This window comes from Adiantum capillus-veneris, chromosome 9 (assembly GCF_014529385.1).
Source record: "Adiantum capillus-veneris isolate H3 chromosome 9, ASM1452938v2, whole genome shotgun sequence".
NCBI classification, from domain to species: Eukaryota; Viridiplantae; Streptophyta; class Polypodiopsida; order Polypodiales; family Pteridaceae; genus Adiantum; species Adiantum capillus-veneris.
In genome coordinates this window covers 42680470-42824648 of record NC_140939.1, presented here as the reverse complement: position 1 = coordinate 42824648, position 144179 = coordinate 42680470, and the positions used below count along the sequence as shown (strand labels likewise).

At 42.4% G+C, this 144179-nt stretch overlaps 1 protein-coding gene across 1 annotated transcript; it reads left to right on the top strand.

Annotated features, from left to right (window-relative positions):
- Positions 1-102678: 102678 nt before the first annotated feature.
- Positions 102679-104283, top strand: LOC147450413 (protein ENHANCED DISEASE RESISTANCE 2-like). Its single transcript, XM_086520713.1, has one exon. It carries the CDS (start codon positions 103106-103108, stop codon positions 104063-104065), a length of 960 nt encoding a protein of 319 aa, XP_086376839.1. The 5' UTR covers positions 102679-103105; the 3' UTR covers positions 104066-104283.
- Positions 104284-144179: the final 39896 nt, after the last annotated feature.

The following is a 144179-nucleotide window of genomic DNA, read 5'->3' as shown; positions in this document are numbered from 1 at the left end:
TCCTGCAACTCTAATAACAATAGCATCTTGTCAGGAGTCGTCCATGAATTCTCTAGACGTCAAGTGTATTGTATTGTTTGTATAACACAAGAGTCTACAGTTGTCCTCAAACAACATTGGTAGAGTGCAACAAGAATATTTTTAGTAATTCTTATTCTAATTCAGATCAAAATGACGTATGCAGTAAACTGAAATATGCAGTGAACTGAAATAAACGGGCATTTGCTGGAAATATACTCAAAAGTGACACATGCAATAAAGTGAAATAAACGAGCATCTGCTGGTAGATCCAATCACTCTAGCAAACAACTCGCGAAAGACATAGTGATGGAAGGAATGGTTACAGGATTATAATTAAAAATGAAAGTAGATTTTCTATATCCACTACCAAAGGAAACTAATAGTTCATCTAGAAATGCCTTTACAACATAGCCACTCTGCCTTTGCATATGGGCGACATACAATCAAAACTGAAATAAAACGCATGTGGTATGCTGCATCAAATCCTCCCAATTAAAGAAATTCTATTGCTTCTTAAGACTATCATTAATATCCTTAAGGGACTCTGACAAGCTTCTTATCCCAGCAGCAAACTGGAATCCCATCTCAACTTTTTGGCTCTCTATCCTCACCATGTCCCAGCTACATTCAACGGCCTCCTTGTTGAGTCCGAATAAGACACATTTAGGAATTTTGGGAATAATTCAAGTCCCATTTTTTATAATTCTACTCGCAAACCTTAACATTGTTGTGTAGTTTGATCTATCATCTTTTTTAGGGCACACTCGGTTCAATTCCTTTTTTATTTAGATGGCACCTTCATTTTGTCATACTTTAGCTATTTGAAAAGCACATAACTTAATAATATTCTCTAAATAATGTGACGAACTCTCATCTAGTCATAATATAACAAGAACTTTAGGGCACTTGGAGGTCAGCTAGAAGGAGTTTGATGCTTATTAATGAGTTTAATTATTGGAACAAGTTATATTCTTGTTATCCCATAACAATAACTCCTCTTAAAACAAGTTTTTTGGATACAAAGTTAACAATTTGTTAAAATTAGTGGCCTTTTTGGAGGGGAAAAACATGCATTTGGTTCCATTTAGAGGTGAGAAAATGGATTTATACATGGAAGCCAAGCTACCTAGCATAGAGATTTTCCATATGACAAGCACTTTCAAAAATATCGAGCATCTATCATGGCATGTATGCAAAAGGGGTGTATGCTTGAACTTAAGTGTAAGCCTCCACATCAGGCTCAAATTGAAGTCAAAAACTCTAACACGGCCAAGTACAAAAATGGTAGAGGCTAAACCCCTACCAAATAGAAGAAGGCGTGGAGGCTTGAACTTAAGTTCGAGCCTCTACCCTTGCTACATACAAAAATGGTAGAGTCAAAACCCTTACCACATAAAAGAAGACGTGGGGCTCTAACTTAACTTCAAACCTCTACCCTTTCTAGATACAAAAAGGGTAGAGGCTAAAACCCTACCGAATGGAAGAAGGCGTGGAGGCTCGAACTTAAGTTCGAGCCTCTACCCTCGCTAAATACAAAAAGGGAAATATGAAATAGATGAGAGAGAGAGAGAGAGAGAGAGAGAGAGAGAGAGAGAGAGAGAGAGGTTTCGCCAAGCTTTCCTATACTAGAAATATCTTGCTAGCATTGTGCCTTCCAAGTGCTTTGATCACCTATAGTGTTTGCTCACAAAAGCTTGTCGTAGACGTGTAAATTTTTTCATGTCACCATGATATAGTGTGACTCAAGTAGTTCAACATGATTCGTTCACAAACAGGAATCTCTCAGCGTGATAGACTTCTCAAGTATGATTCACGTTTGGTCTGATCCATTCACAAAGAGGCCTTCAATTTGTGATTGTCCTCGATCTAGTGTGTCCTCAATCTAGTGTATCTTATGCTCTTACATGCTATAGCGTGAATGGGCTGTATGGAAATGGAAGACTTAAAATATTAAAAATGTGATTGGATTGTAGTGTAATAGAGTATAGTGCAATAGAAATGGAAGTAGAAGAAGGCGATCAGCTGGCGCAGCAGGCTGGCTTTCCAGTGGAGGTGGTGAAAGACATACTTGTTATGTCCAACTCCATCTCGCATGAGTGGGTACCGACCCTATCCCCTTGTAGACTCCAATACGCAGGATGGATTTGCAATCCAGGTATGTTGGTGGAAGACGGCTCGTTAGGACTAGCTCGCTCCAACTTGCATGAGGAGTAGATGCATGCCCTCTCTCCCTGCGATGCTTTCATGCGCCATGTCGACTACATCACTCAGGATCTGATGCACAAGGCTGCACCGCATGACAGGATTGTATTTTAGAGAACATTTATGAAGGAGCTCGCATATGATCCAATTCATGTGACTGCCCTCAATCTAGTGCGCCTTATATGATCACCTTTATATCCAAGCTCTCGTATGCTATTACCAAGCAAGGAGAGGCTATGCACAAGGCTTCTCAACGTACTTCGCTCAGAATGCGGCACAAGTGTGAATAATAAACGATAAGGAGCGCAAATCCGCAATCTACACAAACTGGTATAGCTTGTGGCATCGCACAAAAGTAAGAAGAGCATGCATCATGCAGTCCACACCCTATGTGAACGGGAAGGGCCTGCTTTGACAAGAAGCTTGAGTCACCTCGGTAAGGCATGGGAAGCTGAGGCACCTTGATGAGGAGTATCAGAAGGCTGGAAATGTGGAGCAGTGACGGCATGCCCCACTCCCAGCCGTCATATTTGACGACCGTCATGTTTGAAATTCAAATTACATCAAATTCCTATCATGCTTGTATATCACGTATCACGTTTGCATATCATTTACCTTTATGCCTTGCTAATATTTTGTTTATGTTTTGAAAGTATTTTGTGTATGTTTTGAAAGGGCTCAACCTCAAGTTCGAATAGTACCCTTGTATTGCATGCTAGCTCGAGCTTTTTTGTGTCATTGTAGTTCACACAAGGTGTCCAAGACTCATTTTTGCGCTAGATCACCACTCTTAAAAGATACTAATTGCGAGTTCAACAACCACACGTGTTTTCAGCTAACAAATGCCCTTGGTATAGTTTATTCGAGGGTTCATGCCGTTCGAGCTCGTGACGGGTCTGACAAAGAAACCAATGGTGCTCCTCAATCACTAATTACCTTGTTAAAAGAGTGACCCTGCATAGACCTTCGTTTCACACAGTCTGAACCCAGTCTTAGAAGCATGGTTTAGTCTTTCACAAGAGTATCATGTGGCCTTTGGACTCTAGAATTTTGGAGCATGCTCTAGACTTTGGAGATTTCACTTATACAAGGTCCCTTAATCTCAACTTTGAGACATAGGTGCAATATCTTCTTGTCACAACAATTTGGTTCTAAACACCATGAGGATTGAAATGTGGAATTTTTGTCATCAATAAAAACGTCTGCATTGTGTAGAATCTAATCCCCACGAATCTATATTGTAACACTTCTTCTTGTCATCAATAAAAACATCAATTGGAATTTTTGTCATCAATAAAAACGTCTGCATTGTGTAGAATCTAATCCCCACGAATCTATATTGTAACACTTCTTCTTTTGTCTTTTTCAGTAGGGCAAGGATAGCCACATGGCTGAATACCATGTACATTTAACAAGGCTCAACCTAGAGTTTGGGCCTAAAGTTGTGTTTTCACACAATGCCTACTCCTAGAGAATCAGACTTGAGGACGGAGGTTTAGGAATAGTCATTTTTTAACAAGTTTGTAGTTTCGAGACTCAAAAGCTAAACGTCATATGTGATTTTTCTAGTCCATGCAAACTACTTAGAACTACAAACAAACACAATGAGCATCCTAGAACATTGTTTACCTCTCCTCAAGAGTCAAGAGATAGAGAACAAAAATAATTGTCCCATTTTCGTGCATTTTTCCCAAAATTCCTAAATATGTATTCAATACCTCGTTGTGACGGCGGGCCCTTGAGTCTTCTACGGCCCCCAATGCCGTTGCAATGTCCTTCGTTGCCTCCTTCAAGCCCACATCGTACATGTGTGTCCGCTTGCACTTCTTTTTCTGCACACCGGAGTTATCAGGAGTCTGCTCAAAATTTGTGCTCTCATCCCATATTTTCGATGCTATGGAAGCTGATACTGGTGTTGGAGATCCCCTTGGATTTTCGGCGGATATTGGATGCTGCAAGTTTGAACTTTATCAACTAGCTTCAACGATATGAAAAACAAGCAATAAGAGAGGACGTCAGATGGCATGCCTTACCATTTTTTGTATCAATGAGTGAAGGTGGTGGGTTTATGACAGGGTCTCTCCCAAAGTGACGCTCCATTGCATCAAAGATGTCTCGCTCAAAGTTGAGGTGACTGAAATTACCCTCCTCCTTCCTCTCACAAGGGATCATCTGCCAGTAGCTACTCTTTCCCGACGGTGTATTTCTCTCCCGGTCCTCTATCTCCTTGTGGATTTGCGAGATAATCATTTTCACTTGTCATTTGCCACTCTCCACTCCACAAAGGCACCCCTGCTTGCCATTGACGACGCTATGTCAACCCATTTCTTTTCTAATGTTTTTGCCTTGCCTCCAACACCTGCATGAAACCTTGCTTCATCATGAGTGCACTTCACTTCAATTAAGATCAAAGTGCTTCTAGGGTCCCAATGAAACCTCCTAGCTGTACTCTTCGTTTATGTGCCACCGTCAACCAAAGCCTTGCGTCTTCTCTTATCGTCCGATGCCGACCACTGATCGTTACAGGAAGTCATCTAGACATAGTCAGGCTACCAAGACCAAAGGAATTAGAGATGATACAGACAGGCATGATTACATTGCTTCTTTAAAGATATCTTTTCTAGTTTTCAAAGGAAAAAAAGAGATGATCTTGATGTCCACATTCAAGCCTTTGAGCAATATACTGAATTAAAGCATATTGATGAAATGACTGAGGAGAGTATTTTCCTCAAACAATGAAGGATGCGGCAAGAAAATGGTATTACCACTATCTAGCTTGCCAGCTCAGTTCTTACAACAATAAACTGATCAAGGCCTTCAGGCTTGAGTACTCAGACAATAGAGGTGATGAAGAAATTCTCTGTGAACTAAACAAGATCAGGCAAGGATAATTGTCTGTAAGAAGCTATGTGGAAAATATCAAAGAATTGACCAGGTAGCTGTAAGAACCGCCTTCATAAAAAAGACTACGTGCATGGTTTTTGAATGGATTTCGTAGCAAGAAGCTGAGAGAGCAAGAGGTATTTGCACCAAGAAGAAGTTTAATGACTTGTGCAGAGAGCTCTGAAGCTCAAGCAACAAGCCAAGAAGGAGAAAATCCACAAGAAGTGGAGGTCTAGCAGTAGCAGCTCTTCTATGGAGAATTCCAACCCCAGTGAGACTTTCAGCAGTTCTGATAGTAGTTCAGACAAAAAGAGCAAGGACAAGGCTAAGAAAGGGTCTTGGTCCCAAAAAATCGACAGAATGGCCAAGCAGATTGCTGAAATTAGCAAGATTGGACCACCAATCAGGAAGAGGAAACCTGATGCTCCAAATGCAAATCAAGAGATCGTGTTTCCAGCGAATGCCCACAATGCACGTATTGCAAAGCGTATAGCCATCTGTGGAATAACTGGGCATTCGAATCCATCATTTGAAGAAAGGTAAGGATCTATCCCTAGTTGCATTTACAAATGCCAAATCGGCTAAGGTAGAGACGACCAGTGGACCTACAGAGGAAAATTCAGGTACCAATGGGACTCATACTAGGCACGGCAGATACCAAGGGGGTACTGACCAAGGCCGAGGTTGTGGAAATTTCCTGAAGTGAAGTCTTAACTGCTATAGTTGTGGAAAATATGGGCACTTTGTATCTCAGTGTCCAGAATCACCCATTACTGAGGCTACTGAGGCAAAATCACCAAAACCAGTTCCAGTATGGGCAGTCACTTGCAGTAAAGGGGTGATTATTAAAGAACTTCCAAACAAGCCTGTGAAACCAGTCATTCATGAAACTAGTAAATGGACTCAGCAGAGAGAAGTCTGGAAGGCTAAGGGCAAGGAGAAGGTAGTTGATGAATGTGGGACGGGTGCATAGAGGCTACAAGAGGTTGTCAATCTCTTGGAAAACAACAAACAACTCGCATCTAGCTCATGCTACACTATGATTGAAATCACCAAAAGTTAATCGTTCATTGGCAAACAAATCACATCCATTACAACATCAAATGACATCCAAACATTATGAAACTTATAGGATATGCTTATAAGACCTAAGCACACGTGCTTATGGTTTCAAATATCACTTTAGGTCAAGTACAAAAATCATGATTATTAACAGCCCCAGTGAGTTTTTGACCTAGTCGTTTTCGACCCAGAATGCATCTAAATGCTTAGCAACGATGCCCCAATACCCCGCCTACACTTAGTTTTTTATTTTGAAGTATTAATTTTTACTTATGATGAAATTAGGCCGTGGGTTAGCGACGCCAAAAGCTATGAAATATCGTGAAAGGTTATGTCAATGCGTAGAGCTCTTACCTGCGGTTGCAATGCAACAAACGCGAATGCAATGTGACAACCGGGGAGGGAGTAGGAAGCGTGAGAAGGAGAGAAGTGAGCACCTTTATCTCACGTTGTGTTTCTATTATCCAAAACTTAATAATAAACTTTACAAAATTGGCTTTTATACCTTAGCCAAGGTTTTTGGTGGTCAAAACTAATAATTTGGGAGCTCTAACTAAAGACAGGTTGATACAATTTGGAAGCTTGTAGCCCCGGCTCATCAATTACAAAGGTTATCCGGAAAATAGGAGTTACAATATTCTCGATTCATCAAAATAATAAATATCTTTACAATGAGAGATCCAAAAAAATAGTATCCGAGTTAGCTTGATGTTGCTAACATTCCCCCCCTCCTCGTCTGTGTCGTCCCTTGACACAATTTTATGGGCTGAAATAATTTTCGGGTTGACGGCTAATGAGGCGATCTTTAAGTGCATGAAGTACTTTCTCATATCTCAATCTTCTTTCTTTGTCAGGAACCTACAAGAACTGCATGGTGACCCTGTTTTTGAGCTCAATCGCTGAGTAGCCTATGAATCTGGAGGTTAAGTTACAGATCACTGGCCCAAAAATATTCGTTCGACAAGTGAAGAACCCTGTATAGAACGCTTCCTCAAACACCAACATATTGTTAGATGGCAAGAACATGCATCGGACGTAGAAGCCATAAAGGACTTCTTCAAAAGGTTGGCCGCTTAGGTCATAGCAAAGACCCTTATTGCCCTCGAGGAATGACATCCACAATGTGCCTGCTTGCTCTGGCTTGTGAAAAGCTTCAATGCATGTGAGCAGCATTCGACAAATTTTGTAGAGCATAGCACATGAGAGATAAGGGAGACTTTTGAAGAATGTCATGGCGCCCATTAGGGTTTTCACAACGTATTCCTCTATCGGTGTTCCCTTTTCTAAAGCTGGCAATCTTGGATAATTCATCCATGTAGGCCGCTTCTTAGTTTTTGCTTCATGTGCTTGCCATGTCCTTACCCGTTTTACAAGACAAAAGGTCGGGTCTTTCTGAAGTGTTGCAGGTGCTCTTGTGAACAGAATCAAGTATTGTGCATTCTTGTTCAGCCAGCTCTTTCTCCACTTGGGATGGACTACCTCTGCCAGCCTTCTGCCTGCATGTCTTTGTATAATCTTTCTTTGACCTGTAAAAGCTCTACCTTGATCAAGGGATATGGCAGTGATTGTTGATGCCATTGTGCATTGATTTGGTTGGGAGTGAGTTGAGTAACATTGACTAAATGGAGAACTCTCAACTCCCAATCCATCGCTTCTTTCCATTGTTCATCCGTCTCCTGGGCAACCTGCTCCTTGAGTGTGTCTTCTTCAGCTTTAGATAGTTGGACCATTGGCACTTGCTCAGCATCTGTTAGTGGTACCTGAAAGTCTTCTTCTTGTCCTAGCCCTTCTACCGGTTATGTTTCCATCTCAGCGAAAGAGACTGAGGGAATTTCAATGTGTGGTTGTTCTGATGTACTAGCTTCTTTTTGTATCTCTGGTTGACCGTCTGGCAGCAACTGATTAACTGCTTGAGCTCTGTTATCTCCTTGAGTAGTTGTTCCTCTCTTTGTACTTGCACTAGTGCAAGGTCTCTTCGTTGTGATTGTTCTATCTTTAGCTCAAGTTCAAGATCCTTGTTCTTCTTTTCTAAAGCTTTGTACACTTCATCTGTACCTTTGATCGAGGCAACCAATGTGGGATTTTCCCTTATTTGTCGCAAAAAGGTTACCTGATCATTGATCCTTTGCTCTGAACATTGCAGTGAAGCATTCGCTACGTCGAGCTGCACTTGGATCTTTTGTACTGACAGAGTTGTAGTTAAGAGTTCATTGGTAACCTCTGTCAGTTGTTTCTCTTTGGTATTGCAGGCATCTGATAACGTCATGAGAAGTTCACCTAGCTCTTCCATTTCCTTTTATTGCTTCTCTTTTGCTAGCTGGTGTTGTTCAGCTTCAGATCTCAGCTCTTTGATTTGTCTCTGCATATCGGAGATGACATTCATTCTATCCTCTAGCTCTCCTTGGAGAGCGTTGAAACGATGACCATCTCAAGATCTCTAGCCTTAGCACTACGGCTAAGTGCTGATGTTCGCATTTTCTCAGTCATCTCTTGCATCTGTTTTGCATATTTACTTACTTGCAAGATGACATCGTCATTCGTCTGACAATCTTCTTGCTCTGCGAGATTCCTAGATGTTTCAGCAGTCTCTGTGTGTGGCTCCTTGGGTGGGGCTATGGTGGCTGTTTGTGGTAGCGGAAGGGGTTCTACCTCTTCTTGTTGTATTTTCCTGTTGGGTGGTTGTAGATGGGGTGGCCTCTACCTCTGTTGCTTTGGTTTTCTCAAAAGTAGTGATTGTCGGCTATTCAAAACCTGTTGCTTCCTATGGTTCATGCTCCTTTTCTTTGGCTTGCTTTCCCTCAGTGGGTCTAAGTGTTGGTGAAGGTAGAGGGATTGGCATCGGGTAGTCTTCTTGTTCAGTTGCAGGCGAGGTCGGCTTCGGAGACATTTCCTCATGACAGTGTTGTGCCTCGCTCTGAGCAATAGCCTACTTCTCTTGCTTTTCTTTCACTCTCTTGATCTTCTTTTATCTTGAGTGCTTCAACCTCTACATACATTCTTTAAAGGAGATTGGTGGGGTTCTCTGCTTCTTTTCTTGTAGGGTTCTTTGTTCTAGGTCCCTTTATCTCTTACCCACTTTTTCGGGTCCTCTCCTGCAGCTTGGTGGCTTCTTTCGTAGGTTTGTTTTTCCCTTTCAAACCTCATCTTTTTCTGTTGAGGTTCCTCTTGATGTGCAGCCACTTCTTTTTCTTCATCTCTTCAATCCTAGCTCTTCTTTCCTTGTTGTCTAAGCTTTTGGTGCTATGTGCTTCGTGGGAGCTTTCAGTAGAGTCTTCATCGGATTTGTAAACTCTTTTTGTCGACCTTGTGGTTCTTGGAGATGGCTATGCTAACACAATCCATGTGTTTTGATCTGGGGCAGGCGGAAAATTGTCTGCAATGCCAATAGCATGGTATGCTATTCTTGTCAATACCTCAGGTGAACCCAGATACTTGATCTTACCCTCTTTCTTGGTACCCTTCAGTGTGGATAGTACATATTGCACGTGATCAATGGGTTGCCCGGTTGTCGACTTCAACACTTGGGTGAATGTAGTCGCAACTACATGATTAGGGGTGGTGTATCTTGGTGGTCTCTTTGCTAGAAAGTGGAAGTGCTGGTGATACAACCATGCTTGTTCTTCCACTTGCTTCTGGATGAGGTCAGCAAAGGTTGCCGCAGCAGTCTCTTTGGTGAAGGTGCCTTCTATCTTTCTGTCTCGAGCCCTCATTGTCATCCCCTCTATTGGAAACTTCAAAGCCTCGGCCACAATTTCCTTTGTGATCACTACTTTGACTTTTAACCCTTGTCGGTCAGTAATTTGGGTTGATTTGTCTTCCTTGATTGTACATAAGAGCTCATAGGCTTTTTGGAAGTCTACACCACACGATCTTGGTCGTAGAATTCTCTGAGTCCAAGCCTTTTGTTAGCTTCTTTTGTTTCTGGCTTTGCCACGACATCATAGATCTCTTTAGGTAGTAATTGCAGCTCTACTTGATATCCTTCTTCACTTTTAAACCTGCCTGTGAAAACTGTGGTGTTGTTTTCTTCAAGTTGTTTTCTAGATAGATATGTTGCTTTGGTCATCTTTATTGAACTGGGGTCCAGTTGGTAGGGTGGTAGCTCTTGCAACTTCTCTTTTTGAGAGATCCTCTTCTTGGCCTTCTCTCTAGCTTGCATTGCTCCTGTTAAGTGAATAGAGTGCAAAGTTAGAAAATTTCTGCCATTTTCGTTTTGAGATGTCCTTCAGTCTGAATTGCTGACAAATTGAGTCCAATTTTCTTCAAATCAATTTTGGAGCATGCATAGATGCATAAAAACATGCAAAGATCAAAATCATAAAGTCCAAGAAAAAATTTGCAACAAAAGTAAATAATCGCGCTTATTTACAACTGATGAATTTTTCCAACCTTTTGCAATTTTGGCATCATAGGCTTGAAATATATATCAATTAGATACTTTGAGTGAAGTGTGGACTCATTTGAGTACGGAGGGTGAAAATGGTGCCAGATTTAGGTTTTTCGTCTCTGAAATAGTAGATATAAGGGGATTTTGATATTTTGAGCTCCAAATTTGTTCAAACTTGGTTAGTGGGCTTGGGACATCATGTGCTTTGGTCCCATGAAGTCAAAGTTGCAGTTTCTCCCCATCTTGGACAAAAAATAAATAATCACGATTATTAACTTTTTCATCAAAATGAACATATTTTGGTGCAACTTGGTTCTAGGCATGATGTAGACCCTGTGTATGAAATATGGTGTGATTTGGATGAAAAAATTGACTGATAACTCAAAATTTGGATTGGAAGGACTTCTTTGCATTTTTTTTTGACAATTTTCCAAGTTATGATTGATCATTTTGGCTCGTACTTGAAATGTGGAATGTAATAGGTATGCACAAGTGATAGGTGAGGTGATGGTACCATTTTTAAGCCAAAAATTTACAAAAGTAAATAATCGCGATTATGTACAGCATCAACTTTTTTTGCAAAACTTGACAAATTTTAACCTAAACATATTCAATACACCTAAAACAAGTACTAAATTGAATTTGATAAAGTTTTGTCTTGTCGGCATCACTTCGTACTTTGTCGACTCTGAATTCACCGACTTTTGTGACTACATGGCCTATGGAGTTGGTTAGTCACTTTTAAGGCTATGGACTTGGTCCGCTATATAGTCCTGAAGAAACTCCTCCAATTTTGGTCCATTTGAAGTGAGTTTGACTTCGTATGTCAAATTTAACGCTTTGTAGCCTTCGAGCCGTTTTTTGCTTTTCGAGAGCTTGCCTTGATTGATTTTATGAAACTAACTATATACATTGTATATGGACCCAATCTATAAGCCATCTGTGGAGTCAGAATCCAATTCTGGCATCTATCAAAAACCTAGCTTTTCCACTTGGGACCCCCCTCGACCCTTGCCAAATGGTCAACTGTTGATATATTACATAGGGGCATGCTATAGTTCAAGTCTCGTCTGATTTGGTTGAGCTAACACGCCGCTATGGTCAATTTTTGGTCGTAGGACCGTGTATTGCTCGGATTCTAGGGTTTTTTCCTGGGGTTTAGACAAGCTACCGGCCATACAAAATGGATCATTGATAAGTATAGAACTTACCCCTCATGTCTCGTGTGAGACGGCGTTGTATACTGCTATACTGGCATACTAGTACCGGTACTAGTCAAAAGACTTCTAGTGCCAGTACTGGTGATGGTAGCACTAGTATTGATACTTCTATTCTGCTATACCGCTATACTAATTATATCAGCCGGTTAATTGGTATATCGGTATACTGGTCATATGATCCATGTCGAAAGAAACCAGAAGAATGAAAAAACCAAGAGTTTTATACGTAGCAATGGGACATAGGTAATTCTATAAGATTCCTGTTGAGAGCCAGTAACCATACGCATCCAACCTAGCCATCCTCTGCCTTCAGATGTAATAAGTTATCAGAATTCCATTATACAACCATAAATAATAACTATATTTGCTAATGTATAGAGCATCAACCAAGAAGCCTCATGAGATATATCAAGAAGGATACTCACCAGACATATTCTTCTAATCATACCAAACTTATTAAGGTGAGAGTCACTCATCAAACCTTAAGCAAACCCATGTCATAAGTACATCAAAACACTTTTAGCAATGTCCATAAGTTCCCAATTACCAAGCAGGCTTTGGCCGCCTAATTTAGGCTTCCCGCTTCCATCTACCAATTTGATTGAAATTTTTTGTGGTTGTCCGCCTTGTCCTTTTGGTCATTAGCATATCTTCAGATTTTCCATCTGGACTCATTTGCTATTTATTATTATTGACCTGTTTATTGAAAAAATCAAAGAAAATAACAAAATGCGCTAAAAAAGCAAAGTGAAAATCCAATAATTATGAAAATCCATTGAGAAACATAGCTTTATTTTTTTAATTGGATTTCTCCATTTTTAAGTCCAATATCAAGAAAAATGATGAAAAATAATGAAAAAATACTATTTTTGATTGTTTTCTCATAGTATATACACTATCTACACTCATCGGGGAGATGTTATCAATTCGATTCCCCTATTGATGATTTCTAAGGGCATTATTAGGTAATTTTATAAAAAATCACACGTTAACATCAAAAAATTTCCTCCCTCTTCAAACATTGCCCTTAATTACTTAGTTCCCTTCCACCCCCTCCTAGATGGCGTACTCCGGAACGACTGTGTGCATGGGTTGAATAATCGTGTCTATGCATAGCCTTGATTGGCTCTACCATGCTTTGAAGATCAATGCAGTTAAAACCATTATGCTATGCAAGAGTTGGGTCTTGAGTAATTACCAGTGTTGATGCTTTCACCCTCTATCTCTCTAGTTTCTCCTTAGATCTTATAGTACTTGACGGCCTCTCATCTTTTCCTCAAGCCCTGTCGTTGGAAGCCTTCCAAGCCCCACTTTGAATGTCCCCTTTTTTGCTTTCCACGACCCCGCTTGCCAAAAATTGATTTTTTAAAATGTTTTCAAGTCCCCCCTTTTGGCTTCTCAGCTTGCGATCTCTTCTTAAGCGATTACACATACTCAGGCTCATGCGGGCAGCCCCCCTAGTCTGCTAGAGCATTCATGCTCAGCAACAACAAAAGACTTCAAAAGACACACTCTATATACAACTTATACAAACTAGCATTTTCTTATCACTAGCTCCCACCTGGGTCAATTGGCCAAAGTGTATATAATACACACATTTTCTCTAGATTTGTGCTCAAGGGTTTCTGATGTCAAGGTTTTCTTATGTTGTCTTCCAAAGAGAAAGTCTTGTAGCTTGTGTGATCTTTGCTTGAATGTACCATCAGAATGATTTGGCATGATGATTTCCTGAGCTGTCGGTATCAATAATGATTGTTGTCGAGCTTTTACCCGCCACTGGTATCTTGGTTTGTCTTAGTCGGAATGGTGTGGTTGAGTCTTCTGAGTCTTAACTCTCCATTGCTTGATTGGTTTCATATTTGGCGGAGAAGATAAGTGCTCCTTTTTCTTCCAAATCCATTTTGTGTTAGGTTCCTTGCTCGGAGATGCTCTTCTTTGTGCTTTGAACCTTGGAACTATCTTTGGTATAGTAGATGATGTTTTGGGCACCCAGATTTTAATCGGCTTGTCCTTAAGCTGTGCTTTTGGTACCTTAATTTTCCTGACTCCTTGCATGCTACTTGTAGAATTTGCTTGTCGATAGGATGGAGAAGATTGGTTGCTTTGTGGTTTGCTCTGTTGGTAGCCTCCTTTCCATTTCTCTTTGCTTGGTGCAATTGGAACAATGAGTTGTCCGCCTTTAGGTGATAGCTTAAGCTGATTGGTATCCCAATCTAGTACTGCCTTGTATGTCCCCATCTAGGAGATTCCCAAAATCATTGTTTCATTCATGTGTTCATCTGGTAAGCATACAAACTGATGAGGGCATGAACATCCATGCACTATCACATTCAAGTTGACTACTCCCAATGTTGGTGTTGGGTTCTTGTTGCATACTTTAATAGTCGCTATTCCTAGTGTCAAAGACTGACTTGTTGCTTTCTTGTACGTGGAATAACTGATTGCATTTACTTGAGATCCTGTGTTGATCAATGCATTTGTGCTATGATTGTTCAGTTGTACTTTGATGCGAAGATCCATTCCATCTAACCATTCATCATCTGTTGACACTGCATCTTTTTGCAATTCCCATTGTCGATCGTCTGGTTTTAGAGTGTTGATGGGAATAGGTATTTGTTGATTCTTGAGAGAAGCTTTTCTTTTGAGTACCCGGAGCCAAGATTCCTCTTGGGCTTCATCAATAACCTGTTGTCCTTTTATCTATCTTTGCCTAGCTGCATGCATCCTTTCTAGCGATTCATTGGTTACTGGCAAATTGGACTTCTTTAAACGACATCCACAAATCCAATTAGCCATTGGTTCACCATCTAGCGTGGACAACTTAACAACTCCAATGGGAGATACATCTTCAATGATAAACGGTCCGTTTCCTTTTTTTTGAACTTGGGAATGTGTTGCTTAAGGGAATAGACTAAAACTAAGTCTCCCTTTTTTGAATTTTTTTGTTAAAACTGTTTTTGTTTCCTCTTTTGTGCATAGCTGTGAGCTACAACAATTAGCCTTTGCTCATCAAGCTTTTCTAAATCTTCAAGCCTCTCTGACAATTCATGTCCAGTCCACTCAAGATCCTTAGCTACCCTTAGTGTAGGCAATAGAAATTCTATTGGCAGTATGGCATCAAGACCATAAACAAGGTTAAAGGGTGTAGCATTTAAAGTTGTTTTAAATGAAACTAGATAAGCCCATAGAGCAGCATAGGGATTCATTTCCCAATCTGTCCTTCCTGAATTAACCACTTTAGTCAATACCGAGCTAAGAATTTTATTCGTATGCGCAGCTTGTCCATTTGCTTGTGGGTGATAGGGAGTCGATTTGTTATGGATGACCATAAATTCATTAAGCAAATACTCAATTACCTCATTGAGGAAATGAGTTCCCCTATCACTGACAATTTCTATTGGCAATCCATATCTTGTGAACACATACTCATATAAGAATGCGGTGGTGGTTCTGGCATCATTCTTTTGAGTTGCTTTATCCTCGGCCCACTTGGTCAAATAGTCCGTAGCTACAATGATATATTTGAGTTTGGGTTCTATAAGCAGGTGGCTGTATTGGCCCAACAAAGTCTATACCCCATTTTGTGAAAGCTCTAGTCCCCATCATTGGTCTTAAGGGAATTCTATCTACGCGGGTTGGCATTTTTGCTCGTTGACATGCATCACACCTTCGAACATACTCCTTGGAATCTGTAAAAAGTTATGGCCACCATATGCCTGCCATTAAGATTTCTCTTGCGGTGGTCTCACTAGAAAAGTGACCTCCAGCTAATCCAACATGTGTTTGTTCTATAATGGGAATGTATTCGTCCTCGTTTTCACACAGACACAAATGTTGATCTTACCTCTCCGATACAATTGGTTTCTAATAAGAGCATAGTATCTTCCTTCCGTTTCTATTCCTCTTTGATAGAGTTTACTCATATCCTCAGGAAATGTTCGGCTTGATAAGTAAGTAACTAGATAGTTACTCCACTTAGGAACATGTGAATTTTGGAACAATGTCACATGAGGTATGGGTGCTTGTTTCTTACATCGAGGACAATTTTTCACAAAAGAATGAACATCACTCCTCATAGTTGACCAAAATACTCCAAGTCTCAAGATCCGTCGCATAGTTTGGTCTTCCGCAAAGTGAAGTCCTACTATGGTAATATGTGCTTGACTTAGGTAATGGGTTTTCTCCTTAGGATTAATGCATAAAAACAATATTCCATCTCAATTTCTTTTGTACAACCTTCTTGCTGGTAATTGATACATAGCCAATTTCTCGATTAATCCGTTTGTAATTGAAAGTGGTATTTATAAATCCACTTGATCTACGATCATCAAGAATACCATATATTCCGACTATCGAGGTATCCTTTCCACGGAGAACAGGTATGCATCTAGTAGATCATTATCTACTCCTTTCAGTGGTTCTCCTGAAACAATCCTTGACAAATGATCTTCTCTTTGATGAGTGGTGCCTTTTTTTACAACTACAGTGAAATCAATTTCCAGAAGAATGATGAACCATCTCACTATTCTTCCTGTGTTGATGGCTTGTTGACCAAGTACAATAAATCTTAGTGTTCCACAAAGAACACAAATTTGTTAGCTAATAGGTAATGTCTATACTTTTTTTTGGCATAGTTCATTCCTAATCCTTCCCTTTCAGTGGTGATGTAGTTTTTCTCTGCTATATTCAACTATCGGCTAGCATAAGAGATAGGAAAATCAATTTTTTTGTCTCCTGGTTGAGCTAGTATACACCTGATGGCAAAATTTGAAGCATCTACATGTATGTGGAATATCTTATTCCAATCTGGTGCTTTCAATATTGGAGCTGAAGTGAGAGATTGCTTAATCTTTATGAAGGGTTCTTCACACTCATCAGTCCATTCAAAGAGTGTAATCAATATATACATGGGTTTTGCAATTATAGCGTACATGTAAATGAAATATCCACAATGTCCCATGAAGGCTTGAACCCCCTTGACTATTGTTGATCTAGGAAAATCAGCAATAGCATGAACTTTATCCTTATCAGTAGCTATGCCATTTTTAGACACTATATGTCCAAGAATTTTTCCTTGTCTACCCATGAATGTGCACTTTTCAGGATTTAAGCAAATCCTATAAAGTCTATATTTTTCGAATACCTTTTTGAGGTGTTCAAAATGATCAGCCCGGATTGATGAATGTACACATAGATCATCTATATATACTTCCAAGAAATTCCTAAGGTATTCTTTAAAAGCATGGCTCATCAATCGTTGAAAGGTGGCAGGAGCATTAGTTAACCCAAAAGACATAACCCAATAGGAAAGAATACCCCATTCAATTGCAAAGGCAGTTTTATGCTGATCTTTGGGATCAACCAAAAGTTGATTGTATCCCAAAAATCCATCTAAAAGGCTGTAAGCTTCTTTTCCTACAACTCGTTCTAAAACATGCTCAGTGATTGGAAGAGGAAAGTTGTCTCTAATGGTAGCTGCATTCACTTTTTTGAGATTGACACATACTCTTAATTTTCCATTTCTCTTAGGGACTACCACAATTGGAGACACCCAATCTATGTGTTCAATTTCATAAATGAATTCGGCTTCCTTTAGCTTTTCTATATCTTCTTTGATCTTTTTGGAAAAATGTCTCATTATATGTGTATGGACTTGTCTGCATGGTTTTGCATCATCTCTCATGGGTATGGTATGTTGACAGATTTCTGGATCAACTCCCTTGAGATCCTTATAAGACCAAGCAAGGATATCTCGGTATTCTTTTAGTAAGTTTAAAAAAATCTCCTCTTCTTCTTTCGTCAGATCGTTTGTAATGTAGGCAGGTATAGGATCTTCTCCTGGTTCTGCCAGGTCATAGGACTCGCCATGTTTTTGTAGTTCCTTGACAGGTTGTTCAACTATGATTTTTCGGTCTTGGAGAGTATATTTCTTGTAATGGGATGGAACTTTCATTATATCTTTACCATCCTCCTCAGTGGTATCCATTTCAGTTGTATATATCTCCTTTAGAGCTTTCTCCAACTCTGGATATTTCTTTCTTCCTTCAACTCATGTCATGTTTGAATCCTGGTCCTGGTTTTTAGGGTTTTTTTTTGAGTTTCTTTTCTCATTTTTCTCGATGTTTTTGACATTTCTGGCTTTTTGTTTAAAAGATATCTACCAGTGACTTTGTTCTTGACACAATCATGTATATCTATTTGCATCAAGAACTATGTTCTACTAGAAAGTAATGGCATATGTCTAGCTTTCAAGTTTTTGGTGTCTCTTTTTCTTCTATACCATTTCTATCTTCTCGGTTTCTGGTTAGAAAAGTCAAAAAGCTTTTCCTCCCCTCCTTTCATGAGTAGTTTAGCTCCCACATGTTCTTTTTCCAACCCCGAATCATCTGAGGTAGCTAAATGTTCTTGTAACTCATCTGTTGCATCATAGTAGAGGTTTGAAAAGACCTGTTGAGCTTTCATCAAGTCGTTGGATTCCGAAGTTTTGTTTTCAAGGTGAAAGGTTGAGATCATTTGTATGGGAATTATGTCATAGCTGTTCTCCTTGCAAAATTGAGTAGGCATAGACATATTTACACATACATCCATTGTCGCTAAAATTTGAGTCCACTCAAATGGCTCAAACAAATGGTCTGGAAAGGGTTCGGGTACATAGGCTTCATCTGTGCAATCCCTTTCTAAAATACATTCTTCTCGTTTTAAGCTCCCGTTTTCTGAGGCTCCGCACATCCAAATGGGAGTGTCCTTGTTCAAACAAGATGGAAGCTTAGTCTCAGCCGAACAGACTGAATCGAATTCTTGTATGGGCGTTTTCATGACATCTTTATAAGTGTGATCTTTTAGATTGATTCTTGTTATTGATCCCACTTGCTTCAAGTACAGATAATTGTTTCCCCAATCTTGGATGAGTTGTACTTGTCGCATGAAAGGTCTTCCCAAGATGATTTCGTAATTGAGTTTCTTTCCAAATTCTACTATGGCAAAAGTGTGTTGATATTCAATCCCACAGGAATTAACTATTACTTTTTTAAGTAGTCCTAAGGGTCTTTCGATATGTTCATTAGCCAATGCAATTTCATTTGAGCCTGTCTAATGGCTGGTTGTTCCCAAGATTCCCACGCTGCTTTTGTGGCTATGGCTATCCCTGCCCCACTATACAGTATTTCCATGGTTTCTATATCATTATATCTCATTGGAAGGGTTGTGTTTCCTTCTTCCCCTTCGTAGTATTCTCCGATTTTGTTCATTGGAACATATCTAATCTCTTTGTTATCCAATTCATGTTTCAATTTTCCCAATTTTTTTGCGATTATCCCTGTTGTCCCCACCTTCTCTAGAGTTTTCTGTAGATCATTCCATAGATATGGTCTGATTTTTAATAGCTCTCCTAAACAAAGAGTGCATTGGATGGGTGAAGAATTGATTGAATGAATGTTGTCTACCTCTAGGGTCTATTTCGCTCTTTTCTGTAGATCATTCCATAGATATGGTCTGATTTTTAATAGCTCTCCTAAACAAAGAGTGCATTGGATGGGTGAAGAAGTGATTGAATGAATGTTGTCTACCTCTAGGGTCTATTTCGCTCTTTTTACCTGAGTGGTTTTACACACTATGGATTCATCTTTGTTATCTCCCAAGTAAGAGGGTAATGTTTTCAAAGTCAATGGTTTAGACATTCTTGAAGCTTCAGATCTGCAATCCCCATACAAGGATTGTACATCCATGTCCATATCAGGAGGTAGGTTGTCTAATCAAACTTCCTCTATAGGAGCTGACTTCAAAGTTAGGCTCCCATCATTAATCTCTCTAACTTTTTCCCATAAGTGTCCTGCCCAATCTTCTTCTATGAATGGAATTTTGTCTAAGGCATCTTCATTGTCCGGCACTATAAGTTCTGGATCTTTTGTTTTGAGGTGAGGTTCTACCACCACTTCAGATTTTTCTTTACTGATTTCTACCACAAGTTCCTCAGGTGTTGCCATACTCTCGAACTTGGGTTTTTGTTTCCCAGCATCTCTTAAGTGATTCTTACCAAATTTTGATAAGCTTCAAGATTAGCTGCTTCCATATCTATGTTACCATATACATGTGGTAGTGATGTGTGTGAACACACTAGGACCGCCGGGGCATTTTTTCCCTCTTTAGGAGGTTTTTTCCCCCGTGCATTGTATATACGCCCATCACTCTAGGGCTAACTATCTTTCCATTGCACACTAAGTAACACACTCTCTATTGTGTGCCTTGAGCTTCCTTCGTCTTCTCCAAGCTGTGTGTGTTTCTCTGCAACCCTAATTCCAACAATTGGTATCAGAGCAGGTCACGTCCTCCCGGGCTTAGTCGCCAGCTGCTCCAGCACACGCCTGCTCACTTTCTCCGATTTCAGTGAGCTTTGGCGAGCGTTCGCAGGTCGACAAATATTTTGGGTGAGCTCGAAGAGCTCGGTCTGCTCAGAATTTTGATTTGGGCTCATTTCGGCCTCCGTTTCCACTACAGGCAGTACTGCACAGGCTATTTCGTCATTTTGTGCAGATTTTCTGTCAGTGCCGTTTTCTGCATAACAGGTGCCTTATAGTCTTCTACGGTTTGTGCTATATAGCACAAGTTGTTCCCGCTCCATTTCTCCTATTTTCGGGTAGTTTTCACATCAGGTGCAGCATTTACCATGGCTGACAACAACAACACAGATGTGTTCAAGATGTTTGCTGCTGAGGACAGGTTGGATGGGGACAACTACCCTATGTGGGCTTATATGATGCAACATGTTCTTGTGTCAAAAGGTGTCTGGAACATTGTGCAGGGCATTGATGTACGTCCTGGTTCTGAAGATGTAGGCGATGTTGAGGATGTTGCAGGTCTTGCTGCAAGGATTGCAGCTGTTAGAGTTGTTTTGCCTACGGCAGAACAAGCTCGTTGGGATGTTAAGGATGCGCAGGCTCATGCATTGATTGCGTTGTCTGTGAAGCGCACCATTATTCCTCACATCCGTTCAGCAAAATCTGCAAAACAGGCTTGGGATATTCTAGCAGGTCTTTATGCAAGCCGCAATGAGGCTAAAATTGCTTTGCTGCGTAAAGAGCTAGAGTCGAAGATTATGCATGAGGAAGATGATATGGACACTTTCCTTGCTAGTGTCAAGGATATCAATGAGCAACTCATTTCTGCAGGTGAAGTCATTTCGGACAGTTCCCTTGTGCAGACTGTTCTTGATGCCTTACCAGATTCCTACCAGACTTTTGCTAGTACTTGGAGACTCATGACCCAAGGAAATCCTGAAGTTGTCAAATTTGATGCATTATGCACATTGTTGTTGCAAGAGTCACTTTCTAGAAAAAACAGGACTAGGCAGCGTGCAGTTGAACAGGCTTTTATTGCTTCTCAAAGAAAGGGTGGTAACAGTAATGCAGCCACTTCTTATGGTTCTGCTGCGAGTGGCAAAAATTCTGTTCCTAATGCTTCTGCTGGCAGCACTTCGTCTGGCAATTCTGGTGATAAGGGCAAAAAGAAGATGCGTTGCCATTATTGTAAAGCCAATGATCACTTGATCAAGTCGTGTCCTAAGTTGAAGGCCAATGAGGCTAAGAAGAAAGAGGGTGGTTCCACTGCAAATGCTGGTTCCACTACAAATGCAGCCATTGTTGAGTCCTCTGTGAAAGGAGATTGTGATGCTGATGTTGATGCAGAATGGGCTTTTAGCGCAGAGTGCACTTACAATCCTGCTGTCCATGATGCATGCTTGTCAGTTGCTGCAGATTCACATGTGTGGTATTTCGACAGTGGTGCTACAAAGCACATTACCTCACATCATGAATTGTTTACCTCTCTCGAGTCTGTCCCTCATGGGAATTCAGTCACTTGTGCCAACAACGCCTCTTATCCAGTTCAGGGAGTTGGAAAGATTGTGCTCACTGCTGCTAATGGAAGTTCCTTCACACTTGTTGATGCACTTTATGTACCTGGGATCAAGAAGAATCTCTTGTCTGTATCCGCACTTGCTAGACTTGGACTTGTAGTCAAATTTGTGGATGACAGATGTACAGTTCATGATCTCAGTTTTGGTGATGAAATTGTTGCATCTGGGCTTTTGTGCCGTGGGCTGTATAAGCTCACTTTGTATGACAAGTGTGGACAAAATTTTGCAAATGCTGTTGTAGATTCAAGGGCTATTTCAGATGCAAAACTTTGGCATGCACGTTTTGGTCATCTGAATTTTGCCAGTTTGCTGCGTTTGCAGAAATCTGATATGGTTGCTTCTTTGCCGCCTCTTGAAGCACCTGTCAAACATGTTTGTGAAGGCTGTATTTTGGGTAAAATGCAGCGTTCTAAGTTTCCAAAGGATGGTTCAGTTAGGGCCACATGCAAGTTGCAGCTTGTGCATAGTGATGTTTGTGGGCCCATGCAAACTCCATCCTTGGGCAATTACCTGTACTTCGTGACTTTCATTGATGATTACTCTAGGCATGCATGGGTATTTCCGCTTAAAGCGAAGTCCGAAGTTTTTATGTGCTTCAAACAATTTTTGGCTATGGCTGAAAATGTCTCAAAATGTACTATGGGCACCCTCCGTTCCGATCGAGGGGGGGGAGTATATGTCTCATGAATTTAATGCATTTCTGGCTAGTCGTGGGATAAAACACCAATGTACAGTGCCTTATACACCTCAGCAAAATGGTGTTGCTGAGAGGAAAAACAGGTCACTAACGGAAATGGCACGATGTATGGTCAAAAGTCAAACTTTGCCGCATTCTTTTTGGCTTGAGGCCATCATGTGTGCCACTTATGTACTTAACAGGTGTCCTACGAAAGCTTTGCAGTCTATTACTCCATATGAAGCATGGCATGATAGAAAACCTTCTATTGAGCACATGCGTGTTTTTGGCTGTTTGGCATATGCTTTGGTGCCACAAGTGCAGCACAGAAAATTGGATGATAAGGCTGTCAAATGTATTTTTGTTGGTTATAGTGCTGAAAGCAAAGGTTACAGGTTGTATCATCCGCAAACAAAACGTATTCTGGTTTCACGGGATGTAGTGTTTGTGGAAGATTCTGTTCAGCCCTTGCTGTCATGTACTAGAGACAGTAATGTAAGCTCACAGGACATTTATGACACTTTGTTGCCTCTTTTCAGTGGTGGAAATACGAATGTAAGTTCCAATGAGGCAAATGTACAGCCTATGGGGGTTTCTGAAAATGTTTTAGAATAGCCTATTACTGATGCAGATGTACATGATGTACTTGATGAGGAAAGGGCTGAAAATGAGCAGGCTAGAGGTATTCCAAAATGGCTGGTGCACACTTTGCGTGACAGTAAATTGGATGCACCTTTATCTAGTCGTACTCGTTCAGGCTCTCGCCATGCATCTTATGCATCAGATTGTTATGCTTTGCCTGTGTCTAGTTTACATGATGTTGAGGAGCCTTTGTCTTTTGATGAAGCACAGAATTCAGAAAATTGGATTGCTGCCATGAAATCAGAATATGATGCACTTATAGAGAATGACACATGGACTTTATGTGATTTTCCTCCTGGAAAAAAGGCCATTGGTACGAAGTGGGTTTACAAGTTGAAACGCAAGCCGGATGGTGAGATCGATCGCCATAAGGCCTGACTTGTTGCAAAGGGTTATGCACAACAAAAAGGCATAGATTATGAAGAGACTTTTGCTCCCACTTGTCGTATGACTACTGTGCGTTTTCTATGTGCATTGGTAGCTCATTTTGGTTGGGATGTACATCAATCAGACATTGTTACTGCTTTCTTGAATGGTGACATATTTGAGGAAGTTTATGTAACGCAGCCTCGCGGTTTTGTCATAAAAGGACAAGAGGACAAAGTGTGCAAATGTAAGAAGGCTTTGTATGGGTTGAAGCAATCTCCTCGTGCTTGGTATGAGAAAGCTGACACTCATTTGGTTAAACGAGGCTTTCGTAATAGTCCAACAGAAAGCACATTGTATGTAAAGCGTGAGGATGATGTATTTCTCATTGTGGTTCTTTATGTTGATGATTTGCTGATCACTGGACTAAATGAGAGACATATTGCTGAATTTAAGGCTGATTTGAATGCTACTTTCAAGATGAAAGATTTGGGGCTGTTGCATCATTACTTGGGTATATAGTTTAAGCAGTGTGATGGTGGTATTGCCTTGTGTCAGAAAAGTTACATAGAGACATTGCTATGTAAGTTTGGACTTGAGGATTGCAAACCTATTGCCACTCCCATGAAAACAGGTTTGAAGTTGAGTCTACATGATGTTGGCGATCCTGCTGATGTCACTCTTTACCAAACTGCTGTTGGATGCCTCATTTATGTATGCAACACGAGGCCAGATATTCAGTTTGCAGTCTCGCAGGTCAGCAGATTTATGCATAGCCCAGGGTCTAAGCATTGGTAGGCTGTCAAGAGGATTTTCCGCTACCTTAGTGGCACTTTACATCTTGGCTTGTTTTATCCCAAGGGGGGATCATTGCCGCCAGACTTACATGCTTTTTCGGACTCAAATTGGGCTGGTTGTTTTGACACGTGAGTGTCCACAAGTGGTTTTTGTTTCATGCTTGGCAGTTCATGTATATCATGGTTGAGCAAGAAGCAACCTACTGTGGCCACTTCGAGTTGTGAGGCTGAGTACAGGGCAGTCTTCACAGCTACGGTTGAGTGTGTATGGCTCAAACGCCTTATGGCTGACTTTGGTGTTGGACAGGACACTGCCAACACTATCTACACTGACAGTCAGAGGTCATTGGCAGTTGCGAGGAACCCAGTTTTTCATGCTCGCACAAAGCACATTGAGGTGCATTACCACTATGTCAGGGAGAGGCTCTCAGCAGGAGAGATCAGCTTGGCTTATGTGCCAACACAGGACAACCTTGCAGATCTTTTCACAAAGGCATTGTCTCGTGAGACGCTTGAAGCTTTCCGCAAAGCTTTGGGCTTACTCCCCTTTGTGGACTGATCCTGTCCTCAGGGCATGGCACTTCCCTTTACTCATGTGCCAGCTCTCGTTCACCGCATCACTCCAGGGGGGATTTGTTACCATATACATGTGGTAGTGATGTGTGTGAACACACTAGGACCGCCGGGGCATTTTTTCCCTCTTTAGGAGGTTTTTTCCCCCGTGCATTGTATATACGCCCATCACTCTAGGGCTAACTATCTTTCCATTGCACACTAAGTAAGACACTCTCTATTGTGTGCCTTGAGCTTCCTTTGTCTTCTCCAAGCTGTGTGTGTTTCTCTGCAACCCTAATTCCAACAATCTAGAGAGGGATAGTTTTTCCATTTGTTTCCATATTTTGACCTGCTTTAAGTCCCACTTGGTAAGCCTCCAAGGCTGCATTAATAGGCTCAAAAATTTTGTCTACAAAAATTGATCCTCCAGATTTCACGGTGGTTTCTTTGATTTCGCTTCGAGTTTCTTTCACCTTTTTCTAGATTAGCTTCTTTGCTTTCTCCTCGATTTTAGTCCTTTGTTTCTGTTTTCTCATCTCATACCTTTTGTTTTTGCTTCTCTTGGTCTTTTGAGAGGAAATTTTTGTATTCTCCAAATCATCAGAGGAGTTGTGTTTCTTTTTCTTAGCCTGAGCTCTGGTGATTACCTTGATTGGAACAATTGGTTCACTCTCAAATAAGCTATTGGGTATCACTTGGACTATGTTCACTATTGTTTTACCCTTGTTTAAAGGATTTTTTGGACAATCTTAAAGAAAGTGTCCTCCATTTTTGCAACAATGTATGAAGTAGGCTTCAACTGGCGTGAGGTTCTTGTCAGGCTCTGGGCATTCGCTTTTCCAATGATCATCTGCACCATAGTTATGATAGTTTCTAGTTTTTGGCTCAATCATGGGTCCTACCATTGGAGGTCTAACACCTTGATTAGCTACATAGTACATTGGTGCAAGCTCTGGTAGAGCATAAGTCACATGTTCTTTCATTGGTGGTGGATGTGAATTATACCAATCTCCTTCTACCATTACTGTAGATGGACTAGGCTCATCATAGGGTGTAACAGGCACTAGTGCTTGTTCATCTATGACTCCTTCTGGATGCATGTACTTCACAAGTACTGCATTATGTCCCAAATAAGAAGGTTGTTGACCGAACACAAGTTGAGGTCTTTCCATACCCATCGGTGGTCTTTGAGTTGGGGCCATATTAAGCTGATATCTGTACATGGGTTGTCCTTGTGGCCTCATAGGCATGTAATGAACATTCCCATCATACTTTGGTCGGTAATAGCACTCATTGGTCTCATGGTTGGTCCATTTATCTTTGATTGCACACCATTTTTGCGGTCTAATTGGTTGTCCTTGTTGAGGTATCCCTTGCCTTGGTCCACTCATAGGTGCTTTTTGCATGTTATTCATCCTTTTGAGCATGTCTTCTATGGCTGAAAGCGGTGTTGCAGCAACCATTCCCACCTTGTGTTGGTTTGGTGGATGATGTTTTCTCGCTTTTGGTTATCCTTAGGGACATCTTCTTCATTTAAGATAACACAATTGTCTCCTAAGTCAATAGCATTTGACACACACTCTTCTAGGGTCATATGCTTCTTGCTATACAATATAGCATGAAGTTCTTTGTTTAGCAATCCCTCTAAAAACAATGATACTAGTCTTTCTTCTGCAGGTATCTCTAGCGCTGGGCATCTTGCAATGTATTGCTTTATTTGAGTTGTACAATCCCTAACAGACTCACCTTGTTTATGTTTAAAGTTGTAGATTTGAGCTACCGTATTGTATTTGATCCCCGTTTTGGAACAAGTAGCTACAAATCCTTGAGCTTATATATTCGAGTCCATGATTGACCTTGGTGGAATGTTTTGGAACCATGTCAGTGCTTTTCCTTCTAATGTCCAAATCCCTCAAATTGAGTATGGAAATCAAATATGTGTTCTGCTCTTAGCACGTGCTTAAAGCTTGCTAAGTGGTCTTATGGATCCCCAAATCCACTATATTTTCTGACCCATTTTTAAAAATCAGCTAGTCTGACACGTCTATTTGGTTCAACTCCTAGTCTCCTGGCAGTTGTTCCTATTCCAAGTCCTTCAAACCAGTCTGTTGGAGATAGTGACTCATGTAGCCCTGGACTGACTTTAGTGTCACCCGATTTATTCATGATAAGGTGGTTTTTGGTTTTCTAATATTACTCTCAAAAGATCTCGCGGAGTTCTTCTCGTGGAATAGTTTCTGGTCCTTGGCCCAATATCCAATTCCTTATGGAGTACCCTTGGTATTTGGTTTTTTCCACCTCTTCAAGAGTCATCATAACAAAGTTATTGTTATAACAATCCCTAAACAGGTAGGTTGGTAGATTTGTTGAACCCTTATCTTTGATTTTGAAGATTAAAATGATCTTCATGGGTGCTAGTTGTCTTGATTTCGTATGAGAAATCCATAGGAGATATTTGATGTTTCTATCCTTCCAACAATAGAGTCTGATCCTAGGATTATCTATACTAAGCCGTTTCAAAGGCTTCAAATCAACTTGATCGTATCCCTTGAATTTTAAAGTTGGTGGTCCTTCTTTTGTTTCCATATTTGGAATTATGGTATTTACCTCTAACCCCCATTTATCTATCACGTCAGTGTTTTCAACTTGTAAATATTGAATTCCATTTCTATCCATGTACATTTTTCCTTGTTTGTTTGCCCTGATTTCCTCTTCAAACTCAATACCATGGTCATCAATGCGAATAGCATACTCCTCATTAGGATCCAGGTAAACCTGAGCTCCATGGTGATTAGTCTCATAAAAAGAGAGTATATGCTTATTGCGCACTGTCGTTTTGGTTTTTGAATGAGTCGAATAGGAAGACATTTTAGATGTTGATTTTGAAAAAGTGTATGAGACTTCTTCAAAGATAGTGTCCAAGTGCCCTCCTTGATTAACACTCTCTTCAGTAGATACTCTACTAGTGGCCTCTCCAAATATGTCTTGGTTTCCTAGTATACGACCAGATCTAAGGTTCATATAGACTTGTGAAGCTCTGGATAGAGTACTTACCATCGGATTGACTTGTTGTCAATTTCTTCCACTTGACTTGATTGCAACTTCTGTCAAGCTTTGAATTCCTTGTCTGCAACCTGATTCCTGTATCAATTTTGATCAAGCTAGCTATCCTTTCACAAAGACTGTACAATTTATGCTAACTATTGTGATTGGTCTATGTGTCTCACTAAGTAAGTCAGCAGTTAAGATTTTCAAATTCCACTTTTGCATAAAGTCAAAAAACTAAATCTGCAACCGGAAAACTGAGTGAACATGTATTAATTTGGATTCGATTGAACCCAAAATTGCTCGGTGGCCTTGTATTATGTTGGTCTAACAATGTACAAGTTCAAAAGTCAAAAATGGTGTCTCTGTGTAGCAGTAGTAAATAATCACGATTATTTACTTTTCTCAGTTTTTTGCACTGCCTGGCTTGATTTTCTAAGTATGCAACTTGTTAAGGTCTCTCGACAAGTTTTATTGGGTTTGAACAAATTTTGTTCAAGTTATCAACAACTATTTCATGTTCGCATACCCAATTTTCAAGAATCTGGCTTAAGTCTCATTTTTGTGATCCAAATTTCACCAAAATTGATTTGTGTGGTCTACTTGATATGCTTGATCTTCTGGTATACTCAAATGTGCAAGAATATCAATTTTTGTAGCAGATATAAATAATCATGATTATTTACTCCTGCTATTTTTTTGTAAGTTTTTGACACAATCTTGACACAGATTTGTTAAGCAGCTTAACTTAAACTCCCTAGCCAAGTTTCATCAAGTTTGGACAATTTGTGTTCAAACTGACGTTGCAAATTTGGCCACAATTTTCAATCCAATGATTCAAATCTTACCGAATTTGATTTGTGGGCTAGTGGTATGCTAACTCGGTCAAAAAGGTTGAAAAATGTGACAGATGTAACTAATCACAATTATTTATCTCTAGCAAATTTTTGCATCTTTTTGGTCAAGTGAGCATGTGCACATGTCTATCACATCAATATAAGCCTATGAATCAAGTTTCATTGAGTTTGAACAATTTTTTCCCAAATTTACACTCAAGTTTTCAAAAACTCAGTACAGACTTTAGTTTTTACCCAGTTTTTGGTCAATTTGGTGATCCAAATTCTATGGTCCTTTACAAAAGTTGTTTGCACACATGCATAAATTCTCTGGTATCAACCTTGGTCACTTTTGAGCCAAAAGTAAATAATCACGATTATTTACTTTAAGCCTAAAATGAGCACTTTTTTGAACTTTTTCACTGGACAATCTTTTCATGAGCTATTTTAAGCCTCTGAGTCAAGTCAAAACTTAATTTGGCCTAAAATGTCAAGAAAAAAGTAAATAATCTGAGTTTTTGCAAACTCTTGAAATTTTTACCTCAATGTGTCCTTGAGCTTACCCACTAGTTCTTACAACTTTTAAAGTATGCTCTCCAGTCGAATTGAGTGGCTAGCAGTCTTTTTTTTGTGCTATTTCTAGCCGTAGACCTGAAATTCTGCAACTTCATATAACAATTCACAATTGATTCTTTTGGAGAGAGCAATGTTCTAAAATCCACCTCGGATTCTACTTACACTACTCCTAGGTTCTACTGCAATGGGGTTGTGAAAAGTGTCCACAAACACTCATTTTCTTGTTTATTATGGTTTTCTGAGCCTTGATCTTAACACTTCTCTCATCCATCAATCATTCTCAAAAACCTAATCTAATCCTACAATCCTAAAGGTACTTAGCAAGCACGACTTACTTCCAAGATACCTCTACACAGCAAAAGACGACAATCTTAAACTATGCGGTTTTAAAAACAAAGCTTTTACTCTAGAAGATTCTAGAGGAAGTTAAAGGATAATTTCACAAGACGCTCCTGTTTTTCCTTCGTTTAGGTCTCTTCAATCCCCGGCACGGCGGCGCCAAATGTGGGACGGGTGTCTAACCTCCTATCTTATTGCTTGGTGAGGTGGTGTTCCATTCTTCTCGAGACTTCACAATAGGCACCCACCTTGTTTATAGGTACTGGTTTTGTCTTTGGTTTGTCTAGTGTCATTTTGTCATTTGATCAGCTAAGGGGATGTCTTTAAAGTAATTTTTCAGTTCCATATTCTCTAATTTTTTCCCACCTCTCCCCATAGATGTTGTCCCTCTTCTTTGGCTCCATTAGTGCTTGAGTTGTCTTTATGAGCCCTTTGCATATTTCAAGTATTTGTTTCTCAATCTCCAGATACGTATAAGTCAAACATCTCTATTCCAATGTTTGATTGTTTTCATTCTAGCCTCATAAGCTTACAATAGAGCCTCTAAAGCTTTTATAACTTTATTCACCAGGATTGAACCTCTCAATGATGTCTCGGATGACACTGCTCCTCTAATTTGTCCCTTGTTTTTCAATTCTTGTTTTAATTGCTCTTAGTTTGTTGCAAATCAATTTCTAAAGTGGTTAGCTCCCTTAGCCTTTTTTCTTTCATTTTGTGTCATTTAGCTTTCCATGATTTCCTTTGAGTCCTCGTTGATATGCGCTCAATCTCTATTTAAACATGCAATTTATGTTCCTCCTTGACATGTTTACTTTTGGGAAGTTCTTGAGCTTGAGCTTAGTTTCAGATCCACTTGAGCATGACAAGATCCCAATAACATTCATTGTTGCTTTCTTTTTATTATCAAGATTTTTTTGACATTCCTGAAGAACATGATTGATTTCACATTCATTGCAATAACCAAAAATCTTTACACATTCACCTATGTGTGGACAACTCCTTGCCCAATGATCACCTCTACATTCATAGCATTGGCATGTGCAAGATTTTTTGAGGAGCCCCCGTTGTCTATCTTGCCCTAGGAGGATAACCCCTAGGTTTATACTTCTAGTTATCTATGCACATTAGCATGTTCTCACCCATCATATAATGATTTTTCATTGGTTGCATAGCATCTAATGTTTGCGGAACATCTAATGGTTGTGCAACATCATCTAAACTAATCCAAGAAGGATCACCTTCATCAACATATGCACTACTCCTTGGTTCTTTCTCAAGATTCATTCAACGCTTCATAGTATGAAGTTGGTGGTAGTATTTTATAACTTGCAAGAGTTTCAATAGACTCTGTGTACCTTGCTCTTTCATGTACCTTGCTCTTTCTCACTATTCTTGAGGTAAAGGAGGTTGCGGACCCAACACTAGTTGAGGTTTGTCTCCCCCTTGGGCTATGTTCTTTGGGCGTATTCCTCAAGCCCTTTATAAAGAGAAATAATAGCATCTCATCTTGTGGTAATCATATGTGCTAAAAAGAAACATGAAAGAAAAATGAACAAAATAGTGCAAATAATGGTTGTAATTGAAAATGGAACAACACTCTCAAAGAGATCAAAAAATTAAAAAAATGAAATGCTTTTGGCTATCTCACTCATAACTCTCTTTACCTCTCAGAATACATATAGTCAGGTCCAGACTCTATCAAGTACTAAACCCGCACCTAGTTGCTTTGCTGCTAATGTGTATGGAATGGATGAAAATTCTCTGGATAATAAAAACTCTAAAGACACACTAGGTCACTCACCACTTAAGGATCATTTTTCGGCAATGGCACCAATGTTAGCAGGTCACCACGAGGACATCCATAGCATAGCTTTCTAGCACTAACATGCTTTTGTAAGTAATCAAGGAAGTGACTTAGATGGGGCACAAAGACTTGTTGAGGGTCTTCAACCTCAAGAAATGAACCTGAAATGCAAGGATGGTAGTCTCTATGAGAAAATTGACAATTCTAAGACCAAAAACTATGCCTATGTCCTATCTCACCACTCTCGGTCATCATGCTCTTTCATTGACTAAACGCATTTGGATAGCCACAAAAACTTTAGGAGAAGCTATAGTAGGTCTAGGGGGATAAGTCTACAAAGTCTGGCAGCATTCCGAGAAGGTACAAAAATCACAATTTATCATTAACAAGGTCATCAAGATTATAACAAAACTATTCAAACAAGTCACCTTAAGAGTTAATAACACTCTCTCATAGTCAAAATGACATAAAACATGGTTTTAAGCACTCAAAACTGAAGATATAGCTTGATACTTAGTCACAAACCATGACATAACTCTATATGCTTACACTTAAAAGAAAGAGCAAGAGAAGAGGAGCACATTGAAAGTTTGGAATTTGAAATAGATTACCCAATCATGAGTTATGGTGATTATAAAGTAGAGTTCAAAAGAAACTAGACAACACGTTAACAGAGCTTTTTCTTTCTTAAAAAATTGTTCCCTTTCACACTAGAGCTATTGTGTTGAAGTAACAAAGCTTGTACCTCGTCCTCTTCTTCATTGCACCCTAGCATTGGCTCAACACATTTCCTACTACATTGCCATTCAAGCTGTGATCCATAACAAAAATTCCATGATGAAGTGACATTAAATCAAATCGAGCAACATTTTCCTAGTTGCATGGACCCACTTTTTTGCACACATCTCCAATCCTAGAAAGAAGTTTTATCAATTTGTAGTTTCTCTACTATAGATGGAAGCCAATCAAAAGGTGTATGAGGTGGTCTACATGGTTGTGAAGTTCATGAATGGATGATTGGAAGAAAATATAGGTTTCTACAACCTTGATCAAATGTGTGGCCATGGTCTTTGAGTTTCCTTCTTTGTGCAACCACCTCCTCCATGAGATCACTGATTTTTTGTGTCATCCTTTTGTTCTCCTTGCTGGAACAGGTTCAAAGTTGTTCCAATAATTGTTGCATTTTCTTCCTTCTTGCAAGCCCTTCTAAGAGAGGATGTACAATCTTCTCTCGAGCCATCCAATTTTTAAAATGTGTATCATATCACATGAGTTAACCAGAGAGAATTATTAATAATATAAAATGTATACTTTTCTGTATACATTAGAGGGAGGTAAGGGCTTTTTAAATAAAACTAGGGTTGCATGTGATATAGAGAGATTTGGATAAGTGACTGCTCGGAGAATCTTTTACAATATCCAAGTAGCCCATTGAGCTTATCACCAAAAATTAAATAAATGTAGTGACACTAGCAAAGGGTGAAGGAGCACTAGAGGCTATATCCAACATATGAAGCATCCCCTTTGTACGTAAGTCAATATCCCTAGCTCTAACCATTCAAATCTAGTGATACAGAACGGTAACACATCTACTGTGTTGAATAGCATACTTCACACCCAAATCCACATGCAAGCAAAACTTGGATGGCTTGTTGGATATATTATGCACTACTATTTACATGAATGGGGAGACAAGAATTTTTTCCGTGGAAGGTGGAGAAGGAAAGAAGGGAGAATGTGAATGTTCTTTGGCTTCTTGAGATTGGAAGATGGAGATGGAGAAGGGGGGCAAGAATGGAGGTGGAGATGGAGGCCAAGAATGGTGGTGGAGAGATGAGAGGGTGGGAATGGAGATGGACATGAATGATCATCTACTAGCTATGGCTTATAAAGTTAAAAAATGAAACACTTTTCCAGGTAGAAATAGTGTAGGGGGTTTTAAAGAGAGTGTATACCCCAAAAAAGAGGAAAAAAGTGACAAAAATGTCAAATCTATTGGGGGAATAAAGAGAAAGATATGATTTGGTGGAATGTGGGACACCCATGATAGCACAAAAATACCTTCTAGGTAGTTAAGGTTACATTGCTTCCCCATGTGCTTGATTACAATCATTACATCACCTTTTTGCTAGGCTCTTTTTTTTTCACGACCATATAATTAGGCTTGGTCAATTCTATATCAAGATTTAATCATTTCACCAAAATTCTAAATAAAAGGTCCCAATACTACTCCATTGAGTCCTTGGATGATTCCATTCACTCAACATGGTGACTCATTAGTTGTGCCTATTTCAAGTCTATGTTCTCTGCTATCATAGTCTTTGATCGTTTGTCTATATTATCAATTTTGTGGAAATGGTCTTAGATCCATGTTTGTAGCTAAAGAACATTATGTTCATTTTTCCTAATGCTGATTTGGATCACATTGGTTCACCCTTGGAACCATTCAAGCAAGAGGTTAAAATATTGGACAATAGTCAGGCCTATAGGTCACATAGACATAAGAATAGACATTCAAAATAAATGACAAACCCACACAGGGAAAAAGAATGAGAATTATTAATAGAAACCAATGATTTTTACCACATAAAACCCAAGGAGATGGGAGGAAAAAATTGACCACCACGACAAGCCCAAACATTGCGAGAGAGAAACAAATCACCATAACAAGCCTAGACCTCAAGAGAGGGTAGCAAGTCCTCATTAAAAAGCTAGAAATAGGGGAAAATCCAATGTGAAGATAGCTTTTTCCACATCTAGAGGTTGTAGATGGGATGATCTTAATGTTCATATCCAAGCTTTTAAGCAATATTCTTACCTCAAAGACATTGATGAACCAAATAACAAAGAGAGAGAAGAACAAGAGCACTTAGCTTTCTATTGCATGCCATAAAAAGTGTGAAAGCACAAGAGGAGCACCTTCATCTCCATCTTTTCTACAAGTTTTCCATGAAAGCTCTAATCTCATGAGGATAAGTGAAAAATGACCTAACTTTCACTTTTATACATAGGGCATCATAAATATGTCCGATCGCCCACGGCACATAGAGTAAATAAATAGATAAAGCTTGGAACTCATAGAGAACCCGTGACTCTATACATAGCAAACAAAAAAATGTGTGCATGAAGAAGGTGAAAACCATTGCTGGTGTTGGATGCTGCCAACAAGCTAGTAGATTAAGTTAACAAAACTAATAAATGAAAGTGTGAAGTCCCAAAGCTCTGGAATTGTCTTTAAGAAGAACAAAAAGATGGGGAGAAATACAAGAAGAAAATCTTGGGAATGAAAGGAGACTATACTAATTTGGAAGCAATCAACTCTAACCTTGTTTTTGCAAATAAGAATCTAGCAAGATATTTAAAGAAGAAGAGTGATGAGTTTAAATCAACTCTAAACCAGAAGCAAGCAGTCATTGACATCCTAAAGCATCAAATAGTGTTATGAAATAGGCCGTTATGAATGAGTATATCTACCAATGTCTAGTAGATACTCTGTAGATGTCACAGATTCTAAAGGCAATATCACACTAAGTTTGGACAAGTTAAGAATCTTGGTTGAGAATATAAAGAGTGATCTAGAAGCCTTTCTTCCAAATACACAGATCCACTAGCCAATCAAGCACTCACTGAACACCTGTAGGCAAGCTAGGATATAAATGTAGAGAATGAAGATAAAGATGGATGAAGACAGGGAAGATTACACTACTAAACCTCATCTAGATTCTCATTGAAATTCAAAAAATGGTGATGATATCGATGCGCCAGACCAAAGATGAGAAGCTAGCCAGACTGAGAAAACACTAGATCAACCTCGGTAGAAATTGCTCATCTTGGCCAAACATAGAAATATCATGATGGAGAGGAATGTCTCCTACCTTCTCAACCTAATGCCATTCAAGTGCTAAAAAGAATCCTAGAGTATGATTCCACAAAAGCAAATATCAATGGAATCTTTGAGTTGAGCAAAAAGACCATGATGAATATATAGAGTCTCAAAATTCATTTGGAGACTCCATTAGGGAATGAATCTACTTATAAGTGCATGAAAGATGTCACAAGCAATCGAGGTGACACTTTTGGACATGAAAATTGGTTTATGATACTTGATCATAGGGTAGCTGCTCCCCTAGAGAATAATGCATCAAGTAGAAAAGGCAAGCTAATCAAAATGTCAGTCTTAAGGAGCAAGAATAGTCCCTCAAACAACTATTCCATCTAGTTAAGATTATTTAGAATGATGTTTGCAAAAAATGAGATAGTCATAAACCACATTGAAGTTGTTCCAAACTCACTTGCCTTGATGCATGCATTGCCTATGCACGAAGATGAGCTACCAAGACTCACTTGTGTATGCATTGCCTATACACAAAGACAATTTGCCAAGAGTCTACTCAATTATCTATCCAATGTATAATGAACATGGAGACAAGATCACAAATGTTTAGACAATAAACTAGCTTTGATACTAGAATGAGCATTCCAATGCTCTATGGGTAGCTTGGAAATGAGTGCTTAGCAATATCAAAAAGAAAGACACAGTTTTTGAGTTGGCCAAAAGTTTAGAGCAATGATGACCCAATGGAAGGACCAATTGGGGAATTTGGTGAAGTGACAAAATCACCTCTTTCAATTGTCTACTCAAGATTCTAAGATTCCAAAGAAGTCTATGTCCAACAAGGTCAATCATGAGCCTCAATTTAGAGAAATATCTGAGATCTTGTTTGAGGCCAGAATCAAGGTCAATCAATTTGATCCATCCAAGTGGATGACAACTATCTCTATCTATCACAAGATGGAAAGAGCAAGATTGAACAACGGCAAGAAGAATATTTACAATCAAGATACAAAGGAATGGCACCAAGTCACGCCCTACAACGTGAAAATGCTAACTGAAAGAAAAGAGCAACTTGAGTAGGAGCATGTAGTAAAATGCAACCTCCAACATTCTTCAAAATCAAATGGATTCTAGAGAATTTGGAAATACTCAGTAAATTTGTGGGCCGCCAACTCTATTTTCTTAGAAGCTAGGTGCTCCAGTTTAGAGATATGTAGTGAAGAAGGCACCAAATAAGAGAGAGGCAAAATTGTGGATTATATTGAGCAAGGAGTTTTGCCAGCAAACTTGATCCAAGCCAGACAACGCTCGATCCAATAAGAAGCAAATAACTATTTTATCGTTGAAAATAACCTATATCAAAGAGGGATAGATGACAATTTGAGAATATATGCCGATGAGCACGAATACTTACCGATACTTGAGCAAGCACATGTCGGACTCGTAGGGGGTCAATTTTCGACAGACAAAACCGCAAAAGCGATAGTCCTTGCAGGAATCTAATGGCCTACTCTATTCATGGATGCAAAGCACTATGACAAATGATGTGATGCCTGCCAATGAACAAAAGTAACAATGCGGCATGATGAGATACCACTGCAACCAATGATGGGAGCAAGTTTTTTCTGCCAAATGGGGAATAGACCTTGTTGGACCTATCTCCCCATGAGCATATCAAACGCATGCCCAACAAATAATAGTGTCCACAGATTATTTGACCAAATGGGTAGAAGCAAAGGCAACACAAAAAAATGATGCCAGAATGGTAGCCCAATTTTTGTATGAGAACCTCTTCATGAGATATGGGCTTCTAATTGAGATAATGAGCGATTGCAGGACTGATTTCCTCAATGAGATGATTGAGTATTTATTGCAAGATTTTATGGTGCTACATGCAAAATCAATGCCCTACCACCCTCAAACAATAAAACAAGCCATTGACACATAGTCCACCCTATGGCCCTAGGGCCATAGAGTGCCCTTTAGTGTGATGTGAGATCTTATGGACTTATGGCCATAAGATGCCAATATATATGGTCAAGAGCCATAGGTTGTTTCCCTCTATTCCAGTGAAAGATCCTATGGACCTAGGGCCACAGGGTGCCAATGCATAAGCTCAAGGTCCATAGGTGTCTCTCTATTGCAACTAGATATCCTATGGTCCTAGGACCATAGAGCTACCATAGTGCATATGTTGGTGCCCTTGAATGGCCCAAATGATTATGAGAGCTACTATAGTGCACAATTTGGTGCACTTGAATGGCCCAAATTCTCTTTGAGAGCTTCTACATTGACCCATAGACCATCCACCAGCCTTAAGGACATAAAGTCCTATCTAGTATGATGTGAGACCCTATGGACTTAGGGCCATAGGTTACCAATGTATAAGCTTAAGGTCCCAAAGGCTCTTTGAGAGATTCTACATTAACACCTAGTCCACCCTATGGCCCTAGGGCCATAGAGTGCCCTTTAGTATGATATGAGATCCTCTGGACTTATGTCCATAAGGTGCCAATGTATAAGGTCAAGGGCCATAGGTTGTTTCCCTCTATTCTAGTGAGAGATCCTATGGACCTAGGGCCACAGGGTGCCAATGCATAATCTCAAAGGCCATAGGTTTATCTCTATTGCAAATAGAGATCCTATGGTCCTAGGGCCATAGGGATACCATAGTGCATATGTTGGTGCCCTTCAATGTCCCAAATTATTACTGAGAGCTACCATAGTGCATATGTAGGTGCTCTTGAATGGCCCAAATACTCTTTGAGAGCTTCTACATTGACTCGTAGGCCATTCTCTAGCCTTAAGGCCATAGGTTCCTCTCTAGTATGATGTGAGATCATATGGTCTTAGGGACATAGGGTACCAATGTATAAGCTCAAGGGCACTAGGTTGTTTTCCTCTATTCCAATGAGAGATCCTATGTCCCTAGGGCCATAGGGTGCCAGTGTATAAGCTCAAGGGAACCATCTTGTTGCCCCCTATTTCAGTGAGAGATTATATGGCCCCAGTGCCATAACACTCCAATGGTGCATATGTAGGTGCCCTTAAGTGGCCCAAATGCTCTTTGAGACTCGAGAGCTTCTACATTGACACCTAGTCCACCCTATGGCCTTAGGTCCATAAGGTGCCATTGTATAAGGACAAGGGCCATAGGTTGTTTCCCTCTATTTCAATGAGAGGGATCCAAGGGCCAAAGGTTTCTCTCTATTCCAATTAGAGATCATATGGCCCTAGGGCCATAGGACTGCAGTGGTGCATATGTAGGTACCCTTCAGTGGTCCAAATTCTCTTTGAGAGCTTCTATATTGACACATATGCCTCCCTATGGCCCAAGGGCCATAGGGTGTCCTCTAATATGATGTGAGATCCTATGGCCTTAGGGCCATAAGGTGCCAATGTATATGCACAAGGTCCATAATTTGTTTTCGTCTATTCCCACGAGAGATACTATGGCCTCAGGGCGACAAGGTGCCAGTGTATAAGCTCAAGGGCCATAGGTTTCTCTCTATTTTGATTAGAAATCCTATGGCCTTAGGGCCATAGGCCTACCATAGTGAAGATTTTGGTTCTCTTGAATGGACCAAATGCTCTTTGAGAACCTTTGTATTGACCCCAAGACCATCTTCTAGCCCTAGGGCCATTGGTTCCTCTCTAGTATGATGTGAGATACTATGGATTTAGGGCCATAGTGTATAAGCTCAAGGGCACTAATTTGTTTCCCTCTATTCCAATGAGAGATGATATGGCTCTAGGATCATAGGGTTGTAGTGGTGCATATGTAGGTGCCTTAGGGGGGCCTTAGGGCCATAGTGCAGCCAATGTGTCTCTCATGGTCTATAGGTCCCTTGGGGGCTTAGCTGCCTCTATGGGGTTTCTTTCTTGGCACCCTATGGCCCTAGGGCCATAGTGCAACCAATGTGTATCTCATGGTCTATAAGTCCCTTTGGGGCCCAAGTGCCCTTGTGAGGCTCCTTTCTTGGCACCCTATGGCCCTAGGGCCACAGTGTAGACAATTATTCTCTCCTCCTCTGTAGGTTCCTTGGGAGCTTAGGTGCCCCTATGGGGATTCTTTCTTGGCACCCTATGGCCCAAAGTCCATAGAGAGGGGCTATGGTAGCTATTATATTTTTTCAAAATTATCATTTTATAAAATTTTAAAAATATTAATATTTAAAATGTGCTCTTTAAGTTATAGTTCTTTGCCTTTTTCACTGTCTTTTTTTTCTTTTCAACTCTATTGTCGCACCATCCTCTACCTATCCTCCTACAACGTCATCCTCACCACGTCCTCCTCAGCCTCAATATCTAGTGATTACAGATACACCATAGCTATTTTTCTTGTTTTTCTAGTTGTGGAGTTTTTTGTTTTGTCTTGTTTTTGTGTTCAAGGAGTTGTGAATTTGTCTTCCATTAGAACTTAATCAAAGTTTAATTAGAATTTCTTTTCTCTCTTTTTTGTGCTTAGAGTGAGGAGGATCCAAATATAATCAAAACTTAATTATAACGTAATTAAAATATGATCAAAATGTAATTAGATAGTAACAAGAATGTAATCAAGAATGTAATTACCTATGAGCTTGAGTGTCAGATTGGGAATGGACAACGATGGAGAGGAGGCTCGACAAAGCACGGAAGAGGGATTTGTGGAAGTAGAAGAGAGAAGTATATGATGGCGTGTCAACAATGATAGATAGTTTGCAGTGAGGACAGTAGTTGTGGTGCTAAAACCAACAGATCTTTGCACATATCAACAACGACGGGTGGCAACAGTGGCGTTGTAGGAAGAGAGAGAGGGAGGCGACGACGGTGATGGCATTGTGTGTGTAGGAAGAGAGAGGGCAACAAATCTCTGTGTGTGCAACAGATTCTTTGCAAGAAAACTAGAGAGAGAAAGAGAGGAAAAATGCCCAAAAGTTGTGGGAAAGAGAGAGTGAGAGAGATAAGGTTAGGTTAGGTCATTTCAAATTTCAAATTTTGAAAGTAGTGATTATTCATATGCTTAGGTTTGGCGTCGGTCTAGTATAATTAAAGTTACTAGGGATCTAGGCACTTTCTCCAAGTGGGACATAGCTCAAGTGCTGGTGGAATGTTTGTCTTGTAAGACTAGGGGAGTCCACCTCTCAACCTCCCACTATATAGCAAGCTCCTAGCCCTTTGCCCTAGTTGGACTCCCTTTCCACACTGCCTAGCCCGGCCTTGCCCTTGTCCTGAAATTACTCCCCCCTTAAAGAAGATTTTTTGTCCTCAAAACAAAAGTGGGAAAATTCTTCTTAAGAACACTAATGTTTTCCCAAGTGCAGGGCACTCGGGTATTAGAAAGACTTACGCTCTCGTACGATGATAATTTTACTGGCCAGGTTTACATGGCTTTGTTCAAGATTATGTCTTTCATTGCCAAAAATGTCAAGTTAACAAAGCATAGTGCCTGAAAGCAGGAGGACTCTGTAAGGTCTCCGACCCCGAGCTAAAAGAACACCATTGTACCATGAAACAATCATAATGAAAAAAGTTACTATTTGTAGCAGTTTTCCAAAATCTGTCGGTGCCATGATGTTTAGAATGTCATAAAGCTTCCAAAAGTGAATTAAAATAATTTTTGTAATAATTTTCCAAAAATAGTAAGTTTTTGGTCGCCCGACCCCTCTAGTTTTGACCGTCTCGATAAACTGCACCCGTAACCCAAATTTTTAAAAAAAAATGTATTTTCGGACGTCGGAGGCTACTAAATATGGCAGGTACTCGGGATTATGCACCTTAGTTCTAGCTTAGCATAGCAAGTTTCGACATCAGAATCTGATTAGAATTGCCGTCCAGGATTAAAAACAATTTTTCATAAGGTTGTGAGGGGAGGCACCAGGGCTCGGGAGCTGTGTGGGAACCGGCTCCAGGCCATTGCTGAGTTGATATGGCAGGTAGAGGGCGCCCTCACACACTCACAGGGCTCGTGGGCTACTTTCCATGCAAGAGAGAGAGAGAGAGAGACTAAGTGAGCTCTTGAGCAGGTTGGGACACTTGGTAAGTATGCAACTAGAGCTGCCATGCATGAAGTGAGTACTCCTCCAGATGCATATAGCAGGCAAATTCGAATTTTTTAGCTTGTGAGCCTATATAAGAGCATGCTCACACACACACAAGCACACATATATGCTCACACACACACTAAGTACACACACACACACACACACACACACACCTTGAGGAGGTGCTGCCAATAGTGATCCCAAGTTTTAACAGTCAGTTTTGGAGGGCTGTGTTCAAACAATTGGGTACACAACTAAACCTCAGCACAACCGATTATCCAGAAATAGATAGTCAGACTGCACGAGCTAACCAAGTGCTAAAGGATATGCTACGCGCATACGTTAGCAAGAAATAGTCAGACTGGGAAGAATATTTACCTATTCTCGAGTTTGCCTACAATAGTGCTAAGCATGTCACGACTGGATTTAGTCCTTTTATGCTCATGTATGGTTTTCAACCTAGGTCACCTATTACGGTAGGATTGGCAACCAAAAAAACTCCAACAGGTTAAGGATTTTCTCCAAGACCAGATGGATATGTTGAAACTCGCTCATCAGAATGTCCAACAAGCACAGGATCGGTATAAGAAGTACGCTGATGAGAAACGTCGGCAAGTTACCTTTGAGAAAGGGGAGGAAGTATTTTTACGTGTGCCAGAACATTTAGAAAGTCTGAAAATTGGGCCCAACACCTAAATTATCTCCACAATATTGTGGGCCTTTCAAATACTCAAGCGAGTAGGTGATCGTGCCTACAAATTATTGCTACCTACACATTCTCGTATTCATCCGGTGTTTCATGTAAGCCGTTTACGTAAGCGGTTACATGGGGACGACAATGTCATTGGCCAACAGATTCTGGTTGGTTTCGGTGAACCTCCTACCTTACCGCATGAACCTGTACGAATTCTCGACTATCATGATTTACGTACGCGTCATCATGTACGTCAACAATCCTTAATCAAGTGGAGACCTGAGGAAGGTACCACTTGGGAAAACATTAGTGTTCTTAAGAAGAAGTTTTCCACTTTTTTTTTTAGGACGAAACTCTTCTTTAAGGGGGGAGTAATGTTAGGACAAGGGCAATGCCGGACTAGACAAGGGCAAGGCCGGGCTAGGCAGTGTGGAAAGGGAGTCTTAGGGCAAAGGGCTAGGACCATCTATTTCTGGATGATCGGTTGTACTGAGGTTTAGTTGTGCACCCAATCGTTTGAACACAGCCCTCCAAAAATGATTGTTAAACTTGGGATTGCGATCATTGACAATGTTACTTGGAAAACCATACAACTTGTATAGGTTGTCCATAAATAACTTGGCTAGTTCTGTAGTCTTAATTGTTGATTTGGTTGGAATAAACGTACATAGTTTAGTCAAACGGTCTACGACCACCCATACCGAGTCATGACCTTGTACAGTGGTTGGTAAACCCACAATAAAATCCATAGAGATACTTTCCCATTTACCATGGGAATCTATAAAGAATGTATGAGTCCTCCTACTTCCAGGCGCTCTGCTTTGTTAACTTGACATTTTGACAATGCAAGACATAATCTTGAACAAAGCCATGTAAACCTGGCCAGTAAAACTATCGTCGTACGAGAGCATAAGGCTTTCTAATACCCGGGTGCCCTACACTTGGACTATCATGACATTCATAAAGAATTTGGTGCCGAATGTCTGTGTCCGTTGGTACACAAACTCTCCCCTTATGGAGTAGGTACCCATTGTCGATGGTGAAATGCTTCCATCACTGTAGTTCATCACTCGACAAAGGAGAACTATGTGTGGAGGTCAACACTACACTATCATCATTGGAGTGAAAAGGATCCCTCGTTTGTACATGGCTCCACACTTTGGAATAGGCGTCATCATGCTCATATTTGTAGTTCATCACTCGACAAAGGAGAACTATGTGTGGAGGTTAACACTACACTATCATCATTGGAGTGAAAAGGATCCCTCGTTTGTACATGGCTCCACACTTTGGAATAGGCGTCATCATGCTCATATTTTCCCTTTAGAGAATCCAAAAATTCACTACAAAGTTCCGTGAACAAGAGAGAATTGATCTTCGACATACGACTTAGAGCGCCAGCCACCACATTGTATCATCCTTTACGATACATACCGGATCTTGGCGTCATATTCATGAAGAATCTCAGCCCACCTGGCTTTCCGACCCTTCAAATGAGTTTGTTGTGTAAACCATTTGATGCTTTCATGGTCAAACACAATCTTAAACTGAGCACCATATAAATAATGTTGCCTTGTTTTTAAAGCAGAAACTATTGCATAAAGTTCGCGTTCATAAGCAGAGTAGTTCTGTTGTGCTGCATCAAGCTTCTTGCTTTCAAATGCAATTGGCACCCGTCTTATAACAGGACTGCTCCAATAGCACGGCCACTGGCATCTATTTCCAAAACGAATGTTTCAAGGATCTACAATAGCTAGTATTGGAGTTGTAGCTAATGCATCCTTGAGCGTATTGAAACTATGCTATTGAGCGGGTTGATGAGTTTGCGGGTGCGTGTACGGAGTGTGTGCAAGAGAGGAGGAAGAAGAGAATGGGGAAGGGGATGAAGCACAGTACAGCAGGTTTGGGGTTAGTGGAGAGGAAAGTGAGAGAGTAGTCAACTCTCTCCCTATATTCATTTAGGTGAAAGTATAAATAGGGGCGGTTTCCACGGCCACCTGGCCTACACCCCAACAACCTCCCACTTGAAGGTCATGGTGGCCAATAGTGGCATTAGTATAGTTAGTCTATACAAAATTGATGAAGCATTGCCGAGGTTTCATCCTACACCATAAGTTCTATACAATGTGTAAATCGCTCCGAGGCTAGGCTCTTTGTGAGAGCATCTGCGGGGTTGTCGTCAGTGTGAACCTTGACAAGCTCGATACGCTTGCTAGCCAATGCATCTCGTATGACATGGTATCTGACCTCTATGTGTTTCGACTTTGAGTGAAACACTGGATTCTTTGCCAAAGCAATGGCACTCTGACTATCACAATGTAGTACTGGAACCTCGTGAATGCCCAAATCTCCCACTAGACGAGCCAACCATATGGCTTCCTTGCTGGCGTCAGACGCAACAACATATTCTGCCTCAGTGGTAGATGAAGACGTGCAATCTTGGAGACACGATCTCCAAGAGATAGCTGCTCCAGCAAACATGAACACATAGCCAGATGTGGATCTTCTACGATCCACGCAACCCGCATAATCCGCATCCGTGTAACCTACAATAGATGCATCACTGTTTCCCGAAGCGTAAACACTTGCTAGCTGTACCTTTCAAATATCTGAGGATTTTCTTCACTGCTTCCCAATGTTTCTTGCCAGGGTTTTCCATGTACCTACTAACCACTCCCACTGCATGTGCAATGTATGGTCTTGTGGCGACCATAGCGTACATCAAACTGCCAACTGCTGAAGAATATGGTACTTTGGTCATTTCCTCTTTCTCAGCCACTGTCTTGGGAGAGTCTTCCTTGCTAAGTTTGGAGTATGCTTGCATTGGGGTACTCAATGACTTCCCCCCCTGCATACTAAAACGTTGCAAGACTTTGTGAATGTACTTTTCTTGAGATAATTCAAGAATTCCACGTTGCCTATCTCTCTGATATCCATACCAAGAAAGTGATTGGCATCTCCCAAATCCTTCATGGAAAACTGAGTGCTTAGCATCTTTTTCAACTCATTGATTTCATCAATTGATTTGCCTGCGATAAGCATATCATCTACATACAAGATTAAGATGATTAAAGAACCATCGTTCAATCTTTTTGTGTATAAGCAGTGATCCTCTTGACTTCTTATGTAACCCTGAGATTGCATGAATTTGTCGAATTTTTGATACCACTGCCTTGAACCTTGCTTGAGGCCATAGAGTGCCTGTTTAAGTCTACAAACCAATTCTGTCCTCATTGGTTTTTGGGTTTCACATACGAAGCCCTCTGGTTGTTGCATATAGACATCTTTATCTAGATCCCTATGAAGAAATGTTGTGTTCACATCCATTTGGACAAGTTCCATGTCCTGGATAGCAACCAAGCCAAGCATGGTGCGAAGTGTAGTCATCTTGACTACCGAAGAGAAAATCTCATCGAAATCCACACCTTTTTGTTGCTTGAAAACCTTGGCAACTAAACGAGCCTTGTATCTAGGCTCGGGATCTTTCGATGTATACTTCTTCTTGTATACCCACTTGCAAGGTAAAGCATTTTTGCCTTTTGGTAATTCAACCAAATCCCATGTCTCATTAGCCACAATCGAAATTGTATTCTGATTGCATAGCCTGCTCCCACTTAACACTATCCTCCATTTGTATAGCTTCTTTGTAGCAGGTTGGCTCTCCACTGTTAGTGACCAAAATGTGGTGTATACCCAGCTCAAACCGCTCGGGCGCACGTGATACTCTCTCAGAGCGTCTCAGTGCCTGACTGTTGGACTCTGCTCTCTCCGGAGCAATAGTAGTATCTTGCACTTGAGGAGTTACAGGTGCAACACTACTGAACTGAGTTGGTTCGGAGGTTACATCCTCAAAACGAACATGTCTGTACTCAACATCTTTGATGGGCTTCTTGTGCATTTTTGATTCATTGAAAATCACATGTGAGCTACAAATGACTTTGTTTGATTTTGGGTGCCAGAGACGATATCCCATCTCTCCGTTTGCACCATAGCCAATAAAGATGCATTTGTGTGATCTGGGATCTAACTTCCGACAAAGTTCTTTGGGCACATGTGCATATGCCTCGCATCCAAATACACGTAGATGCTCATAGCTTGGCCTTTTGCCAGTCCATAATTCCTCTGGAATTTTGAAATTCAAAGGAGAACTAGGTGACATGTTGATGATGTGCACTGCTGTCAGAACAGCTCCCCCCAAAACTCTGGAGTAAGCTTCGCCATAGACATCATAGAGACAACTCGATCTTGAATAGTACAATTCATTCTTTCAGCTATCCCATTTTGTGCAGGTGTGTATGGAGCAGTAAACTGCCGCCGAATGCCTCTTCTATTGCAAAAATCCTTGAACTCTGTGGAGACGTATTCTCCACCATTGTCCGTGTGAAAAGCTTTGAGCTTTGTTCCTGATTAATTCTCAACCATGGCAAGAATTTTTGGAATAAACGTCTTCCTTACGCTTAAGGAGATACACCCACACCTTTCTGGTAGAATCATCTATGAACGTGAGAAAGTAGTTCGCCCCCCCTAGAGTTTTATGTGGCATTGTACCACACAAATCACTGTGCACCAAGTCTAGAGGTTCGCCTAGTTTCTTATGCAATGGCGAAGATGTCAATCTAGTCTGTTTGCCATATAGACAATGCTCACACAATGGAAAGTCCGTGTAATCTAACACAGGTAAGTAGCCAAAACGCTGGAGTGTTTTCATTCCCTTTTGGCTAATATGCCCTAGCCGGCTATGCCACAACTCAGGAGACGGTAGCTTGGCAACATAGATAGAGTGTTCGTCAACACTCGAAACAAACAAAGAGTACAGGGATCCGTTTTTATTGCCTTTCATCATGATAAGGTTGTTCTTGCGGATCATCCAAGAACGATTACCAAAAACTGTAGTGTAGCCAAGATCATCCAATTGTCCTATAGAAAGCAAGCTTTTCGTAAGCTTGGGCACATGTCTGACATTCTGCAGCACAAAAGTAGTGCCATTATGCATCTGAAGTTTCACATCACCAATGCCAATAATGTCAAGCTCATAGGAATCACCAAGCTTGACTATTCCATGCATGGATGCATAAGAGGAAAACCACTCTCTATGCGGTGTGACATGAAAACTTGCACCATAATCAAGGATCCAATTCTGTGCATAACCCTCATCCTGTGCAACCAAAGCATCTGGAGTGAGATCTGAAGTGAAAATGAGAACATCTGAGGCATCTGCTGTCACCTTGGCATGAATTTTTGTGGGCATAATGAGCATCACTGGAGGAGGAGCATCCTCTACTACAGTGGTAGGCATGGGAGACTCAACAATATTGAGCTCCTCAATCTTTACTGTACTTTTGCCTTTGCCATAATTATCCTTTTGCATGTTTTTATGATCTCTTAGGAAACTGCGACAATCCTTTTTGTAATGACCCTTCTTGTGGCAATAGTAACACTCGAAATTTCTGGCATTGCATTCTCTACTTTGGTTCCTGTGTCTGCTAGGACTACGAGTATTTCGCTCTCTACTTTTGCTTTTGTATTTGTTCCTGTCACGGCCTCTTGCCTTTGTTGAACTGCCAGCCATATATGCATCTCCATGACTAGCGTTATCGAGAGATTTACGACGAATCTCTTCAGTGAGCAATGCATCTGTGACAGCATTGAACTCTAACTTGCCATTCGGACCTGAATTGGTAATGGCTGTGCAAAAGATATCCCATGAACTGGGTACAGAGCATAACAAGAAGATAGACTTGAGTTCATCGTCAAACTCCTTAAATCCCTGAGATGTCAGCTGACTAAACAAGGAGTTGAACTTATTTAAATGACTGGAAACTGTGCTACCTTCTTTCATGTTGAGCTTCATAAGCTTTTTCATGAGAAACACTTTGTTGGATGCACTTTTGCTCTCCCATGCTGAACATAAGCTATCCCATAGTTCCTTGGTTTTTTTCTTCCCTATGATAGTGAAGAAGACTAACTCGGCTAGATGTAGACGTATCATAGCCATGGCTTTTGCATCCAAAAGCTCCCATTGAGCTTGTGTATAATCATCATCCTCTACGCGCTCTTTCAACGGTTCTGAGAGGCCTTTGTTTATCAAAACATCTTTCATCCACTCTTTCCACATGGTGAAGTTGCTGCCATCGAACTTCCGAATGAAATACTCCTCCTTTTCTGAAGAAGAAGCCATCGCTGATAAAAGGGTTTCAGAGGTGCCAAACTATGGCGAGACGCTATAGAAATTTGGGCAGAGTAACCTTTGTGTCGGGAGTAAAATCTCAACCGAAATAGACTCAAAAGTGCCAACTATGGAAGTCACGACTCGCGGGAAGTAAATCCGGCAGAGTCTCCTTTGTATGAGGAGTCAAAACTCAACTCAAAATGCATATAAATATGCCAACTGCACTAACTGGGCATCTGCTGCACAAAACAACTGCAATGTGAGTGCCAACTCGGCGTCAAAAGCATAAATTACAGTCCAGATACATATCCTATGGCGAGGGTACCGAAAAGGGGAACTCCAGCTACCTGTATCACCGAAAGTGTCTCAACATTCGAGCACACCCCAGCTCAAAGAAAACCTCATGCTATCGACCCTCCAAAAGGCTAATGCAGATACAAATGGACTAGCCACAGTCTCAGAAAGGGCTCTTCCGGTCCGAGTCTCAGAAACGGCCGGGAAAAACTGCCAAAATAGCCAAAAATGGCTCCACATGTAGTACAGTGGGCAATGTCCACAACTCAGCGTACATGAGTAAAACTGAGCTCAAACAGGGGCCAAGAACTACTGCATGCAGTGAAAGTGATCCCTGCGGGGATATCTGCTCTCAAAAGAGCTCAGTAGCACTATGTGTGCTCACAACAAAATGCATCTGTCAACGCATGTGTCCGCAGAGAATCTGCTGTCGAAATGACTGCCAAATCGCCTGTGAAAGCGTTGTGTCTGGTAACCTGGATAATCTGTGAGTGAATGGGCTGAAAAACCCCCCTGTAACCTGTAACCTACGTGTCGGTGTCGCTATGTACCGATTTCTGCCGCCGGGCAGAAAGATGCTAGTCGAATAGCCGCCAAAGGTGTCATATCCGTAAACTCTGTCGTACTGCGCGATCGGTGTGCTCGGTGCCGATGCCGGGTGTCACTCCTCTATGATAGAGGTACCTCACCCGCGCATGTCGCAAGCACGGTCGTCGATCGCGGGGATGCGCTCGTCCTGGGAAAACGCCCGGTGTCTGGGTCGGATGTCGGAGATCCACCGTAATGAGCAGTGTCGAGCCGGTGCGCATGAGAGGTGTCAATGTCGATGTCGATGTCGCCTTCCGCCGCCGGGCGAAAGTAGCTAGCCGAGTAGCCGTAAAATGCCAATGCTCGAGCGGTCAATACCTAGTCGGATTGGTTTCGATCGCATATCTTGCTCGGTCTGTGAAGATTGCTCTCAACTTGTCGGACTCGGTTGCTTGTGTCGTTCACAAGCACGGTGTCAAGCTCTCTCTCTCACTTTCTCTCTCTCTCTCTCTTTTGATTTTTCCAAGCCTCGTAGTTCTGCTGAATCTTAGGTCCAAGCCGGGTCAAGGCTGTAGTCGGGAAATGATCAGGGTGTCGAGGGCCTTGGGTGGGAATAGCCCCTTGCACACAAACAAATGTGTGTGAGTTGTGAATAAAAAATTGATTTCAAATTCACTATCTCACTGTCGAGCTTTGCCAAAACCGATTCCTCAGTCAAATCTAACGAGCTACAGGGGGTTATGGGTGTGTGTGTGTGTGTGTGTGTGTGTGTGTGTGTGTGTGTGTGTGTGTGTGTGTGTGTGTGTGTGTTTGTACCACCACCATCACAAGCTCTCCGAGCTCAGCTCAGTGCCCGGTACTACCCGAATTCTCCCCTCTGCTCGCTGCACTCTACCAGCGTTGCCTGAATGCACTGAGTGTGTGTGTGTATCCCGAGTCTGCTCACGGTTATGCTTGGCTCGATTCCACCTACTGCTGCCCGGTTCTGCCCACTGTTGAGATTGCCCACTGTCAAGCTTGTCAATGCTTTGGCCTCTCAGTGTTGCCCTGCTCTATCTCCTTATGCCCCCGAAATGCTCAATCTTCTGTGATGCTCGAGCCTACAAGGCTCTCCTAACTTCAAGCCTGATCGATTGGTTGTTCGAATTCCCAGCCTATGAGCTCAATTCGATGTTTTTTCTCCCCCAATTTACACCTCTAGCAATGCTCACACGAGCTTCGACTGTCTTGCCAAGCTTTGATACCAATTGATGAGTTCGCGGGTGCGTGTACGGAGTGTGTGCAAGAGAGGAGGAAGAAGAGAATGGGGAAGGGGATGAAGCAAAGTACACAGCAGGTTTGGTGCTAGTGGAGAGGAAAGTGAGAGAGTAGTCAACTCTCTCCCTTTCTCTCCCTATATTCATTTAAGTGAAAGTGTAAATAGGGGCAGTTTCCCACGGCCACCTATCCTACACCCCAACACAGGTCCCCACTGAAAAGCTTTGCCTTTGCCTTTTAGTTGGTCCGTCATGGGAATAGCAATATTCGCGTAGTATTTAACAAACCATCAATAAAAACCTGCAAATCCTTTAAAAATATGTAGTTCTTCCAGATTTTTAGGAGAAGGCCACTGCCGTATTGTATCCACTTTGGATTGATCCATATGTAGGCCCGTAGCTGAAATAACATGCCCAAGATAGTGAATTTTTTCTTTCAGCAAATCACACTTAGATTCCTTGGCATATAATTTATTTGTTGGTAACAATTCGAACACCTGCCTCAAATGTTGTAAGTGTTCTTCTTCAGAAGCACTGTGTACTAGAATTTCATCGAGAAAAACGATGACAAATTTGCCCAAGAACGGCTTCAAGACACTATCCATAAGTGTCATGAATGTTGCGGGCGCATTGGTTAACCCAAAAGGCATAACCAAAAACTCGTAGTGTCCAAACCTTGTTGAGAATGCAGTTTTGGGTATATCAGCAAGTCGAATACGTACTTGGTGATATCCTGACCGCAATTCTATTTTCGTAAAAATACGAGCATGAGTGAGTTTGTCGAACAACTATCCACGCGTGTCAATGGGTACTTGTTCTTAATAGTAACCGCATTTAAGCCACGGTTGTCTACGCACATGTGCATATTGCCGTCTTTTTTCTTCACTAGTAGGATACGAGAAGCCCATGGTGAAGAACTTGGTTGGATAAACCCTCTGCTAAGGTAGTCATCAAGCTGACGTTCCACCTCAGCAGCTTCAGAGTAACTCATGTGGTAGGGTGGTTTAATGACAAGTTTACTGCCTGCAACCACATCGATGCTATGTTGCACCGATCGTGTCGGTGGTAATCCTCGTGGAAAATCATTAGAAAAATCATCGTGAAATTCCTTTAATAAATTTTTTAACTCACTAGCAACTTTTGTTTGTTGGGAAGTAGCCATTGGTGGAAGAGATGAGGGAGAAGACTGCGGCATTGAGGAATGTTCAACAGATTCAATGTTAGAGAGAAAATGAGACAATGAGTAACACAATAAAACTTGATCTATTTCATTATAAAAAACGATCTGCATAAGCTCAGCTATACATATCAATGATGAAGAAGATACATCCTTCTCTCCTAACAACAACACATGTGCACCATGGGATTCGAACATCAAGCTATTGTGCTCATAGCTACGCTTCAGTGATGGTCCTAGGCTATGCAACCATTCCCTACCAAGGACCACATCTGCCCTCTCCATGTTCATAACGTGAAAATCCATGGATGTGGAGTAGCCTTGTACTTCCAACGGGACGGCTCAGACTTGAGTATCCCACATTTTGATATCATGTTCGTTCATCATTGCTACCTTGTAGCGGTGGGTACTCAAAGTTTGAGGCAATTTGAGTTTTTTCACCAATCCGTAATTGATTAAATTGTGAGTAGCACCGTCATCTACCAAGATGCGCACCTTGTGCCCTTGCAGAGATCCATGCATACGTACTAACTCATGTGGTCCGAAGGTCTGTTGCCACATGGAAGCTGTGAGATAGCATTCATGCACAACCTCGGTGTGTGTTACTTCCACTGTAGAGAATCGTGAGGAAGACTCAAGAGGTAGCAGTTGCACCATGTGCACTTCTTTCTCCTTGCCATGAGCAGTAGATTTCCCCTTGGGACAATCCTTTTTGCCATGACCGCTTCCCAAGCATTGGAAACATAATTTCTCTTTCTTAGCTTTATCAAAGTCCTCAGGAGAGAGAGGACCTCTAGACCCCTTGGATTTTTTAAATGCTTCTGAATTGGCTACTATAAATTTCCTTTTATTGTGCCCGTACTATGTGCATGTATTACCATGTGTATTAGCAGGCACATGATATGATGTTATTTCTTTTCATCTTGATCATCGTAAATATGTGCTTTCAGTATGTTTTCCTCAAGTGTTTTAGGGTCTTGAGTCTTGACGTGCTTCTTAAGCTCAGGCGTAAGACCATGGATAAACCCACGTACTTTTTGAAACGTGTCTAGGCCTTCCAACTTGAGGATAACATCCCGATAGTGAGATATATATTCAAGTAATGATGGGTATTGGCGCATGGAACACGTGTCCCAAGCCGTCCAATTCCGATCTGCCTCATTTGTAGGCAAGAATTCTTTGCGAAACATAGTTTCAAAAACTACCCAACTCTGTGGTATGATATTCTTCTCCTTGAGAGACATCCACCATTTGTAGGCCTTGCCTTCCAGATTTAAACTTGTTTGCAGTGCTCTGACTGCTTTCGGAGTACACCATAAGGCGTGAATTCCATCCCACTTGCTGAGAAAGATATTCACTGCATCCTTATTGCAATCTCGGTCTTCTCCCTTAAAAGTCGGTGGTGTGGTGTTTTTCAACAACTCATCCACCTCTTTTGCAGTGAGAGTGTGCAAAGCATCGACAGATGGACCTTGTCCATGATCAGAAGGGCCTTGCCCCTGTGTAGCAACATGCTCATGCATGTACATGTCAGCAGGACCCTTGGACTACTGCTGCATTAATTATATCACTAACGTGGATAATTTAGTGATGTTTTCATTTAAAGATGCAAATTTTCCTTGCATGACTGATATGCGTGTCTGAAGTGCACGAAATTCTTGAATATCAAGCAGCTCATAAGCGTCGTCACCCGCCATAGCGTCGCGGGCACTCTCCGTGAGAGCATCCGGCCGCGAGCCTTCCTAGGCAAGATCAGGTGTATTATGCTGGAAAGCAAAAGTCATATTGATATCTGAATCCATGGTGACATAGTGCAGTGGAAGCAATAGCAAGAAAAATACCTGATGTCGAGAAGATGTTCCATAGATGTAGGATGCACTGCAACCGGTAATTATTGAGAAAGAATCTCGACACTGGTAATTAGCCTTGATAATTTTGTTCGTACTCCAAGCTTGAAGCGACCGGCAATTTCGTCGGTAGTCCAAGTTGCTTGAAGCGTCCGGCAATATTGTTGGTAGTCTGATCTTTATGAGACCGCAAATTTACCTATTGAATAGCATCAAGTCAATTTGACGCAGTTGGTAGAAAATTTCAAAGCCACTATTTGCAGTTATGCACCATCATGAATTTACAACGAGTGTACGGTGGTTGGGAAACAATCCCGTTTGTTCACGAGCAAAAAGGGGGGATCCCTCCTGTGGTTACTCACCCCTAAACCTTCAAACATTTGAGTTTGGCCAGCAACCCTAAGGGTTTGGGCGCCCGTGTGTGTGGAGAAAAGCCTGCAGCGCCATAGTTTTCTTCGCAGGCGACGTTGAGATGCAAGAAATGTTCATCACACCGTGGTTGTTGCTTGAAATGACCCGCCACAGAGACGGAGTATCCCCAGCAGGGCCGCGCGCATTCGTCAAGCCCGAAAGCGGTGTGTTTGGCACAAGTGCCACAGTCGGCCCTCCTCCTCGCAAGCGGGGTTGCCTGTTACCATATACATGTGGTAGTGATGTGTGTGAACACACTAGGACCGCCGGGGCATTTTTTCCCTCTTTAAGAGGTTTTTTCCCCGTGCATTGTATATACGCCCATCACTCTAGGGCTATCCATCTTTCCATTGCACACCAAGTAATACACTCTCTATTGTGTGCCTTGAGCTTCCTTCATCTTCTCCAAGCTGTGTGTGTGTCTCTGCAACCCTAATTTCAACAATTGGTATCAGAGCAGGTCACGTCCCCGCGGGCTTAGTCGCCAGCTGCTCCAGCACACGCCTGCTCACTTTCTCCGATTTCAATGAGCTTTGGTGAGCGTTCGCAGGTCGACAAAAAATTTGGGAGAGCTCTAAGAGCTTGGTCTGCTCAGAATTTTGATTTGGGCTCATTTCGGCCTCCGTTTCCACTATAGGCTACTGCACAGGCTATTTCGCCATTTTGTGCAGAATTTCTGTCAGTGCCGTTTTTTGCATAACAGGTGCCTTATAGTCTTCTATGGTTTGTGCTATATAGCACAGGTTGTTCCCGCTTCGTTTCTCCTATTTTTGGGCAGTTTTCACATCAGGTGCAGCATTTACCATGGCTGACAACAACAACACAGATGTGTTCAAGATGTTTGCTGCTGAGGACAGGTTGGATGGGGACAACTACCCTATGTGGGCTTATATGATGCACCATATTCTTGTGTCAAAGGTGTCTGGAACATTGTGCCGGGCATTGATGTACGTCCTAGTTCTGAGGATGTAGGCGATGTTGAGGATGTTGCAGGTCTTGCTACAAGGATTGCAGCTGTTAGAGTTGTTTTTCCTATGGCAGAACAAGCTCGTTCGGATGTTAAGGATGCACAGGCTCATGCATTGATTGCGTTGTCTGTGAAGCGCACCATTGTTCCTCACATCCGTTCAGCAAAATCTGCAAAACAGGCTTGGGGTATTCTAGCAGGTCTTTATGCAAGCCGCAATGAGGCTAAAATTGCTTTGCTGCGTAAAGAGCTGGAGTCGAAGATTATGCATGAGGAAGATGATATGGACACTTTCCTTGCTAGTGTCAAGGATATCAATGAGTAGCTTATTTCTGCAGGTGAAGTCATTTCAGATAGTTCCCTTGTGCAGACTGTTCTTGATGCCTTACCAGATTCCTACCAGACTTTTGCTAGTACTTGGAGACTTATGACCCAAGGAAATCCTGAAGTTGTCAAGTTTGATGCATTATGCACATTACTGTTGCAAGAGTCACTTTCTAGAAAAAACAGGACTAGGTAGCCTGCAGTTGAACAGGCTTTTATTGCTTCTCAAAGAATGGGTGGTAACAGTAATGCAGCCACTTCTTATGGTTCTGCTGCGAGTGGCAAAAATTCTGTTCCTATTGTTTCTGCTGGCAGCACTTCGTCTGGCAATTCTGGTGATAAGGGCAAAAAGAAGATGCGTTGCCATTATTGTAAAGCCAATGATCACTTGATCAAGTCATGTCCTAAGTTGAAGGCCAAAGAGGCTAAGAAGAAAGAGGGTGGTTCCACTGCAAATGCTAGTTCCACTACAAATGCAGCCATTGTTGAGTCTTCTGTGAAAGGAGATTGTGTTGCTGATGTTGATGCAGAATGGGCGTTTAGCGCAAAGTGCACTTACAATCCTGCTGTCCATGATGCATGCTTGTCAGTTGCTGCAGATTCACATGTGTGGTATTTCGACAGTGGTGCTACAAAGCACATTACCTCACATCGTGAATTTTTTACCTCTCTCAAGTCTGTCCCTCATGGGAATTCAGTCACTTGTGCCAACAATGCCTCTTATCCAGTTCAGGGAGTTGGAAAGATTGTGCTCACTGCTGCTAATGGCAGTTCCTTTACACTTGTTGATGCACTTTATGTACCTAGGATCAAGAAGAATCTCTTGTCTGTATCCGCACTTGCTAGACTTGGACTTGTAGTCAAATTTGTGGATGACAGATGTACAGTTCATGATCTCAATTTTGGTGATGAAATTGTTGCATCTGGCCTTTTGTGTCATGGGCTGTATAAGCTCACTTTGTATAACAAGTGTGGACAAAATTTTGCAAATGCTGTTGCAGATTCAAGGGCTATTTCAGATGCAAAACTTTGGCATGCACATTTTGGTCATCTAAATTTTTCCAGTTTACTGCGTTTGCAGAAATCTGATATGGTTGCTTCTTTGCCGCCTCTTGAAGCACCTATCAAACATGTTTGTGAAGGCTGTATTTTGGGTAAGATACAGCGTTCTAAATTTCCAAAGGATGGTTCAGTTCGGGCCATATGCAGGTTGCAGCTTGTACATAGTGATGTTTGTGGGCCCATGCAAACTCCGTCTTTGGGCAATTACCTGTACTTCGTGACTTTCATAGATAATTACTCCAGGCATGCATGGTTATTTCCACTTAAAGCGAAGTCCGAAGTTTTTATGTGCTTCAAACAATTTCTGGCTATGGCTGAAAATGTCTCGAAATGTACTATGGGCACCCTCCGTTCCGATCGAGGGAGGGAGTATATGTCTCATGAATTTAATGCATTTCTGGCTAGTCGTGGAATAAAACACCAATGTATAGTGCCTTATACACCTCAGCAAAATGGTGTTGCTGAGAGGAAAAACAGGTCACTGACAGAAATGGCACGATGTATGGTCAAAAGTCAAGCTTTGCCGCATTCTTTTTGGCTTGAGGCCATTATGTGTGCCACTTATGTACTTAACAGGTGTCCTACGAAAGCTTTGCAGTCTATTACTCCATATGAAGCATGGCATGATAGAAAAACTTCTATTAGGAACATGCGTGTTTTTGGTTGTTTGGCATATGCTTTGGTGCCACAAGTGCAGCGTAGAAAATTGGATGATAAGGCTATCAAAAGTATTTTTGTTGGTTATAGTGCTAAAAGCAAAGGTTACAGGTTATATCATCCGCAAACAAAACGTATTCTGGTTTCTCGGGATGTAGTGTTTGTGGAAGATTCTGTTCAGCACTTGCTGTCATGTACTAGAGACAGTAATGTAAGCTCACAGAACATTTATGACACTTTGTTGCCTCTTTTCAATGGTGGAAATACGAATGTAAGTTCCAATGAGGCAAATGTACAGCCTATGGGGGTTTCTGAAAATGTTCTAGATCAGCCTATTACTGATGTAGATGTACATGATGTACTTGATGAGGAAAGGGCTGAAAATGAGTAGGCTAGAGGTATGCCAAAATGGCTGGTGCACACTTTGCGTGACAGTAAATTGGATGCACCTTTGTCTAGTCGTACTTGTTTAGGCTCTCGCCATGCATCTTATGCATCAGATTGTTATGCTTTGGCTGTGTCTAGCTTACATGATGTTGAGGAGCCTCTGACTTTTGATGAAGCACAAAATTCAAAAAACTGGATGGCTGCCATGCAATCAGAATATGATGCACTTATAGAAAATGACACATGGACTTTATGTGATTTGCCTCCTGGCAAAAAGGCCATTGGTACGAAGTGGGTTTACAAGTTGAAACGCAAGCCGGATGGTGAGATCGATCGCCATAAGGCTCGACTTGTTGCAAAGGGTTATACACAGCAAAAAGGGATAGATCATGAAGAGACTTTTCCTTCCACTTGTTGTATGACTACTGTGCGTTTTCTATGTGCATTGGCAGCTCATTTTGGTTGGGATGTACATCAATCAGACATTGTTACTGCTTTCTTGAATGGTGACATATTTAAGGAAGTTTATGTAACAGCAATCAAAAAACTCAACCATCATCATATACTATGCTATATAGCATATAGGTCCCCCAAAACTCAAGGAAGACTAACTTTATGTTATACATTACACTTACACAATCAAAATTGAATTTGGATATCAAGAAAGCCACTAAAAAAATCATAAAAGTGCTAATTTTGGCCAAAAAACAGGATTATGCAATTCTTGTAAATTGGTCATAACTTTCAATTTTAACATTTAGCTCTCCCTACAAGCATCAAAACATGTTGAGAACTATGAAGGCCTAACCTCTAGCCATCTAAACCTCACAAGCATGAAGTTTAGAGTGGTATAGTTGCCAAAAATTGAAAAAAAAAAGCCAAAAACAGGACCCGTTTTTTCATACAGTTTAGGTTTTAAAATGTTGTGCAAGAGTAAGGTTAATGGTGAGATCGATACTAAAAAAAAAATGCTAAGTTTTTTTCAGCTCATAAGGCAACTTTGTGGATATATAGCACCTAAAAATTCATTTTCATACTCTTCAAATAATTCAAGCAAAATGGTCAATTAACAGGACACAAAAGTGTCCAAGGACATAAAAGTGTCCTGTTACCAATCTAGTGTTAAGGACAAGCCGATTCAAATCTGGGTGCCCAAAACATCATCGACAATACCAAAGACGGTTCTAAAGATCAAAATACAAAGCGGAGGACCTCCGAGCAAGGAACTTAAGACGAAATGGATTTGGAAGAAAAGGAGCACTTATCATCTCCGCAAACTAGAAAACCGATCAAGCAATGGAGAGTTAAGTCTCAAAACACTCAACCACACTATTCTGACCAATACAAACCAAGATATCGATGGCAAGTAAAATCTCGACAATAGTCAAAAGTGATACCAATAGCTTCGGCAATCAGTGTGCTAAAGCATCATGATGGTACAATCAAGAAGAGAGCACACAAGCTACAAGATTTGCTCTTTGGCAGACAGCATAAGCAAGCCTCGACATCAGAAACCCTTGAGTTAATTACTCAAGACCCAACTCTTGCAAAACATACTGGTTTGAACTGCATTGATCTTCAAGGCATGGTAGAGCCAACCAAGGCTATGCATAGACACGATTGTTCAACCCATGCACACAGTCATCCTAGAGTACGCCATCCAAGAGGGGTGAGGGGGGACTAAGTAATTAAGGGCAATGTTTGAAGAGGGAGGAAAAAGTTCGATGTTAATGTGTGATTTCTACAAAATTACCTAAAGATACCCTTATAAATCATCAACGTGAGAAATTTACTAATAATATCTCCCCAATGAGTGTAACTAGTGTACATACTATTGATGGGGGCTTTTCACAAGCCAAGCTCCCATACCCCTCTTCTCTCGTCCCCACTCCATGAAAACCCCCTCTTATGGAGGGAGTGATAAAAAGCATTGAAAAAAGTAAGAAAAAATAAAGTATGATTATGTAAATATATAAGAAAGTTAAAATAGGCCACCTCATGCCTGCGGGGTAGCCCATCCCCACCTTGCCTCCTTTTTCTTCACTGTTGCCCCGCCAGGTGTCCCTTTTCCTCTCCTCCACTCAAAAGGTCAACCCCCTCTCTCTTCCCCTTGTCCTTTCTCCTTTCTCTCTCCCCTCAAGCTACCCCACCTCTCAACAATAATGCATTATAACTCACCAATAATGCACCCTAACTCACATGCAACTTACCCTATCTTCCAAAATAGTATACCCCACCCCCTCTTTCTCTCTCCTATCATATCCCATGACCCAAATACCCTCCTCTCTCTCTCTAAAGGGCGCCATGTCTCTTGTCTTGTAGCTAAATAACCTCCCCCACACTCACACACACTCAGTTTCACTGAAAAAGGTGCCCACAGACCCATCCCCACTCGGTGGTTACCTGATTTTTCTTGTGTTCACACACATCTGCACACAGATTCACCTCTGAACACACTCCCCTCTCTCCCCTCTTGTAATTACTTTATTCTCCATGTCACCTCTCACTTTTTTTCATCAACCCATCTCTCTCTCTTAGTCTCTCTCTCATGAGACTGCTGTTCTGGCACATATACACACAGCCAGACAAGTGGGGCCCACAGTCACATGGCCTATGTAGATAATGATTTCTTCATTTCTAAATTCTAGAATTCCTCCCCCCTCATCCCCTATATAAAGAGGGGTCACCATCACACTAAATACACACAAACCATCACCAAAGAGTACACTATGCATTGTGTGTGCCTAGTGCACACACACACATCCACACCATCACCATCACCGCAATCACCATGCTCGTCTTGAGCATGACCTCTACACCCTTGGGCTATGGAATATGAAGGGAAACTAAATGAAGGATGATGTCCATAACCCTCGTGCGAGTCTTCGCCATCAACTCCCACCTATCCGCCATGTGCTCTACCACGCTCTCCCTTCTCATTCCCCTACCCTATGCTCCCCATTTCATCACCTTATTCTCTAAATAAAGCTTGAGGTTTTGTGAGTATGTTTTCTTGCAATGTTTTGCCCATGTGAGGTGTGCGGAATCGCCACCTAGTCTTGTGTTTGGAGTGATCTTGTGTATGTGTGAAGGGTGTGCGGATTCGCCATCCTTTTGTGGTGCCTAAGTACTAAGCCGCTATACCCCCTCCCTCACTCTCTCTCTCTCTCTCTCTCTCTCTCTCTCTCTCTCTCACTCTCACTTGATCTCATTCCCTTTCCTCTTCATCATTACTCCCAAGCATCCATCTCTCTTGGATGAAAACTTTGTTATGGTGGTTTGTTGTTTGCGTCCTAGCCGCTGAAGCTAGGTGGTGCCCCCTATTTGCTTTACCATGACAGGCTCGAGGCGCGCCATTCGGTCCCCGGTGTTTTAGAGGCCGTCGGGGTTCGGGGTTCGCTTTGCTCCCGTCATTTGGTGCCCCCACTGAGGAACTTTTCATGAAACCCTTCAGTTTACAAGACTAAAACCCCTAAACTATTGTGAATGGATGAATGGCTAGCAGGATTTGCTAATTGGATGAAAGAAGAAGAAGAGCTCCAAGAACAACTAGACGAACTCCGCATCTACATCGAAGCTCGAGTGCCAGGCGTAACGGTAATCGATTTGCAATGGGAGAGTCAACCAACACGCCAAACCCAGTGGATATACATAGGCCAAGTGCCAAGAAGAAGAAGGAGAAGGTCGAAACCATGTCCGCAACCTACAACCAACCAACAACAACAAAATGGAAGGAGCTCTACACAATAGAGAATCAACACTATTCTACTTTGAGAATCGGGTAACTCAAGTCACCGAGGTAATTATCACAGTCAGTTTTCAAGTCGCACCTGATGCTGCAGCACAGATAATGGAAGCATTGGCTCACACTCTCACTAGAGAAACTAGGGATCTATTGAGTTTGTTTCAGGAAAGAACACCACCCTCTCCCACAAGCTTGGACAGTGACTAAGCACCTCTAAGCTTCACATGAATCAGTACAACCTACCTCAAGACAGATCACACATACCAACACGTGTACGCTCAATCAAGGTAATACTGGATTTGAAAGCTCACTACCAGCACGTCATTGACACCATGCTGGGTGGGGAGCGATGTTTTGAGGTTCTAGCATCAAATCAACCATTTGTCCTACCTTTGGTACAACGCAATGTACCGTTTGAAGTTTTAATCTATGTCCTAGTATAAGAGGGTATACACGCCTCCTTGTAAAGAAGAAAAAAACTTTTGCAAGTTAAGCAGTGTGTCTTTCTAGCTCTCTCTCAGTAATCATGGCAAGTGTAGCATTTCCAACATTTAAAGGAAAGAAGGGGGAGGATTTGGTAACAGACTTCCTAGATGACTTTGAAGTAGCATGTGTAGTGAGCAACAAAGATACGGATGAATCCTGGGTTAGAATCTTTAAGCATCTCATGAAGCTAGAAGCTAGATCATGGTACAATGCACTTCCACAAGCAACCAAGGATGACTGGGAACCCTTAAAAACCGCTTTTAAGAGGCGCTTTGGGGGAGGTACCACTTCAGAAAAGTTGTGGGACAAGTTGAGAGACTTGAAGCAGGAGGGTCTTTTAGAATATGCCACCTATGAGTCCAAATTTGTGGATTTGTGGCAACGGTGGGTTGAGTCACTGGCTAGGGGGGAAGCTGCACCCGATTTCCTAAAAAAAGATCGGTTCACGCATGGCTTATGGCCGCTTCTCAAGGAGAAGGTGAAAGGTAGATTCCCGGCTACGTACGAGTTAGCCGTTGAGATTGCTCGCCTTAAAGACAAGAAGCTGCGAATGAAAGCCAAAGAAAACGAGTCAACAGAATCAGAAACATCGCGTCGACCAGCAACTACGACGACCACCATTCCACCACCACCACCGGCTCTTGGGGTAAGAGATGACCAACAAGATATGTTGGCCCATATTACTGACCAACTACAGAATTTGTCTGTCCACTTAATACAACAAGGGAGGAGTCAAGAAAGAGATCAAGACCCTGGAAGAGCACGACGACAAAACAGGGAGTATCATTGCTACAACTGCGGAGAAGACGGTCACGGTATGTACTACTGTCCCAAACCACGACAAAACTATAATAGAGGAGGTAGGAGGAACCAATTGTCACCCCCTAGAGAAAGAACACCCCCACCCCGAGCACCACCCCCACCAACACAAATTCTACGTCCACCCCAGACACCACTACAAGCATCCATCCCACCTCTTCCACCAGCCCCACCACCTGATCGCCCTGTAAACATCATAAGGCTAAAAGAGAAAGGAAAAGCCATAGTAGTGGATCCACCCAGAGCAAAGGAGAGGGACAAGGGTAAGGAGAAGGTAACCTTTTTAGAGCCACTTGAAGCCATGACTGTGAAAAGAGCTAGGAGGGAGAAAGCTACACAATCAGATGATGAGAGAAGCATGAGAGGAGAAACTAGCAAGAGGCCATCCAGGCCACGACGGAAATTGGGCATCACCGACTTCCAGCTAGGGGAAAGTTCTAAGCCCTATGATCTAACATTGGATGTGGCAGAGCAAGGACCGAAGATTACATGGCCACAGCTGCTATATCTTGCACCAAAAGTAAGGCGACAATGGTTTAAAATGGTAAGTACAAGACGCTCTAAAACAAAGGTAGCCGGAGCAATTTCGGGATGCAACATGGATGACATCCTTCCAATTGTCGACGTAAACATAAAAGGAAAGAGGGTTGGAAACACCTACATTGATGGAGGTGCACAAATCTGTGTAATGAGCGAAGCTATGATGCTTCGATTAGGGCTCGAGGTTGACAGGCCTTCTCCATGCAAGGCAAAGATGGCAAACAACGCAAAAGTAAAGTGTGTGGGTGTGGTAAGTGCCGTGAAAATCAAAGCTTTCAACACTGAGGTAGAGGTAGATGTTTTTGTAATGCCTACTAAGGGGGAGGGCTATCCACTAATTTTGGGAAGGCCATGGTTGATGGCCATGAAGGCAAAACAGGACTGGGGTACTGGCCTTCTACGCATGACCGGTAAGAAAGGGGAGACAATCTACTACGACATTAGGATTGGCAAGCAGAAGCAAATGAATCTGGAAACATCGGCAGATGAAACCACTAGCGAATCTTCCAGTTCTGAGGAGGAGACCACATCCACCGACGAAAGTGACAGTTCTATTGATGTGATGGGTATCATTATGAAGGATCCACAAAGGGTAAGCACAACTGGTGATCCATCACCAAAAGGGCAACCCAATGAAGAGGAGAGCAAATCACCTGGCCTAGGAGGAAGTAGGTTGAAGGGTATGTTGTCTACGGAATTAACACTTGAGGAGAAAGATAGTTTTTTGCAAATGTTGATGGGATTTCCTAACCTGTTCATTGACAACTATAAAAGAATCACAGGCATTACAGTGGTGGAACATCATATTAAGCTGAAGGAAGGGGTAAAAACAGTTGTGCAAAAGCTACGACGACTGGGGGTCATACAAGAAAAGGCACTCTTGGCCGAGGTAAGGAAACTGCTGGAGGCGGGATTCATCTATCCTGTAGAAAACTCAGAATGGGTGTCACCCGTAGTGGTGACGCCTAAAAAGAATGGTAAGTGGAGGGTCTGTGTTTACTACAAACCACTAAATGCAGCTACAAAGAGAGACCACTTTCCTCTCCCTTTCTTCTGAATGAAGTAGCGGGTTTTGAATGCTATACCGTCTGTGATGGTTATTCTGGATACTTTCAAATACGCATAGCCTTGGAAGATCAGCTAAAAACCACTTTTATCACGCCATGGGGTTGTTTTGCATACAGGGTTATGCCATTTGGTCTCACAAATGCACCTGCCACATTCCAAAGATATGTCACATATGTTTTTCAACCGTTCTTTGGAACGTCCATAAGAGTGTTCATTGATGATTTTTGTATATATAGCTCCCGTATTTCAAATTTAGAAAAGGTAACTGAAGGTTTGGCCAGGTTGCAGAGCCTAGGTGGGCAATTAAATGTGGATAAATGTCACATTGGGGAGAGTAAAGTCATTCTACTAGGCCATGAAATTTCAGCAAGAGGTATCAACGCCGACCCAAGTAAGGTGTCCGCACTCATAGCCCTACCTTCACCAACGACCGCACGTCAACTGGTCTCTTTTCTACAGAAGGTGAGGTACTTAAGTAGATTCATACATCTACTATCACAACTTGTTCTACCACTGCAACAACTCACTCAAAGATCAACTTTCACTTGGGATGAGGAAAGTGAACATCACTACAACAAGGTAAAGGATGTCTTAGCCACTCTGCCAACTATCTCACCACCTAAGTGGGATGAAAAATTCTATGTCACCTCAAGTGTTGGTGATGACTCATTGGGGGCTGTGCTACTCCAAAAGGATACGACGACATCTTTCATGAGGCCAATCTACTTCTCTAGTCGAATGATGACAGCAGGAGAGAAAGGTTTCACCCATGTGGAACACTTAGTCCTAGCTCTTAGATTTGCAACTACAAAGTTTAGGTCATATTTGCTGCCTAAGCAATTTGTGATTCTAACCACGGATGAAATATTTCCCTATGTTGTACAACACATGGATGTGTCTGCTAGAATTACAAAATGGCTAGTTCGTCTGCAAGAGTTTGACTACACGGTACAGGTAGAAAGCACGACAAGGGCAAGTTTGGGGGGACTCATGACCTACCAAGTCTTTGAAGGGAAGGAGAAGCAATCTAAGGAAGGAGAAGTCCGATTACCTCCAGTACCACCGATGGTAGAAGGAGCATACTCTCTGTACTTTGATGGAGCCTACAAGCGAGCGTCCGACAAAGCAGTTGCAGGCATAGTGGTCTTTGATGACAAAGGGACAAAGGTATTTTCGTTGGGCTAATTGTTAGATTCACATTCTAACAATGAAGCTGAGTATGCAGCACTAACCAAGGGTCTACAATGGTGCGTCTCACAAGGTGTACAACGCCTTAATGTATTTGGGGATGCTCTACTTCTGGTAAGGCAAGTAAATGGAGCATGGACATGCAAGAATCCTAGTTTAAGGACTCACTTAAGTGGTGTAAAAACCTTGTTGGGTAAGTTTGAAGAAGTTCAAATACACCATATCCCAAGGGCTCAAAACCAAGAAGCAGATGCCCTAGCAAGTGAAAGACTACAGGAAGTGGTGGTTGGAGCAATAAAGCTGAAGCTCCCTCTATTTCAAGGAAGTGATGCCTTGCCTGACATCATGCATTTTTTGGAAACAGGGGAATGCCCATCAGATTTAACAAAGGGACAGAAGCAATGGCTGACGTGGAAGGCCACAAGGTATCGACTCATCAATGAAGGTTTGTACTGTAAGGGTAAGGACCAAATACTCAGGAAGGTCCCTCTCTCTCAGGAAATCACGGGAGTAATTGTTAGCTGTCATGACGGGGTTTGTGGTGGTCACTTTTCCCTAGACATAACAAGTAGGAAAATCTTGCAGGCAGGCTTCATATGGCCTAGCCTCAACCGTGATGTACACCACTGGTGCAAAACATGTAAGTTGTGTCAAAAGGCCGGCACTAAGTCACTTATGCCTGAACCACAGACACCTATTCTCTCATATGGCCCATTTGAAAAATGGGGTATCGATGCCATTGGGCCATTACCTGGGGCCAACTCAGGAAAATTCTACATTATCATGGGAGTCGACTACATGACTAGATGGGCAGAGGCTATAGCCACCACTAGAATCACAGCGGTAGAGGTAGCTAAATTTATCTACGAGCACATATGCTGTAGGTTTGGCACACCTTTAGAAATCATCTTTGATAGACAGCCAGGTTTCAGAGCAGACTTGGTAGGAGAATTAATGCAGAAACTGGGCATTACAAGGAGGCACTCTTCACCATATTACCCTCAATGTAATGGCCTAGTTGAAAATGTAAATGGAATGGTTTCTAAAATTATTACCAAGCAGGTAAACAATCATCCTGGAGACTGGGATAAGTATCTACTACCAGCTTTATGGGCCTACAGAACTTCATTCTGTACATCCTTGGGATTCACACTGTATCATCTAGTATTTGGTAAGGAAGCAATCTTGCCCATTGAAGTGCAACTACAAAGTCTCAGAGTAATGGCAAGCCAACTTCAACAACCCAACATGCATTTGAGAGATCACATCATCAACTTGGAAAGACTGCAGCTGGACAGAGAAGAAGCAATAAATTATTATGCAGCACAAGCAGAGCATAGACGGCTTAGCTTTAACGAGCATTTCCGGAAAAAAGAATTGAAGAAAGGAATGTTCGTGCTCCGCTATGACAATCGCTTCGACACGCGCAAGGATAAGAAACTCCTGCTCCGATGGGAAGGCCATTTCATCATCAGGAAAAAGTATGCCAATGGAAGCTACCAGCTTATGGACGCTGATGGAAAACTTCATAAAACCAGGGTAAATGGTTGGCGACTTAAACCTTATTTTCTTCGATTTGACCAGGCTCCACCAATTGACATTCCATATGAGGACACACCATCAGCCGCCACCTCCGACGATAATGATCAAACAGATGAGCTAGAGACATGAATGCCTCTAGCCAAAAGGGGAGGGCTAATGATGGGGGCTTTTCACAAGCCAAGCTCCCATACCCCTCTTCTCTCGTCCCCACCCCATAAAAACCCCCTCTTATGGAGGGAGTGATAAAAGGCATTGGAAAAAGTAAGAAAAAATAAAGTATGATTATGTAAATATATAAGAAAGTTAAAATAGGCCACCTCATGCCTGCGGGGTAGCCCATCCTCACCTTGCCTCCTTTTTCTTCACTGTTGCCCCGCCGGGTGTCCCTTTTCCTCTCCTCCACTCAAAAGGTCAACCCCCTCTCTCTTCCCCTTGTCCTTTCTCCTTTCTCTCTCCCTTCAAGCTACCCCACCTCTCACCAATAATGCATTATAACTCACCAATAATGCACCCTAACTCACATGCAACTTACCCTATCTTCCAAAATAGTATACCCCACCCCCTCTTTCTCTCTCCTATCATATCCCATGACCCAAATACCCTCCTCTCTCTCTCTAAAGGGTGCCATGTCTCTTGTCTTGTAGCTAAATAACCTCCCCCACACTCACACACACTCAGTTTCACTGAAAAAGGTGCCCACAGACCCATCCCCACCCGGTGGTTACCTGATTTTTCTTGTGTTCACACACATCTGCACACAGATTCACCTCTGAACACACTCCCCTCTCTCCCCTCTTGTAATTACTTTATTCTCCATGTCACCTCTCACTTTTTTTCATCAACCCATCTCTCTCTCTTAGTCTCTCTCTCATGAGACTGCTGTTCTGGCACATATACACACAGCCAGACAAGTGGGGCCCACAGTCACATGGCCTATGTAGATAATGATTTCTTCATTTCTAAATTCTAGAATTCCTCCCCCCTCATCCCCTATATAAAGAGGGGTCACCATCACACTAAATACACACACACCATCACCAAAGAGTACACTATGCATTGTGTGTGCCTAGTGCACACACACACACCCACACCATCACCATCACCGCAATCACCATGCTCGTCTTGAGCATGACCTCTACACCCTTGGGCTATGGAAGATGAAGGGAAACTAAATGAAGGATGATGGCCATAACCCTCGTGCGAGTCTTCGCCATCAACTCCCACCTATCCGCCATGTGCTCTACCACGCTCTCCCTTCTCATTCCCCTACCCTATGCTCCCCATTTCATCGCCTTATTCTCTAAATAAAGCTTGAGGTTTTGTGAGTATCTTTTCTTGCAATGTTTTGCCCATGTGAGGTGTCCAGAATCGCCACGTAGTCTTGTGTTTGGAGTGAGCTTGTGTATGTGTGAAGGGTGTGCGGATTCGCCATCCTTTTGTGGTGCCTAAGTACTAAGCCGCTATACCCTCTCCCTCACTCTCTCTCTCTCTCTCTCTCTCTCTCTCTCTCTCTCTCTCTCTCTCATTCCCTTTCCTCTTCATCATTACTCCCAAGCATCCATCTCTCTTGGATGAAAAATTTGTTATGGTGGTGTGTTGTTTGCGTCCTAGCCGCTGAAGCTAGGTGGTACCCCCTATTTGCTTTACCATGACAGGCTCGAGGCGCGCCATTCAATCCCCGGTGTTTTAGAGGCCGTCGGGGTTCGGGGTTCGCTTTGCTCCCGTCACTATCATACCATTGGCTGAGAGACTGTCCTCATGATGAAATCATTAGAGTCAATGCGTATTGCCCAGAATGTGGAATTACTCATTTGATTCCCGATTGCCCTAAAAACCCAAGCAAAGGAGCAAAAACCACCCTGAACATGTTAGAAACAGTACCTTCCAGTGGAGGATCAGAAAATGAAACAATCATACCCATCCAGGCGATCACACGAGCCCAAGCTCAAAGAAGGACGAACGAACCCATAGTTGAAGAACCAAAAACCGACGCCCAAAGTTCAGAAACGAGAAATCAGAGAAGCACTTGGAAAGCTAGAAAGGCGCGTAGGAAAGCCAGGAAGGAACGAGATCCCTATGCGACGAGTTGAAACATACAAAGGACAGATTGGAGCGGTTAGAGGATCTAGCTAGCTTAAGCTCACAAACCACAGCAACCATAGCACCTAAGGAAATAGTTGAGCCCAAAAGTACAGGATCAGGAGGATCTATACTGGCAGACAAGGTAAATGAGCAGTTGGATGCGCTTCTAAAATCTTATGAAGCTCGACTTAAAAAGAACCAAACCCAGGAGCAAAGGTGGATGACTTATCCATACGCAGAAATAGAAAAACATAGGTTGGATATGTGTAAAAAGATGATCGAAACGGCTTAATCATTAATGGAAGACCCGCTGGGTAAACTTGCAAATTGGCATGAGGCACCAGCCCCAACCCCTATCCAACCAACTTTAGAGAAACATGTGGAAACAAAGGAAACACTCACTAATGCCTGTGAGTCCAGAGGAGAGCCTATCATAGTGCCAAATACCACCGATGGGACAAGTGGCGGGTTCCAGCCTAAAATATTGGCAGAAATGGGTAAGGACTGTAACGGTCTAGACGATCTGTGGAAGAAACTCCGTGAGGCCAATGAAGCTAATAGGATGAGAAACCACATGAATAGCACGAGAAAAGAAAAGAATGTAACCTTACCTCCTATTGAAGAATTTGAGGCAAGTTCGCAAATGAACTTTGAGATACATTCACAAGGCATAGACCAAGGATCAATTAGTTCAGGGTACAGCTAACCAGACTCGATGAGAACTTTACCCTCTTACCTAGGAGAGTATGAAGCTAAGTCGGAAGTGAGAGAAATCCCATCTATGTGCATTGGAAGCTCATTTTGGTTGGGATGTACATCAATCAGACATTGTTACTGCTTTCTTGAATGGTGACATATTTGAGAAAGTTTATGTAACGCAGCCTCGCGGTTTTGTCATAAAAGGACAAGAGGACAAAGTGTGCAAATGTAACAAGGCTGTGTATGGGTTGAAGCAATCTCCTCGTGCTTGGTATGAGAAAGCTGACACTCATTTGGTCAAACAAGGCTTTCGTAACAGTCCAACAGAAAGCACATTGTATGTAAAGCGTGAGGGTGATGTACTTCTCATTGTGGTTCTTTATGTTGATGATTTGTTGATCACTAGACCAAATGAGAGACATATTGCTGAATTTAAGGCTGATTTGAATGCTACTTTCAAGATGAAAGATTTGGGGCTGTTGCATCATTATTTGGGTATACAGTTTAAGCAGTGTGATGGTGGTATTGTCTTGTGTCAGAAAAGTTACATAGAGACATTGCTATGTAAGTTTGGACTTGAGGATTGCAAACCTATTGCCACTCACATGGAAACAGGTTTGAAGTTGAGTCTACATGATGCTGGCGATCCTGCTGATGTCACTATTTACCAAACTGCTGTTGGCTCCCTCATTTATGTATGCAACATGAGGCCGGATATTCAGTTTGCAATCTCACATGTCAGCAGATTTATGCATAGCCCAGGGTCTAAGCATTGGCAGGCTGTCAAGAGGATTTTCCGCTACCTTAGTGGCACTTTACATCTTGTCTTGTTTTATCCCAAGGGGGGATCATTGCTGCCATACTTACATGCTTTTTCGGACTCAGATTGGGCTGGTTGTTTTGACACGCGAGTGTCCACAAGTGGTTTTTGTTTCATGCTTCGCAGTTCATGTATATCATGGTTGAGCAAGAAGCAACCTACTGTGGCCACTTTGAGTTGTGAGGCTGAGTACAGGGCAGTCTTCACAGCTACGGTTGAGTGTGTATGGCTCAGACGCCTTATGGCTGATATGGGTGTTGGACAGGACACTGCCAACACTATCTACACTGACAGTCAGAGCGCATTGGCAGTTGCAAGGAACCCAGTTTTTCATGCTCGCACAAAGCACATTGAGGTGCATTACCACTATGTCAGGGAGAGGCTCTCAGCAGGAGAGATCAGCTTGGCTTATGTGCCAACACAGGACAACCTTGCAGATCTTTTCACAAAGGCATTGTCTCATGAGAAGCTTGAAGCTTTCTGCAAAGCTTTGGGCTTACTCCCCTTTGTGGACTAATCCTGTCCTCATGGCATGGCACTTCCCTTTACTCATGTGCCAGCTCTCGTTCACCGCATCACTCTAGGGGGGATTTGTTCCCATATACATGTGGTAGTGATGTGTGTGAACACACTAGGACCGTCGAGGCATTTTTTCCCTCTTTAGGAGGTTTTTTCCCCCGTGCATTGTATATACGCCCATCACTCTAGGGCTATCTATCTTTCCATAGCACACTAAGTAACACACTCTCTATTGTGTGCCTTGAGATTCCTTCGTCTTCTCCAAGTTGTGTGTGTTTCTCTGCAACCCTAATTCCAACACTTCAAATCTATGACCATTCAAAAGATCGACGCCAGCAACCTTAGGCGCAAGTGGCTTCAACCCTCTCTCCCATATCCATTGCTGAAATATGAGGCAGCTACCATAAACAAGCGGATCAGAGAAGATCCAGCTGTACCTCTCTACAATGAAGATACCTCAAAACCAGAAGGGGTCAAGCTTATTGTGGATTCTCAGCCAAAGTGGAGAAAGGCGTGGCTTACAAAGTACCCACAATACCCAATCCACTCGGTAGAGGCACCTAAAAATATCAGAGACAACCTCAGCTTCTATCCTCTACCAAGGATTAGGACGTGGAAGGCGCAGGAAATTTTGCAAAGAAGCAAACTTCGCTGAACTACCCCAAGCTGTCGGGCTTGAAGGCAGGTGAGAGAATAAGTGTCCAATACATGGTGAAAACCCTAACGGGCGCCATAAAGTTGTTCACTGGCTCACCTGACCTTACATGCATTATGATGAGGAAAATCTGTAGAACCATCTTAGCAATGTTCGAGACCTTCAAGCCAGGCCAGGTGACTGATAGCATCTTTTTCTTCCAAGATACATACAGATGCGCTTATGATCTGTCAAGTCAACCTTCCAAGGAGGTGATACATGCGCTGTATCAAAGGATAATGTTTCTACCATCCTATCACCTCCAGGATTTTGAAGAAGCATTCTATACAGGTTTCTTCACCATAAATACTGACATTTTTGGCCCAATAATGCTGAACCTGCCTGCTAGGTACAAATCACTGTTAAGGATACGAGAAACGATACGATGAAGCAGAAGATCAAGGCCATGTCGGGGACGACATGAGCAAGGAGGGGGGGGAGTGTTAGAAGCTGGACACACCCCACGGCATCTAACTATTCAGAAGATTATTCTTTTTGTAATTATTCATTCATTGAGGAAAACCTGATTTTTCACCTTTTAATTATTGGGACTTACAGAAGTTTCCAGATTGTATCCCAGTTTTGATAGTTAGATTGAGTAGATGGTTGATTTTGGAACTTTAGGGTTTGAGAAATTGTAAGGTATATATACCTCTTTTTGACCTTAATGAAAAACCTTTTGTCATTTTAAAAAAAGAAGTTTTTGAGGTCTGTGAGTGAGCGTACTGTGTACGAGAGAGAGAGTGTAAGCTTCATCTTGATGCTACGTGTGCTCCAGTGGTCGGAATCAAGTGCAGAGAAGTGCAGTGTGTTGCCCTCGACGAGAGCTACGCGTCAATACCTACATTGCGCGCGTACGGTCCGGTTTTGCGAGCTCCTTCTATGAGCTTCACCGGGTGTTTGGGTGAGCATATGTTGTCTGATTTTTCATTGCATAATATCCACGTGTTCACATTGAGTAGAACTACACATTAGGCACTTTAGACTTTGGAAACGAAGACCTGCAGATTTCGGCCATACATCCTATGTGTTTCTGCACCAGGTGTTTTAGGTTGGGATTTTGGTTCATAGACCTTAGGGAGAGCGACCTAGTGGTATTAGTAGGGTCTCCTTCAAGCTCTATGGTGTTTCGAGATTGTTTGATGGGTGTTCGGCTCTAGAAAGCGTTGTAGGAAGTTTCCTCTTATGCACTCTTGAAGGCTGTGACTTAGACAATTGGTAGAGACCTCTGAAGGAAATTAGTTAGGAGTCGGTCGAGTGTAGGTTGATACCTTATGCTTGCTTCCACGTGCCTGCGGGTCGAGCTTCGTCCTTAGCTGACATTACATGTTAGGTGAGTTCTCGCTGTGCTGACGTCCATCGCGGCGTATCCGTCCAACACCAGATTTGGATTCTGACTCCACATAAGCTTATGTACTAGGTCTATACACAATGTATATGATTGGTTTCATAAAATCAATCAAGCCAAGCCCTCGAAAAGCAAAAAATGGCTTGATGGCTATAAAGCGTCAAATTTGACATACGAGCTCAAACTGACGCCAAATGGACCAAAAGTGGATGAGTTGCTTAAGGACTATGTAGCAGACAAGTCCATAGTCTCAAAAGTGACTACATCAACAATACCTGCCATATCCCTTGATAAAGATAAAGTTGCTCCAGTTCAAGGAAAGACTTTATAAAAACATGCAAATAGAAGGCGCAGATGAAGTCCACCCCAAGTGGAGAAAGAGCTGGTTGAATAAGAATCATAGATACCTGATTCTGTTCACAAGAGCACTTGTGGCACTCCAAAAGGATCCAACTTTTTGTCTTGTACCAAGAGTAAGGACATGGCAAGCACATGAGGTAATCACAAAGAAGCGGCCTACATGGCTAAATTATTCAAGATTGCCAGCTCCAGAAAAGGGATCTTCGACATAAGAATACATGGTGAAAACCCAAGCGGGCGCCATGTCATTCTTCAAAAGTCTACCTGATATATCATGTGCTATGCTTTATAAAATTTTCCGAATGCTGCTCACTTGCATTGAAGTCTTACATGAACCAGATCAAGCAGGAGCCCCGTGGATGTCCTTCCTCAAGGGCAATAAGGGAATATGCTACGATCTCAGTGGCCAACCTTCCGGAGAAGTCCACTATGGCTTCTACGCCTGCTGCATGTTCCTGGCTTCTCATAATATGTTGGCATTTGAGGAAGTGTTCTACACAGGGTTTTTCACTTGGCGAACGAAGACTTTTGGGCCAGTGATCAGCAACCTGACTTCAATATTTGTAAGCTACTCCACAGTCGAGCTTAAAAACAGAGTCACTATGCTGTTTTTGCAGGTGCCACACAAAGAGAGAAAGATCAGATATACAAAAAGGCTCTACATGCACTTAAAGACTGCCTCGCTAGCCGTCAACCCGAAGACTATTTCAGCCCATAAAGCTGTGTCAAGGGATGAGGCAGGCGAGGGAGGGGGGAATGTTAGTAGCAAGCTAACTTGGATATCATTTTTGGAGCTCTCAATGTCAAAACACTTATTACTTTGTTAAATTGACAATATTGTAAGTCCTATTTTTCGGATAAATCATTGTAATTGTTGAGCCAGGGCTACAAGTGTAAAGTGTGAGCTTTGTCCTAAGGTGTGAGTCAAGGAGAGGAGAGTGGATTTATCCCACATACTGTGGAGCAAGGCTGTAGAGCTACTTAAAGCTCATTTCTTGAATCAATAAACAACATCTTCATTTTGCACTACATGCTTGTCCATGGTGAGCTTGTGCTAAGCTAAGTCAATACTCAAGATTGTGTTTATGAGTCCAAGCTAATCCTATCTTGGAACCTAATTCACTTGAGTGATAACCTTGCTTACACACACTCACACACTTGCACCATGTTTCTCTTTCATCCACCATAGCTAGCACTATCCAATTCCTAACATTTGGTATCAGAGCCATGGTGTGCTAGCTAGGCTTGTTATGCATTGGCATGTTTGTACAATTAGCATTCATTGATCATCATTAGATAGATCCATTAGGCTTGCTCTTTTATTGCATAATGCATACCTAATTAGCATTCCACTGGCTAGCATGAGCATGTTCTTGAGCTAAAGACTCTTGAGCCACTACTCACTGGCTTATTGGAAGCTTAATTAGCGTCAAAGTTCATTAATTTGCCATTAGGAACTTGCATTTTGCAATCAAAATCTGCTCCTCATTTTAGCAAAATTGGCATTCACCATTGGTGTGTGTGCGTAGCCTGTCTCGACAGCTTTCCATTGAGCCCAAGATTGTTGCATTCCGATTGTTCTTCTTCATGCTCCAAGCTTAGCTTTTTCACTCTCATTCTCTGGAATTTTTTGCAGAACAGAGAGGCACTTTGTGTGTGTGGGGAGAAAGGTGCATTTAATGCCAAAGAGGAATTTTCTTTTTTCCTTTTTGTCTTGAGGAAGCAAATCTGCCAAAATCGTGGTGGGAACCTCCTAATTTTAGGGCCATTGACCAAAGGGGCCATTAATCGTTTGTTAAAGGAAGTTGAGCGCATCGGGTCAAGTCCGTGACCGGCCACTTCCTCCCTTCCCACAACTACCTCTTATGCCAAGCCCTCAAAGGCCACTAGCTCTTTAAGCCCCCCTTCCCACGGCGAGCCTCAAGAGCATAAGCCTACCCCCCTCACAGGGGCGCATTCCTGCAGGCAGTCTTGCCTTACAACATCCGAGCTTCAAAAGCTCCTACCTTCCCACAAAGGGGTGCTCCCACCCTATGCACCGCCTCCAAGGCAAACCTCCAAAAGACTTCAAAGCCTCCAAGAACCCTGCAAGGGCTAGCTCCCACTAAACTACAACGAGGCACCCTAAAGCTTTCAAAGCCTCAAAGGCATCAAAGAACCCGACCAAAGGTGACTTTTGTGAAGAGGGGCTTCACCAACGGTGAAGAGGAGCTTCACAAAGTTCAAAGGAATTTTCTCTTGCTCTCTTTTCAAATCTTGCAGCCAAGCACAATAACTTGCAAATAATTTTTTTCTATCATCAATTGTGCGTTGTGTAAAGAGGCAGACAATGGCTAGGAGAGTCTCCTAAGCTAAGACCCCTCTATTGGCACAAATGGGGGACAAGGCCATAGAGAAATTCAATGGGGAGGGATTTCACACTTGGCAAACGAAGTTAAGAGACTACCTTATGAAAAAATGTTTGTGGTCTGTCATTAGCACTGCCTTAGAGCAACAAGCCGAACCCGATGGAGTGCACACTAGGGCATCTACACTCATAGCAAGTGCACAAATTTTGGCCAAAGACGAACAAGAATTGGGAATCATCATCACCTCCTTGCATGACAACTACGTGCATTTCATAGATGAATGTAAGCATGCACATGAAGCCTGGCATGTCCTAGAAAGTAATTTTGGAGCTAGGGCCAAAAGAAGCAAAGTTAGTCTTAAAAGACAGCTTTACAAAGTGACTATGATTGAAGGGGAGGATATTGCTAGCCTAGTGAACAGGCTTAAGAGCATTTTCACACAGCTCACTTACATCCAAGTTGAAGTACCAGAAGATGACAAAGTGGCTATACTTTTAAGTGCACTTCCACCTTCTTATGACCACTTAGTCACAATTCTTGAAGAAAAAGAACTAGCACCACCATTTCAAGATGTTATCAACTCAGTCCAAGCAGAAGAAAGAAAGCAAAGAGGTTCACTCACCCCATCAGGAGGAGTTTTCATCGCAACATCTTCAAGGGGAAGATATTCACCATCAACATCAACAAACGGAAGAAAGTGTTATGAATGTGGAAGAATGGGACACGTAGTGAAAGATTGCTACACAAACAAACCTTGCAACAAATGTGGTAGGAAGGGACACCCTCCTTCTCGGTGCTACTCAAGTGGAGGCAGTAGCAGTGGAGAAAGCAACAGAAGAAGCAACGAAGGCAAGAGACCTGACAGAGGATCAGCTCACATAGTAGAATACAAAAAGGACGAAGACGAAGGCAGTGTTTGGGAAGACCCATTTTGAAGATGCAGACTCTCTACTTGTAGGGGAGGATTTTTTCCTGTGTGGATACCAGCTTATCATCATGTGTGGATATCACAATCCTTTGTGGACTTTATTTTCCTGTGTGGATATCACCATCCTATGTGGATTTTGTTAGCCTGTGTGGATCATGCATCTTCAGTATCTTGTCTTAGTCCAAACCTCAAGGGGAGGATTGTAAAGTGTGAGCTTTGTCCTAAGGTGTGAGTCAAGGAGAGGAGAGTGGATTTATCCCACATATTGTGGAGCAAGGCTGTAGAGCTACTTAAGTGGAGGCAGTAGCAGTGGAGAAAGCAACAGAAGAAGCAACAAAGGCAAGAGACCTGACAGAGGATCAGCTCACATAGTAGAATACAAAAAGGACGAAGACGAAGGCAGTGTTTGGGAAGACCCATTTTGAAGATGCAGACTCTCTACTTGTAGGGGAGGATTTTTTCCTGTGTGGATACCAGCTTATCATCATGTGTGGATATCACAATCCTTTGTGGACTTTATTTTCTTGTGTGGATATCACCATCCTATGTGGATTTTGTTAGCCTGTGTGGATCATGCATCTTCAATATCTTGTCTTAGTCCAAACCTCAAGGGGAGGATTGTAAAGTGTGAGCTTTGTCCTAAGGTGTGAGTCAAGGAGAGGAGAGTGGATTTATCCCACATATTGTGGAGCAAGGCTGTAGAGCTACTTAAAGCTCATTTCTTGAATCAATAAACACAACTTCATTTTGCACTACATGCTTGTCCATGGTGAGCTTGTGCTAAGCTAAGTCAATACTCAAGATTGTGTTTATGAGTCCAAGCTAATCCTATCTTGGAACCTAATTTACTTGAGTGATAACCTTGCTTACACACACTCACACACTTGCACCATGTTTCTCTTTCATCCACCATAGCTAGCACGATCCAATTCCTAACAACAAGCTTCCAAATTGTATCAACCTGTCATTATCCATCTTTAGTTAGAGATCCCAAATTATTAGTTTTGACCACCAAAAACCTTGGCTAAGGTATAAAAGCCAATTTTTGTAAGTACACAGCGTGAGCTAACGGCGCTCAGTTCTCTCCTTCTCGCGCTTCCTACTCCCTCTTCGGTTGTCACATTGCAGTCGTGTTCGTTGCATTGCAACCGCAAGTAAGAGCTCTCACATTGACGTAAGCATTTCACAGTATTTCGTAGCTTTTGGTGTCGCCGATCCACGTCCTAATTTCATCATAAGTAGGAATTTACACTTCAAAATCAAAAACTAAGTATAGGCGGGGTATTGGGGCATCATTGCTAAGCATTTAGATGTATTTTGGGTCGAAAACGATTGGGTCAAAAATCCACTGCTGTTAATAGTCACAATTATTACAATTGATCTAAAGTGGGATTTGAGACCATAAGCATGTGTGCTTAGGTCTTATAAACATGTCCTAGAAGTTTTATTATGTTTGGATGTCATTTGATACTGTTACGGATTTCAGCCACTTGAGTGTAGCTTGAGTTAGATACGAGTTGTTTGTTGTTTTCTAAGAGATTGACAACCTCTTGTAGCCTCTATGCACTAGTCGAGTCAGCTTCGTCCCATGGATTGACAATTTAATCGTGGTTCTCGCTAAATTTGCAATAAGATAGGAGTGAGGTTAGACACCTGTCCCGCAAAGGGTGATGCAAGGTTTATGCTTGATGAGGAGGAGCATTCTCAAGATTTTTGAAGAACGCAACAGAGAGCAAGACGCAAACTTCTAGTTCGTTATAGAGCTTAGTTTCTACCTACTTGTGCAAAAGTGTGATGTCTTGGAAGTTAACGCATTTCCTGATATTGACCGCACATGTCATATGGGTCTTGACTGGTGCAATGTGATTTGATGGTATTTTCAATAGTATTGCCATACATTAAAAATATCCAATGGGTGCTTCGTAACTATTAATCATCATGTATATCATTTGTGTGCATGCACGTGTGTGTGTGTGTGTGTGTGTGTGTGTGTGTGTGTGTGTGTGTGTGTGTGTGTGTGTGTGTGTGTGTGTGTGTGTGTGTGTGTGTGTGTGTGTGTGTGTGTGTGTGTGTGTGAGAGAGAGAGAGAGAGAGAGAGAGAGAGTGGTCATGTGTAATTCTTAGGTCAAGGATCTTGTTTTGATTCTTAACGATAAGTAAACCTACTAGGAAATGTCTTAGTTGACTTTTCTCTCTCTCTCAATCTTTCTCTCTCAAGTTGTAGCTCCAACTAGGCCTATGTTTTGCTCTTTTTTTTTTTAAATGTAGGTTCCGCCTTTATAAGTTGTCCCACCTCTTTGAATATAGCTTCTCTTAGGTAGGCCTCGTGATTTTATCACTTGTTTTTTCCTAAAGAAGATAAAACTTTGAATTAAAAAAAGTGAAAATGTTACATGGACCCACAGGTAGGGGGAGGGTCACCCCGGGGTGCTAGAGTTTTAGGGCTTAGAACTTTAGAGCTTTTAAAGTGGGATTTACATCTTAGGGACCTAGAGTTTTAAATTTGTAAAGGGGGCTCTAGAGCTTAGGTATGTAGAATTTTAAATGTGGGGTCTAAAGCAGAGGGCTCTAAAGCTTAGGGATGTAGAGTTTAGGGGTGCTTTTCTAATTCAATTCTTTGTGTTTATGTTTTATTTTTGGTCTGTCCAAAGGGCAAAGGCTATAGAGATGCTTTCTCTTTTTCTTGACTAAAATAGGAAAAAAATTAAGTTATATTTTCAAGCATTTTTTGATAGGCAAAACATATTGATTGGTTGAAGTAAGATAGTAGGCACTTATTTAGATGATTGGTACTCATTTCTAAGAGTAGGAGGTCACCAAGCCAGAAGACAAGAGTAGCAGCTGCCGAAGCGATGAGACCCTAGTGATGGCCTAAGCACCTGTCCCTTCAGCTGTCGCTTCTTGGCATCTTTCACACCCTAGGTGAGATGACCTCATCCGTCATCTCACCCCATCAAAGCATTGGCTCAAGACCCCCTAATATGTGGGCCTCTAGCGCGCTCCCCCACCAAACACTCGTGCAAAGTAACTGCCCTGTCTTGCATGGCGGAGGCCTTAACGACTTCGACCATGGGTCCTTCTCCCCACACCACCCTTTAGCCGCTACCTTTCTTCACGGCATTGATCAACACATCCCCCTCATCGGTAGTGCAGAGAAGCTTGAAGCAGCAAGGCTGCTACGACATGACTTCGGTTTCTTCTCCCAGCAACCAAGCCCCCCCCAACATGCAGGTGGACCTGCAGGTGTTGCTGAGGGCCCTGCCAATCCATCCACCCATGGCCCTTCCACAGACCATCAACAGGGAGGAAGCAGTGGCGCTGCTGTAGAAAGCGGTCAACCGAATGGAGACGATAATCCGTATGTTATTATTCCTGCTCTTTAGGTTAGGAAAACTCAAAATGATCTGGAAAACAGGGCTCTGATTGGGCTTCTTGCTAGTCCTCGCCCACCAGCAGACATCCTACGAGGGTGGATTTGAAACCAATGGGGGGAACTAAGAGAAGAAGTTGAGACCATAGAGGCCCTCCCTAAAAACCAATATGTGTTTGTGTTTAAAACCGCAGACATGGCTTTTTGAGTGTTAAGCACAGGCCAATGGCTGTTGCGAACTACCCCCCTCTGCCTCTTTAAATGGAACAAAGACTACAGCGCTGAGAGTGATGCCCTCAACCACTTCCCAGTTTGGGTAGAGTTCCCAAGCCTACCCCTTCACTATCATAACCATCTCCGGGTCATAGGTGCACAACTAGGTAAGGTATTAGGGGTCTGACCCAGAGGAGACTATATCCTGGCATGGCACCCACATGCCCTCATTGAAATAGATATTTTAGTGGAGCTCCCGCAATCCATGGTGATCGCCCTTGATGACGGAGAGTTCTTTGAGAAACCCTTAAGTTACCAATACCTCCCAAACGCTTGTTTTCACTGCGGAACGAGGGGGCATTTTGTCAGGGATTGCCCCCAGAAAAACCATAAACAAGATCAGGTCTTTCCTAACACAGCCCACAATAAGGGTAGCACTCAGGCACCCCCCCCCCCCCCCCCCCCAGTTTCCCACCGCAGCCTCCCAAGACAGAGAAACCAATGGCTCCTAAATCTCAGTTAGATAGGGGAAAAGCTCGGGGCCCCAACAGGTTCGCCCTGCTCGCATCACTGCCATAGTGGGAATATTTTGAGGTAGTAGAGTCCATTGACCCCGACTCACAAGAAGACAAGGATGCAAATTCAAGGCTTGAAAGGCAAGTGAATCAAGTCGATCGTACCACAGCCCTCGACCTTAACAAGTCCTCCACAAGCAATGAGCCCAACAAAGAGAACATCACCCCTGGACAAAAGGGTTCGTTCGAGTTAGGTCCAGCCCCATGGAGGTCCAGAAAGACAACAAGAGGGGACACACTTCGATGTCACAAGCCTCTCCAAGAGCCCAATCCAAAAACCACAAAGACAGACGTAATCCCCGATGAAAATATTGTCTTGGAATATTAAGGGTCTCTCAGACCCACTCAAAGAAAAAAGATTAGGGCTTGGGTCAACAACTTTCCTGTTGAGGTCATTGGACTCCAGGAAATAAAGACCGCAGGCGACAAGCTCTCTCAAAGACTCTCTGTTATCTCAAAGGAACACCTTTGGCATTGTTCCTCTCATGATAGGGGATCAGGTGGCATAGCACTCGGCATTCCTCAAGCTGGGAAGGTGGACCCAGAGAAATCTGGCAAAGGAACCTATTGGGTAGACGTGGCAGTCGAGTCCCCTGTACAATGCATGTTGGGGTCAGTCTATGCAGGAGGTTTTGTTAGAGACAGAACACAACTATGGAAGCAGCTTCTCGCTCTAAATGGTGCAACTATTCTCATTGGGGACTTCAATATGGTAGAGGCTACTGAAGACTAATTTCAAAACAAGGGTAATGTTATTGCAGGAGCAGATCTTTAGGCGTGGAATCAACTCAAAGCACACCTTGATTTGTGGGATGTCGGGTCACTTGGAGATTTCACATCGCAATACTATTCCAAAGGCCCCAATTCTAGAAAAGATAGATTAGAAAAATGCTATATGAGTACCTCCCTTGCCAGAAGCTTCAATAGACTTAAAGCTAAACCCGGGCACACGTCTTGCACCTCTTAACACTACCCACCAGTGGTCACTTTGGATGACAAATGTAGCAAAGTCAGGAATCACTGGCTCCAGATAGATACCTCTCTGTTTCAACTGGAGGAGCTGCAGAGTAGCATTAAGGCAGTATGGGTGCAAGCTTTCTCAAAGGGGTACACTCCATCCAAATCGTGGACAACGGAAATATCCAACACTCAAAAAACGCTAGTAATGTTCAGAAAGAAAGTCACAGATATCCGGAGAAAACACAAGGACTAGATCTATAGCCTGAGCTTGCGGAGATGGAAGGCAGCAAGAGCACTAATACTGACACTCATGATAAAATATCTACTCTGAGACACCAACTCCGTGTGGAGGAGGACCTCACCCTTTTTCATATCACAGCCTTCTTTAGAGAATGGTGGGCAGGCAAAGTTGATAAGCCCACCATTGAAATTTAAAAATCTAAGAAGGAAGCACCAGAGAGAATCCATCCCTTACCTTGTCGGTCCCAAGGGCAAAGCCACTAATGAAACCGAAAACCTGGAAATAGTGAGGGAGCACTTTACCCAATTATTCATCCCCAAGGAACAACCAGACAAGGCGGTGACCTTAGACCGTGAGCTAATCAGAAAATGCAGGCCAAGAGTGATCCCCACTCACGTAGCGGTTCAACTTGATTCAAGCCTTTCAATGTAAGAAATAAAGAGGGCAATTGATTCATTAAAACCCAAAACGACCCCTGGCATAGATGGGCTCCCAAAAATATTTCATCAAACCTTCAATGAGGTACTCTCTCTCATCCTCCTTAGAGTGTGGGAGGAATCAGTGAGACACGGCGCCCTCCCAGTTTAACTCAATACTGGCGTCATCAAGCTGCTACACAAGAAAGGCCCTAAGGAGGTCCTTTCTAATTGGAGACCTCTTACCATGTTGAATTCTGCATACAAAATCTTTGCCAAAGCTATAGCACTAAGATTTTCTCCGGCCATGGAAGGGTGGCTTTGCACTGAACAAAAAGGTTTCATCAAAGGATGGAGAATTATGGAAGCTGTCATTGCTATGTGGGAAGGGATTGAATATGCAGGAGAGTATAGACAGGACTTCATCTTTGTCAAATTAGATTTCGACAAAGCATACGACAGATTAAAATGGACATTCATCCTTGACTGCCTGACCATGATGGGCTTCGGTCCAGTCATTGTCAGGTTTGTCAGGACTCTTCTGGGCAACGCTCAAGCAAGGGTGGTACTCAATAATGGCATATCTAATCCTTTCCCTCTCAATCAATGGGTCCGACAGGGATGCCCCTTTGCTCTTTGCTACCTTGGCGGACTCCCTTAATTGGATGGTCAAAGCCAAAATGGGCGATGGATCACTCAAAGGGATCACATTACCTGATGGAAGGCAGCAATGCCTTTCTCAATTCACTGAGGACACCAATGGCCTACTCAACAATGATGAGCAATCACTTCAATGCTTCTGGGAATGCTTGAGGACTTTTTGCTCTACATCGGGATCTTGAATTAACCACTCCAAAACGGGAATCAGAGCCTCCCACTCTCCCCTCCCAAGATGGATCACTGAACAAGGTTTCTCGATCCTAAAAGACGGTGTCATCTTTCGGCTCCTAGGCATCCCTTTTGGGTTTAGGGTATCTATGGCCCAAAGGTGGCAATGGGTATGGAGCGCTTTTCCTCCAAACTAAATTGATGGACAGGGTTTCAAGAAAATATTGCAGGCAGGGCACTGGTTGTCAAGCATTTTATTTCCTGCTATGTCCTCTTCTTCCTCTCCTGCTAGAGGCCACCTGACTATCAGTTAAAAGACATAACAAGGGCTTGCAGAAAATTTCTATGGTCAGGTGACCCGATGAGGAAGGGCCTAGCCAAGGTAAGTTGGGATGTATGTTGCCTCCCTAAGGAACAAGGTGACTCGGTCTCACTAACTTTAGTAGATGGGCAGACAAACTAGCAGTCAAACTCGTCCTTAGGGCCCTGGACAGGGCCCTGGACACCCGACGAGGAGTGGGATTCATAACTATTTCGGAACATCAGCAAATTCAAAGCCAAAGGGAGCAATGGCCTGCACCCCCTCCCATGGATCATAGTCTTCTTTGGACCTGCCGAGATAGCACCCAGTGGCTCCCTCCTCCTTAAATCCTTGTGGGGAGCGTGGAACAGATACAAAAACCACCTTAGAGTCAACTGGAACTCCAAGTATAGCCTTCACCTAAGAGCACACAAATCAATCTGGTGGTCACTGTCTCCGATTCCCCCTCTCAACCAAGCTCAGAGAAAAACAACTAAGCGTATTCACAACAAGGGCATTACCACTTGGAGAAACTTGTGGCACAGATTGGAACACAGGTGGCTCTCCCAAACCGAGCTCACAAGTCGGTACAACCTGCAACCTTGGGAGTTATCTTTGATAACTAACAGGAAATCCCTCTTCCCAAAGGAGCTGGAGTGGACTCTCTTGAGTGACCTTGGCCCTTCCCTCAAGGCTTTGTATTGGTCCACTGGCAGCACTCTATCTAGCCCCCCCACCCTAGCCCCTAACCTCACAAAACCGCTACACGTTTCCCTCAATAGAAAGTGGAGGACCTCACTGGACCGTCATCAATGGGCCTTCAAATTCCAGTCAATTTGGAACATAGGCATCCCAGTCAAACACTCGGTCCTGCTCTAGTTAATCCTCCACAAGGCGGTCTGGATGGGAAATAGGATGAGGCTTGTCAGGTTAGGCTCTGGGCTCTGTCAGAGATGCAATAGAGCTGAGGAGGACATTCCCCACCTCTTTATGAACTGCCCCAAAAGTTTAGAAATCATGTACCCCTTGAACTCTAGGCTAGGGTGCACTTTAAGTTGGAAACAACTATTTCTTGGTGACTCAGTTTCTTTATTTTCAGTGGTCTGGAATAGAGTAAGAGGGGAATTTTTTTGGATTATTTGGTCCGACCAAAATGACAGGCTGTCTAACATATCTTACCAGACTAAAAGTATAAGAGAGTTGTTTTCTCACTTTTCTATACAGGTAAATCAACTCAAGCTGGAACAATGCTGGATTTACGAAGCTAACTTCAAGGTACTCACGGACTACATGGGATTCTACAACAGTGCTAACATAAACGAGCAGCAGGAGGTCTTGCTTGATGGATCTTACACACATCTACAGATAATGTTGGATGAATGCCGAACGCATGGGGATAGGTTAAGGAGGCTACCCAGTAACGGTATTCGGCTTGTCACCCACCTCTAGGAGTTCCTGTTTGCCCTGACTGAATAGAACCCCCCTAACTAAGAATGTAATTTTGATCACCCAAAGTTTTGTATCTACTGACCAAAAGCTAACTATACCCCAAGTGGTCGTCCTTTGTAACTTTGCTCCTTCTTCTTTAATATAAATCTGCTCACACCCTTTATGGTAAAAAGAGTAGGAGGTCAGTGATTATGGAAATGATAGCAATGACAAACTATAGATGTAATGTACCCAATATTTTTTTCAATAAAAGTATTTCATTTACTTTGCAAATATTTAAGGTTCGCATTTTGTTGAGTCATAAAGCGTTCAAACAGAACGATCGGATTGGAAATCAGACTCTGAAACTATTAATTATGGCCTTTATTCACTTAAAAACTATAGGTTAATATGGAAATTTATTAAAGATAAGAGTTGACCCTTAAGAAAGGAGGAGTATTTTTAGAAGAGAAAGAGTAGAAGGAGTACTTTTAGAAAAGGAGGAGTATTTTTAGAAGAGGGAGTATTTTTAGGAAAGAGGGAGTATTTTTAGAGAAGTGAGAGTCTCTTTTCTTGGAAGTCAAGCTTCTCATAAATTTAGAGACTCGAAATCGCGCATCCAAATGTGTGACCAAATTTTTATTTTTTTTATAAAGAGCTGCGAACGTACACGAACTTATCTCTCTGCTTTTTGCTATTCTTAGCTTATGGTTTTGGCTCTTGAGAGCATATATAAAGACCCTCTTCCCTCACTTTCAAGACACACACACAGAAGTTCTCAGAAGCGGAAGCTCTCTTGCCATAACGCTTGAGTTACCCTCTCTCCCTCAACCTCTCACCCTCAACCAATCTCCATATCTACCATCGTCGTGTTGCCCTTTAGATTCTTGAGTTCTCTTTCCCTCTTCTCTACCTCAATACGATGGCGCCAAAACGAGTGACTTGAAGCTCAAAGCATGCTCCTGTTGTTCCACGTCCAAGGAAGGTGCAAAAGAAGGTAATATCTACTCCAATCATAACTCAATCGTAGATATCGGCTCCAAAAGAAGGTGAAATCGTCCAACCTCAAACACAGGAGGTAGTTGAGCCTGTCGCTAATCCAATAAGATAAATTTACAATTCTGCATTGCTATTCTTGTTGATTTGGGAAGTTAAGCATAGGGATTCACTTAAACCATCCAAGAAACGTGATTCTATCACAAGAAACAAGCATATGTTTTCATAGATTAGTGAAAGAACTGTTTGATAAATTGTCATTGTTTGTTAAATTGTTGTTTCTTGATAAGTTGGTATTGTTTGATAAGTTATTACTGGTTGATATGAAGAGTTGATTGATCATGTTTGAAGAATCATTTAAAGAGAAGAATTGTTGGGAGAATATCTTTTGTACCTTGCAATTAGCGAGATGATTCTGCAGTTAGCGATGATTAAGCTGAAGTTATCGGCTCTCTTTTGTTCCTCATGATTAGCGAGATGCCTCGTGGGTGGCGGGATGCCTTGTGGTAGCAAGATGCCTCGTGGTTAGCAGGATGCTTGGCGGTTAGCAAGATGCCTCGCGGTTAGCGAGATGGGAAGGTTGTGTAATTCACTGTGTGAGCGGGATGAAAACACACACAGCGCCTCTATAACGACCCGACACACACTCTTGGGAAGATACACACACACACTATGGGGCACCACTCGGCTTAAACAACACACCTGGCCGAGACAGGGAACACACCTCTGGAGTGAGAGGAGAGAAACTATCCACTTGCCCACTCCACACAGAGACACACACACACACACACACCCAAAAAACTCAGCTCAAAAGAGGAGAATTTCTGATGTTTAGATACAATTGAGCTTGGGCCAACACCAATGGGGCAAATAGCTCACACAATATAGGTAAAATAAGCCAGATACAATCACAAACTAGAGCAGAAACTTCGCTCATAGGAGAAACTTACACAGAAAAACAGCAGGAAAAGAGTGAGGAATTTGGCAAAATGGACAGCGCCATCGCGTCCGGAACGGCCCAAAACCCCAGTCTACAATGTCAAAGTGCTCAAATCCGACCTCGGATGAGCAGTTTACGGCCAAAACAGGCTCCAAAAACACCAAAAACACACCTGCGGCTGTTCCTCCTCTCTTCTCCACGTTTTCTCTGGTCTTCTCTCAGTTTTTTCAGTTCCCACACTTAGCTTTATTACTTGGGCACCCTTGGCCTTTTAGATGACCTCAAACAGACCCCGAACAGGCCAAAAACTGACCTCGCAGTGCATAGTTGTCACCTTTTTTCATCATTCGCACACCTGGCACTCAGCTTTTTTCCAATAATGCATCTCGCCACCACGTGAAGTGGCCCCAAAAAGTGGTCCTAATGATGACCTTTCTGCATAACTCTCACCAGAAAACACCCACGTTGTGTCCGTCCTCATCCGCGTGCAAATATTGACCTCGTTCGTCCTCCTGACGCCACTAGATGCCATCTGACGCACCTGCTGACCTCATGTCGTCGGCCCGCGGATAGCTTCCTCGAGAAGTTTTACGCGCTACCAACTCCTCCTTATTGTAGAAAAAACACACTAGTATTGGTAATAGTGAAAATCGATGCACTATGTACACCCTGTCCTACCTGTACACATGTGGGCCCCACGTAACCACCTGGCTCTGGAAAATGGGCAATCCTTTATTTGATGCACCATGCATGTATATGTACATATGCACAATCCCTTGCTCCAAAAAACTCCTGACATAATTTGCCCATCCCCTAGCCTGCTAGATCATTCATGATCAGCAGCAGCAAAGAGAGATATGAGACTCGCCGCATCACAGGTCTCCTCATCCCTCACCAACACTGCTTGATCCACAGACAACTCATCTTGCTCCACCATCATCAATCTAGCATGATACAATTTAAGACGCAACCCATTTACCCTTGACTTATGTAGAACACCACCCAGGTTAGCCAGCTGATATGTGCCATTTGGAAAACACTCCACTACCTTGAAAGGGCCTTCCCACTTAATTTGAAACTTCTTTTGGAAGGTGTTATCCAGCTTACTGTTGTAGCGCAAAACCAAGTCATGCTTCTTGATACCCTTACTTTTGACCTTTTCATTTATCTTTGCCAAAGCCCTATCTTGCATCTTCCCATAATGTTCCAATGCGCTCATCCTATCCAACTGGACCTCTTGTAACTGCAAGAGCCTCTCTTTGAATGCATCACTAGGCGGCCCAAGCAACTTCTCTAACATCTTGACCGCAGGCAACTCTACCTCCACAGGCAATAGTGCTTCCTTTCCATACACAAATGAAATGGAGTAAACCCTGTACTTGTCTTTCCTTGGTGCTCTGTCACTTTAGAAAGAATTTGTACCAACTCACCATTGAATCTTTCATTTAAGCCATTACACCGTGGGTAATAAGGAGTGGTATGCTGATGCTTAATCTTCATCTTTGTGCATAAGAAGTCTAGCAGTTTAGCTCTAAATCCTGGCCCCTTATCTGAAAGTAGCTCTAATGGCACCCCAAACTTGCAACATATTTCATCATACACAAATTTTAACACATCCTTTGCAGTGATCTGTTTTAATGCTATAGCCTCTGCCCATCTAGAAAGATAGTCCACTGCCGTCAAAATATAGCTTTTGCCCCTACTTGTGATAGGTAACGGACCTATTGCATCAATCCCCCACTTTTCAAACACATCAAACGCCATAATGGTTTTTCGTAGCTCTGGCTTCAACACTCTCTTCCCAAACGCTTGACACCTATTGCAAGACCTACACCAATGGTGAACATCCTTGTGCAAACTAGGCCATACATACCCCTCTTGCAAAATCTTATGCAAGGTGATCTTTAGAACAAAATGGCCACCACATGCGCCTTCATGATTCTCTTCCAACACTCTGTAAAGCTCCTCCCGCCAAGGTACACGTCTCAACACGAGATCAGCCCCTTTCATGTATAAGACATCACCAATCAATTTGTACCTGTATGCTCTACGCACAAAGCCATACTTCTTAGACTTCTGAATCTCCTTTGGAATGATTCCTGTTAGCAAAAACTCCTCTTCTTGAGCCAAACTTTCCCGGCCATGATAAAGAGGTAAATTGGTCCTCAACACGAATAACTCCCCAATCATGCCTTGAGCTGCTTCATGTGCCTCTCCATTTAGAGCACGTTCAATGTGTTTGATGCTCCATGCTTCAAACTTTTTTAACAGGCCTTTAATTCTAAAGCACATTTCCTTCAATGAGGTGTTCTTGCTCTTCCACACACCCAGCACTTGCTTCACCACTAACAAGGCATCACCTTTTATGCTCAACCTTCGAGCCCCATGCTTCAAACAAATGTGTAATCCGGCTTCCAATGTAGCATATTCAGCCTCATTGTTACTATGCGCATCCAATTTGAACCCTCTCTTGCATACTAGCTTCCCCTCTGGATCATAAAGTGCTATACCCCCTGAAGCTGCATCGTGGCTCTTTCTGTATGAACCATCAAAGAACAACACATGTGCATTGCTGATCTGTGGCACTTCTTCAACTGCCTTTCTCACCACCTCTTCCTTAACAATAAGGGGATTCTCCTTGTAGGTCAACAAATCAGCTAGGGTAGCCCTTGTACTATCTTCCACTAGAAAAGAGAACTCAAACTCTTGTAGCTCAATTACCCATTTCTTGACCACATTTGACATGTTAATACCATTAATTAACTGTGGCAAAAAGGCATAACTCGTCAAGAAAACAAAAGGCCGTGGTAGCAAGTAATGACGAAATCGTCGACAAGCAAATATTACACTGGCCATCACTAGCTCTACTTCCGATAACTTTCTCTCCGCTACCAACTTCACTCGGCTTGCACAATACACTGGCCTCATATAATGGCTGCCCTTCCCCTTTTGCAATAGCATGGCTCCAATGGCATCATCCCCTACTGATGGATTTACATAAAAAACTTTCTCCCAATCAGGAGCCTGCATGGCTGACAACCCCCCTAACACCTCTTTCACCTCTTGAAACACTTCTTCACACTTGTCATCCCATTGCAATGGATCATGCTTTGCCACTTGCTGTAATGGATAAAGAAGCTGCGAAGACAATGGAATAAACCGTGCCATGTACTTCACTTTGTGTATAAAGGTTGCCAATTGCTTCGTACTCGTAGGTGATGGAAGAAGAATAATAGACTTAACCTTGTCTGGATCAGCCTCAATGCCATTTTCTGACACCATGTGGCCCAATAACTTCACCCTTGGCTGTGCTAGATGACATTTCTTTGGATTTAGTTGTCCTCCACATTCATCATATCGAGCCAATACCATCTGCAGCTTCTCATGGTGATCGGCCCTACTGCTATAGACACAGAATTCATCCATAAAAGCTTTAACACAACTACCAATGAATGGTTCCAACACCCAATTTGCTCTCTCTTGATAGAAGGAAGGTCCATTTGACAACCCAAATGGCAATACTGTGTAGCAATAGCAGCCCCATGGCGTAATAAAAGTTGTCTTTGTGCGGTCTTTAAGAGCAATCTTCAATAGAAAATAGCCTGAAAAACCATCACACACATTGTACCTCTCATAACCTGCCACTGAATCCAAGATCTGATCGATGAATGGAAGAGGATATGGGTTCTTCTTAGTGGCTGCGTTTAAGGGTTTAAAATCCACACAAATTCTCCACTTCCCATCCTTCTTTGGACTGACTACAATTGGACTCACCCATTCTGTGGTCTCCACTGGAACTATGAACCCTGCCTTCAATAACTTGTCCACCTCTACCCGCAAGGCTTCCATTTGCTCTTGACCCATCCTTCTTAGCCTTTGCCGCACTGGCTTAGCACCTTCTTTCAGCTCTATATGCATCTCTTCACCCTTGAACCCTCTGATCTCTTCATATGAAGTAATGAACAAATAAGGAAAACTAGCCAGCATATGCAAAAATATATCCTTCTCCATAGCTGAGAGGTCTCCACTAATCATTTGCGTCATTAATTCCTGCTTCTTTGACAAGTCAACCTTGGTTTGCATCAGCCCTTCAATCACTTCATAAGGCCCTTCACTTTCATCTTCAACTTCATTCGCAAATGCGACTAAACAACACTCCTGGATTTCTTTATCCATCAAAAGAAATGCAACATCAGCATCCTCATCACTGCTGGTAGTGCTATCACTGTCCTCATCTGTCACTGTGGAAGAGTCTTCATCACTAGATTCATCCTCATCTTCATAAAGCTCCTCTAATCGTTTCCTTGTGTCCATATTATAAAGCTTCTTGGTACCTGCCTTTCCATAGAGGCTAATCGTACCATGTCGCCAATCTTGAACAGCTCCCACTGCACGTAACCATGGTCTGCCCAGTATAATAGGATATGCTCCCAACCCTGCTGGCATCACATGAAAATCAACCACTGCCTTTGCATCATATGCCTCCACTTCTAAGCTCTTTACAACACCCAAGCATTTTACTTTTTGATGGTTTGCCAATCTGATCCGAAAACCTGACACCCCAGCCACTGTGAGACCCATCTTCTCAACGCATGAGTGTGTTATGACGCATATTTGGGCTCCACCATCCACATAACCTTGTCCCAAATTTTTCCTTTTATGCCACACATCTACTATTGGACAAATGTCTGGTAGCTCGTCCATTGCCAACACCTTCACTGAACCTCTCTCTGGCTCTTTCTCCATTGGGTTAACCATCCTCTTCCACTGTCGCTTTAGCTTAGGCACCATCTCTATAAGCTGCCCAAAAGTAACATCTGCCTTCCTGCTCGTCAGATCCTCCTTCAAGTCATAGCTTAATTGCCCATCCCCTAGTGGAAAATCTGAAACATGAAACTTTCGACGAGCTCTCCTTTTCCTCTTGGCCTTGACATCCTCGCCTTCATGGCTCTTTCCTTTCTTCTTACTAGGACCTGGGGCACTTCTTCCTTCCTTATCCTCTGTGGTCCTCTTCCCAATAGGCATCACTAATGTATCCTCTAGCTTTGATGCCTTCTCCAAAGTGACTACACTTAGCACTTTTGTCTTTCCCTTTTCCTCCTGGGTCAGTCCACTGGTTCCTTCGTCTCCCTTAATTTCGATGCCATAATCATTTGACCTAGTTAGCACCTGTCTTGGCAATGGATACATGTCCCCCCCCATCCTTGGTGGCTTATCACATTGCGGGCTGATATGACCCAACTCTCCACAATTATAACATGTGGGCGTCTGCCTCCAAAACCTACCATTGATTTGTCCAACACCATTCCTAGGCCTTTCTTCACCTCCTGGCTGATTTGCAAACCTCCCTCGACCTCGATTATTTCCCACTTGACCTAGCATGTTTAGGCTGAGATTCTTCATCAAATCTACCATTTGCCTCATGTCTTGCCTTAGCCCATCATCTTGCACTGCTGTAGTGACCACTGCTGGCATAACCTGAGTAGTAACAGGAACTACTGGTTCATGATGAACCCCTGACATGCGCCCTTGTAAAGACTCTATAGGCTGAAATTCAGACCTCATTGGCAAAGACTCCACCCCTAACTGGCTCATTTTCCTCAGCTTCCACTCTTTGTTCCTTGCTACCTCTAGTGCATCCTCATATGTCCTAGGCTTCTTTAGCTCCACTCTCCAACGTATATTCTCCCAAAGACCAGCTAAGAACCTGTCCTTCTTCATCATGTCAGGCGGGGGTACCTGTGGTGCTAAAGCCTTGCACATTCGCTCCCATGCCAATGAAAACTTACGTATGTACGCATCTACTGGCTCACCTTCCTTCTGCACCAAACCTTGTACTTCTTGCCACACTTTGTCAGGATCTTCTATCTTCACAAACTCCACTTCCAATCCATGCCTTAGATTGTCCCAACTCAATCTTATAGGTGGATCAGCCATACACAACTCCTCTTCAAATGCTTTGGACCAAGCTCGTGCATCACTCTTCAAACAAATTTGGAGAAGGCGTAACATCTGCGCAGGGTCATGAATCTGGTTGCTAATGCAGGCAACCTCCATCTTTTCCAAAAATTCTTCCACATCTTCATCACTTCTTCCATGAAACTCCGGATAAGAGAAAGCCATGGCTACCCAAATTATGATGCTTTGAGAACCCCTTCGAACACACGTGCAAGAACCCAAAACTTTTCACTACCCAATCCCCAGAAACTTCAATGGATCTCAACTTTAGATAAGGACAAACACATGCACATCAAATGAGTTTTCATAGTTAATCATCGGAATGACAACAGGCAAAGGACATTCCAGGATCTCTCTCAATCTTCTTGGCCCAAACATAAAGACTATGCGCTGCTGGAAAAAGATCTTCCTGGACACATGAACATTAATCTGAATTCTTTGAGTTAAATGAAAAGGAGTGAACTGAGGGCCATTTTGATCATCCATTAAAGCCAACCATGAAGCTCCCAAGAAGGCACACCTGACTCAACCTCTGATTTTGCCAAAATTTCAGCAGCATAACAGCATAAATGGCTCAAAATACCAAAAAACCAGCCATCATAACTTGGGAAAATTTCGACAGAGTTTCCCCAGAAGTAGAGCAGTAGGAACCCAAAATATAGACTGTCTATGTATGCATAAACTGTCAACAATAGAACCCGAGCATCAAGTAGGACTCACTAGTACATAGCCTATGGCGAGGTCACAAAAAGGGTGCTCCAGCTACCTGTATCACCGAAAGGATCTCCACATTTGAGAATCCCCCAGCTCAATAAAAACCTCACGCTATCGACCCTCACACGAAGGCTAATGCAAAGCGCATATAGTCAAGTCTCATAAATGACTATCTTCCAGACCAAGTCTAAGAAATGGCTGGGACTGCCAAATACAACCAAGTATGGCTCCACAAATGCGTACAATGGCAGTTTCCACAAGTAACGTACAATCCAGTAGACAATGCGCTCAAACAGGCGCCAAATGATGCATACCCACAACAACTGCAAGTGACACCACTGCTAGTATATCACTATACTCCAGCTACCTGTACCTGTGTAAATCACCTGTACCTATCCCTGTAACCTGTAACCTGTAACCTGTAATCTGCAACCTGTAATCCCGAAGCTCGAAGCTCGAAGCTCGAAGCAGAAGGTACTCGAAGAAGATCCTCAGTGGGGGCACCAAAAGAATGTGAGCGGGATGAAAACACACACAGCGCCTCTATAACGACCCGACACACACTCTTGGGAAGATACACACACACACTATGGGGCACCACTCGGCTTACACAACACACGTGGCCGAGACAGGGAACACACCTCTGGAGTGAGAGGAGAGAAACTATCCACTTGCCCACTCCACACAGAGACACACACACACACACACCCAAAAAACTCAGCTCAAAAGAGGAGAATTTCTGATGTTTAGATACAATTGAGCTTGGGCCAACACCAATGGGGCAAATAGCTCACACAATATAGGTAAAATAAGCCAGATATAATCACAAACTAGAGCAGAAACTTCGCTCATAGGAGAAACTTACACAGAAAAACAGCAAGAAAAGAGTGAGGAATTTGGCAAAATGGACAGCGCCATCGCGTCCGGAACGGCCCAAAACCCCAGTCTACAATGTCAAAGTGCTCAAATCCGACCTCGGATGAGCAGTTTACGGCCAAAACAGGCTCCAAAAACACCAAAAACACACCTGCGGCTGTTCCTCCTCTCTTCTCCACGTTTTTTCTGGTCTTCTCTCAGTTTTTTCAGTTCCCACACTTAGCTTTATTACTTGGGCACCCTTGGCCTTTTAGATGACCTCAAACGGACCCCGAACAGGCCAAAAACTGACCTCGCAGTGCATAGTTGTCACCTTTTTTCATCATTCGCACACCTGGCACTCAGCTTTTTTTCAATAATGCATCTCGCCACCACGTGAAGTGGCCCCAAAAAGTGGTCCTAATGATGACCTTTCTGCATAACTCTCACCAGAAAACACCCACGTTGTGTCCGTCCTCATCCGCGTGCAAATATTGACCTCGTTCGTCCTCCTGACACCACTAGATGCCATCTAATGCACCTGCTGACCTCACATCGTCGTCCCGCGGATAGCTCCCTCGAGAAGTTTTACGCGCTACCAACTCCTCCTTATTGTAGAAAAAACACACTAGTATTGGTAATAGTGAAAATCGATGCACTATGTACACCCTGTCCTACCTGTACACATGTGGGCCCCACGTAACCACCTGGCTCTGGAAAATGGGCAATCCTTTAGTTGATGCACCATGCATGTATATGTACATATGCGCAATCCCTTGCTCCAAAAAACTCCTGACATAATTTGCCCATCCCCTAGCCTGCTAGATCATTCATGATCAGCAGCAGCAAAGAGAGATATGAGACTCGCCGCATCACAGGTCTCCTCATCCCTCACCAACACTACTTGATCCACAGACAACTCATCTTGCTCCACCATCATCAATCTAGCATGATACAATTTAAGACGCAACCCATTTACCCTTGACTTATGTAGAACACCATCCAGGTTAGCCAGCTGATATGTGCCATTTGGAAAACACTCCACTACCTTGAAAGGGCCTTCCCACTTAATTTGAAACTTCTTTTGGAAGGTGTTGTCCAGCTTACTGTTGTAGCGCAAAACCAAGTCATGCTTCTTGATACCCTTACTTTTGACCTTTTCATTTAAAGGTATACAATTTGAGCAATCATGAAACCCTTTATGGGGTTGAAATCTTGTGCAATTTAAGTAAGTTTAGTGCATGGGGGTTTGAGTATTATACTTGTTATAGTTGCAAATGTACACAATTTGAGCAATCAAACCCTCTATGGGGTTGAAATGTTGTATAGTTTAAGGAAGTTTAGTGCATGGAAGTTTATTATTGGCCACATCACAAATTTGGTGTATATAGAGGTGTATTAAGACCTAAGATGATTTCCCCAACATAGATAGTTTATAAATAATATTAAAAATGATGATTGTATATTGAAATATAAATATCCCAAGCTTAGAAGGTAGTCAATCAATTTACTAAGTACTTAATCAACAATCAGGAAAAAAGACATGCTCTTTCATAAACATGGGATACAGGTATGAACATGGTGATTATCATAGCTAGTTTGATAGTAATTCTTCTTATTTACATAGAGGTTTAAATATAGTATTTGTATCTTAGATAGTCCACATTCAATCGTTAGCATTGTGATTCATATCTTGAAGAAATTATGACTACATTGTTTTCTTTTTTATTAAATACACTTTCTTTCTGCTATATCTAATTGAAGGTAGGCCTTGTGATTTTATCACTTGTTTTTTAAGCTTATAGATGTAGAGCTTTTGAAGTGGGATCTAGACTCAGAATCTCAAGGCCTAAAATTGGCACCTATTTTTTGTCAAGGACTATTTTGCCTATCAAAACAAGTGCTTCAAAAAAACCTCATGTCATTTGACATGGTAGAAGCTCGAAATTGCTTGTCATTTTTTGTGTTTATACCTTTGAGTAAACGTTATATATGGCAAATTATATAAATTGATCGCATTATACAAAGCATATGAAAGGGGACTTGAAAAATTGCATGCCAAAAAGAAATTTCTACTATGCCTGGAAAGCCTGGTGATTTTATCACTTGTTTTATATAAAAAGACTAAATGAGCTGGCAAACGAGTGCAGTAATACTAGTGGGTAAACTCGGTAGTCTAGAGAAGTTACTCTTCTACAACACTTTGCACAATGCTCACTCAACGAATGCACTTTTGAATCAGTAGCTCAGCTCTTCTCCTTCTTACTCTAAGACTCTTGATTCTTCAAATGGAAACAACTGCTCTAATTCCTGCTGAGCACCGGGAGTCGATAGAAAGGTTGCGATAGGGCAGGCCCTTCCCTCTATCTCTCCACTCTGCCCCAAGAGTTGGGCATTCCCTTCCTGCCACCTCTTCTCCCTCCGTGGCCCCGATTACCTCACAACCAAGGCCAAGATCCCAACCTCTGACTGCCTCCTCCATCCCCTTTCCTTTGACCTCCTCTAAGGCCCCTCTCACATCTCCCACATCATGAACCACCCCCATTCACGCATCCGCACTGCCCTCGACACCGCTCTCCATGACACCCAACCTCATCATCACCAACCTTTTGTGTGGGCTTTCAACTTCCAGCTGGGAAACAACAAGCATCGCAGCTTGGTTTTCTACTTTGTTAGCTTCGGGAGCCCTCCCCAAGGCTCTCTTATGCAAAGATTCCTTTATTTATTGGGTCAAATCTCCTTGGCCAGTTGTGTGGTGTTTATATTTTTTATTATGTTTTTCTACGATTTATTTATTTGAGATTTTTTTTAGATTGTTTAAGAACCATAGAATGCATATTTTAGTGCAAAAAATGCAAGAAACTGCTGTAAATTGCAAAAATGTTTAAAAAACGTTGCAAAAATTAGTTAAAAGATCAAAAGATGCAAAAAAACACAGAATTTGTCTTATCTCATAGAAAACTGAAAAAAGACAAAAAAACTGCTGCATCTAAAGCTTGACGCATAGTGCCTCCCGGCAACGACGCCAAAAATGTCGTATTGCGGGGGACTCGTTGTGCGCCATGTGTGAGTCACTAAGGCTACAAACACACAAAATGTTTTCGGGAAGCTCACGGACACAGAAGGTGTGTCAGTCACCTCTGTAAGCTATCGATACAAGAATCTTGCACCGCCATGAAGTGGGAGCTCGCTACTGCTGCTCAACCGCCTCCCCGTTGTCATACCATTACTCACTCGCCCTCACTCACTCACTCTCTCTCTCTCTCTCTCTCTCTCTCTCTCACACACACACACACACACACACGCGCGCGCGCGCTCACACACAACATGAGTCTACGCGGGAGAGAAGGAGAGCAAGCAAACCATACCTTCAAGAATAAGAAAAAAGTTAGGGTTATAGGCTCTTTTGTGAGTCGTCCCAACCACACTTGTGTGCCCACACTTGGCTGACAGTTAGTATGCTCTCTCTCTCTCTCTCTCTCTCTCTCTCTCTCTCTCTCTTAAATGTGATGTGCGCCTATAATCGACGATCGCCCATGAATACGTGTGTGGAGTCAACAAGCCCGACACATAGCTCAATAATAATAACAAGGATGACCTTAATTAACACCATAGAAGCGGGCTTTTTATTTGAAGATGAGAAACACCATACATTAACCACATACCTTAAAGATGGCTAGATCGGGTGTCACCACCAATGGCACCCTCACACAGGGAAAGTACTATGCATCCAACAACTATTACAAACATTGCATAGATAAACAAGAACCTCGCAACCCCCATCATACTAAATTTTGGAACCCATTATATAAAAAAAGCAAGAAACTAGGAAAATGAACAGGAGTACCTTCATCGTCTAGCAAAATCAAACAATTACCAATCCATCCAAGCTTTGATGGGAGCCATGCTCGCTCGTACACGCAATGTTGCCACTCGAGAGAGTGTCTCCTGTCATAAGAAGAGCTCTCCACCATCGAACGCCCCTTGGATGAAACCTCATGTTGTCCGTTTGCCTCTCCGATAAAAGGGATGGCTCCTCCCATGGATCCAAAAAGCAAGCTCTAGCAAGGAACAAGAGTGCCCAACAAAGGCAGAATTTCTCGAGTGCTCCCTCATGAGCCCCTCATGTCACCACACTTACCCCAACTAGATCCTTCAGAATGCCTTTCCTCCCCACACCCTGCTGCGACATTCCCTTTGATCCCCCTACTCTGAGGTCTCACAAGCTAAGAGAGGTAGGGCATACGTGCTTTCAGAAGCCTTCACAGAGAGAGAGAGAGAGAGAGAGAGAGAGAGAGAGAGAGAGAGAGAGAGAGAGAGGGAGAGAGAGAGCATGGTAATGCTCATGGTGTTGCTTGTGAGTAGGAGGGACTACTCGACTTCAATATCATGACATGCTCTCAATGGGCATGTGCGAGCGCTACTGGTTAACGTCGACCTTGGTGAGCAACTATGTCGTTTTTTATAGAATGGAGGACTCAAAGTCATCGCACCATGATGCCCCGCCCAACCTCATTACTAAATGACACCTCCTTTTGGAAGGTGGGATTAACGGCTTACGATCACCGATTGATTGTGACCGTTGGATTGCCTATGGAATGCAAAAGATTCCCACTTTCTCTCCCCCACGGGATTGACTCTAATTACTAGGCTAACGCGCGCTCGGTGAAAGGTGTGTGTGTGTGTGTGGTAAGTTTATAGATCATGGCATCGCGGACAAGTTTACACCTAGTTCACACCGAGTTCGCATTGAGTTCACACCAAATTTGGTGTGGTGTGTAGACCCTCCCCAGTTCACACCTAGTTCACACCGTGTTCACATTGAGTTCACACCAAATTTGGTGTGGTGCACATACCTCCGAGTTCACTCTTACTTCACACCTAGTTCAAATGACAATCGGACGGCCCGGATTGCCTCGATGCCTACCGTGGGCCATTGATCCCACCTCCCTAGGGAGGTGTCAATTAGTGTCGAGGCCCCGCCCAAGGCTAGAAAAATACATTTCCCCTAACCGATGAAAATAACGGAAAATTTGAAATTCTCCCATTTCTTAGGTCAAAATTTGAAACTTTTGTTGGTAACTACACTAAAAATTGTGTAAATTATAAAAGGCAAGCTCAAAATCTAAGCGAGATTTTTTCATTTCAGTCGGTTAAAATACACTAGACCCCGGTTTTTTTCTAACACTGCTCCCGCCCATGCGAATGCAGTGATCGAGCTGTTGGTTGGGGTCAAGCCACACACATGAGAATCTGCTCTAAATAAAAGAAGGTCTTGCGCTGTGTGGAGTGTTCCCAAAGAACATTTTTCCAAACAAATGTAAAAATTTGAGCTTTGAAATTTACAGGTTTTTTTGAAAATTATAACTAAACTAGACAAAATTTTACAGCTTTTCCAAATTATAAATTTTTATTTTACAGGTAGAAATAGAAACCAAAATGTAGCAGGTGCATTGTACCTACCTGTTTACAGGTTTTTTGTGAACACTGACGGTGTGTCACCTTTTTGGCCTGTCCCAAAGGGGGGAGGCCTTATGATGGTTTCCCTTTTTGCTAATGAAAAAGAGAGGATTATTTTTTATTAAAATAAAAAATTTAATTTTTGAATGTTTTTGGTCCTGCCCCAAAAGGCAGATGCCTTAGTAAGGCATTAGTAGTGCCCCTCCTTTTTCCTAACTAAAATTACTTTATATGGTTTTGTTTATTTCAGTTGAGTTTAAGACTCAAAAAAGATCTGATTGGATCGATGAGGTCATGGGCGCTCATAAAAGTAACATGGAGTAATGAAATGATGGCTTTGGAATAATGACAAGACCTTGGAGCAATCTTGGCTGCACTGTGACACGTCTTCTCCTAAGGGGCCAAGGATCTATCCCTTTCTTCTTTCTTCATTCTTCACTGCTCCAATGCTATGGAGATTGCACAGTGCAAACTCCACGAAGATGCTCCACCCTTGACAAGAGTCTCTCTCTCTCTCTCTCTCTCTCTCTCTCTCTCTCTCTCTCTCTCTCTCTCTCTCTCTTACACACACACACACACAGTGCACAGTGAGCATGTGTTGCTAAAGAAATGGAGGACAGTGTATAGAATGAAGGTGCAAGTGATCAGAATCAGCAGTTGCCCTATCTTGACCGCAAACTTCTATTACTACATGTCTTCTCTTGTTGGCCCAATATGCCCACCATCAACGCCGCATTGCACCAGCTCTCCACATGCGCAGGCGAGACAATCTCTGCTTGCTCTACTTTCTGCGTGCCACAATGCACACTATTTCTCGTTCCCCAATCTCAAGTTCTCTCTCACATGGGCTCTCCAATAGGTCCTCCATCTCTCACATTCTCTCCCTCTCACACACACGCATAGTCTCTCTCTCTCTCTCTCTCTCTCTCTCTCTCTCTCTCTCTCTCTCTCTCTCTCTCTCTCTCTCTCTCTCTCTCTATATATATATATATATGGGATAATCATCCTGTAATTATTTGCGTGTAGAAATCACCGTGACTACCATATCCGGCGACACCGTAAGCCTAGTTTCTCTCTCTATATCTCTGACACACATCCACAACTACCCTCTCTCTTACACACACTCCCACAGCTCCTCTCTCTCTCTCTCTCACACACAGACACACACACCACTACAATGTGCAAAGTCCCCTACAACTTGCAATTCTCACCATGAAGCCAGGCCATGCTGTACTTGCAGTGTTTCCCACAATGGCGACCTGCACATTTAGTATTTAGTTAAAGAGTAAATACTGACACTCTGTGTGTGCAAGCTCCCCATGGCAGCTTTAGTACATTTGGGTGTGTTATTTTGCTGCTTTTTGCTATGTGGACTTGCTTCATGCAAGCTTTCACCCTCCCATGACTTGTAAGTTGTGAAGCATTTGTAGAGTTGGGGCTTGGTTGAATTCTAGCAGAAGCTGCAATGCATTGGAGTGACGCAGTAGAAACGCCTTTAAGGAAGACTTTCAAAACTTCTCCCAGAGTAGGTAGTAGTGGCCTGCAAGATCTCTACTACTATAGCTTTCAAAGGCTTCATGTCTACAACTAGAAAGTTTCTACTGCTGAAATTTTATACGAGGTCATCCCATTGCTAGACTTTTGTGGAGGCAGTGGCCAGTCGGACCATTTCTTGAATGCTTGCAAGGCCCTGTTGTTCAACAACTTCAATGCTTTCATGACTATATTGCTGAACAACTTGAGATGCACTGAAGTTGAATGGACGAGATGCTTTTTGACTATTAACTCTAAGGAGATGTTGTCCGACTATGAACTTTGTATGACATACTTGTACACATCAATGCTGCAGAAACAAATGATGCATAGTTTTCCAAAAACAACAGTCACTTAAATCGTGGGATCCTTGCAACTTGATCATGTGTTGAAGTATCTAGATGGGGACTTCAATTTGCTATTTGATCTTTTTATTTGTTATGTAATATGCAGAATCCAAATTTTGTGAGCAAGGTGATGCTCAAAAATATGTTTCGTAGATGATACAAAATGATTTTATGTTTAAGGAACTTGCCACAAACCATTGATTGGTAAGGTTGTTGTTTTAAGGTACTTAATGCAAACTCTTGATTGGCCAGGCTCAGTTGTATGCTTTTATCACTAGACTCATCTAACTCTCTCTCCTTCATCTAGCTCAAGTGCCCCCAACCCCCATCTGTGCCCTTCCCTCCAAGCCTACTATTGCTTGTGCCCTTCCCTCCAAGCCTGCTATTGCTTGTCAGCTCTCGACCTCTTCATGCATGCACATAGGAAAGCATACCCAAAAACACAATAGGTCTCCTCCCAATTCTTGTTGTCTGCAAGACCATTGCATGTCACTAACAAAGTTAGTATCCTTTTGTGCACTTGTTCTTTGTCCATGACTGCCCTTGCTTTGTAGACCGCTGACTCTTGCCCAATGCTCCAGACCAATCTAGTTACTCATAGCATAGTAGCAAGTTTGTGCCAAACATGATTTCATAGGCGCTTGATGATTGGGGATCAAGTTCAACGGTAGTGCAAGACCTTGTAATAACAACACTTTCCAATTGTACTGTGTCTTGAGCATAAGGATTTCAATAATTAGTTTTATATTCCCTAATGAGTTGTGATCCGTATGTTGCTTTAGAATATGCAGAGAGTTCCTTGCTTTAATGTAAAACAAGGAACTCACAATCAATTATAAGCAATTTTTTTCCATGAGATGAATTATCACAAGGGGCTAGAGACCTAGTCACCACATCTCGCAAAAGCTCATCTTGTTGAGTATGTATGGAAAGACAGTAAATAAAAAGGAATCCATTTTCCTTGTGCTTGGTTGACATAGAAATTCTATCATCTTTCTGCATCCACTTCATAGCTTGTAAAATGCTTATTTGGACCAAAGTGGTTTGTAGTTTGTAGCCCTATAACTAGTTGTTTGTAATCTCCTTTAACCGAGAAATTCACGTAATGGAAAATATGTAGTTAACAAACAAAGTAGACCCTTATGCTTCTAAGTCTTTATGTTCATGATCAACTCATCAAACGAGGATTTGGTACGAAAAGTTACAATTGAATTGTTGGCTTACTGCTGCAAAGCTATCATTTTGGGGCCCAAAAATGAAAATGCAAGCAACTTTTATATCGATGTATATAGATCCAAAGAGTGGTGCTAAAGAAGTGTGTAGATATATCTACCTTCTTATGTGAGCTTTAAGAGCTCTCAAAATGAAAATGCTAACAAGTTGTACATCTACTAACATAATATGGCGGAAGGGGGAAGCCCCTTACATTTGTCGCAATTTGCGACCTGAAGGCTAAAGTCCAAAACAAAAACAAGCCCTTTTGCACGCGATAAAGAGGGAGAGAAGGGGAGAGAGAGAGGCCGCCGAAAGCGGCCGGCCGTACTAGTCAATATTTAAGATGCAAAATATGGTGATAGTCAAAAATTTTCAATCTTAGGTTCTAATGTGATTTTTGAAGTGCAGGCCTCGTGATTTTATCACTTGTTTTAATGTAAAAAGACCAAATGAGCTGGCTGCAAACGGGTGCAGTAATACTAGTGGGTGGACCGTAGAGTCGGTAAGTAGAGAAGTTACTCTTCTGCAACACTTTGGACAATGCTCACTCAATGAATGCACTTCTGAATTATTAGTAGCTCGGCTCTTCTTCCTCTCCGGCTCCCGATTTTTCTCCCATGGAAACAGCTGCTCTTATTCCTGCCCAGCACCGCGATTGGGTAGACAGGTTGCGACAGGGCGGGCCCTCCCCTCTGTCTCTCCACTCTGCCCCCAACAGCTGGGCATTCCCTTCCTGCCACCTCTTCTCCCTCCGCGGCCCCAATTACCTCACAACCAAGGCCAAGATCCCAGCCTCTGACTGCCTCCTCCATCCCCTTGCCTTTGACTTACTCCAAGGCCCCTCTCACATCTCCCACATCATGAACCACCCCCATTCGCGCGTCCGCGCCGCCCTCGACATCGCTCTCCGTGACACCGCGCCGTATCACCAGCCTTTTGTGTGGGCTTTCAACGTGCAGCTGGGCAACAACAATCATCACAGCCTGGTTTTGTACTTTGTTAGCTTCAGCAGCCCTCCCCAGGGCTCCCTTATGCAGAGATTCCTTGATGGGGATGATGCCTTCCGCAATGCCCGCCTCAAGCTCTTGACTCGCTTCCCCGAGGCACCATGGCTTGTGCAAGTGGCGATAGGGGAGAGGTGGCCTGTGTGTATGGTGGGTAAAATTATGAAGTGCACCTACATGAGGGAGAAGCACTACATGGAAGTGGATGTGGATGTAGGGTCATCGATGCTGATACGCACGGCCATAAGGCTCACATTTGGTCTTTTTCCGCTTGTCACGGCGGATATAGCCTTTGTGCTGGAGGGCAATGATCCAGATGAGCTTCCAGAGAAGATTTTGGGGGCAATGAGGCTTGTGAAGGGAGAGCCTTCCTCTGCCCCCTATATGGATATGGACATTGGTGAGGAAACAGCTAGTGAGAGTGAAGTGGTCGGTCACAAGAGTGCGAGTATCAAATCTAAGTTTATGAAGCTGTCAAGGTCCTCTGAGAAGGAGAAGGATCCTTGTGCTGGCTTTAAGTGGAAAAGGAATGCAAGTAGGGATGAAGAAGGTAAAGGAGCTGGTGTAGAATGACTGTGGGCGACTCAAATCATGCAAGGGAAGCTATTGGGTACCGGCCAACAAGGTCTGGCGGCCTCTCTCTCTCTCTCTCTCTCTCTCTCTCTCTTTAGCTATTGAGTTCAAGTCTCGTCAGATACATCTTTGATGTCTTCGGATCAATGTTGAGCGACAATCATTTTGCTAACCATACACAATTTTTTCCGCTAGGGAATTTGATAAATTTGGGCTTATTTTTGCATTTTCTCTCTCTCACACACACACGCGCGTACGTGGCACACACACGTGATTCACTTTTATTATTTTTGGGAGTCACGTGTGGTAGGTAGAGTTAATTGTCCTCACCTTAGTGTTGCAACTTGCAAGAGTGTGAAACATGAAGTTTGAATACAAGATCGCCAAGTCTACACCCCAATGCGAATGTACGTCTGCCCATCTTGGTCTTGATTTTTACTATTTGGTAAAATTAATTTACGTTTTTGTTTCCCACAAGTTAAAATATCGCGCAACTTGTTGATGATGAGATGCACCCAAGCATATTTAAAGTACTAGTGTGCCATAAATACCAAATGGGTTAGTTGTGTTAATGGAAATGGTGAGAGTTTATGGATCGATAAAAGTAATTTAGGTACCCCCACACGGGAAGGGGTAATTTGTAATTGCAAGAAATCTAACAATATCATGTCATGATCCCCAAGAAATCTAACAACAACATGTCATGATCACACGCAAAAGGATAAATTATTGTTATGTGGGAAAAGGGAAGGGGGGGGGGGGGGGGGGGGGTGTGGTTTGATGCAAATTTGAAAAGTTAAATTAAAAGGAGAAATTACAAGAGAAGGGCCTCAAGGTAGGGCAGAGGAAGGGCCCACGTGTACATCTTTACATCTCATGTATGCATTCAAACATGATGAGTCTAGGGACAGAGTACATTTGGTTGAAACAAAGCTTCCACTTTTGCCAAGGCAGGAACCTTTGTATCTCATGTTGACTTAGCTGAGAAACCATGTTCATATTAAGAGTACATGATATGGCAAGACATTTGATTTCATACATAAAGGAATAGGCTTGGGCCAGGCTATTGGGTTGATCAGATGTGGATTTGCTACGCCAGATGTTCCATATGTAGGAAGCTCTTATTTGGGACCAAAGATAGATGTCGAGACCCTGGCACTTTCCCAGTAGCAGCTCTTCCCAATTGAATGATTGAGGATGTAAAGTGTGGACAGCTCTCTGGAGGGTCTTTAGAATGTGTTTGTTTCTTGGACAATTGATAAACAAGTGAGCTAGAGTCTCCTCTTCAGTGTTACATCTATCACAAAGGTTCTGGGTGCCTCTGATTTTGTTAGCTTTGGCTCCAGTCCACACCCCATTATGTAGAATCAACAACAAGATCACACTTTGCTTCATGGACAAAGGAAAAGCCCATATACATCTGAACCTGTAGCTCCACTGCCTTTTGCTCCAAGATAATTTCCATCTGGAGTTAAGCTTCATTTGGAGGACATCAGACAGCTCTTTATCCTTCACAAAGGTCTTATAATACACCAACAGAGTGTTAGAAAGACTTTTGGCTTGGTGACAAGGTCTGGGAGTAATTGAGACCTGCTAATGGAACTTGATTAGAATAGGGCCAAACCACAAGGCAATAGCCATTGGCAAGTGAAAGGATTCTTTGATATTTTGTATGTCCATCCATTTGTGATTCCTATACAGATCTCCCCATGTTCTAATCCCCTTCTTAAAGCAGATAAGAGCTCTCTTGGAAAGTTGTATGCCCAGTTTGTGGGAATGGTAGCCAAACCAAATAGAATCCTGCATTACAAAATTAAGGTCATAGACAAGTTCAGGGGGTAAGGACTTGCCCTTCTTTATGTCCTGCTAGGATTCCCAATACTTGCAGATAAGATTAGTTCCTTTAAACTTCAGATCCAGCTGGCACAGAGTAATTTCCCTTAGGGATAAGCCTGACCAGGATTTGGAGTGCTGCACACAAAAACAGGTGAGATCTTTGAATTAGTTTAGCCCAATAGTCATCACAACCAATAGATCTAACAATCCATTTTGCAGCCAGTTTCTTGGCAAGGAACTCTATATTTAAGATGCCCAAACCACCAGCTTCTTTGGGTTGACAACAGGTGGACCAGGCCACTTTGGGAACTTTGGGTATGTCCTCATTTCCTCCCCATAAAAATCTTCGAGCTGTAGAGAAAATCTTGTTCATCTGAGATTTGGTAGGCCTCCAGCAAGCCAGAAAGTAAACCAATGATGAAAGAATATAATGGTTCAGAACAAACACCCTGGCTGGTAGAGTGGACTGCATATTATGCCATAAGAACACTTTCCTCCTGAACCTATTCAAAACCCATTCAAATCTCTGATTCATGCTGACTTTGAATCCCATGGGAATACCTAGAAGCCTGAACACTTTGCCATCTTCAATTTGTTGGCACCCAGCTTGAACCACCAAGGGAGGGGAAGAACCAGATGAAGCTTTATAACCCGTTTTACCATGATTTATCTTTGAGCCAGATGCCAAGCAAAAGGTGGTGAGGCATTGCCAGAAGCTCTCAATGGATCTGTCATCATTGCTTAGTAAGCTATTAGTGTCATCTGCAAACTGTTGCAGACAAAGTTCCTTCTCCATATTAGGAATTATGATGCCTTTAATAGCTCCTTGACTCGGGCAATCTTTGACCAACCATCCCAATGCATCTGAAGACATAGCATACAGAAGAGGGGAGAGTGGGCATCCCTGTCTGATGGATCTAGCCAGCTTAATGTCATCAGACAATTCACCATTAAGTGCAATTTTGGCAAATGAGTTTCCAAACAAAATATGCACATATCGAATGAACTGTTTACCAAAACCAATATCAGCTAAAGACTGCAATATAAAATCCCATTTAATTTTGTCATAAGCTTTGTCAAAGTCAATTTTAAAGAATATGTATTCCTGCCCTGACTCCATGGCATACTCCATTGCTTCCCACAGAGTTATAATTGCATCTAGAATATATCTGTTCTTGATAAACCCCTTTTGTTCTGGAAGAATGATTTTGTCCATATGTGGGCTGATCCTCCTAGCCAAGGATAGGGAAAAGATCTTGTAAATAGAAGTCAGACAAGAGATGGGTCTCCAATTGGAGAGCTCATCTTTGGCCCCCTTTTTGTGGATTAACTTGATAACCCCAGTGTTAACCTTAGAGGGAAGAGCTCCGAGTCTAACAGCTTCTAGCCAGACCTTCATAATGTAAGGTATGATGAAATCATGGTAAGCTTTGAAGAATTCATTGGGAATACCATCAATACCTGGGGATTTTCCATCTTTCATAGCCCTAATAGTCTCTCTAATCTCCCCCTCTGAAATGGGACTGTCCAACACAGTTGCCAGATCATGTGATAGACACTTTTTTTCTAATATTGGCAATGTGGGCTCTTGCATTTCTAATTTCCTCATTCCTGGAGGGGGGGACAGAGAAAATATTAGAGTAGAAAGAGTGAACAAATTCTAGGTTCTCTTTATGGTTCAAAACAACACTTCCATCAGTTTTCTTCAGTAAAGGGACATAGTCCCTAGCTTTCTTTTTTTTGAGAAGATTGAACATGTCTTTATTGGGCTTGTCGACCTTTCCAGCCCAAAATTCTCTAGTCCAAGCTAGGGCACTGTTAGCAACCAGGAGCTCTTCCTGTCTAAGATTATCCTTTAGGTCTACGAGTTCCTAAGTAGGGGGCTCATCTGGGGACAAACATTTCTCTAGGTCAGAGATCTTGTCCCTAATCATCATCCTTCTACTAGACCTAATTTCCTTGGCCTTCCTCTTATAATCAGTGAACAATCTCTGAATATTCTTGACAGCTAAGTCCCATGCCTTAAATGGTGAAGTACAAGCAGAAAAGGAAGAATGCATAACCTCTTTGACTTTAGCTTTAACAGAATTCAGTTTGAGCAATGCCTGGTCTAAATGTGGCCACCCAGCTTTAAATGAACACTCAGACTGATCAAGTACAGTAATGACAGGCAAGTGATCAGAAAGCAGGAGAGAATTATCTGTAACACAACTAATTTGCCAATGTTTCTACATCAAGTCCAAAGACATATAAACTCTGTCTAATCTGGCAAATCTAAAGTTCTCACCTGCGTGTTTATTACTCCAAGTGTGTCCAGATTCTTCAGAAATATCCATCAGCTCAAGATTATCTACCATATTGTCCCACTAGACCCTTTTCATTGCCTGTTATAATCTGCCCCAGATTTTTAAATCTATCCTGCAAAGATGTCACATTATTGAAGTCTCCAGCCAGGATAATGTGATTATGCAAGAGACTCAATTCATTCCAAGTAGCTGCTCTATCAGAGATAGAATTAGATGCATACAAACTGATAACTGTATAGTTGAAAGGTTCGGCAAGCTCAACACCTATCCAGTTGCCCCTTTGGGAGGATGGACACTGTTTGATCATGGAAGAATGTTTGGAATGGATGCCTATGGCAGCTCCACCTTTCCCATGTTGGTGAGAGGTAGTAAACCACAAGTACTGAGAGCCCATCCTCTTTAGATTGAATTCCAACTTGGAGCCTGAAAGTTTTAGTTCCTGAAGACAAATAATGTCAGCATTCAGAGAGATGTCAGCACACCACTTCTTAATGCTAGCTGCTTTAACCTGGTCTGAAAACCCCCTACAACTATAAGACAGTAATGTTAGTTTAGGGACTGTCATTTTTTACTGTTTTTTGAGGGTTTGGAAAGAACCATTGAAACTCTGCAGGGATCTAAATCCTTCTCTTTTTTCCTCTTGGGTTTACCTTTGATTATCACAGGTAGTACTTCCTCCTCTGCTGTAAGCATGTTAGTATCTTCAGATGTGCTAGGGGAGGCAGCTAAATTGAGTTTTTCTTTTTTGTCTGCCGCTTCAATCTCCTCTTCAAAGGATAAGGTGTGTTGATCAACTTGCATGCCTACGAATTGAGTACTAGGAATGTTCTCACCCTCACTGTCTAAGACTTGACTTTGATCCCCCCCTCTTCCTTGGAACCAGGAGTGAGAGCAATGTCACCGTTATTTTCTACAAGGGTGGGATTTGACGGATTGGTGGTATGGGTCTGTTTCTCAAGGGATAGAGACTGCTCAGGGCTATCAGGGATGAGACCAGAGGTTGCTATTCTAACATTGAGAGGATCAAATACATCCTCTAACCAAGCTTGAGGAGGTTGGCCTTTAGGAATGTTGCTTCTACTCCTTTGCTGCTTATAGGAGTTCCTCCTATGCACCTGCTGAAAAGGCCTTTCAACTTCTTCTTGTACCTCTTTCTCAGGTTCCTTTGGAGCAAGCTCAGGATAGTGCTTGATTAAATGACCTTGTTTCATGCAATTGAAACAAGTGTTGGGTAAGTTCCTGTAGAAAACTTTCTGAGTATGTAACATTTTACCAGTAGAGTCAGCTATAGGGATTTCAAACCTCAGATCTTTGTTAGTATCAATTTCAATCAATAGCTGAGGGTCCCATTTTGGATTAAAACCCCCCCTTGCTTTCTGGCCAAGAACTCTGCCCAACTGAGATCCCAACTCTTTGAGCTAGGGGTAGAACTCTACTGGTAAGTCTGGAAAATCGATCCAAATAGGCACTTTTGTTGGCTTATCACCCCTTGGGTTGAAGCCTTCAAACCATTTAAAGAGAGAGAGAGGGGTGTTCTTGATGAGCCATTGTCCTTGGCTGATAACCTAAAAGGCTTCATTGGCAGAGTCAAAGAAGAATAAATAGTAATTATTAGGTAAATATTGCACATGACTCGGTTTCATGTTTCTGTTTCCCCAGTGTTGAGCAATCCAAAGCTTCAATGCTTCTGCTGAAGGTCTAATCCCATGAACTAAGCCAATGACTACTCGTTCTTGCAATTGAGAATACCAAGCATGCAATGCTTTTTCTTCAATGACAAAAGTACCCTCGGGGAGGGGTACATGCTCATTATTGGAGTTAATCTGAGTTGGGGGACACGAAGAGGGATCAACATTAGGAATGGGAGCAAAAGCCTCTTCTCTCCCTTGGGGCGCTTGAGAGTGTGGGGGAAGGTCCTCATTGTACTTAATGAATGATTGTTCAAGCCCCCTCTTAAAAGGACCAGGGTCGCCACCATGAAATCCCTCATGCATGTGGTTAAGGTGAGTCGCATTACCAAAATAATCATCATTCCAAACAGGGTTTTGTACAAGGTGTGGCAGAGGACCCATACCTGGCTGCGCTGGAGATGGAGACCTTAGTATAGGGTTGCACTTCCCTTTGGTGACCCCTGCATCGTTTGAGGGGGGGAATGATGACTACCAGGGCTAAAGACAGAGAGCCCTTTTTCCAAAGAAATACTTGCATGTGGGGGGTATCTAGCCCCATGGGATGGAGGGGTAAATGCCTTATGCATTATCAACTTTGAAGGTGAGGTAAACCTGTCTTGCTGATTTTCTGCGCTGGGAATAAGCCCATTCCGTAGGGCTTCGTGTAACGCCATCCTTGACCCCCCCAAAGGGGGAAGCCTGAGGAAGAGTTAGAATCGAAGCGGACAGATCTTAGAAGAGGCAGGTGAAGAGAGGGACAGAGAGCGCTCAGAATTCTCAGCATTCAACATGCGCTTCCGACCCGCTTGGACTTGGAAGTTGGAACTCCCGTCTTCAACGTTCAGAGTTGCCGAGCGCACAGTGGGGGGGGGGGGGGGGGGGGGGGGGGGGGGTGGGTGGGTGGGGGGGGTGGGTTGTTTAAAGAGCAATTGGACTTCAAAGAGGTGCAATTGGTTCACCCCCACCTCTTTAATAAATTAATATTCTCCTTGGGATCATCTAAATGTGCATAGCACTATTCCTTTCCCCATGTAGAGCTTTTATTTCCACCTCCTCCAAAGCATGAAACGTTAATGAATAAACTTGTTTTTTTTAATTCAACTTGAGCATTCTCTTTTGCTTACAATTTTAAAACTTGCAGCTTTGAATTTTTTATTCTCTTGTAGCTTTCACTTCTCTAAGACTTACAATTTTATATTCTTTTTTAAAGCATCAGCGGACCAGTTCCATAACCTTTTATTTGAAATTTTTATTCGAAACAGTAGACATGTGGTTACATAACCTTTTTTGGTGGGAGGGGTAATTGTCACCATCGTCAGTTTGAAGGGGTAATTGAATTACAGTTACCCCCTCCCCTTTGGGGGGGGGGGGGGGGGGGGGGGGGGGGGGGGGGGGGGGGGGGGGCGGTGGCGACGGGGGCCCCTAATTATAGAACATGAGTGGTAATATATTACAAACAGGAAATTGGCTATGATTGCGAAATGGTTCAATCGTGGTAATTCGTACAATGAATCACACATATATGGTTAAATTCTGTCGATCGGGAATGATGAAGCTTATTGAATTGTAGATCACATAGGCATAGGTCAATGATGAGCATATCAAGCAAGAACATACAATAGGAATCATGATATAAAGAATAATAAACTTTGAGTTTTTGAAACCGTAATGAATCAGAGGAAATGAATGGTAGAGACCTAAAGGCCTCCACATCCTTTCGCATGCATCGAGAGGCTTTTCTAGCATGAATTTTCTTCCTAGTTTTGAAGTCTCTCATCATGACACGTGTACATCTTTTTGCTCATGACGCATATAATGAAGTACACACTATGTATTCGGTTTCCTTGGTTATCGTTGTCTCTTTGCTAGTGGCATGTCGATGGAGGTTGATGCTGCAGTGTCAACTTGATGCACCCGTTGGCCTTGCAGCTTGTTGTCCAATGTTTGCTTGTTCTCTTGCATTGCAATTAAGAATGTGATCGCATCAATCATTGATACAACAATTCAAAAGTATAGCATTGTTTGTCGATAGGTTACTCATATGATTGGTTCTCCATTTTGGGGAAAGGGTTTGTCCCATTTTCAAAGCGTAGGTTGTAAAGCTCTATATCAAAGTGCCAAATGAACTTATCATCGATCACTAATGGCTCGCTCTCCACATATCCAAGCTCCATCTTGGTTACCACGTTGTTTGTAGATGTCCTATTGATAGCGAGAAGCTTCTTGAGACCGATATTGAAGCCGAAGTGGAGCGTTTCAAGGAAGTACGTTGAGATACCCTTTTGTCTTTTGGCATAGGAGCTCTCGTACGCCAATTTCAAGGAGTAGCCAATTGGATTTGTTGTAATCAAAGTCGAGTTGTTGTAGTGTTTCCTTATGCAAGCCAGTCGCAAGTCTGGTGCCCACCTCGTTCTGTTCTTCCAGAATCTTCTTGCATTTGTTAATGTAGTTTCGAACGTGGTAGTAATTCGGAGGTGGTTGTATGAATATGAAGGGAGATTCGCCCGTCAAGTTTGCAATCCTTATTTAAATGAAGGTAGGGAACGCTTTCGATCCATTGTTGTGATGTGGTGTTGGAGTTTCGCGATTGCATTGTCCTTGAATAAGTCAAATAACTAAAAATAAAGGGGAAGAAAGTTAGGTGTGCAGACTTTGAAAATGGAATCATGGCATTGTATTACGATGAGGGTTCACATACCTTGTCGTTGTCCCGTTTTCGGGCCTAAGTATGTGAACTTGCATGAATAGAAAGATATTTAATCTTTAAGAGTAGAAACGTTGAAGGCGGCAAGAAATGACTATCTGATTCTTGTTTTACAAGAAGAGAGGCAAATAGCATCAACATTCGGAGAGTGGATCAATCATGGGAGCGAACATTTCAAGCTTGGGTAGTTGTAATAAGCTCAAGTGCTTTCTTTTTGTTACTCACGAAAGCATTACATAAGCTGGCTCTGGCGCGGACACTGTCTTTATGTTGAGCATGGATTTTTTTGAAATAGTTGCACCTTGTACCTTGTGACATGTTATTGCATATGCTAGTGTCAACAAGAATGTGGTTCCTTTAGGGCTTTACGTGCATGCTTTGTTTGCTAGATTACAAGGGTCTTGACAATTGTGTCTATCCTCACTTCATTTATATGAGCATGAAGGGAACCTTGGTTTTGGATCTCATATTCTATAACATTGTGTGACTTTGCTTAGGATTTTATCTACTCCAAGTATGTACATATTGCAATATATTCTAAAACCATACAAAATGGTGACAATAAAAACACTTGGAAAAACAAGTAAAAGGGTCACGGTGGCTTTTTAAAACAATAAGAAAGTGATCAAAACTTTAGGTTGATTTTAATTGGAACCAATGTTTAGGAAAGGATTGCCTCAGCTTAGCCTTTAGGTGGCTGAAAATCGAGACTAGCCGGTTTACACCATGGTAAAGTGAAGAAAAATCGATGAAATATGTGAGAAAATAATTCAAAAATCCTATAAATTTCAAATTGTTAATAGTATTTTCGGTTTGCTTCTTTGTGAGGAGGAAACTAGATTGAAGGTTGCTTTTAAAAAGAGACTTTCTTGGACATCGATTGAAAATAATCTATAGAATGCAAAAAAATCACGTCATGTGAGGTTGTGAAATGAAAGGTGAAATAGAGAGAACTCATTAATATGTGTGTGTGTGTGTGTGTGTGTGTGTGTGTGTGTGTGTATATATATATATATATATATATATATATATATATATATATATATGTATGTATATGTATGTATATATATATATGTATGTATGTATGTATATATATATATGTATGTATGTATGTATGTATGTATATATATATATATATATATATATATATATATATATATATGTATGTATGTATGTATGTATGTATGTATGTATGTATGTATATATATATATATATATATATATATATATATATATATATATATATATATATATATATATGTATGTATATAAATATCATTAGGAAAGTTTTGAACTCATTTTTGGGCCTTTTAAGAGTGCCACATCATCAAGGTTGTACAAAAGAAAGCAACCTGGTAGACTCCTCTAAATATTTCTCAGAACCCCATGATATGACCTATCATTGGAAAGCTCTTGAAAAATGGAATTTAAAAAGCCAAGGTCCAAAAAGTTTGGATGACTTCTATGAAAGTTATGCCATTTTTTTTTCAATCAACCAATTTTTGTTGCCGTTACGGTAATCTGAAATCACAGTTTTCTAAATCTACATGAAGGTAATGTCCAATACATGCATGCTATATATCAATAGATAGCATTTGAAGAGTAGATTCTAAATATCCAACCTCCGACAAGTTTATATCTTATTTGCAAAAAAATTACCAATCCCCACTTTTTGAAGGCTATAACAATTCTTACAAGGCCTAAAAATGAGCTCAAAATTTTCCTAATGATATATGTATATGTACATATATATATATACATATACATATATATATATATGTATATATATGTATGTATATATATATATATAGCGCGTCTTCTATGGTTTGTGCTATATAGCACGTGTTGTTCCCGCTCCGTTTCTCCTATTTTTGGATAGCTTTCACATCAGGTGCAACATTTACCATGGCTGACAACAACACAGATGTCTTCAAGATGTTTGCTGCTGAGGATAGGTTGGATGGGGACAATTACCCTATGTGGGCTTATATGATGCAACACGTTCTTGTGTCAAAGGGCATCTGGAATATTGTGCAGGGCATTGATGTATGTCCTGGTTCTGAGGATGTAGGCGATGTTGAGGATGTTGCAGGTCTTGCTGCAAGGATTGCTGCTATTAGAGTTGTTTTGCCTACGGTAGAACAAGCTCGTTGGGATGTAAAGGATGCGCAGGCTCATGCATTGATTGCGTTGTCTGTGAAGCGCACTATTGTTCCTCACATCCGTTCAGCAAAATCTGCAAAACATGCTTGGGATATTTTGGCTGGTCTTTATGCAAGTCGCAATGAGGCTAAAATTGCTTTGCTACGTAAAGAGCTGGAGTCGAAGATTATGCATGAGGAAGATGATATGGACACTTTCCTTGCTAGTGTCAAGGATATCAATGAGCAACTTATTTCTGCAGGTGAAGTCATTTCAGACAGTTCCCTTGTGCAGACTGTTCTTGATGCCTTACCAGATTCCTACCATACTTTTGCTAGTACTTGGAGACTGATGACCCAAGGAAATCCTGAAGTTGTCAAGTTTGATGCATTATGCACATTGCTGTTGCAAGAGTCACTTTCTAGAAAAAACAAGACTAGGTAGCATGCAGTTGAACAGGCTTTCATTGCTTCTCAAAGAAAGGGTGGTAACAGTAATGCAGCCACTTCTTATGGTTCTGTTGTGAGTGGCAAAAATTATGTTCCTAATGCTTCTGTTGGCAGCACTTCGTCTGGAAATTCTGGTGATAAGGGCAAAAAGAAGATGTGTTGCCATTATTGTAAATCCAATGATCACTTGATCAAGTCGTGTCCTAAGTTGAAGGCCAAAGAGGCTAAGAAGAAAGAGGGTGGTTGCACTGCAAATGCTAGTTCCACTATAAATGCAGCCATTGTTGAGTCTCCTGTGAAAGGAGACTGTGTAGCTGATGTTGATGCAGAATGGGCTTTTAGCGCAGAGTGCACTTACAATCATGTTGTCCATGATGCATGCTTGTCAGTTGCTGCAGATTCACATGTGTGGTATTTCGACAGTGGTGCTACAAAGCACATTACCTCACATCGTGAATTGTTTAACTCTCTCGAGTCTGTCCCTCATGGGAATTCAGTCACTTGTGCCAACAACGCCTCTTATCCAGTTCAGGGAGTTGGAAAGATTGTGCTCGCTGCTGCTAATGGCAGTTCCTTCACACTTGTTGATGCACTTTATGTACCTGGGATCAAGAAGAATCTCTTGTCTATATCCACACTTGCTAGACTTGGACTTGTAGTCAAATTTGTGGATGACAGATGTACAGTGCATGATCTCAGTTTTGGTGATGAAATTGTTGCATCTGGCCTTTTGTGCCGTGGGCTGTATAAGATCACTTTGTATGACAAGTGTGGACAAAATTTTGCAAATGATGTTGCAGATTCAAGGGCTATTTCAGATGCAAAACTTTGGCATGCACGTTTTGGTCATTTGAATTTTGCCAGTTTGCTGCGTTTGTAGAAATCTGATATGGTTGCTTCTTTGCCACCTCTTAAAGCACCTGTCGAACATGTTTGTGAAGGCTGTATTTTTAGTAAGATGCAGCGTTCTAAGTTTCCAAAGGATGGTTCAGTCTGGGCCACATGCAAGTTGCAACTTGTGCATAGTGATGTTTGTGGGCCCATGCAAACTCCATCCTTGGAAAATTACTTGTACTTCGTGACTTTCATTGGGATGATTACTCCAGGCATGCATGGGTATTTCCGCTTAAAGCGAAGTCCAAAGTTTTTATGTGCTTCAAACAATTTCTGGCTATGGCTGAAAATGTCTCGAAATGTACTATGGGCACCCTCCGTTCCGATCGAGGGGAGGAGTATATGTCTCATGAATTTAATGCATTTCTGGCTAGTCGTGGGATAAAACACCAATGTACAGTGTCTTATACACCTCAGCAAAATGGTGTTGCTGAGAGGAAAAACAGGTCACTGACAGAAATGGCATGATGTATGGTCAAAAGTCAAGCTTTGCCGCATTCTTTTTGTCTTGAGGCCATCATGTGTGCCACTTATGTACTTAACAGGTGTCCTACAAAAGCTTTGTAGTCTATTACTCCATATGAAGCATGGCATGATAGAAAGCCTTCTATTGAGAACATGTGTGCTTTTGGCTGTTTCGCATATGCTTTGGTGCCACAAGTGCAGCGCAAAAAATTGGATGATAAGGCTGTCAAATGTGTTTTTGTCGGTTATAGTGCTGAAAGCAAAGGTTACAGGTTGTATCATCCGCAAACAAAACGTATTCTGGTATCATGGGATGTAGTGTTTGTGGAAGATTCTGTTCAGCCCTTGTTGTCATGTACTAGAGACAGTGATGTAAGCTCACAGGACATTTATGACAGTCTGTTGCCTCTTTTCAGTGGTGGAAATACGAATGTAAGTTCCAATGAGGCAAATGTATAACCTATGGGGGTTTCTGAAAATGTTTTAGATCAGCCTATTACTGATGCAGATGTACATGATGTACTTGATGAGGAAAGGGCTGAAAATGAGCAGGCTAGAGGTATGTCAAAATGGCTGGTGCACACTTTACGTGACAGTAAATTGGATGCACCTTTGTCTAGTCGTACTCGTTCAGGCTCTCGCCATGCATCTTATGCATCAGATTGTTATGCTTTGGCTGTGTCTAGCTTACATGATGTTGAGGAGCCTCTGTCTTTTGATGAAGCACAGAATTTAGAAAATTGGATGGCTGCCATGCAATCAGAATATGATGCACTTATAGAAAATGACACATGGACTTTATGTGATTTGCCTCCTGGCAAAAGGCCATTGGTACGAAGTGGGTTTACAAGTCGAAACGCAAGCCGGATGGTGAGATCGATCGCCAACAAAAAGGCATAGATTATGAAGAGACTTTTGCTCCCACTTGTCGTATGACTACTGTATGTTTTCTATGTGCATTGTCAACTCATTTTGGTTGGGATGTACATCAATCAGACATTGTTACTGCTTTCTTGAATGGTAACATATTTGAGGAATTTTATGTAACGCAGCCTCGCAGTTTTGTCATAAAAGGACAAGAGGACAAAGTGTGAAGATGTAATAAGGCTTTGTATGGGTTGAAGCAATCTCCTCGTGCTTGGTATGAGAAAGCTGACACTCATTTGGTTAAACGAGGCTTTCGTAATAGTCCAACAGAAAGCACATTGTATGTAAAGCCTGAGGGTGATGTACTTCTCATTGTGGTTCTTTATGTTGATGATTTGCTGATCAATGGACCAAATGAGAGACATATTGCTGAATTTAAGGCTGATTTGAATGCTACTTTCAAGATGAAAGATTTGGAGTTGTTGCATCATTACTTGGGTATACAGTTTAAGCAGTGTGATGGTGGTATTGCCTTGTGTCAGAAAAGTTACATAGAGACATTGCTATGTAAGTTTGGACTTGAGGATTGCAAACCTATTGCCACTCCCATGGAAACAGGTTTGAAGTTGAGTCTACATGATGCTGGCGATCTTGCTGATGTCACTCTTTACCAAACTGCTCTTGGCTGCCTCATTTATGTATGCAACACGAGGCCGGATATTCAGTTTGCAGTCTCACAGGTCAGTGGATTTATGCATAGCCCAGGGTCTAAGCATTGGCAGGTTTTCAAGAGGATTTTCCACTACCTTAGTGGCAGTTTACATATTGGCTTGTTTTATCCCAAGGGGGGATCATTGCCGCCAGACTTACATGCTTTTTCGGACTCAGATTGGGCTGGTTGTTTTGACATGCGAGTGTCCACAAGTGGTTTTTGTTTCATGCTTGGCAGTTCATGTATATCATGGTTGAGCAAGAAGCAACCTACTGTGGCCACTTCGAGTTGTGAGGCTGAGTACATGGCAGTCTTCACGGCTACGGTTGAGTGTGTATGGCTCAGACGCCTTAAGGTTGATTTGGGTGTTGGACAGGACACTGCCAACACTATCTACACTAACAGTCACAGCGCATTGGCAGTTGCGAGGAACCCAGTTTTTCATGCTCGCACAAAGCACATTGAGGTGCATTACCACTATGTCAGGGAGAGGCTCTCAGCAGGAGAGATCAACTTGGCTTATGTGCCAACACAGGACAACCTTGCAAATCTTTTCACAAAGGCATTGTCTCGTGAGAAGCTTGAAGATTTCCGCAAAGCTTTGGGCTTACTTCCCTTTGTGGACTGATCCTGTCCTCAGGGCATGGCACTTCCCTTTACTCATGTGCCAGCTCTCGTTCACCGCATCACTCCGGGGGGGATTTGTTACCATATACATGTGGTAGTGATGTGTGTGAACACACTAGGACCGCCGGGGCATTTTTTCCCTCTTCAAGAGGTTTTTTCCCCTGTGCATTGTATATACGCCCATCACTCTAGGTCTATCTATCTTTCCATTGCACACTAAGTAACACACTCTCTATTGTGTGCCTTGAGCTTCCTTCGTCTTCTCCAAGCTGTGTGTGTTTCTTTGCAACCCTAATTCCAACATTTCTCACATATTTCATCGGTTTTTCTTTCGTTTACCATGGTTTGTAGTTAGCTAATCTCGATTTTCCATCGGCTCAAGACTAAGCTGAGGCAATTTTTTCCCAAACACTGATACCTGTTTAATTCAACCTAACAATTTTATCACTTTCTTATTGTTTTTGAAACCGATTTTTGAACTCATTTTTGGGCCTTTTAAGAGTGCCACATCATCAAAGTTGTACAAAAGAAAGCAACCCCGTAGACCCCTCTAAATATTGCTTAGAACCCCATGATATGACCATCTTTGGAAAGTTCTTGAAAAATGGATTCTAAAGAGCCAAGGTCCGAAAAGTTTGGATGACTTCTATGAAAGTTATGCCATTTTTTTTCAATCAGCCAGGTTTTTTACCGTTATGGTAATCTAAAATCACCTTTTTCTAAATCTACATGAAGGCAATGTCTTATACATGCATGCTATATATCAATAGATAGCATTTGAATAGAAGATTCTAAATATCCAACCTCCGACAAGTTTAGATCTTATTTGCAAAAAATTTACCGATCCCCACTTTTTGAAAGCTATGCCACATCAACAATTCTTACAAGGCCCATTTTGTAGTCCAAACTTTTCCTAATGCATAATTAAAACAAGGTAAACACTTCACAATGGCCTCAAGAAGGCATCATTTTTTGTTGTAATAAATGATTACTAGACACATTTGACATGTTACTGGTATGTGCTCGAGAAAAATGTGTCTCAACTTAATATCTTGTCGTTCATAGTTAGAAAAATACATTTTTCCTAAACAATCAAAATAAGAGGAAACTTGAAATTTTCTCAGTTTATAGGTCGAAATTTGAATCTTTTGTCAACAATTACACTAAAACTTGTGTAAATTTGTCGGTTTTCTTAAAGGCAAGCTTAAAATCTAGTCGAAATTCTTCAAATTTAACAGGTTAAAATACACTAAAATTTGATTTTTTTCTAACACTGGTGCCATTTTTAATTTCAAAAATGTCAATTGAGAGCAAGGGGAAAAGGAGAAGTTCCACCGCAAAATAGAGAAAAATAATGTAAAAACTTGAAAAGTAAATCTATTTTTTAACATTTTCTCTAGGCATATTCAAGAAAATAAATTTTTTGTATGTTTGTAAAAATATTTTTTTCCGAACACTTTAATGAGAGAGAGAGAGATCCACATCCACGCACACACATACATACACTCATTTTCATAATGAATGTTCAAATGAATATAGCAAGGCTTGAAATTACTTAAAATGTCACCTATAAAAGTTAATGTTCGGGTGACTACTTGATGGTAAGAGAATTGAGCGTTTTCTCTACCACTTCCCTGTGGCCTTCTTGGCCAAAAAAAAATATTTTCATTAGATTTTCATGTGGCACTAATATGCAAAGCTTTATCCAATGGGTCAAGAGATGCACCCAAAATGCACCTTTTTACTAAGGACCACTTATGTAGTCCATAAAGGGCTCCACTCTACTTTTCATGTTGAAGATAGACTTTACTTTTTCTTTTGAAAGCTAACTGAAGGGTCGCTAAGGCCAATGGTCATAAAAGATTAATATTTATGGATTTTTTGTATGTACAGTAGTAAAATTTTACCGATTTACTTCTAGCTAGGATTTTACAATTTTAGCATGTTAAAAATACACCTAATCTCAATGTTTATTGAAAATTGGCTTTGAAAAGCCCCAAAATGGAAGGGTACATGTGTGTGTGTGAAAAGCCCCAAAATGGAAGGGTACATATGTGTGTGTGTGTGTGTGTGTGTGTGTGTGCGTGCGTGGGTGGGTGGGTGAGAGAGAGAGAGAGAGAGAGAGAGAGAGATCTCGAAGAGGGTGCTAAATCTTTTTTTCTTCAAAACTTACATTAGTGAGTGAGATTATATTGATTTGATTAAAAAATTTACAAGACTAGCCCTGCTCATAATCCTAGCTAGGGCATACAGAGAACCAGAGAGACAATCAAATGAGCAATGGATTCATAGTACAATCAAGACCTAGCCAACCAAAGGGTGCCACGGAAATCACCAATACTACCACTCTTAAATGAGACGCTCCTCTAGAGAAGAGCATGACATCAACTAGACAGGGAGCCACCCTTAAAAACATACCAGGGAGATGAACGGAAGGGATAGTGCCGCATATGGGGTGAGCCCTGATGCTCCATCACCACAAAGATAGAGAGGAATCACCGCAGTAGCCAACCGACCTCGAGCAAAGAAAAATGACCCGAAACACACTGCCATCATCGATTAGGCCATTGAAGTGGGCCAAATCTTATTACCTAATTGAAATAATTTGAAATAAATAAGGGGCACTCTAAAACTCTTTAGATGTTTGGGTCAAAGTTTCAAGAATTGATGGGGTATATACTAAAAGTGAAGCTTAGAATCTATCTAGGATTTTACATTTTAAGTTGGTTAAAAAATACAATAAACCTCGATTTTTTGCAAACTCTAGCTTTGAATAGCTCCAAAATCAAAAGGGCATGACAGTTGTAGAAAAGTTAGATGTTTAGTACATCTAGGATCACTCTCTCGCCACCCCGAGGACATGTTGTGCAAAGAGAGGAGGGGTGCACCTATTGAAAATATATTACATCCTCGCATGAGACACTGACACGAGAGAGAGAGAGAGAGAGAGAGAGAGAGAGAGAGAGAGAGAGAGAGAGAGAGAGAGAGAGATGAGCCTTGAAAGCATCAACACTATTCGATGAAGGGTGGCGATTTTGTCTCTTGAAGCAGAGTTGACGAGTGGCTCTACTTTTCCTTTCGAAGGCCATAAAGAAACCCCCCTTTGCTTTCTACACAAAGCCACACTGAGCCCTCAAAATTTGAAGGGTGACTCTATTTCAGGGCATCCAGAGAACCAGAGAGACACACAAGTGAGAAATGGATTCACTGTACAACCACGACCCAACCAATTAGAGGGGGCCACAGAAATCACCAAGACTGCCAGTCTTAAATAAGGTCCTCCTCCAGAGAAGAGCACAACATCAGCTAGACACAAAGCCACCCTCAAAAACATACCACGGAGATGAACAAAAGGGATAGTGCCACATATGGGATGAGCCCTAATGCTCCATCACCATAAAGATAGAGAGGAGTCACCCTAGTAGCCAATCTTCCTGGAGCAAGAGGAAATCACCCGAAACACACCGCCATCTTCAATTGGGCCATTAAGGTGTTCGTAATAATTTCAATATAAATAAAAGGCACACTAAAAACTCTTTTGATTTTTAGGTCAAAATTTGAAGAATTTATGGTATTTATACTAAAACTAAAGCTTGGAATCTATCTAGGATTTTATATTTTAAGATGGTCAGAAAATACAATAAACCTTGATTTTTGCGAGCATTGGTTTTGAATAGCTCCAAAATAAAAGGGCGTGACAGATGTAGAAAAGCTGGATGCTTAGTACATTCAGGATCACTCTCTCTCCACCCCGAGGACATGCTGTGCAAAGAGAAGAGGGGTGCACCTATTGAAAATATCCTCGTATGAGGCACCAGCGCGTGCAAGAGAGAGAGAGAGAGAGAGAGAGAGAGAGAGAGAGAGAGAGAGCATTGAAAGCATCAACATCATCCGATAAAGGGTGACTATTTTTTCTCATGAAGGCGATTTGAAGAGTGGCTCTACTTTTTCTTTTGAAGGACATGAAGAAACCCCCCTTTGCTTTCTACACAAATCCACACTGAGCACTCAAAATTTGAAGGGCTACTCTATTTTGATAGTTTATCAAGCTCAATACATCCATTGTCACTCTCTCACCACCCTAAGGACATTATGTGACACGAGGGGGGTGTACCTATCAAAAATTTGTTACATCCTCACATGGGGCACATACATGTGTGTGTGTGTGTGTGTGTGTGTGTGTGTGTGAGAGAGAGAGAGAGAGAGAGAGAGAGAGAGAGAGAGAGAGAGAGAGAGAGAGATACATTATTATTGTCCTCGGAGGTCAGATATGACCTATGGGGCCAAGTTACATGTGATGTAGTATGTGTATGGCTGATGAGTGACTCTCGATGCTCCAAAAATTGTGGTGATGAGAGTCGCAATGGAGAGCCCACATTGTGGCTAGGAAAGGAAAGTGTGTAGGTCTAAGTCATGGCTGAAAATGTGAGAGAAGAAAGTTCAGATGTGACCAAAAGCTGAGCACTCTAGTAGTGTGTGGTACTCAAAGTCTCGAACTTGAAGTGAGCATAATGTACACAGTCACTTTGACTCTTCTCCATTGCCCCAATGCCCTGTCTCGCATCAAAGGGAATGGGAGCTAAGCCGAATGGCTGCGATAGTGCGTATCGTTGACAAGGGGATAGACTCAAAGCATGTAAGTGTGAGTACGATTTCCTCTTTCAACAAAGAGCATGGTTTTGTAGTTGAGCGTAATATGGGTGGTGTAATGCACGACCCATCGAATCTCTCCCAAGCCATAATACATTGGCGTTGTAGAAAAGCTTCATTCACTTGGGAGTTAATTGAAGCATCATGTAGCAAGTGTAATGCATCCCATCTCCCAAACCGCTTCTTTATTTCTTGCATCCATCCCGTGCTCAAGATCTTGCTTTTATGCGTCTTTTAAACTTTTTTGCTTGCTTTCCATGGAATTGTAGGAAGTCGATGTGAGGGGTTTTGATGCATCTTTATCATGTACTCCACAACCCTTTCCGTGCCAATAACCTCAATTGGAAGAGATAGCGACTCCAGAAGTAGGAGCATACATGGTGTTTGTGTCTTAACTTGGAGAAAGCTTGTAAGAAAACGCTTTTGGACATTCTCAAACTCTTTTAAAGTAGACTTTGAGATGCTCCCTCCCCACACTTCAACTCCATAAAGAAGAACCGGTGTCACCAATGCATCAAAAAGGTATTTCTTGAGAACCCAATGTTACCATATACATGTGGTAGTGATGTGTGTGAACACACTAGGATCGTCGGGGCATTTTTTCCCTCTTTAGGAGGTTTTTCCCCCCGTGCATTGTATATACGTCCATCACTCTAGGGATATCTATCTTTCCATTGCATACTAAGTAACACACTCTCTATTGTGTGCCTTCAGCTTCCTTTGTCTTCTCCAACCTATGTGCGTTTCTCTACAACCCTAGTTCCAACAATTGGTATCAGAGCAGGTTGCATCCTCCTGAGCTTAGTCGCCAGCTGCTCTAGTACACGCCTGCTCACTTTCTCCGATTTCAGTGAGCTTTGGCGAGCGTTCGCAGGTCGACAAATAATTCGGGCAAGCTCGTAGAGCTTAGTCTACTCAGATTTTTGATTCGGGCTCATTTCGGCCACCGTTTCCACTACAGGCAGTAAGTACTGCACAGTCTATTTTGTCATTTTGTGCAAAATTTATGTCAGTGCCGTTTTCTGCATAACAGGTGCCTGACAGTCTTGTACGGTTTGTGCTATATAGCATGTGTTGTTCCCGCTCCGTTTCTCCTATTTTCGGGCAGTTTTTACATCAGGTGCAGCATTTACCATGGCTGATAACAACAACACAGATGTGTTCAAGATGTTTGCTGCTGAGCAAACATGCATAGGTTGGATGGGGACAATTACCCTATGTAGGCTTATATGATGCAACACGTTCTTATGTCAAAGGGCGTCTGGAATATTGTGCAGGGCATTGATGTACATCCTGGTTCTGAGGATGTAGGCGATGTTGAGGATGTTGCAGGTCTTGCTGCAAGGATTGCTGCTGTTAGAGTTGTTTTGCCTACGGCAGAACAAGCTCGTTGGGATGTAAAGGATGCACAAGCTCATGCATTGATTGCGTTGTGAAGTCGCGGAGCGGAGCGTGGGTCGACTCTCTCTCTCACACACACACACAGTGAGCTTACACAGTACAGTACGCAGAGAGATGTTAGAAGGGTTATCTCCCAAATCCTTAGTATTCACAAAGAATATGTTAGTATATACAAAGAGTTAGAGGTAAGTGAGTTGAGGGAGATATGCAGGTATTGCGTACATACTTGCAGTACGTGTGCGATACGTCTGGTGGTGTATGGACTTACACGGGAGCAGGACAGCCGGATGCACACGATCACAGCCAGCCAGTGGGCATCGGTTGAGAGCGGTTTTCTCTCGCCTTTTGTAGTCTTTAGACTAGGTTCCCTTGCTTAAAGGCACAGTCGCCTTTAAGTGGGAGGTTGTTGGGGTATAGGCACCTGTGCCTTGCCCGGCCGCCCAGAGTCTGGGCGCCCACTGACTTGTATACCTTATACATAGCATAAGTGTATAGGGGGCTGCTCACTCTTTGAGTCTCCCCACCCACATCGTGTTGTGTGTCTCCTTCTCTCTCTCTCTCACTCCAAGTATGTCACAAACCTGCTCATTGCCAAGTCTGATATAATCTTTAGTAGCCACATATGATGTAAACCACTCTTTGTGCGGAGAAACATGTAAAGATGCCCCTGAGTCGATAATCCAATCACTCATAGCATGTCCATCCTCTGCAGTCAAGAAAACAGAATCAAGATTGCTTGTAAGGAAGATGTCACCAGCTGCTATACCAGAATCACTGTCTGAACCAGATCCTGTGACATTCACCTCTTCAATCTTCACTAAACTCTTCTTTTCATCTTGCTCAGAACTCTTTGTTTTGCCTTTTTCTTGTTTCCACTTCGTACAGTCTCGCTTCATGTGACCCTTCTTGCCACAATGGTAGCATTCTATGTCATCCTTTGACTTCGAATCACGAGACTTACTTCGGTTTTGTGCCTTCTTACCCTTCTTCTCTTTAAACTGTTGTCTCCCTCGAACGACCAAAGCACTATTGCCTTTGCCTTTGTCAATGTTCTTCCTGTTCACTTCCTCTGTGAGCAAGCTGCCTTCTACATTGGCACTTGTAAGACCTTCTGGCACGACAGAATTACTTAACGCTGTACGAAAAGTATCCCAACTGTCTACCAATATGGCCAGAAACACAATGTAAAACCTGTGAGACACACTCCAAAATAGAGCTCCCGCAATGTCAATACAAGCCTCGCCTGCTCTAGTATCACACTGCAATCTGTGAGCTAATCACCAAGCCCACATTGTGCGGTATCGATGCATACACACGCACAAATCTCCCACCTGCAGAGAACACCGCACGCAAATGCTGAGTGCAACCCGCAATCTCTACCTAGATCGCATAAATGATACACATAAAACTCCTGGGAAAATTTTGCCAGAGTTTTGTCAGTAAAATGGCCACAAAACCAGTAACCAAACTGACTACACGCTCAAAACCATGAGCAACCAAAGCGCATCAAACCGCACTCCAATTGCATGCACCAATCTCCACACTTTGCATACATCATTGCAAACACCTGCAAATCTAGTACACAAATATCTGCTCTACCTGTGACTGCCAAAAAACATGCTCGAGGCATACATTGCCAAGCTCAAAATGCAATCACATTAGTCTCCCTGAGCATCAAACCACATAAGGCATACATCGTATCCTCCCACCTGTGAGGAAACTTGCAGCAAATGTCACTCTCACATCTGAGAGCAAACCATGTGTGGAATCCTCGACACACAATAAACAACTACTGCTGCAGAAAATTCAGCGTTCAGAATTTTAAAATTCTGATATGACGAGCGCGTCCGGAGCGTGCCAAAACCCCAAGGTAGACTCCTGGATCACATGTATCCGAGTCCGGGTGTGAAAGCTATGCCAAAAAACCTCCGTTTCGACCCAAAAACGCAGCATAAACTGCCAAAAAGAGGGCTGAAAATGCAGCTCCTCAACCGTAGCTCGAATGAAGTTTTTGATGGCTCGAATGTCTTCGAAAGGGGGGAAAAACGCATGAACACCTGTTGGAAACACTCTCGAAAAGCTGAATTTGCCGATGCCGAAGTCGAAACCCTGTTTGCACTCTTGAAAGTGCGCGCGCGCGGACGCGATTTCGGGAATGAAACTGGCTCTCCGCTGTCGTCGTGACTGTGCACACACGCGCTCCCTCCGCACCTACGCTCTGATACCAAATGAAGGGGATCGGGGAGCACCACAGACGAAGAGTGAGAGAGAGAGAGAAGGAGACACACAACACGATGTGGGTGGGGAGACTCAAAGAGTGAGCAGCCCCCTATACACTTATGCTATGTATAAGGTATACAAGGAGTCTGGGCGCCCACTGACTTGTATACCTTATACATAGCATAAGTGTATAGGGGGCTGCTCACTCTTTGAGTCTCCCAACCCACATGGAGTGTGTCTCCTTCTCTCTCTCTCACTCTCTGTCTGTGGTCCTCCCCGATCCCCGATCTAGGTAGAGATTGCGGGTTGCACTCAGCATTTGCGTGCGGTGTTCTCTGCAGGTGGGAGATTTGTGCGTGTGTATGCATCGATACCGCACAATGTGGGCTTGGTGATTAGCTCACAGATTGCAGTGTGATACTAGAGCAGGCGAGGCTTGTATTGACATTGCGGGAGCTCTATTTTGGAGTGTGTCTCACAGGTTTTACATTGTGTTTCTGGCCATATTGGTAGACAGTTTCCAGGTGTTGTTGGTGAGGTGGTTTTGCTTTCTAGTTTGCTACATTGTGCTCATGGCAGAGACAGGTGATCAATCAGATTGTGACCTCTCACAGATGCGCGTGTTTGATGGGTCAGACTTTGCGGCATGGAGAGAGTGTATGCTTGATGCATTGACACAGCGAGGGTTGCATCGACCATTGAGTGGTGATGCAGGTAGACCTTCAAACATGTCTGACGATCAGTGGCAGGAGCTAGAGGAGATGGCACTATCTACGCTCTCTTTGCACCTTGCGGAATCTGTATATGCTCTTGTTATGTATGAGACTACTTCGAGAGCACTTTGGCACAGATTGCATGATATGTATGATAGATCTGAGTCATCACGGACTCGTGTGAGACATGTACATTCATGAGCACGCCGACAGGTGACATGTTGGTATTGTGGTCATTCTGGACACGTTAGACGGCATTGTTTTCGTCGTATGCGACATCGTAGGAGACATGGCAGTCTCAGAGATGTATGTAGTGATGCCATGGACTCACTTGCTTTGACAGTTGAGGCACATGTAGTGTCGGAGTATACTAGTGACGGGGATGTCACTTTTATCTCGACCTATGCACGAGATGCTATACATGTGGATAGTGCACTCCCTTCGCAGTGGTTGCTAGACGCAGATGCTATGTTTCATGTCACGCCGCATCGTGCATGGTTTTGTAGCTATTCTAGCGGGATACTTGGCAGTGTACGTTTGACCGATGGATCGGTGCATGTGATAGCAGGTGCAGGAGATGTGAGACTGTCATTACCGAGTGGTGCATCTTACTTGTTACGACATGTGCGCTATGTACCAGATTTGACAGTGAGTTTGATCTCGATTGGTCAGCTTAGAGATTGTGGATGTCAGATTTCGCTACGAGAGCGAGATTTTGTGATGCATTTGGGTTCGCTAGTGATTGCGAGAGGTGCCAGGAGTGGTACAGGTTACCCATTGCATGTGGATCACGCGAGAGACGGTGTTGTCTCTGTGATCATGCAGCCAGGTACACAGCGAGAGAGCAGGCGAGTCTCTTTTGCTTGTGGGTTGCAGGGTACTTTGCATGGAGTGCAGAGTAGTGAGCTCGTTGTGCACACAGTTGGGGCACGACTTGAGCAGTCACACAGAGAGGTGACAGAGCCAGACATGCATGCTTTGCTAGTGACTGAGCAAAGCAGAGAGTCAGTTGTGCGAGATACTTCTATGCAGGATAGACAGGTAGAGCGGTCTTGCTCTAGTGAGTCACGACAGGAGGACGTTGTGCAAGAGTCTATGCATACGGAGTTAGAGCATGAGAGCTCTAGTGAGTCACAACAGATTGAGTGGTCATGTTTGCAGTGGATGATTGCAGAGGAGGCTGAGATGTCAGCGATTATGCAGTCATTCCTTTCTATGCTCGACAGTGAGCATGGGGATATAGTTGTGCAGGATATGTCTTCCAGCAGACACCTAGAGCAGCTGGTTTGCTCTGAGGTTGCACGACAGGTTGATGCGTCTTTTGCGGACAGTCAGGAGATGCATGTGGCTGACACGCCTTGTCAGTCAGAGATGCCTATTGCCAGGGATATATATGTTGATGCATGCTCCGTAGAGCTAGCAGGGCCCGCTAGCATTGCATCGGCATTCGGTGGTCTCATGTATGAGATGCTGATCTTGAGACCGGATATCGCAGCTGCAATGGGAGCATTTGCAGTTGGGGTTGTCAGTCGTTTGTTGACTGATGATGGCATAGTGCATGAGGGAGATATGCAGGTATTGCGTACATACTTGCAGTACGTGTGCGATACGTCTGGTGGTGTATGGACTTACACGGGAGCAGGACAGCCGGATGCACACGATCACAGCCAGCCAGTGGGCATCGGTTGAGAGCGGTTTTCTCTTGCCTTTTGTAGTCTTTAGACTAGGTTCCCTTGCTTAAAGGCACAGTCGCCTTTAAGTGGGAGGTTGTTGGGGTATAGGCACCTGTGCCTTGCCCGGCCGCCCAGAGTCTGGGCGCCCACTGACTTGTATACCTTATACATAGCATAAGTGTATAGGGGGCTGCTCACTCTTTGAGTCTCCCCACCCACATCGTGTTGTGTGTCTCCTTCTCTCTCTCTCTCACTCCAAGTATGTCACAAACCTGCTCATTGCCAAGTCTGACATAATCTTTAGTAGCCACATATGATGTAAACCACTCTTTGTGCGGAGAAACATGTAAAGATGCCCCTGAGTCGATAATCCAATCACTCATAGCATGTCCATCCTCTGTGTATGCAAAGTGTGGAGATTGGTGCATGCAATTGGAGTGCGGTTTGATGCGCTTTGGTTGCTCATGGTTTTGAGCGTGTAGTCAGTTTGGTTACTGGTTTTGTGGCCATTTTACTGACAAAACTCTGGCAAAATTTTCCCAGGAGTTTTATGTGTATCAAAGCTGAAATTTCTTCCAAGTGTTTGCCAGCAATCAACATGTCATCCACATACAAAATAAGGATCAGCCAACTGCCATCCTTAGCCTTCTTTGTATATAGACAGTGATCGAACTCACTACGTTTGTAGCCTTGAGAAAGCATAAACTGGTGGAACTTATGGTACCATGCCCTCGGTGATTGTTTTAAGCCATAAAGACTCTTTAACAACTGGCATACCAAATGTTCCATGCCTTTCTCAACAAACCCTTCTGGCTGCTGCATGTAAATTTCCACATCTAAATCACCATGCAAGAACGCTGTCTTGACATCCATTTGGTGCAACACCAAATCCAATATAGCAACCAATGCAAGAAAGCATCTCAATGTAGTCATCTTGACCACTGGAGAGAAGACTTCATCAAAGTCAATGCCTTGTTCTTGCTTAAAGCCCTTGGCAACAAGCCTTGCTTTGTACTTTGGCTGACTATCATGAGCGGTGATCTTATACCTGTAAACCCATTTACAAGGTAGAGCCTTTTTGCCCTGTGGTAATTTAACCAACTTCCATGTCTGGTTTTTATGCAGAGCTATCATCTCTGACTGCATGGCCAACTGCCATTTTTTCGAGTCAACCACTTGTAATGCTTCCTTGTAACAAGATGGTTCTCCGCAATCTGTGAGCATGACATAATTTAGAGATGGCACATAACGAGCAGGTGGTTTGGAGACACGCTCAGAACGTCTCACCACAACTGATTCTGCCTTTCTAGCCACTATAGGCTGTTCCTGAGCCTGACCATGCTGTCTTGATGTGCTAGCACTAGGTCCATCTTCCCTGAAGACAACTCTTCTTATCTCCTCTGTCTTCTCTGGCTTAGCGTGAAACTTGGCTTCATTGAAATGCACATCATTGCTACGAATAAGCTTTCTGGACTCAGGATCCCAAAGCCGGTAACCCATCTCGCCCGATTCTCCGTAGCCAAGAAATATACACTTCTTGCTCTTTGGTTCTAACTTATTTCTGAACTCCTTAGGAATATGGCTATAAGCTTCACAACCAAAGACTCTGAGATGCTTATACGAAGGTGCCTTGCCTGTCCATAGCATCTCGGCCACTGCACTCTTATCCAGAACCCTACTAGGAGACCTGTTGATCAAATGGACTGCTGTAGCCACTGCTTCCGCCCAAAATCCATCAGGCAACTCAGCATTTGACAACATGCTTCTGACCTTCTCTTGTATGGTCCTATTCATACGTTCTGCAACCCCATTCTGTGAAGGATTATATGGTGCAGTAAGTTCCCGCTTAATCCCTTTTTCTTCACAAAAGTCTTGAAAAGCTTTGGAAACGTACTCTCCACCATTGTCAGTTCTCAAGCACTTCAGCTTCTGACCACTCTGATTCTCCACCAGCTGCAAGAATGTCTTAAAGACCTTGAGCACCTCATCCTTGTGCTTCAAGAAGTAAACCCATACTTTGCGAGAATAGTCATCTATGAATGTACAAAAGTACGCTGCTCCCCCTAGTGACAAACTAGGCATTGGTCCGCATAGGTCACTGTGTACAAGAGCTAACCGTTCGTCCCTACGATTCCTCTTTGATCTGTGCGGTTCCTGTGTTTGCTTACCATAAACACAATGCTCACAAAACTCGAAATCTTGAAATGAAAATCCAGGCAAATAACCATAATGAGAAAGTATTTCCATTCCTCTTTTTGACATATGTCCCAACCTACGATGCCACAGTGACACACTTGGCTGCTCAATCACATTAATTACATGGTTTTTAACCTCTGAAACATGTAAAGTGTACAGAGTTCCTGACTTGCTGCCATGTGCTACAGTCATCGAACCTTTGGAGATCTTCCAAGCGTTGTTCCCAAAAACTGTCACATAACCCGCATCATCCAACTTCCCTGTACTAATCAAGCTCTTTCGGATTGCTGGAACATGTCTGACATTCTTGAGCCATAAAGAAGAGCCATTCTAAAACTTCAACTGCACATCTCCCACTCCAAGTATGTCACAAACCTGCTCATTGCCAAGTCTGACATAGTCTTTAGTAGCCACATATGATGTAAACCACTCTTTGTGCGGAGAAACATGTAAAGATGCCCCTGAGTCGATAATCCAATCACTCATAGCATGTCCATCCTCTGCAGTCAAGAAAACAGAATCAAGATTGCTTGTAAGGAAGATGTCACCAGCTGCTATACCAGAATCACTGTCTGAACCAGATCCTGTGACATTCACCTCTTCGATCTTCACTGAACTCTTCTTTTCATCTTGCTCAAAACTCTTTGTTTTGCCTTTTTCTTGTTTCCACTTCGTACAGTCTCGCTTCATGTGACCCTTCTTGCCGCAATGGTAGCATTCTATGTCATCCTTTGACTTCGAATCACGAGACTTACTTCGGTTTTGTGCCTTCTTACCCTTCTTCTCTTTAAACTGTTGTCTCCCTCGAACGACCAAAGCACTATTGCCTTTGCCTTTGTCAATGTTCTTCCTGTTCACTTCCTCTGTGAGCAAGCTGCCTTCTACATTGGCACTTGTAAGACCTTCTGGCGCGACAGAATTACTTAACGCTGTACGAAAAGTATCCCAACTGTCTGGCAAAGTGATTAAGAGAAACATAGCCTTCACTGAATCTGGAAAGACTATCTCTTGTGCTGTTAACGGGCTGAAAATTGAGTGAAATTCATTCAGATGATTTGACATGGCTGTCCCTTCCTTCATCTTCAAATCCACCAATTTCTTGAGCCAGTAAATCTGAGAAGCGGCACTTTGTTTCTCGTACATATCACATAGCTTTTGCCATACGCCATACGCTGTAGTCTCTTCTACTACGTTGAAGTAAACATTTTCTGCCAGTGTCAGCATGATTGTGGAACAAGCTAACTCGTCAAGCTCTTCCCACTCATCTTGAGCCATAAATTCTGGTCTCTCCCCTTTGAGCTTCAGTGGCTTCACTTGTTTTTTCTGCACCAAAACCTGCCAAATCTGCTTCTTCCAGAATGGAAAGTTTGTGCCATCCAGCTTCTTTATGTTGTAAAGAGTCTCACTGTGAGAAGATGCCATATCTGCCAAACTGTTTACTCCTGAGAAAAATCCGGCAGAGTTTCCCCTGTAAACTGGCCTCTGTACACAGTAAACAAGCTATAATCAACAAGCTGAACACCTCTCCTCAGGAACTGTCAGTATTTTTGAAAATTTTTGACAGAGTCTCCCCTGTAAACTGAGCTCTGGGAACCAAAAGATAGCTCAAGAAACAATCATAAATAGCTGACCAATGACAAATCAAAAAAAAAAAAATCCCTGTAATATGCTGTCCTGTAAGCATACACTGTCTCCTCTCTGGGCGATGACAGAACCTGTATCTGTCTCAAGACTGAACCCTGAAAAATGCCTCAACGGCCTGACGCATAAGATGCAATCCAATGTCTACACAAAGTCATACATCCTAAGGGATAAAAGTCGCCGAAGAGGATGCGTGTAGAGGGGAACTCCAGCAACCTAATCCACCTCACACTGGGTAACCCAGCCCCCAGTGCTTGGCTTCAAAAAACCTCACACACGACCCTCTCAGATGGCTCAGCAAACTGCCCAGAACTAGCATACATCCTATAATAGACCAATCACTGTCCTATGACCGCTGCGGCGGTCTGTCTGCTAGCGTGACTCACAACTAGCAGACCCACAATCACAGTACATCAATCTGCAATACATGCCAGTGGTGTCAAGCCGTCGTATGGCCACACCTCCCCTGGAACCTGGCAAGCACAAGAAGTAGCAATGCAGACTGCAATATATATATCTGATGATATATATGTGTACCTGGTCTATAGATGATGCTCTGAAGACGAATAAGTGATGTATGTCGATGTCGATATTGATGTCGACCACCTCCTGCTTGCCAATCTACACAAGACGGATTTTTTTGTGGCTGAAATCTATCTTCTGCTGTAGTGCTCAGAACGAAATTCTGAGGGCATAAACGGCTTCGAAAGGGGGGTAAAACCCCAGGTCGCCTGGTGGAAACGCTCCCAGAACGCCGAGTGTGAATTTTCGAACTCCGGATCCAGAATCTGCCGGAAAAGTGCGCGCGCGCGCGATTGCGCAAATCCGCACTGAACCAAGGCTCTGATACCAATTGAAGTCGCGGAGCAGAGCGTGGGTCGACTCTCTCTCTCACACACACACAGTGAGCTTACACAGTACAGTACGCAGAGAGATGTTAGAAGGGTTATCTCCCAAATCCTTAGTATTCACAAAGAATATGTTAGTATATACAAAGAGTTAGAGGTAAGTGAGTTAGGCGGGCGGCCGGCCATATCCGCATAAGAGGCCACTTGGGCTTTAATCCCAACACGTTGTCTGTGAAGCGCACCATTGTACCTCACATCCGTTTAGCAAAATCTGCAACACAGGCTTGGGATATATTGGTTGGTTTTTATGCAAGTCGCAATGAGGCTAAAATTGCTTTGCTGCGTAAAGAGCTGGAGTCAAAGATTATGCATGAGGAAGATGATATGGAAACTTTCCTTGCTAGTATCAAGGATATCAATGAGAAACTTATTTTTGCAGGTGAAGTCATTCCAAACAGTTCCCTTGTGCAGACTGTTCTTGATGCCTTACCAGATTCTTACCAGACTTTTGCTAGTACTTGGAGACTTATGACCCAAGGAAATCCAGAAGTTGTCAAGTTTGATGCATTATGCACATTACTGTTGCAAGAGTCACTTTCCAGAAAAAACAGGACTAGGCAGCGTGCAGTTGAACAGGCTTTTATTGCTTCTCAAAGAAAGGGTGGTAACAGTAATGCAGCCACTTCTTATGGTTCTCCTGCGAGTGGCAAAACTTATGTTCCTAATGCTTCTGCTGGTAGCACTTCGTCGGGCAATTCTGGTGACAAGGGAAAAAAGAAGATGCGTTGCCATTACTGTAAAGCTAATGATCACTTGATCAAGTCGTGTCCTAAGTTGAAGGCCAAAGAGGATAAGAAGAAAGAGGGTGGTTCCACTCCAAATGCAGCCATTGTTGAGTCTTTTGTGAAAGGAGACTGTAATGCTGATGTTGATGCAGAATGGGCTTTTAGCGCAGAGTGCACTTACAATCCTGCTGTCCATGATGCATGCTTGTCAATTGCTGCAGATTCACATGTGTGGTATTTCGATAGTGGTGCTACAAAGAAAATTACCTCACATTGTGAACTGTTTACCTCTCTCGAGTCTATCCTTCATGGAAATTCAGTCACTTGTGCCAACAATGCCTCTTATCTGGTTCAGGGAGTTGGAAAGATTGTGCTTACTGTTGCAAATGGAAGTTCCTTCACACTTGTTGATGCACTTTATGTACCTGGGATCAAGAAGAATCTCTTGTCTGTATCCGCACTTGCTAGACTTGGACTTGTAGTCAAATTTGTGGATGACAGATGTACAGTTCATGATCTCAGGTTTGGTGATGAAATTGTTGCATCAGGCCTTTTGTGCCGTGGGCTATATAAGCTCACTTAGTATGAAAAGTGTGGACATAATTTTGCAAATGCTGTTGCAAATTCAAGGGCTATTTCAGATGCAAAACTTTGGCATGCACGTTTTGGTCATCTGAATTTTGCCAGTTTGCTGCTTTGGCAAAAATCTGGTATGGTTGCTTCTTTGCCGCCTCTTGAAGCACCTATCAACCATGTTTGTGAAGGCACTATTTTGGGTAAGATGCAGCGTTCTAAATTTCCAAAGGATAGTTCATTTCGGGCCATATGGAGGTTGCAGCTTCTGCATAGTGATGTTTGTGGGCCCATGCAAACTCCATCCTTGGGAAATTACTTATACTTCGTGACTTTCATTGATGATTACTCCAGGCATGCATGGGTATTTCCGCTTAAAGCGAAGTCCGAAGTTTTTATGTGCTTCAAACAATTTCTGGTTATGGCTGAAAATGTCTCGAAATGTACTATGGGCACCCTCCGTTCCGATCGAGGGGGGGAAGTATATGTCTCATGAATTTAATGCATTTTTGGCTAGTCGTGGGATAAAACACCAATGTACAGTGCCTTATACACCTTCAGCAAAATGGTATTACTGAGAGTAAAAACAGGTCACTGACGTAAATGCCACGATGTATGGTCAAAAGTCAAGATTTTCCGCATTCTTTTTGGCTTGAGGCCATCATGTGTGCCACTTATGTACTTAACAGGTGTCCTACGAAAGCTTTGCAGTCTATTAGTCCATATGAAGCATGGCATGATAGAAAGCCTTCTATTGAGCACATGCGTGTTTTTGGCTGTTTGGCATATGCTTTGGTGCCACAAGTGCAACGAAGAAAATTTGATGATAAGGCTGTCAAATTTATTTTTGTTGGTTATAGTGCTGAAAGGTACAGGTTGTATTATCCGCAAACAAAACGTATTTTGGTTTCACGGGATGTAGTGTTTGTGGAAGATTTTCTTCAGCCCTTGCTGTCATGTACTAGAGATAGTAATGTAAGCTCATAGGACATTTATGACACTTTGTTGCCTCTTTTTAGTGGTGGAAATATGTAAGTTCCAACGAGGCAAATGTACAACCTATGGGGGTTTCTGAAAATGTTTTAGATCAGCCTATTACTGATGCAAATGTACATGATGTACTTGATGAGGAAAGGGTTGAAAATGAGCAAGCTAGAGGTATGCCAAAATGGCTGGTGCACACTTTGCGTGACAGTAAATTGGATGCACCTTTGTCTAGTCGTACTCGTTCAGGCTCTCGCCATGCATCTTATGCATCAGATTGTTATGCTTTGGTTGCGTCTAGCTTACATGATGTTGAGGAGCCTCTGTCTTTTGATGAAGCACAGAATTCAAAAAATTGGATGGCTGCCATGCAATCAGAATATGATGCACTTATAGAAAATGACACATGGAATTTATGTGATTTGCCTCCTGGCAAAAGGCCATTGGTACGAAGTGGGTTTACAAGTTGAAACGCAAGCCGGATGGTGAGATTGATCGCCATAAGGCTTGACTTGTTGCAAAAGGTTATGCATTGCAAAAAGGCATAGATTATGAAGAGACTTTTGCTCCCACTTGTCGTATGAATACTGTGCGTTTTCTATGTGCATTGGCAGCTCATTTTGGTTGGGATGTACATCAATCAGACATTGTTATTGATTTCTTGAATGGTGACATATTTGAGGAAGTTTATGTAGCGCAGCCTCGCGGTTTTGTCATACAAGGATAGAGGAAAAAGTGTGCAGATGTAAGAAGGCTTTGTATGGGTTGAAGCAATCTCCTCATGCTTGGTATGAGAAAGCTGACACTCATTTGGTTAAACGAGGCTTTCGTAACAGTCCAAAAGAAAGCACATTGTATGTAAAGCGTGAGGGTGATGTACTTCTCATTGTAGTTCTTTATGTCGATGATTTGCTTATCACTGGACCAAATGAGAGACATATTGCTGAATTTGAGGCTGATTTGAATGCTACTTTCAAGATGAAAGATTTGGGGCTGTTGCATCATTACCTGGGTATAGAGTTTAAGCAATGTGATGGTGGTATTGCCTTGTGTCAGAAAAGTTACATAGAGACATTGCTATGTATGTTTGGACTTGAGGATTGTAAACCTATTGCCACTCCCATGGAAATGGGTTTGAAGTTGAGTCTACATGATGCTGGCGATCTTGCTGATGTCACTCTTTACCAAACTGCTGTTGGCTGCCTCATTTATGTATGCAACATGAGGCCAGATATTCAATTTGTAGTCTCACAAGTTAGCAGATTTATGCATAGCCCAGGGTCTAAGCATTGACAGGTTTTCAAGAGGATTTTCCACTACCTTAGTGGCAGTTTACATATTGGCTTGTTTTATCCCAAGGGGGGATCATTGCTGCCAGACTTACATGCTTTTTCGGACTCAGATTGGGCTGGTTGTTTTGACACGCGAGTGTCCACAAGTGGTTTTTGTTTCATGCTTGGCAGTTCATGTATATCATGGTTGAGCAAGAAGCAACCTACTGTGGCCACTTCGAGTTGTGAGGCTGAGTACATGGCAGTCTTCACGGCTACGGTTGAGTGTGTATGGCTCAGACGCCTTAAGGTTGATTTGGGTGTTGGACAGGACACTGCCAACACTATCTACACTAACAGTCACAGCGCATTGGCAGTTGCGAGGAACCCAGTTTTTCATGCTCGCACAAAGCACATTGAGGTGCATTACCACTATGTCAGGGAGAGGCTCTCAGCAGGAGAGATCAACTTGGCTTATGTGCCAACACAGGACAACCTTGCAAATCTTTTCACAAAGGCATTGTCTCGTGAGAAGCTTGAAGCTTTCCGCAAAGCTTTGGGCTTACTCCCCTTTGTGGACTAATCATGTCCTTAGGGCATGGCACTTCCCTTTACTCATGTGCCAGCTCTCATTCACCGCATCACTCCAGGGGGGATTTGTTACCATATACATGTGGTAGTGATGTGTGTGAACACACTAGGACTGCCGGGGCATTTTTTCCCTCTTTAGGAGGTTTTTCCCCCATGCATTGTATATACGCCCATCACTCTAGGGCTATCTATCTTTCCATTGCACACTAAGTAACACACTCTCTATTGTGTGCCTTGAGCTTCCTTCGTCTTCTCCAAGCTGTGTGCGTTTGTCTGCAACCCTAATTCCAACACCCAACACTTGATGTTTCTTGCATTATACATTTTTTCAAATGCATAATATGCTCTCTTTTCCGCTTCCAAATGATTCATATCATATTCATGCCACTCGTTATTGGACGGAACCTGAAGGCTAAGGTCTCAACAACTTCAACTGTCTCATTGTTGTGCACAATGCATGGATTCTTCCTATGGTTGGTTTTCACAAGCATAACCTTTGTTTTGGATTCATTCACAATCAGCACACTATGCAAGCAAAATTTCTCAAGGACAACCATAAGCTTTTGTGCATCTTCTAAAGTGTGTGCTAGAAGCACTATATCATCCGCATACAATGATTACCGCATTGCAAATAGTGACCTCTTCAATGCCTTCTTCTTGCATAAAGTCAAGTACCATTTGTTCCAATTGATCAATGCATAGACCAAAGAGAGTTGGTGACAATGGACATCCTTCTTTAACCCCAATAGTGCTTACAGTTTATTTTGAAATTCCTCTTCCCATGCGCAATTGACACATCACGTTCTCATAGATTCGAGAAATCACAAACATAAACTCACTTGGCACTTGGAGCTCTTCCATCCTTCTCCACAATTTGGTACATGGAATCATATCAAAGGCTTTCTTAAAGTCCAAAAAACAACAATACAATCACTTGCCTTTCAATTGATTTTCCTCCATGACAAGATGATCAATGGTGCTATGGCATCGATGAAAACTCACTTGTCCTTTTTCACACTTGTCATTATCTTCAGTCCAATCCCTCAATTTCATCTCCATTATGCACTCAAACAAGTTTTCCATACGAGATCCAATCATTATAGTGTGATAGTTGTTTACATTCTTTACATCCCCTCCTTTATGCAAAGGCTTAACCCAATTAGTAGTCCAATCATAAGGCATACCATGTCGAAGTGCCAGGCTGAACATATCACACATCCACTCATGGGTAAAATCTCCCATCGCTTTGATCATCTCCGGCTTGATACCTTGAAGATCCCTCGCTTTGCGAGCGGCCAATTTTTCAAGCCGACCGCATACATCCTCAATAGTAAAAAAAGAGGGCATACATATGAGTGAACCATAAAATGACGTTTTTTTAGCATTTGATTGCTCATATAATTGCCTACAATGTGTGTACATATCCACAAGATTCTCAAGTTACCAAAATTCTCAACCCGCTTGCCCCTTAAGTTTCTCCAAGCTCTTCCACATGCATGTGCCTTTTCTTGGACTTGAGAAAGTTGTTGCTTTACTTCTCATCTTCTTCTCTTCTTTTGAATCAATGACCTATATGTATGCAAATGACTTCGATAGTTGTCTTTGTCCATAGTTGCATCAAGCTTTATCAAGGACTTTAGAGCATCTTGACATTCTTTATCAAACCACATTTTCCGTGATCTATCTTTGTTGATACTATGGGGATGATTAATGGCAAAGCATTCTTCAGCACAAGAACAAATAACTTTCTTGAAAGCTGTCCATTTACTTTCCAATGGTGCGTCATATTGAAGCTTCGTCATCCATAACTTTTTCTCAACCATTCATCCATTGAAGTATGATCATACAAGTGAACTTTCTTTAACACTAGAATGGTAACATGACACTTTTATGTCCTTGGACACTTTTGTGTCCTGTTAAGTGACCATTTTGCTTGAATTATTTGAAGAGTATGAAAATGAATTTCTAGGTGCTATATATCCACAAAGTTGCCTTATGAGCTGAAAAAAACTTAGCATTTTTTTTTTGAGTATCGATCTCACCATTAACCTTACTCTTGCACAACATTTTTGAACCTAAACTGTTTGAAAAACGGGTCCTGTTTTTGGTTTTTTTTTTCAATTTTTGCAACTATACCACTCTAAACTTCATGTTTGTGAGGTTTAGATGGCTAGAGGTTAGGCCTTCATAGTTCGCAACATGTTTGATGCTTGTAGGGAGAGCCTAGTGTTAAAATTGAAAGTTATGACCAATTTACAAGAATTGCATAATCCTGTTTTTTGGCCAAAATTAGCACTTTTATAATTTTTTTGGTGGCTTTCTTAATATCCAAATTCAATTTTGATTGTGTAAGTGTAATGTATAACATAAAGCTAATCTTCCTTGAGTTTTGGGGTACCTCATATGCTATGTAGCATAGTATATGATGATGGTTGAGTTTTTTGATTGCTAAAGAATACGATACATTTTAGAGTAGCAAGTATAACTTTCTCAATATTGCTAGTTTCTTAGGCCAATTGTGTGTATTTTGTAGGTAGTGACCATATCTAATCATAGACTACAAACTTGGCTAGATATTGAGTAGTTTCTATGGGTTTCTAGAGGTCATAATGCTAAACCCAGTTTTTTCATGTTTGCTGTATTTAACACTTTATCATTGCCCCCAAGGTTCCAATTGTAAGAGATCCATTATCCTTTTGACATGCTCCATGGCTCCTTTTGAATCCAGAGGCCCAAAGGGAACTAAGAAAACATATATATAGTATCTGTATTGAGCATGACTATAGAAACTTTCATGATAGGTCCGCAGAATGGCAAAAATGCAACTTTTTTGTACCTTTTTTTTTTGCCCAAAAAGAAATTAGTGAGGTAAAAGCAACCATATGTTTTGGTCACCAACCCATTGAAGTTAACGGGGCATTTTATCTCATGTCCTACAAAAATCTCCACTCTTATTTATATGCAATCAACCATAAGAAATTGTTGTTTTGGGCAAAATGCACTGGTCCATCAACTTTGGAGGCTTGTAGTGACCAAGGGATGAGAAAAATTACAAGTTTCTCATTTTTTCCATATGTAGTAGTTATTGAACTATACGCTCATGAAAGGATTTTTCAAAATGAGTGGATCTACTATGGTTTTGGAAATTTTTCCCAAAACCCTGAAAGGACACTTTTATGTCCTGTTAGGTTACCATTCTAGTGTTAACTCCCTCGAAATGTATGGCATATCAAATTGTTGAGTATCATGTTGCAATGTTTTTGTGTGAGCATTCATATCCTCAAATACAATAACATCACCTTTGCCTTTGAAATAAGCAATGTCCTCTTCTAAATCATAAAATGGCTGTGATCTCTATCCATGCAAGCATAAAAGGGGGAATCATGATGAGGAATGTAGCAACCGCTACAAAAATGGGTGCTCTTTTTGGTGTCATAATTTTTGGCCATACATAACGTTTGTACTTGTCATCTTTCACAAGTGATACAAAGTCTTTCAATCCTTTCTTAACCATACATGCTACCCCTCCTTGCCCTCTTTGTTGCTTGAGATTCTTTGACCACATCAGTGAATGTACATTGTAATTCTCCAAGCCGTTAATCCTTTGTGTGTGAGGATACCAAGTTTCAACAAGAACTACAGCATTGGCTTTGCTTGTTAGTTCATCAATGCCAACCCCCGCATTCCATGGGTATCTCGGCATAGGTCGCACATCCTTATTTTCTTGAGGAACTTGCCTCCATCTTGGGCACATTTTCTTCGTGAGAGAGAGTTTCACCAACAACTTAGCAGCCAACCAGAAGCAATTACATATTGTTTCAAGAAAAAGGTAGTCTATTCTACAATGAGAAATGCTTCATCTACTTATACTATTTTTCTTGATTGAAGTAATTTAATGAATAAGGACACAATTAAAACTCTGACAAATTTTAGGTTAAATTTTGAAGAATTGTCGATATTTACACTAAAACTTGCAAAATTTGTCGATTTTCTTGAGGGCAAGCTTGGAACGTACCCTAGGTTTTACAATTTTTTAATTGGTTAAAAATACACTAACTCCCATTTTTTGCGAACACGGGTCTCCAACAAACCCAAAATGGAAAGCATGAGAGGCACTAAAAACCTGGATACTTAGTGCATCCACGGTCACTCTCTCATCGCTACCTTGAGCACAATGTGTGCACAAAGAGGAGAGATGCACCAGTCAAAAATATATTACACACTTGTGTGTGTTAAGTATGGAGCCTGATTTACCCTTGTAATTTTCTGTGGTAAAAGCGCACATTTGTAAGGCCCCCATTATGAGGAGAAGCCATCGTGCGTGAAGGAAAATCACTCACCGGAAACCCAAATTTTCACGGACAAGAATCAGGGGCAACTTTAAAGGCCTCGAGGGCGGAGGCCCCCGAGACTTTTTTTTCACCGGAATATTCTTTTTCGCCGGAATATTATGGCCGGACGGCGGCCGGAAAGTGGTCGGAAAACAACCGGTCGTTTGGCCGGTGGCCGGTAGTCAATGGCCGATGGCCGGTGGCCGAATTCAATGGCGGACTTGTCTTCTCAAGGGCGGACACACATGGGCGGATTGGAGGGTCCGATTTGGACTTATTCGCACAAGGGCGGCTACACATGGTTGTCTCTCATAAGAGAGGGCAGCCCTTTTGGCCTATAAAAGGAGGCCATTTCTACATACATTTCATAGTGTGAAGTTGATGCAACAAGGTGAGTGTGAGGTGGTGAGAGTGAAGCAAGGCGGGCGCTCCATTAAGGGTATAATCCCTTTGTAAACTACTTCTTGTTTTGAAGTACTAAAGCCATTGAGTGGCTGCTTTCCCGTGGATGTAGCCCACATTGGGTGAAACACGTATATTGTGTGTACTCTCTCTCTCTCTCTCTACTCTATAATCTCGTGTATATAAATCTGTCTCTCTCCATTAAGTAATCTACTCAATTATCTATTTAGCTACGTCTTATTTCCTAACAAATGGTATCAGAGCAAGGTTTGCTCGTAGCTAAATTATCTCAAGGAAAGGATTCCTTGAATTGAGTGGGAGTTATGGCGGAGGAAGGGAAGCTCAAGATTGAGAAGTTCAATGGCAAAAACTACCAACATTGAAAGATGCAGATTGAAGACTATCTCTACCAGAAGGACCTCTATTTGCCACTAGGCGGTCTTGCGAAGAAGCCCGCAACAATGGCAGATGAAGCATGGATTGTCCTTGATCGAAAGGCAGTGGGAACAATCCGGTTAAGCTTGGCGTCAACGGTGGCCTTCAATGTTTCGGAGATGAAGACCACGGAGGACTTGATGAAGTCACTTGACGACTTCTACGAGAAACCATCGGCATCCAATAAGGTATTTCTTATGAAGCGCTTGTTCAATCTAAAGATGGCAGAGAATGGTTCAGTTGCAGAACACCTAAATGACTTTAACACAAACATAAGTCAACTTCGATCAGTGAAAATCAATTTCGATGACGAAGTGCGAGCTCTCCTTATACTATCATCTCTACCGGATAGTTGGGACAGCCTTGTGATGGCTGTAAGTAATTCTATCTCTGGCACAAATACTCTTAAGTTTGATGATGTTGTGGGTGTTCTCCTAAGCGAGGAAATGCGAAGGAGAAGCACAGGAGAATCATCAAGTGCTGCACTATCAGTGGAAACAAGAGGAAGGCTTAAGGAGAGGTTCAAAAACCAAAAGGGCCGTGATCGCTCAAGGCGGAGCAAGTCACGCACAAAGTCAGTTCTTGAATGTTGGAACTGCGGCAAGAAGGGCCACGTCAAGAAGGATTGATGGTCCAAGAAGAAGAAGGAGACAGAGTCTCAAGACAACAAGCCAACATCGGAGGCCAATGTGGCAGGTAAAGTAGAGCAAGATGCTCTAATTCTCTCA

Excerpts from the sequence above, each read along its gene's own strand:
- LOC147450413 (XM_086520713.1), top strand. The coding sequence starts at position 103,106 with ATGGAAACAGCTGCTCTTATTCCTGCCCAGCACCGCGATTGGGTAGAC.